General features: G+C 40.0%; 4 protein-coding genes across 18 annotated transcripts in view; 3 read left to right on the top strand and 1 right to left on the bottom strand.

The window, feature by feature from the left end:
* The first annotated feature begins 3,097 nt into the window (after nucleotides 1–3,097).
* pla2r1 (phospholipase A2 receptor 1) lies at nucleotides 3,098–31,545 on the top strand. The gene is made up of 30 exons (XM_008284822.1): nucleotides 3,098–3,920; nucleotides 6,137–6,517; nucleotides 6,604–6,777; nucleotides 7,156–7,320; nucleotides 7,532–7,645; nucleotides 9,055–9,204; nucleotides 9,510–9,704; nucleotides 9,811–9,974; nucleotides 10,271–10,381; nucleotides 12,260–12,372; nucleotides 12,484–12,653; nucleotides 12,740–12,948; nucleotides 15,032–15,177; nucleotides 16,316–16,400; nucleotides 16,503–16,638; nucleotides 16,718–16,753; nucleotides 17,813–17,973; nucleotides 19,471–19,535; nucleotides 19,882–19,985; nucleotides 20,063–20,199; nucleotides 22,074–22,191; nucleotides 22,335–22,474; nucleotides 23,632–23,773; nucleotides 25,039–25,274; nucleotides 26,846–27,026; nucleotides 27,145–27,279; nucleotides 27,945–28,067; nucleotides 28,144–28,320; nucleotides 30,325–30,360; nucleotides 30,517–31,545. The coding sequence occupies exons 1-30, from the start codon at nucleotides 3,773–3,775 to the stop codon at nucleotides 30,732–30,734; spliced, it is 4,470 nt and encodes a 1,489-aa protein (XP_008283044.1). The 5' UTR covers nucleotides 3,098–3,772; the 3' UTR covers nucleotides 30,735–31,545.
* Nucleotides 31,546–33,846: 2,301 nt separating this feature from the next.
* ly75 (lymphocyte antigen 75) lies at nucleotides 33,847–59,263 on the top strand. The gene is made up of 35 exons (XM_008284821.1): nucleotides 33,847–34,126; nucleotides 35,795–36,166; nucleotides 38,158–38,337; nucleotides 38,546–38,707; nucleotides 40,494–40,613; nucleotides 41,510–41,650; nucleotides 41,812–42,009; nucleotides 42,129–42,289; nucleotides 42,394–42,501; nucleotides 43,019–43,107; nucleotides 43,209–43,366; nucleotides 44,276–44,475; nucleotides 44,704–44,846; nucleotides 45,266–45,344; nucleotides 45,535–45,606; nucleotides 46,115–46,238; nucleotides 46,486–46,521; nucleotides 46,666–46,835; nucleotides 47,765–47,832; nucleotides 47,939–48,015; nucleotides 49,012–49,148; nucleotides 50,053–50,161; nucleotides 50,315–50,475; nucleotides 50,990–51,119; nucleotides 51,477–51,697; nucleotides 51,782–51,947; nucleotides 53,317–53,481; nucleotides 53,584–53,706; nucleotides 54,189–54,374; nucleotides 54,488–54,711; nucleotides 54,836–55,043; nucleotides 55,187–55,348; nucleotides 55,448–55,564; nucleotides 57,117–57,296; nucleotides 57,736–59,263. Exons 1-35 carry the CDS (start codon nucleotides 34,051–34,053, stop codon nucleotides 57,903–57,905), a joined length of 5,193 nt encoding a protein of 1,730 aa, XP_008283043.1. The 5' UTR covers nucleotides 33,847–34,050; the 3' UTR covers nucleotides 57,906–59,263.
* Nucleotides 59,264–60,050: 787 nt separating this feature from the next.
* Nucleotides 60,051–70,191, bottom strand: marchf7 (membrane-associated ring finger (C3HC4) 7). The gene is made up of 11 exons (XM_008284820.1): nucleotides 70,116–70,191; nucleotides 67,908–68,107; nucleotides 66,555–66,698; nucleotides 66,227–66,398; nucleotides 64,816–65,001; nucleotides 63,503–64,703; nucleotides 63,045–63,214; nucleotides 62,840–62,943; nucleotides 62,467–62,571; nucleotides 62,169–62,217; nucleotides 60,051–60,763 (listed from the first exon to the last, which is right to left on the bottom strand). The coding sequence occupies exons 2-11, from the start codon at nucleotides 68,088–68,090 to the stop codon at nucleotides 60,672–60,674; spliced, it is 2,406 nt and encodes an 801-aa protein (XP_008283042.1). The 5' UTR covers nucleotides 68,091–68,107; nucleotides 70,116–70,191; the 3' UTR covers nucleotides 60,051–60,671.
* Nucleotides 70,192–86,024: 15,833 nt separating this feature from the next.
* baz2ba (bromodomain adjacent to zinc finger domain, 2Ba) overlaps nucleotides 86,025–114,535 on the top strand; it is a 67,056-nt gene continuing 38,545 nt past the window's right edge. For all 15 annotated transcript variants that reach the window (XM_008284815.1, XM_008284817.1, XM_008284813.1 and 12 more), the window contains exons 1-2: nucleotides 86,025–86,361; nucleotides 98,619–98,661. The gene's annotated coding sequence lies outside the window, so the exon portion shown is untranslated. The remainder of the gene's footprint in view (nucleotides 86,362–98,618; nucleotides 98,662–114,535) is intronic.

The following is a 114,535-nucleotide window of genomic DNA, read 5'->3' as shown; positions in this document are numbered from 1 at the left end:
AACAATAAATTGCTGTAGTGCTATTTTAAATATGACAATACAACTTTGTAATACTTCGACTAAAACCTCATGTAAGAATCAAACTTTGGCAGATTTTAAGGTACATAAAAATGATCTACTCTTGTGGGTTGCATGGATAGATGTGTACTCATCCCTTTCCCCTGTAAAATCTAACATCTTTAAATATGCAAATATCCCTCAATATAAGATGTCTGCACCAGTGCAAGACCATTTCTGGTGTATGCACAATGTGGTCTTCAAGGCTCCACATCACACTTATACGTGTAAAATGACAAAAGCTATCTTAACCGAGGCACATCCAAAGGGGGGAACAAGGGCTGAAAGGTCAAGTTCATTCAGCTGAAACTCTGATGTCCAAGCTTCAGTGAATGCAGCAACAGTGTCTGAATGCAAGTGAAAGCAGCTTTGCTATGGCTACAACAGCAGCAGGTCACTGTGCCTCCTGTACATAAACATCACAGAGAGCAGTCAGGTGCCTTCTGTTATCAGACGTTCACACACAGACCTCAAAATGCTAACAGGAGCTAACGTTAAGTCTATTTTTGCTCCAGCTGTTTGTAAGAGTCTTTCTTCTGAGTTTAAGAAATACTAAACTACAAATATTTTGCTGAACTTTTTTCCCCAGGTATACAGCAGCATCTCCTCTAATGACATTTTTTGAATGGTGGTCACTGAAATAAACAACATGATAACTATGGCTGTATTTGTTTATGCACATCAGACAATTAGTAACCCATCCATTCATTATCTATACACCGCTTAATCCTCACGAGGGTCACGGGGGCGGGGGGCTATCCCAGCTGACTTAAGGCAAAGGCAGGGGACACCCTGGACAGGTCACCAGTCTATCACAGGGCTACACTTAGAGACAGACGACCAAGCACACTCACATTCACACCTACAGACAATTTAGAATCACCAATTAACCTCAACATGTTTTTGAACTGTGTGGGAGGAAGCCGGAGAACCTGGAGAAAACCCATGAAAACTCCATGCGGAAAGGGTGTCAGGTGCCCCCATATGGGGGGAACTGTCAAGAGGAAGATGAGAACACTCGACCCAAAAACACAGACAAGCAGAAGGCCACTATCAAAGCAAACCTGAGCTTCAATAGCACTTCAGTGGCACCACAGGCTGATTGCCTCCATGCCACACCTTATTGGTGGAGTATTTTATGGTAAAGGAGCTTCAGCCAAGTGATGAGCATGTAAAGAAGGGCTGAGGGCGGAGCATGGCTTTATTCTGAAGGCCCTCTCACAGACCAGTTCAAGAGCTCTGACATCATGGGGGGGGATTTGGGTTTCTTTGTATTAGTTTTAGTTGTTGCCTATAGCTATAATTTTGTTAAATTTGGCCCGATCAGCCAGTATATATGTTGCCCCATCGTCTCAGTCTGGCAGGTCTGTTAGAGTTAATGTCCAGTTTTTGTTAGCCTTATTTTTAAGTCAAGTTATATTTTGTTGACCTCTTTTAAAGGGCCCTACAGCTCTGATTTCAGTACTTTCAGTTGTTTCTTTGTAAAAGTTCTTTTTTTGGGGGGGGGGGAGAAAATAAATCTGTCCTTGTGAACTTTAAACCTGTGTTTTTGTGCTTTGACTGCTTGGTCCAAGACATGAGATTTAAGCCATAATTGTGAAAATTAAAACAAAAAAGACTGGAAAGTATTTCATGTTACATGTACTGAAAATAGAGTATGAAGGTTTAGCTTTTTGAATGAAATTATGAAAAAAATCCTTTTTTACAATATTGTTATAATTTGAGATGCACCTGTAGAATGCGCTATGTGATTTCTTAACTCTCTTATTGGCACAGTTCTTATCCACCCACTATGCAACAACTGACACTCAGCCATGGCTTTTGATTTGGTGTGCCACCCCAAGATTTTCAGTGGAGCCATGTGCCCCTCCCCAGTGAGAAATTAAGATGCTGCTTATTTATACAAGTACACAAATTCATTGAAATAGAGCCCCAACAAAGCATCGAGTGTGTAAATGAACATTTTTTTTTTGTTTTGATTGACCTTAGGAAATATTCTAATAATTTGAGATACTAGATTTTCATGCGCTTTAATCTTAAAAATGAAGACAACAAAAAGAAACGCTTGAAATATTTCACTTTACACATATTGGATATAGAGCATAGCAACTTGGGCAAATAGCTAGAAGATCGCCGGTTTATGTCCCAGTTAGGACGCCTCCTGGGATCTCCCTGCGTGGAGTTTGCATGTTCTCCCCGTGCAGCGTGGGTTCTCTCCGGGTTCTCTGGCTTCCTCCCACAATCCAAAAACATGCTGAGGTTAATTGGTGATTCTAAATTGTCCGTAGGTGGGAATGTGAGTGTCCTTGGTTGTCTCTCTAAGTGTAGTCCTGCGACAGACTGGTGACCTGTCCAGGGTGTCCCCTGCCTTCACCCTGAGTCAGCTGGGATAGGCTCCAGCCCCCCCGTGACCCTCGTGAGGATTAAATGGCGTATTGATAATGGATGGATAGATGGATATAGAATATATGAAAGTTGACCTTTTTGAATGAAATAATGACCTCCAAAAATTAAATTTTGTCATAATTTCACAACTTTTTTTTTTTTTTACGTTTCTTAACTCTCATATTGACACAGTTTTGATCTATCCTCTATTATGTACAGAGCCCCAGAAGGGACATGGAGAAAGAAACAAAACAGAGAGAGGAAAAAAATAAAGGAGCTTGCAAAACTTTCTCGGGATCTTTTGTCAATCTTATTGGACATTTTGTGAAAACTGTGCCTCTTGCTAAGCACTGCTTGAATGTCTTTATATTTTAGGCCGATTTCAAAATAAAAATTTTATACGGGTGGGTGTCCTCCATTGTCGTATCTCCATTCTGCCAAAAAGACCCAGAAGTATATGAAGAGTTCATTTACAAAAACAGATAACTTCATTTTTGTAGATTTTCAAAAACCTTTGTATTTTTGTTGTTTGCTTGAGACAATATCAATCAAACTGAAGTTGAGTGGATTTGACTCAGTGGAAATGACATGACAAAAATATAGATAACTTAAGTTTAATTAATATTGTCTCAGGTAGATGATGGAAAAGTGGGTTTTCTGAAGGTTTATGAAGATGGAGTTGTCTCTTTTTGCAAATGAACTCTTCATGTATCGTTTTGCGAGATCTCACAAAAGTTATTGTGAAATCCCAAGAAAGTTTGGTGAAATCTTGCAAAAGATACCTCTAATTTTTATCCTCTCCCTGTATTGTTTTTTCTTTCTCCATGTCCCTTCAGGGGCTCCATAATAATGCAACAACAGAATTCCTGAAATTCAGCCATGTCTTTGCTGGACCACCTCTAGACTTTCAGTGGATCCATGTGGCCTCCCCACTGAGAATTTTCTGGAGGCGCCCCTGCTCTTTTTCTTTTTTCCCCCCCTCCAAACAGTTAAACAGATTTAAAGGGATTATCCATTATAACATTCGGCGGAATCTAAGAGCGCATTCTGATCGGTCCAACTTTCCTTTTGCACGCCTCTAAATAAAGTTGGGGAGACTCGGTGCGGCAGAAAGCAGCTCTGCGCGGCAGGAATGCAGCTCTGAGCGGCGGACAGCAGCAGCTCCTCCGTCAGACGTGACGTCGCCGGTTCCCCCGCTGAAAAACTCCAACTCCAAGCAAAAAAGTTTTTCTATGAGCGAAAACCCTCAACGAGACCGAAATCCTCCCCGCGATCGGGAGCCTCGGAATGCGCGTCCGTTTGCGCTCCAGCACCGCATCCCGCCGTCGAAATGTTAACGGAGACGCGTCGTCGCAGCAAATGTTCTGCGGCTGTTGTGGCGATTGTTTGTGCAGCGGCGTTGTTGGCCAAAAGCTGCGAGTGTCTCAGCGACGAGGACGACGAGCTGCTGGAGAAAAAGCAGCTCACGGAGTTTTACAGTAAGTTTCTCAGACACATCTGGCCGCAGCTGCTGAACAGTGGTGCTGTTGATTTGAATGTAGCGTTGAATAACCTCCTGCATGCGTTTGGGTGGATGTTGTTTTGCTCTGGGAGAAACTTACATAACTGCACTGAACAGATGGAGATTCATGTTGAGCTGATCTGGAATTAAAAAACAAAAAAAAAACCAAAACAAAAAAAAAACCCAGTGAGTTTCCTGATGACTCACCTCCTCAGGTCTCCTGCAGTGGCCCCCGGACCACAGTTTGAACCCCCAGCTGCTGCAACAGGCTCACATTACCAACAGTGTCTTTTTTTTCTCTTTTTTTTTTTTTTTTAACTTTTTGTCATCTGCAATAAAACCCATCTCAAGAGCAGCATGAAAGAGTTTCCTCCGAGTCTAAGTTAATTTTAGTGAAGAAACACATGTGCTGTTCAGAGTTTCCCCCCTAGAGGAATAAACTATTGCATGTAAACATTGTTAAACCCCACAAAGTGAAATCTGAAGGACAAATGAGGCCATTTATCATAAATCTAAGTCTAAATTTAAATCATGGCTGCATCAGGGCTGAAAGTATAATTTTTTCTCAACAGTTATTTGGGTGAGTGTTCACCAGGAATGTAGGGCTGAAGGAGAAATCGCAAAACAGTCCAACAAAACTGGACACCTGTAGTTTGACATTTTAAGAGTAAGAGGGTAAATTGTTTTACCCTCAAAAACTAGAAATGTCATCAGAAATGTTGTCTTAACGACTGATTGCATGCACTAGCCACGCTGTGTAAGCACAGAGCTTTATCCTATACATACATATATTCATGTATCATCCAAATCACAAGAGAGGCACTTGGTTTTGATAAAAAATGAAATGCGTCATTAAATATATTAAAAGTTTAGCATTGTACAAGTATTGAACATGCTTGTTCTGAACAGATGTTTTTTGTTTTTTTAGTTTTTTTTTAATGACCATATGCACTAAAGTCATGACTTCGAGTGCAATCACAATGGCCCTCCAAAGTATATATTCTACTGTGAATAAAGCCAAACATTCAAGCTTTGCATATGTCAGGATCTGGCCATTTTCTGTGTTTTACATAATTTCAGAGTGAAGTTAAGTTGAGACAATATTTGAATCATCGCTACAGTTATTCAGTCAAACAAAAAAAATTCTCATTAGTTTTATTTGAGTACTGGGGCAGACAGGTTAAATAAGGGGTCAGGGGGTCGTCCACTTCATTTCCTGCATTCTGATGAATCTTTATGCACCACCTTGTGCCTTTTCTGCATCCACCAGTGGAAGTGACCACATTATTGTAATTCTTGCTGGCCTTCACTGGTTACTAGTTAGATTCAGAATATATTTTCAGATCATTTAGTAAGACTTACACAGTAAGGACACTGATTACATTTGCCATCTCTTAAATCTTTACCAGAATGTTTGAGGAAATGTGCTACATGCGTGAAGTTATTCTTGCTTTCCTTTCAAATTGAAAACATGGAATCAGTCAAAATTGTTACTTCTGTTTCTCACTATTGTCATAGTACTCATTTTGTCCTGATCAGATCAGATTTAAACACAGCTCCATGCCATGTATGTATGTAAGTATTATGTTATAGTTCAATCCAGTAAAAACACAGAGGAAGGATATCCGGACACTGAAAATATACAACAGTTTTGGTCACATGGGCCTTTGACATCTTGCGCTGGATGTACACGCCTACGCCTTTTGAAAACAATCTCTTCAACTACTTAAATTCAACACAAACAACTTGAGTATTTCATTTAGATCTTGCAATGTACGCTCTTGTTTTTCCTTCTTCAGTATGCAACAGAGACGTGAAGCTGGAGATAATTCCTCTGGCTGTTTTCATCACAGCCTTTTGTAAACATTCGGTATACATCCTCTCTTTTGTTTGAGTATCCAGTTACACAAAGACCTCGATTCACTTCAGAAGACAAAGAGTTCGTGTTGGCATTCGTGTCGCTTGAATGTTGCTCAGTTTAAGTAGAGAAACATCTGAAAAAGAGGTGAAAAAGCAGACGGTGCCAGTGTTTGCTTCATGCATGCTGACAGAACACAAACCCCTTCATCCTTCTTTCTCTGTGGCAAACCTTCGCATCAATTTCTCACTTCCTCACCCCATGTTTCTCACCCTTTTCTTCCATGTCTGCTTATTTCATCTCCCTCTCCTCGCCTGTCATCCATCTCTTTGCAGAAAAGGGTCTGTTTATTTTGGAAAGTGAGCCACTGAAACGCTGCATCTCGGTGGATCGCTCCAACCTGGTGCTGGAGGACTGCGAGCGTCCGACTCGTCGCATGCTGTGGAAGTGGGTCTCCAGACATCGCCTCTTCAATCTGGGCACCAGCACCTGCCTGGGCCTCAACATTTCGGACACGACGCAGCCTCTCGGCACGTTTGAGTGTGACGCGGCCCTCCCTGTGCTGTGGTGGCGCTGCAGTGGAAACATGTTGTATGGGGCGTCCCAGTGGAAGGTAGCTGTGGCTGGACGCCTGGTGGTGGTGAAGAAAAACAGTTATCACGAGTGGAAAAGGTACAACAGCCCGAGAGAGGGCCCCTGCTCATATCCGTTCGAAGGTAAAAAACCTGTGTCTCCTCTGAATTATAACGTCAGAGCTCGTTGGAGTCATCTCAAATCATACTGGATGTGTTTTGATTCACAGATATTCACACTTTGTTGGGAAATGCACATGGAATGTCCTGCGCTTTCCCTTTTAAATACAACAACAAATGGTACTCTGAGTGTACGACTGAGGGGCGTGAGGATCATCTCCAGTGGTGCTCTACCACTCCTCGCTATGATGAGGCCGAAAGATGGGGCTTCTGTCCAGTGCAAGGTAAAACAGATTCAGACACAGCAGAGTATTGTTGAAACACACTATGTGGCCTGAGGTGTGTGGAGAACTCGTAATTCTCTCATGCGCAAAATGAGGTGAAATAATCTTCTGAGTTTGATGTTGAAGGACTTGATTAACCTGAATTTCACCTCATGCAGCACCTTAAGGATGAACTGTATGTCAGGGCTTATCACCCAACATCAACAATGCTCCTCCTGTGTCAGAATAAAGGGAAATCCCTGTTTGCTGTTCATGCTTGTTAACTTTTGACCATGATTCACATGCTCCATGCCACACCTGGTGAAATACTGACTCACTTAATCTTTTCCTTTTATCAGTTTCATCTTGCCCTTTTTAATTCCGTGGCTTTGTTCTTAGATTCCAGCTGTGAGCGCTTCTGGGAGTCAAACCAGGAGCTGCGTGCGTGTTATCAGTTCAATCTGTACACCATCCTAACCTGGAGTCAGGCACTGTCAACCTGCCAGGCTCAGGGTGGAAACCTGCTCAGCATCACAAGCCTGGCAGAGCACAGGTACATCAGAGGTAGGCATCTGGTAGAAGACACATACAGGGGCTATAAATGTGCTGCACTTGTGGTAAATACACCAACTGTACACCAGAACTACATTAATACTAGAATCTGATGCGTATATTTTTGTTGCTCAAAATAACTAGATTCCTAATTCATACCACTTCAAAATAAGGTTGAAACCTTGCATTCTTCAGCATGTTTTGTGTTTGTATCTTGTGGTAGATCGACTGGCAAGTGTTGGAGCGATGGTGTGGATTGGGCTGAACCACCTTAAGGATGGACATGGGTGGCAGTGGTCCGATGGAGCACCTCTGTCATTAGTGAATTTCACCACAGGTACTGATTAGAGGGAAATGCCTGTTTTGTGTGATTACAGTTTAAATATAAACAGCATTTAATACCAATCAACCAATATCAATTGCCAGAATATACTATTTATTAAGTGTACTGTGCTGAAATTTGTATGAAGGTAAAAGAGTATTTGTTGTAGTTTTAACATTGGAGAGTGTCACCAGAATAGGATTTCTGTAACCTCACCAAAGGCAGTAAGTGAAGTTTCATATAAACCCAATGAAGGAAACTACATAAAAAGACATCTGAAAACTGTTTAATAGAACAGTGCACCAAAGTGCAACATTAAAACCACTGGCAGTTGAAGTGAATAACACTGATTGTTTCACGACAATTGTACCTTTAAAGGGGTGGAATATACTTGGCAGCAAGTGAGCAGTCAGTTCAGGAAAAACAGGCAAGAAAAAAAAATCTGAGCGACTTCAACTGTGATTTCTAGACAACTGGGTCAGAGCATCTCCAAAATTACAGGTCTTGTGGGGTGTTCCCGGCATTCAGTGGTTAGCACCAAAAGTGGTTCAAGGACGGACAAATGGTGAACCTGCAACAAGTCATGCTAACATAAGGCCTATTGGTGTGTGTGCAGGGAACAAAGCGAGCTACAGTAAAGCTACTGTAGCACAAACTGCTGAAAACCTGCATAGGCTCAGACTGGCCAGAGTCCCCATCCTCACTCCTGTCTGCTGCTAGAAAGGCCTACAATGTGCATATGAGCAGCAGAACTGAATCATGAAGCAGTGAAATAAGGTGGCATGGTTTGATGAATGAGTTTTTTCTTTTAAAGCATGTGAATGTCTTCGTCTGAGTGCATTGCTTGCTTCAGGAAGAGATAGCAGCAGGATGGGACCATGGGAACAAGGCAAGCTGGCGGATGCAGTGTGATGCTCTGAGCAATGATTTGCTGAAAAACCTTGGATCGTGACAATCTTGTGGATGTTACTTGACTCTTACTCCCTACATAAATATAATTACAGACCAGGTGTTAACCTTCATGACAGCAGTATTCCTTGACAGCAGTGATGGTGCACTTCACTTCTCTGCAACAAGTGTTCAAGAATGGTTTGAGGAACATGACCAAGAGGTCAAGGTGTTAACTTGGCCTCCCGGGCCTCATTTCAATCAGGTATATGTTGGATGTTCTGAAAAAGCAAGTCAGATCCATGAAGGCTCCACCTTCGCAACCTTCAGGACTTAAAGGATCTGCTCCTAAAGTCTTAATCACAGGACACCTTCAGAGGTGTTGTGGAGTCCATGAGTCCAGTGGGGTATAATAATGTTGATGATAAGATTATTGATAATGTTGTTTATTTGAGTCTTGTGGCAGCAAAAAAATAAAGGAAATAAAACCAAGCAGCTGTCAACAAGACATTGTGTCTTCACTGTGTTCCCTTTAGCTCTGCCTGCCAGCCCCTTGAAAGACAACAGACAGTGTGGAGTGTACAACTCAGCCTTCGAGGGTCACTGGCAGAGTCTTTCCTGTGAATCTGCTCTTCCTTACATCTGCAAGAAGACGCCGAATGACACCCGCCGAGCTGAGCCTCTAGGTGAGAGATAGACACACACATATTGCGTTAACGCTGAACATGGAAAGTGCCTCCCTGCATCTTCAGAGGCGTTTTAGACTGTGGCAGTTATGAAATATTTGAGTCTAAGCTCAAAATGTACGAGGAACATTTTTAGGTCTTGTAGTTCTTGGCTGCCACAGCTGCACTGCACCTGGAGAGTGAACTTCTGACCTTCCTCTCTGTTGCCCTGCTGGTGGCTAGACCAAAACAATGTCTGCTGTGAATCTGAGTTATTCTGGTCTGTACTCTTCTGATTTGTCCTCTTTTGGCTCTTCCTCTTGCAGAGAACTGGCAGTATATCCCTACTGAGTGCGCTAATGGCTGGTGGCCTCATAACGGTTTCTGCTACTGGGTACTGTCAGAAACAGAAGCAGGAAGCTGGGAGGAGTCTTCCAGGGCCTGTGGCACTCAGGGAGCAAACCTCACCAGCCTCCACTCCTTGTCCGAAGTGGAAATGCTGCTCAACCTCCTGACTAACTGTAAGGAGCGTCATGCAATACGGATACACAGCGTTGTGTTTTTTATAGACACCAAATACAATTTTGTTTGTGTGGGAATGCTATGGTGCGACCTTGTGTTGTGCAGTTTCTGGGCAGAGTTCGGAGGTGTGGATCGGTCTTTGGAAAGAGGCGTCATCACCAACTGTGGAGTGGTCTGATGGTTCACCAGTAACTCTCACTCTGTGGCACCAGTATCAGCCTCTGCACAACCTGACGAATACAACGCTCTGCACCAAAGTGGACAAGAAGGTAAAAAACTCTGCCTTGGTGTTTCTTCTTACTAAATATTTGTATCACTGATTAATCTGCCTGTTGTTAGTGTTTTGGCCTCTTACAGAAAGACAGAAAACAGAATTATGCTCTGTTTTCTAGTACCTAAGCTTAAGTGTTTTTTTGTCCTGCACAAGATGTTTCATTTACTGTAATTTAAGAAAAACAAAAAGCACAATATTCATTTATTCATTTGAGTAAATCACTGCCTTTTAATTCTTTTGATTTCTAATGTGTCCTTAAAGTCCTTCATAAAATGCTGACTTCCTTCACAGACAGGTAACTGGCTTTTGGCCTCGTGTGACGAGCGACTGCCTGCTGTGTGCAGAGGAGAAAGCCAGAATCCCGTTCATGACCGTGGAGCCTGGGATGAGGGTTGTCCTGAGGTAGGAACATGAACGCACATGTACCCACACATCCACGTCGGCATGCGCTCAACCGCTGGTGTGTCTTTGTGCAAGACGAGTCATCCAGGAGTGCTAGTTTAGCTCCACTTCCACTGTAGTGGAAAGTCAAAAAAGTATTACTTTGTTTTAAAAAAAAATAGCCTCTTAGTTTCTCTTTACTTGCTAAAATGACATTTTAATACTTTAACACGCGCTACCTAAGAAAATTCACAAGTTTTGTACGTAAACACAACCTATTTTCAAGTGTGTCCGGCAGATTGTGTGCTGTGCAATGCAGTGTTTTACAATAGCTCCTTAGAGATCCTGACTTGCACCAGACAAGAGCCACACGCCTGCTGCAGTTCAACTTCAGAGCAAGTTAGCCCTTTAGAAGCACAATGAGCTGATTCACTCGACTGCTGACGTATTGTCTGGCATTCGTGTTGCTCCTTGACTCTGTTTACAAGAATATCAGACTCCTGAGTCATCAGGCTACTTCATACCCTGGAACATGAGGCCAAAAATTGCCCTGGAGGCACAGTGTTCACGGACATGCTCGAGCAGTCTCTAATTATCCATGCCAGGGTTTTAGCAAACAAAACTATGATCTCCACTGAAGTCTCTTCATTTTCTGTGTCATATAAGGTAATGCATATGAATGTTTCCCTTAACGTGGATTTGTCAGCAGTAGAAAACAATTTCATAATCCTGTTTAAAAAGAAAGCTCTGAGTTCTGACTTCATGAACATGTTGCTGTTTTCCGCTTGACCCCAAGTATAAGGAGGCTTGGGGGTGGATGTTACAGAGGGGTAAAGGGGGGCAAATTCACACCACTTGTCTAAACACACATGCACACACTTACATACACTCACAGTCCTGCATGTTACTGCACAGATATCGTAGTAGTAGTACGAATATGACACTGATGTCGTGGAAGGGATAGAAAAAGAATACCTTTGAGAAATCCATCCATCCATCCATTATCTATACACCGCTTAATCCTCACTAGGGTCGCGGGGGGCTGGAGCCTATCCCAGCTGACTTAGGGTGAAGGCAGTGGACACCCTGGACAGGTCACCAGACAACCAAGGACACTCACATTCACACCTACAGACAATTTAGAATTACCAGTTAACCTCAACATGTTTTTGGACCTTGTGGGAGGAAGCCGGAGAACCTGGAGAGAACCCACGCTGCACGGGGAGAACATGCAAACTCCACGCAGGGAGATTGCCCCCACCGGGACGTGAACCGGCAACCTTCTTTTGAGAAATCTTACAATGAAAAATAGAACATTTACTAGTAGCTGAGCGAGATATACGAGTTTATGGATAAAAATGTCACTGCTTTTTTGATTTAACAAAAGACGCCAAATATTTAATATCAATGTCTGAATAACACACACAAGAGCTGATCGACACCTTAAAATGGGCAAACTTTTGATTTAAGTCATGAACTCAGATCTAAAAAAGCCATATGTAGGAAACATCTTGCATTTAATCAGACTGATCAGCACCATCTTTTAGTACTTTTGGTGCTATAGAAACATTTTGGCTGATACCAAAAAGCAGGACTTTCAAGTATCAGCTCACGTGAGACGATGACTTTTAAATGTTTTTTTTTTTCAATACTGCGAGAATGAATTATTTTACAAACCTACACAATCTGGACGTGTTGGATGGAGGTTATTGCAAAAAAAAATCGGCCTATTTGGATGAACTGATGGGAGGAAAGAAGCACAACCAGATAAAACATGCGGTTTGTTTGTGAACGTGAAAGACTCACGGTAACCTCCACAAAAAAGAATTAATCTTTGATATGATGCAATGCAGTACTAACATGGATTAGTTGACATTTTTGTTTTGCTGAATCTTTTAGGGCTGGAAGCGACATGGCCATTCCTGTTACACAGTGACCACTCATGCACAGAACTATGAAGATGCCCTGATGGGATATTACTGCAAGGCTCCTCTTCTTACTGTGGAAAACAGGTGCAATACAAATGATTTACTGTGTTGACAGAAAACTGCCTCTTGTTTTTTTTTATCTTGTTGCAGCATTTAAACCTGTCACCTTTCCTCATTCCTTCCTCATGCTGGCAGGTTTGAGCAGGCGTTTGTCAACAGTCTGCTGAGTGAGAACGAAGCCAACAGCAGCCTTTATTACTGGATCGGCCTCATGGACATGGACAGGACAGGAGAGTACCGCTGGCTTCCTCACAATGACTCCTCTCTGCCCCTCATGTTCACGCACTGGAACAAACACCAGCCAGGTAGCCGGGAGTTGGAAAAGGAATTCTTAGGAATAAGTTCAGTTTGGGTTTATCGTGAATCTCTCTTCATCTTTTCCTTTTGCTAGTCAGTGCTGGTGGCTGTGTTGCTATGTCAGGTGGCCCCGCTCTGGGTCACTGGGAGGTCAAAGACTGCAAGTCGCACAAGGCCTTGTCGGTGTGCAAGCAGAGCATCAGCAGCTACCATGACGTCCCGCTGCCGGAGCACCACATCGATGCCTACGCCCCCTGTCCTCCAGGCTGGGATTCACACTCTGGGCTGTTCCACTGTTTCAAGGTGTGGTAATCTCATCTTTTCTATAGGCTCCTCTGCTCTGTCTGAATGCACACCTGTGATCACACCCCTGTTCTTTGCTTTTGTCCAGATGTCTTATCCAAAGTTTTGTACATCATTTGATACAAGGTGAAAAGTTCCATATATTAGCAAAGTTGTCTCAAACAAACCCCGTACTAACGACAACCGAGAGGGTCAAACTGCAGCACCTCCGACCTCCCTCCTCAGGCCTCTCTCATGCCGTTATCATCGCCCCCTGCTGGTCGGAGGATGTATACTGCAAATATATATATATATATAAACTAGTGCAAATAATAATATACATCAATAGTAGTTATTAATCCCTCAGAGCCCCAAGGGGTTTCTGTTTATTCTTTGCTCCTGTCATGTTTTTCTTTCTTTCTGTCTTTTGGCTTATATTTTACAACAGTATAAAGTCCTGCACCTGTTTGTATAACTGCATGATCAGAAGCAGTGAGAACTCAAAGCATGACTTTTTTGCTCTATTACACAGTTAAAGTGACATAAATCATAATAATCATTATAACAAGAAAGGATGAATGCCTCAGTCCTCTACACCTTCATTTATTTTACAAATGTTGAAAAAAGCTAACTACGAACTAACACGTACAAGATTTGGCAACTGCAAATACAAAAACGTTACCATAACTTGGGAAAAAATATTGACTTTACATTCTGTAGATATTTTACGACTTTTGTTTTTAATTTGCTTCCACACTTGTCATTTATCTGCTCTGTGTAAACACAGCCTGCAGTTCAGACCGAAAAGCCCTTGAATTTCTGTCATGTGACTGCTGGTTGCAGCTGAGTCACCTGAGGCTTCCCGCTTGTGCTGACAAGTACGGAATTCTTTGATTTTTAAAGGATGTGGTTCGACAAAAAATAAAAAATTTTGGCAAATTTTTAAATAGGACATGCAGAATAAAGGGATTTTGATGAAATCTCAAAATTGTAAACTTTGATTTGCTTAATTTTCTCTGATCAAACAGAGCACTGAACTTCCTTCCATTACATTGATAATTGTCACTCTGTTATCTAACACCTATCAGATAAAAAATTCCAGTGTAGGTGTTTAGTCTGACAGTAAAAGTTTGGTGCTTAACAGTTTTTATTTGTCTTTCCTTACAAGCTTAAAACGCAACCAAGAAAGCAGCGCCAACAAGAAGTACAGCAGTGCCCTTGACTTATGAAACTTGGAACAAACTTTGAAATTAGGCCTTGTAGATCTAATATGAGTGAAGATTTACCAGTGGACTGATGAATTTGTTTAGAAAACAGATTTTGTTGAACTATTTGTCCCATATAAACCCGGTTGACTCCCAGAAATGGGGCCTCTGGAGAGAGGTCTGCGGTTGCATCTTTCTCTCTCCTGCTTAAATACACTTAAGATAATATTGGCTTTACCAAACCACAAACTATTTCATCTGTTTGTTCATTTTCTATAAATACTTCTCCTGTTAAGGCTCACATGGGACTGTCCCAGCAACTACTAAGCAGCAGGCAGAGTACATATGATCCAACACAGGACTAATATATATATATATATATAGCATTTTACAAAAAAAAAAGAAAATGAACTGAATGTCTGTCCGAATGGTTGCCAATATATATATATATATATACATTTTACAAAAAAAAAAAGAAAATGTAAGTGAATGTCTGTCCGAATGGTTGCCAATTATTTGACTAATCAGCTTATCATTTCAGCTGCATAGATAACAGGGTTGGTTTCTGAGTGGACAGCGTAGTAAAGAACAGTCTCAAAAGCAATAATTTGAACTGAAGAAAGGGTTTAAAAAAGAAAACATTATTAGTTTCACTAAAAATGCATTCACTGCAGGACTCTAATCTCACTTGTCTTTTCCTTGTATACGTTTTATTTATAATGAATTTGAAATTTTATCATATTCTGACAATTCTGGCCTACAAAAATGGTATGAAATTGCTGAAAAAAATCAGCTAATATATAAGAAATATCATTTCAAATTCAGAATCTGTGTAAATGTGAACATTTCTGCAGTTTAAACTTGTAATGCTCAGCTGACCATCAGTGTTGCTCTGCTAGGTGTTCCACGATGAGAAAGTCCTGATGAAGCGCTCCTGGGTGGAAGCAGATTTCTTCTGCCAGGCCCTCGGGGCTCAGCTGGCCAGTTTCCATCACTATGAGGAGCAGGTGTTTGTTAAGCAGCACCTCAGTACGATGTTTGAAGGGTTGGTACAGCCCCACAGGGCTCATCAGTGCAGGAATGTTGTGGGAACTGATATGCATCTGTTGAGGTGTTTTTATTTTTAATGTGCATAGCTGAGTGAACACAGAATTTAATTACTGGGTTCTGAAGATAAAATGTACCCTAGGAATGTTTTAGATTACTTCTCCGCAGGGAAAAACACATCTTTAATGAAAACATAACCTACATAAGTCATGTAAAATGCAGGAAATTTGTAAAATGTCAGTGATTTTTCATTTTAGCCAGTCTTGCAAATTAGTGAGTAGTTCTGTTTATTAATAATATTTGGGTTATTGATTTTTATATCATTAGCATTATGTTATTTGCTAGGAAAGTAGTTTAAAGCTTTTATAATCAGCAAGCAATTAAAACCAAGATACAGGATTAAAATTCACAAGACAGAAGCTAATTAACTATGCAAATGATAACAATCTAAAATGTGTGAAGATGTCAAGCATAAAATGAGTTTTAAGAAGTGATTGCAGGTCATTAAAGTCCAATGCTTAGCTGCTCTGACAGCAAAGTCACACACTCATCTAGTCTCAGATCTTAGAAAAAGTCTTGCAGTTGCAGTCGACAAACACGTGTGCAACAGCCTCTGCATCTTTAGAGCTTAAAACTGGTTTAATGTTCAATATTTTTGAGACTACAGTAACAAAACAGTCTCAGATTGGGGGGAGATTTTTTTTTAAATTGAGGCCAACAACAAAAAACACATCTTAATTCTTACAACAGACTTCACGTTGCTCGCAATGGTCTCAAAATATAAGCTTGATCTGCACATTCAGGAATTTTTGGCCAATGAAGACTCAAATTTGAATGAATTTAACTAAAGAAAATAGTTAGATTTACAATCTTTTACATGTTAGACATCTAACCATAAGCTTTTAAGATGTTAAGAACTGATTGTAGCATTTTTCATATTTTTGAGACTTAGATCGTGTGTGAAACAGGCCACTGATGAAATATATTTTTGGTTCCTTCATCTCATAATACAGTGTGCAGTGTGTCCCCATGTAGCCCAGCTTCTCTTCTCATCTGTCCGTCCTGTGTATGACTTATGTTGCAGTGTGTTTGTGTTCTGCTCTTCTTTTTTTTTCTTTTCTTTTTTTTTTTTTTAGAACAGAGGGTCGCTGGTTCTGGGTGGGTTTAAATAAGAGAGACCCTGACTATCCTGGAGTCTGGGAGTGGTCGGATGGTTCTCCTGTAAGTGCACAGAGGTGTTCACTAAAGCATCTAAACAGCCCATCTACACCGTAATATTGAGAGAATGTTCATTCCTGTGATTGCGCATCTGCCTTTGTGCAGGTGGTGACATCCTTTATTGAGGATAAGAACGAGGAGGATGACCGGAGGGACTGTGCCATGTACAGTGACCTGACCAACGCTCTCATGCCGCAGCCCTGCGACACCAAACATGAGTGGATCTGCAAAATGTCTAGAGGTGAACAACAAAACGCTGCAACTTTCCTCACACACATATCAGCACCGTGTTATTTACCAAAGTCTGTTTAATGTTGCAGGTGATAAACTGAAGAAACCCTACTGGTACACTGAGCGTAAGTAACGTCTTTACTTCATTGCTTTTTGACATATCAAACTTTATAGATACACACTGTGGACATTGTTAATCAGCATAGGATCTAAAGCAACTCAGGCAAACCTGCCCGTGCTGGGTAAAACAAGACCGAGCTAAAAAGGTCACACAGCTTACTGAAAACATTTAACATTTGTTAATAAAAGCAGACTGACTATTGCAGACACATAATCACAGGTGTTGGTCCTGTCACATTTTTAGTTTCTGTAAGTTCATTGTTTTCTGCAAACTGAAGTCCTGCACCTCTGTGGAAACAGCACGACCATAGCTAGAAGTAAGTAAAAAATGTCTTTTGTGCAGTAAAACAAAGTCATAATGTCACAAATCATTTAAAAAAAATAAAAATAAAAAAATACTACTGCAAGTCTTGACTTTCTTACATTATTTATTTGACAAAATTTAAAAAAACAAAAACTTGGAGTCAACAATTGAAGCTTTTTTTTTTCCAAAGAAAAAATGATGCCTTTATATACTGTAGACATTTTTCTACTTCTGGCTTTTATAAATGGTGTAAATGTTGTGATTTGTTTTTCATATAACATCTTTTTGAAAAGTCAGTAAAATGTTGGCAAATGTATTAGATATTAACTCTTAGTTAAAATCAGATCTACAAAAAGCAATATTCAGTGTACTGTAGAAAACAAAGAATACGCACACTGCACACTCAAGATGGCAGCATTCAGTGTTTATGATGCAAAGGATTTTAAATTGAATTTTAAACTGCTTCAGAGGAATTTCCATCAAGTTATGCTGTGCAATTTAATAGTGCAGCACAATCTGCTGATAGCTGTAGCTGACAACCTTAATAATCGTTTACCACACATATTTTGATGTTGATTTCTTTAATAATCCTCATTATTTTAGAGGGTAAAACCTTTACAAACATTCTGTTAAAGCTAGGAATGGCATCATTGAATCTGCAAAATCCTCAATCTGTCAGCGATTAGAACTGTTCATTTAGTCATTATACCAATTTTATTATTTGAAAACGCGTCCTGTTGCTGTAATTGTCCTCCCACAGAGAGCGAGCCGTGGGTGTTTTACCGCGGAGCTGAGTACCTGCTGGCCAAGCAGCCCTTTAACTGGGACGCCGTCTCTCTGGCCTGTCAGATGATGGGAGCCTACCTGCTGTCCATTCACTCCAGAGAGGAGCTGCACTTCGTCAAGGAGCGCTTACGACGGGTCTGTTGCTGCCACTGTTTATAGACTTTAACTCATTGGCCACTTTTTATAGGGACACCTGTGAAATTCAGTGCAATCCAATACAACAGCTTTGAAATCAATTCTTAAGTTCACGAAGCTTTTAGATTTTCAGCTATTGTCAAAGTTGATAAAGAGGAGATGACTACATTATGGTTTTATAGAGGTCATAATTGGTGGTGGTGTTGTTAGTAATATTTTGCCCATTCATGAAGACTCACAAAGTTCAAGTATCAGCAGAGTGACCAGGTGTAATAGCATTTAATAAGATGTATATTTTTTGCACATTATTTACCACTGAATTTGGAAAAATCAAAATTTGTAGTGTAAGTATGTTCGCTAATATAATAAAAATGTCTATCTTTAGAAAACAAAATCAGCATGTGTGTAGGTGATACAGCAAGTTATTCGATTTTTTAAAATTTAATTGTGAAACATGCTCTATCAAAGTGTTTTTTGGTCATTTTTCTAACCATTTTCAATATAATAGCTAAATAATACAGCTTGTTTCAACAGAAATGTTATTTTAAATCACAACACAGAAGTAATTGATGCAGTAATTTGATGGAAAAAAAACAAACAAAAAACCCCAACAAAAGCCCAAATTAACATACTTTTCAAAAGTTCTAATAATTTGAGATTCTGGCATTCTAAAGCCATTATCATTACAATTAAAACAAAAAAGAAAATATTTAGGTTTATGTAAAATTAGTCTAGAATATATTAAACTTTCATGATGTTCACATTTTTTGAGATACTTTCGTATTTCTGTAGAGGTACAACAATTACAGTCCCACCTATTTTCTCCTCATATTATGATTTTAATGTGAACATGCAGCTCACATTTACTTTTTCCCAGCGTGAATACTCCCACCACCTATTCGCAGTGGTCTCGGTGACATCCGGACTCTTGGACTTGTGCACGTTTTTGCTTTCCAGTGAGCCGGAGCACAACCACGAGTACACAGCCAAAGAAATGCACTCAATCACAGAGGTTTGTCTCCATTGAATGGCCTAGTAGTCCCATTCTTCGAGCAGTTCACTCACATGGTGTAAAACCGACAAGTGTGAACACAATCGACACACTCGTTTCTCATACAAACTCAAGTGTTTACAGACACACGTCGGCGAGCTAATATGCACCTAATACGAAGATGCTTAAATGCTTGAGTGATCCTACACAGGAGGTGGAAGAAAAAGGCACTTTTTTTTTTTTTTTTTTGGCAGCAGCCTTTTGGATCGGACTAAAGCATTCTCTTGTGGTGCCGAGGCTTGTGAGGAGGGGATAATGGGAACAAAACGAGGCAATGAATGAAGCGGAGCGCAGGCCAAGGAGAGCGAATGAATAGCCGCTCATGTCCGAGAGGTTCTGAAAAGCCGATCTTCCAGCTCCGCGAGGACTGGAGTGCAAAGGAGGCAGGCAAAAGTGAAGTTCTTTTTTTTTTTTTAATCTGTGTTCCTTTCACTGTGTCTCTTCAGCTCTCACTGGGCCCAACTGACTGGTGGATCGGCCTGTCCACTGGGCAGCCTGGAGACGAGATCAGGTGTGTGAGTTTTTGACTTTATTGTGGTGCTTTGTTCAGCATTGTGAGTAAAGAAATGTTGATTTTGATAACTGTTACCAGTTTACAAAAGTAAATATAACCACAGTTTTATTTCCAATTATGAAACATGTTACAAATTATATTAAAATTAATTATATTATAAGTCAGCTGGTGGCCAGATATTGAACAGAAGGATATATAGGAAGGATGGTGTCTCAGTAGTTGGAGCAATTGCATTAAAGATCTACATGACGTTAGTTGCAGACATGAAAACCCACAGACAGTTTCATTAAGGCTGGACCATCTGCCAGGAGTGTAACATTGTTTGTGATTTGTTTTGTTGCAGGTGGAGCGACAAGACAGATGTGGAGTTTCAAAACTGGGCTGAGGGGGGTGCCGGTAGTGGCTTTAGGAAAAATGGGTTGTGTGTCAGCATGTCTTCATCAACAGGTAAAGAAACATGCACATTAAGGGGCAGTATATGTACTTGCACGTGGTAACAATGGCATTTGCTTGATACATTGCAGGAAAGTGGTCGACGAGTAAATGCAGCGATCTGCACGGCTACGTTTGCAAGAGAAGGACTGTGTCTGTGGTGGAGACTCCCAGGGAGCCTCACTACATCGGAGGATGTCCAGAGAAATGGCTGTACTTCGGACACAAGGTTCAGACAAACGCTAAAGTAGATGCACACACCCACAAATGCAAAATAATGAATTTGAATGAAACTCAAATAGTCTGCGTTCTGCCCCAGCAAGGTGTGGCCGAGACGCACTGTTTTAAAGTGACCCATCTTTCCCAGGTCCCAAGTAGCCATAGAATCAGATTGTTGAGGTCTGACATCTACAGACCTTATGAGCTGGATTTAGTTGGAAGCCAAAGAATACAAAAGGTTAAAATGACAAACAACAAATCTGTCTAAAGAAAACTTTACGATAAACCAACCAAAACCAACAAAGCTAAATAAAATACACGTCTGTACCTACTTGTTAAAGATAAGAAACAGAAGAAAACATAAGAAACAGGAGAAAACAAAGTCAAAAGAAATGCCTGCATATCCCTACAAGCTTCTACAGATTAACAAAGTCATCCGTATGGCCAAAGCTGCAGGTGGGCAGATGGGATAAGAGTGTGGCCTGCTAGGAGGAGAAGGACATGAGTGGTTCCCCCGAGGCCTGTACTACAAAACAAGTTCAACATACCCAAAATATCTCCTCGTTATCTGGCTTCGCTAAAACTAACACTGCTGCCTCGCTAACATGAAGCTGGTTATCAACTGGTAGAGTCAAGAAAGAGGCACCAGATGACCAATCACAAACACTGACGTTAGTACCAAGAAGGCCATCAAACTTTACTGTTTAGAAGAAGTAAAAGTCTGAAATATATCAGTGATCCTCCTCTAAAAGTAGGTTTTGGACCACAGACTGTATATTTCTTATACGGTCTGCGTTGCAGTAACTACATCCATCTTTCATACAGTCCATGGTGTGGAGGAGTGTCCATTTATTACACACCACTACATACCACTGCTACACGCACATTATAGAGTACAAACTTCAAAAAAGTGTCTTGTTTCACTCTGTTCTCCTCCTCAAATGAGCTTTAAAATGGTAATTACTCTAAATTTCCAGCTTCCTCTAGGAATAAAGCAGGATACTTGTTTTTACATTCACATTTTCTAACTGTTTTCAACTTCAGAATAATCCCCCGCTGACAGCGCTCACTAAATACTCTTGCTTAAATCACATAAACCGCTATCATCTACTCTAACTTTAGACCTGGAATTTTGTTTTCTTTTTCATAAATGATTGCAATTAATACATTATTTAGATTGGTGGCAGCATCTATGCAATATTTAGTAATGAAAGACACATTTTGAAAAGTTGAATGTCCTTTTCCTTTCGGAACATAAATCTGCAGGAGCGTTTGTAATAGTTTATGGCCTATGGAGCAATTTATTTGAAGTAATTTTCTACTAAAACATCATGTGAGAAAAGTAATTAGTCAGAATTTTTAAAGTGACTTGATGAGACTGACAAGCATTTTGGTGCCAGATAAGATGCACTTGCATGGAATTACTTATTATATTATTATCTCGTTCTGCATATTAAATAGATTAGAAAGCCTTGTTGCAGCGTCTGTCCTCTCTCTCCTTGAACATAACATATGGAACAAAGTGTGAGTTGGTTTTTAAGGGGATTTTTTTTTTTTGACTGCTGACAGAAAATGAGGACAGAGAGATGATAATAGCTGTTGGACCTAAACTATAGACTTGTCTGGGGTTGATTCTGAGTCCTATTGGCTACAAGGGCAACCATAACTGTGTAATGTTGCCAAGTTTAATCATAAGAAACAGAGCTGTCAGTGTCTAAACATCAGCTGCCAAACTCTGATTTTTTTCTTGTTCACTAGTAACAAGAAATTAAATCCTGACCCCTTCAAACCACAGTCCTTAGCGGTGATCTGGGAATACTGATTAGAATTCCACAATGTGATATTCATGTTTTTTGTTGGATGTGTGTGTTTGTGTGTTGCCAGTGTCTCCTGCTTCACCTCCTTGGCAGTCCAAAGGAGGGAAAGAGTTGGAAAGATGCCCAGTCCATCTGCTCATCGTTTGAAGGCTCGCTGGTGGCCATAGAAGATGAGATCGAACAAGGTACAACCATCTGATGGTGGCTGATTTTGTACACAAACACCATCAGACAAGAGTGTTTCTTTATCTCCATTGGTGGGCATGTCGGAAAGGAAAACCGATCCTTTTGATTATTTTTTTCTGTTGTTATGCCATCATCTCTGCAGCCTACATCACAATGTTGCTCCAGGGAAGTTCTGTGGGTGTGTGGATCGGTCTGCGGGATGAGGACACCATGAAATGGACCAACGGGAAACCAGTCAGCTACACCAACTGGTCTCCAATTGAACCGAAGAGCTATCTCACTGTAAGCTGCAGTGCATACTTTAGGTTGACCTACACTGCCAACTGCTTGTATTGTAGTGATTTGTTGCTTCTTATTGGGATAAGAAAAGATTAAACTTTATTAACCCCAAAGGAAATTATTTTTGCTCCGAAAACAAAATCACATCAAACATGCAGTGCAAAAAATAAAAATAAACATGATAAAATAAGACTAAGTGCTATATAAGAGAAGTGCTATATAAATAAAGTTTGATTTGATTTGATTTAAAATGGGGGAAAAAAAGTCACTCATGTTAAAGAAATATTGCAAATGAAATTAAAATATTACATCAGACAATTAAATATTGCACAATACAGACATGGTGTACATGAAATCAAAATATTCCACATGACAGTGAAATATTATGCATGTTTGTAACTGTGTGGATATTTGCCCACAAGTCATCGGGATAATTTGCCAAAAGGAATCTCCATCCATCCATCCATTATCTATACACCGCTTAATCCTCACTAGGGTCGCGGGGGGGCTGGAGTCTATCCCAGCTGACTTAGGGTGAAGGCAGGGGACACCCTGGACAGGTCGCCAGTCTATCACAGGGCTACACTTAGAGACAGACAACCAAGCACACTCACATTCACACCTACGGACAATTTAGAATCACCAATTAACCTCAACATGTGCACGGGAGAACATGCAAACTGGTGCCCCCACCGGGACGCAAACCAGCGACCTTTTTGCTGCGAGGAGCAAAGAAGCTGATAAATACATGTTCAATATTAAAGACAAAAGTAGCCCCAGGTCTCTTTGGACGATGGTGTCTTTGCCAAATGAGAGTCTGTAAAATGTGCCAGCCAGGAGAGTTTAGTATACATTCAGGCTACAGCAACCTGACATGATCTAGGCAGAAAACCCTCTGGACTGGTAGTTCTTGAGTGCTGCACGGCAAAAATAACTCCTCTAACTATGTTTTGACAAAAAAACAGAAGTGCATTTTAAAATAATCACAGATCTTGTGAACTGTGAACAACGCCATAACCATCATTCTACCTGTGCAGACACAACACAAATGTTAGTTGCTGGTCATTCTCAAGATTGGTGGACACAACTTCATAAATGTGTTTTTGTCAGGAGGTCAGTGTGTTCCTATGTGTAATCATTTGCACTTTCTGATCTCACAGGAGGAGGAGTGGCTTAGTGGCTTTGCAGATGAACCACTTTGTACTGTTCTGTCCAACAACCACAATTTCCATCTGACGGGGAAGTGGTATGATGAGAAGTGCAGCGAGAGTGGTTATGGCTTTGTCTGTCAGAAACCTCAAGGTGAGCCCCCCTCTGTTTTCTTCTCTTTAGTTTTACTCTGTCCGTCACTGTTTTTCCAACACATCTGTCTTCATCTTTTGCTGTCAGAACGTTGTAGCATTCGGCTACTGAATGGTCTTTCATACACTTGTAACATATTCTGTCTGCAAGTCAAAAAATCCCCTTGCCCTCTTGAGGTTGAACGCTGAGTGCTGACAGGTGTTTCTAACGGCGCACTGACACCACATGCGCCTTGATGGTCGCCCATCACATTTCTGTGGGTTCACCAGACCAAATATTTAAATGAATAATTTGACGTTTTGGGAAATGTGTTTAGTGACTTCTTTGCCAAGAATTAGAAGATCAGTGTGACTCCAATAAATAGCAGATGTGCACAGGAAAAGAGAACGTGATACACAACGAGGAGCCTTGTAGATGACTTTATGACTTCATAGCAAGTGAAGATGCTCTTTTGCATGTGGATGTGTAATGTTTCCTTGTCGGAGATCAGGAGGAGACATGATCACAAAACGTAAACTCCTGGTTGGCCTTGCAAACAGAAAGGTCAGGTTGTAGTACTACTCGTAGAACTCTATAGGTTAGAAAAAAAAAACACCACAATGATGTAAAGAGTAAATATGAATTAAAAAAAAAAAAAAGAGCAGTTCATCACATAAGTGTACCATCTCATCTACTAGATATGGTGCTTAAGCTACAGCTTTAGCATACTGTATAGCTGCCAGTGGAACTGAAAGATGATTTTGCTTATATTATATATATATGACAAATATAATGAATTTAATAACTTCATAAAAATATGGTAAGAGATTTGTTTTAATTATTACAATCTGGGATATGTCAATGAATAGCAACAATATTGATTCTAATGCATTATTATTTTTTGTGCCATATCAGATTAACACAAAAACTCAGCACCTTATAGACAAAAATGTCTCCATCATGTAAAATTATTATATATTAAGATTATTTTTACATTTCACTGATTACATTTTTCAACCAGCAGTATTTTAATGCTTTAAATGTCCATTTGCTTACATGATACTGTTGTTGTTTTTATGAGAAAAAAAAAAAAAAAATATATATATATATATTTTCCATACACCTTTAACTATTGGTCTGTTCATTGATGAAAATGATAGCAAATCAATCATCTTTTGTTTGCGTATGTCTTCAACAGTAACAGCTGGAAGGAACCATTCTGATCCATGCTACCAGTGTCTCACCTGCTCCCCACATTCTCCTCTCTTTTGTTTCCCTTGTCACAGATACAACCAAACCCCCCACACACTCCTATCACCACCCTCTCCCTGACAATATTGAGTACAGGAGCCGCAGCTACAAGGTTGTGTCTGGCAACATGAGCTGGTACGACGCGATGCATATGTGCATAGAGAATGATTCTGACCTAGTGAGCGTTACAGATGCCTACCACCAGGCTTTCCTTACTGTCCTTGTCAACAGATTGGCAGTACCCCACTGGATCGGACTGTATAGTCAAGACGTATGTATTATCCTCATGCAATAAGTACTGTATACCCCTGCCCTGTGTGTGTCTGCTGTATATTGTAGGTTTGTTTGCTTTTCTAGTGTGTCTTTAGAGAAATAGCTCAATTTTTTTTTTTTATGCTCTTATGTCGTTGCATAGAATATAAAGCTATGGCTAGTTGTTGTTTGGGTAGCTTAGCCTAAAAAACAGAATCAACTGGTTATAGCTTCATATTTAATAGACAGACATGAGAGCTGGTCAAACTCCAGCACGAATTTACAAACAATTTATTTAAAGAATAATCATGAATTGCAGATAATAGACATCTACATGTGCACTTTTTAAAAAAACAAAAACTATGTTGTTTTGCAGGACTATGTTGCCAAACAGGATTTAATTACCAGATCTTAAAAGGAAAATCTCAAGATTTTTGAGTAATAAGTTCACATATGAGGTGGGCCTATTAAGTAACAAGGCTAAACCAGTGACCACAAATCATGACTTATATGTTGACCAGTGTGTATTGATTTAAAACCCCTCGAGTTTTAAACCACTCAAATTAAGTAAAAAATAAAAATCACTTGTACAATCATTTCTTATTGCTTAATAGCCACGCCTCATAGTTGGAAAAAAACATGGCTTGGAAATAAATGTTTCTAAGGAAAACCCTGTTACTCACAGGCCTGAATTACAAAGAAAGTGTTGCAAAAAGTCCCAAAAGATTCTTTCATTGCACCTCTAACCAACTAATGTGTTTCCTTTAGTCTGTTTCACATTCGCTACAGTTGTCTCTTGTATATTTAGGTTGTTTTTTTTCTTCTCCTGGCCTTTTGCCCATGTAGAGATGTTTCTATTTGCAGCATGTACTTTCCCAGCAGACTGTCACAGACTTAACATTTGGATTCAAGTATTACTGAGCCCTTGTGGAGTGTCTTAGTCATACAGAGCAACCAACACAGGAAGGGACAGAGCTAATTCTCTCTCGGCTTCTCCTTTATTTTTCTGTTCGTTGAACTTTTTAACCATCCAAGTTACATATTAACTAATAACTGTAATGTTTTTATTATAGCAACTACTGTGATTGTCTCTAATCACATTGCTGGATTGTTAAATCATGGAACAAAGAGTGTGTGTTGCTGCTGTGACTCAGAAACTGGGTTTGGGCATTTCATGAACTAAAGCTCGGTACATGATGTTACTTTGATAAGAGACATAAAAACTATTTTAATGTTTTTTGAGGGATTTATATTGTAGAGAAACTACAAACCTTGTATGAAGGAAGAAGAATTACCGACTAATATTTGTGACTTCATTATGAGAAGTGAAACATACACAGAAAAACAATCTAATGCGTCCCTCCCATGGGAAAACCCCAAAACCAGTGACGGTTGTTCATATAAATGTTAACCCACATTGTGTTTGTGTCCAATTGGGTAACGCCCCTCTTTAGTCTTACACAAACACCTTTTGAAAATAGATTATTCACAGTTTAACAACAATTAAAAAAATCTTGATAAGACATGCATACACAAGCTGATGTCCGCAGAGTTTAGCTTCCTGACTGACCCGTCGGTGCATCCTTGCAGAGTGGCATCAACTATCAGTGGTCGGATGGCAGCGACACAGTGTACACCCACTGGGACGGGGGCGACGACGACGACGACTTTGTGACCGGAGAGTGCGTCTACATGGATGTGAGCGGAGGCTGGCGGCGAGCTGACTGTGAAACTCTCCTGCCAGGAGCTCTGTGTCATGTTCCCCCACCAAGTCAGTGCAATCTAACACCGCATCTCTTCAGCTGTTTCTGATATTCATGATTTTTTTATTTTTTTTTAAAGTGTGAAAATACACACCATTTAGTGCCTTCTCCTGCTGTCTCTCGCAGGCAATAAACCATTTATCTCGTACGAGCTGGCGTGCCCCTCCACTTGGATGAAATTTGGACACGGCTGTTACAACTTTGAGCCTGTGATGGAGGAACTTACTTTTGAGGAGGCGAGAGAGCACTGCAGGCGTAAAGGTGTGGCTTTTGAATATTTGTCATCAGTGCAGCTATTATCTGTGTTATTTTCATTCAGTCTGTCATGACTGATAATTAGAAAATAAATGAGAGAATTTGCTGTTATCATCACTCTGTTCTGCTGGATGAAATTCAGACTCCCCCTACAGGTGACATGTGGGAGTTGCACTGAAATGTGGCAATTTTAAAGGACTAGTTACTTAGAAATGGTAGTCTGTGATATAAATACCCTTTTAATACTTTCTATACAATCAATGTTTTTGATTTGCATTATTTTGCAACACTTTATAGAGGAACTGTTTAAGATTTTGCTAAATATGCTGTCTGTCCAAGAGTTGGATAAAAAGGTCAGTATAGCTGATACTAAGCCACTGCCAGTCACTAGTTAGCTAAGCATAAGGGTGAAAAAGCCAGCCTGGTTCTGTTTAAAGATAACATCCACCCACCAGCAACTCTAAAGATGAATATTTCACACAGTATATCTTATTTTTTGATTCCGTGTAGTTGTGATTTTTCAGTTGGGTGTATCCATCCTTGACTAACACATTGATTTCCTGGAGTCTCCTCTTGTTGCTCAGCGACCTCATGGGAAAGCGAATAAACACTTTTCCCCAAAATGTTGCACCTTTATACTCCACAGTTCTTGTTCTATTGTCCCTCTCTAGTCAACACCTCAGATGTCCTGACCATTGAGAGTGACACAGAGAATCGCTTTGTTCTGGAGCAGCTGTGGTCATCTGGGTTACACAACCCCAACTTGTGGTTGGGCTTGTACTTCAACATTGACAGTAAGAATCTATTGCTCTTGTGTATTCGTCAGAAAATCACAGTCCCGTTTCATTAAACTGTTGAATCTGCTTTTAGCTGATTCTTTCACCTGGGTTGATGGGTCACCAATGGACTTCACCAACTGGCCCCACAAAGCTCCAGACCCCAAACTGCTGACCGCAAATGACTGTGCTGCTATCAGGGTGGTGGACGGTGTCTGGCTTCACGCACAGTGCACAGAGCGGCTCAGCTTCATCTGCAAAACTATCTCAAGTAAGTTACACTGCTGTAACTTCGGGGCCTTCTAAAACTGTTTTGGGTTGACACATGGAACATATTAGAGTGTTGTTTGGCTGTCTTTACCTGTGGATTGCCAAAATCTGTAGTGCCAATGAAAGAATTCACACCCTTGGAAGTTTTCATCTTTTGTTATTTTTCAACATTGAATCATGGTCGATTTAATTTGGCTTTTTGGACAAATGTGAATATCAGTTTGTAACTTCTTCAGGGGAGTCATAGGTGTCTTGGTGGCCTCCCTTACTAGTCTTTTTCTTGCACGTTCAGTTTTTGAGAGCTTTGGAGACATTCTGCACTTGGCAGATTTACACATGCCATATTTCTTACATTTCTTAAAGGTGGAATTAACTCAAATGGATATTCAGTGAGGGCTGCACGGTGGATCGGTGGTTAGCACCGTCGCGTCGCAGCTAGAACATCCCTGGCTTGTGTCCCAGTGAGGACACCTGGGATTTTTCAGTGTTTGCATGTTCTGCTTGTGGGTTCTCCGGCTTCCTCCCACAGTCCAGAAAATGCTGAGGTTAACTGGTGATTCTAAATTGTTTGTGAATGTGAGTGTGCTTGGTTGTTTGTCTCTATGTGTAACCCTGTGATAGACTGGTGGCCAGGGTGTCCCCTGCCTTCACCCTGAGTCAGCCCTTCACGACCCTAGTGAGGATTAAGCGGTGCATAGGTAATGGATGGATAGATATTCAGTGACTTGTTAATGTTTCTTGTATCCATCCCCCAACTTACGTTTTTCAATAACTTTTTCAAAGAGTTCCTTGAAGTTTTTTTTTTGTTGTTGTAATGATGTAGTTTCAAAAAAGAATACTGATCCAGCAGTGACTGGAACTTGCAGATGCATTTATTTATACTACAATCATTGGAGACACATCCGCTGCACTCAGATGATCTTTAATTTGAGTAAATGTGTGACTTGTAGCACCATTTGACTGGTCTAACTGTTGAATTAGGTGAGTCACTTTAATGGGTGTGAATATGAAAACAGTCACTTGTTTTACGTTTGATCTTTTTTATATATGAATTAATTCACAATAATTCAAAAAAAATCTGTTTTCACTTTGCCATGGAAGAGCTTTTTTTTTTTTTTTTTTTTGGAAATTGTTGTCAAAAAGGCCAAATTAAATGGACAATAATTTCACGTTGAAAAGCAATAAAAGGGGAGAATTTCCTACAAATTAGCAATGAGTTCTGTTGGCAGTAAAATGTGAAGTAAGCAGAAGATCAAGTATAAGCCACAAACACAAAGCCCCTGTATACTTCTGTTATTGTCGGGGTTTTCTTTAAGAGCTAAGGTACAATCCATGGTTTTATATTCAACATTAATCATAAAACCACTTGTATATTAAAGGGATTGTTTGTCTTGATAAACCCAGAAAAAATGATCACCTCATTCTGCAGTTCCCCTCAAACTCTACTCTCCATTTCAGTCATTGTTTTGGTCCTCATATGCTCAAATGTATTGCTTTCACTGTTTTGAAAAATTCCTAATAAACTCTCTCCTGCCTAGCAACAAGCTGGTGAACATAGTGAAACATTTTGCTGCTTAAAAAAAAGTAGAACCAAATCTAAAAGAAATGCATCTGCATTTGTCACTGGATGCAGAGAGATGTGTCCATTCACTTGGCATAGATGCGCTTTCATTTGCACAGTTAACGTTTGTAACTGTTTTCAGGTTTCGATACTTGCATAGTCTAACAAAGAAGTCTGTGGTTTTTACAGAATTTCTGCAAAAGCCTTTGCACAATGACTGTGGCAGTGATGCACAAAGTAGACAAAACCGCGAGAAATAAATACAGCTTTCATACTGATTCTTTTGACAATCTTGCCTGCACTGTTTTTTTTTTTTTAACAAGATCACATTTCATGCTGTAACTGCTGAGAAGTAATGCCAGCGTAGAACTTCCTCTTTGTTCTGAATACCCAAGATGATATATGATAAGGATACTGAACTTCACTGTGCTGGTTCTGTTGCAGATGTGATTACTGAGGTGGAAGTGGAACCGCTAAATGGTAAAGTGCACATTAAATTCAATAACTTCAAAACCTTTGACAAATTCATTGTGTCCCGTAGTTGCCATAAGCTCCATCATCTCATTATAAGGCTCGACTAGAAGCTGTGCAGTGTGTGCTTTAGCATGCTAAGAGTGACTGCGTTGTGTCTTCCAGGTTTACATCACGGTATCATCCCCGCTGCAGTGCTGGTGGCTGTGCTGATCTTTGCCCTGCTGGCAGGGGCAATATGGTTTCTGTACAGGAGGAACTCTGCACGTTTTCGTGGTCTCCCAACTCTCGGCAGCGCTTATTACAGACAAAGCAGCTCACAGGCTACAGAGTCAGATGGAAACGTGCTGATCACCGACCTGGAGGCTCACTCAGGAGAATAGCACTAAGTGACTCCTTTCCCTTTTCTAAGGCTTCTTGTTGTTTCCCCCTCATTCTGTGCATATCTCACCATTTCACCATCAGGTATGAATGCCACATGACACTGTAAAGCTGTGACGCTGACTCCTCAGGACAGTGGTGAGATGATGGCGGCACTCTTTCTCGAGTTTGAGAACGTGTGTGAAGGATGCTGGTTGCTCTCTAGTGTTGTTTATTCAAATCATTTACATGAGATAAAGGTTTGTGAAGATATTTCTTGTGTTGACACTGAAGAGCCCCACGTTTGAATTTATGCTGTTTTGAACACATTTCGTTTAAATGAGTGTTGAAGAAGGAATGCTAGAGAGCTTTAAACTCGGTAAAAGAGGTGCTGAACACAGAATTTGGTAATCCTGCACCATAAGGATTATTTAATTATAATTGGTAAACAGTATTAGAAAGATTTGAAAGATTCAAACAGGTAATGGAAGATTTTGATCTGCCTGTTGAGTTCCATAAACACAAAATATAAATTACAGTGATATTTGTTATGCAATTTTGTATATTTTATTCAAAATTCAGGAGCTGTTGAGTCTGTACACACGGTACATCGGTTTTGTCAGTATTACTTTTTGTATTGTTATTTTCTTATGTGTATACAATGCTGTATATTGATACCAGAGGGGTTTTTTTGTATGTTCAAAACTAACAGATAATGTGTAGGGCATGGCTGATGAAGTTTTTCAGTTTTTGTCTGCTGATGCAAAGCAAATTGAGGGATGTATTTTGCACAGTTTTACTAGTGTTTTAATAAATTGACTTTAGGTTGAGTCATTTTCAGTTTCGTTACTGAGTCATGATGTGTGACACAAGAGTGGTCAAAGAGGGGAACTACAGGGAACTCTCTCTCTGTACAAGTTTCCTTTTTACTTTGTTCTCTCTTTTTTTAGCAGCTAATAGGACTTTAACATGCGTCATGACCACAATTTGCTATTTCCTCTTTACAAAATAACCTCAAAATGTACGTTAGAAGTGACCGACTCAAGTTCTGTAGAATCAGTTTCATGTGTTTTCCCGTCATTACAGATTGGCCTAAGTTTTGACAATGCCTTGCTGTTGGTTTTATTTATTTTTTAGAGAAAAGTCTAATAACGTGACAGAAAAGAACACAACAAAATAGGCTGCAACAAAACTACTCCTGGCCCTGATATGTCCAGTTTTTCTTCAAGTTAGTAGGTCAGATGCACTCCCTGTTTACTATATAGGACAATGCTGATAAAGTAGGCCAGGTAGATCATTCTTTTTTTAAGATAATTTATGCTTCCCTTACCCTTTGTACTCTCATATTACCATAAAAAACCTCTTGATGACTTGCCGCAAAACATTGTCTCTGCAGAAACAGTGCTGAGTTTGAAGGCCTTTGTGTAATAATCACCTAATGTTGTATTGATCTCAGTAAGACACACTCTAAGGCAATATCTGACAACAGGATGTACAGTAATTAATTATTCATAACAGCTTTATACTGTGTACCAATAAAAAAACAAAAAACATAGGAGCTGCTGTGTGTGCAGATAATAAAGAGAAAGAGTCTGCGGTCAGTTGTTATGGGGACTTCTACTGCAGCTGAACACCAGCACTGAATGCGCGAGTCTCAGTTCACGGAAACAAGAGGTGGGCGTGTAGTTGGTAACTGGAATATCCGGGCTGTGAGGGAATGTGAGAGGAGGAGGACAAGCTGTAAAGATACAAAAGGAAAAAGAACAACTGAGACTTCAAAATCAAAGTGTTGCATGAAGTTTGACTGTCCATTACGTTCCCTGTTTTGCCACTTCCATCACAGACAGGCCAGTCCATAATGTAATCAATCCAAGCACAGATTCATAATTAAAGATGCACACCACTGACTAACTCTAAATATCATTATTCTGATTGTTTATGAAAGGATTTTGGCAAAATAATGAGACACTCTGGTCAAAATGTTTGATTGTATCATAGATTTGACTTGACAGCTGGTATTTTTAAATCAGCATCTTCATTTTAGTTGACAGAGTGAATCTTTGATTTAGCATCCCATAATTCTTCTGAGCCATAATTTTGATTGATAATACAGTGCCGCTCTCATTTTATGCTGGGTTTAGTGTCTTTTTGACTCCACATCTCAGAATTTATGACATACTAACTCATCAATCAACTATATAGTTTAACTTTAATATTAATAACAATATTTATTTATTTATAGAAATTGTTTGTCTGTATAAAATTAGTTAAAATGATAAAACACCACACTAAATAAAAAATAAATAAATAAACAAGTAAAAGGAAATACTTAGCAAAAATGAACATAGTAAGCAATCACTTATCAAATATTTCTTATCCAGAGAAGACATGAATGTGAGACACAAGCTATACAAAAAGATTCAAAAATAGAAAACCCACACAGCAATATAAATAATAAATAAATATTATAAATAAATAATAATGACATATTACCTATATATATGTTTTCTCTAATAAAACAAAAATAAATACAACATAAAATAAATGCAACAAAATAAAAATATAATATAAATACTATATATATATATATTATAGATAAATTGTTATTTAAAAAGTATGTATATTATTTTATTTGATCAAAAATGAAACCTACATACTAAAATATAAGCAACTAATAAGTATAAACATTATAAATAATAATGTGTATACATGTTATATCTAATAAAGCATGAAATAAAAAATAAATGCAAATAAAAAATAAAATAAATACTTCATATATCTCTCATAGATAAATTATATGTTATTAAAAAAGTGCATATTTTATTTTATTTTATATGCATATGGTATACTTATCAGATACCAAGTCAAAATAATAAAAACCCCACGCTAACTGGAAAGAATAGATAAATAAAAGGAAATACTCAAGAAAATAAAATGTCAAATTAAAATTGTGATTTTTAAAAAAAGTCATGTAATTAAGAATGGTGTTTCGTTATTTTGGGCACGGTTTAATTTACCATGTATAAACGTATATTTGTATTTTAACGTTGCATAACAATGTCTTCTTGTGGTGTTTTGTAACTTTGGTGGGCGGACCGTGTCCGGGCGCTGCGCTGAGTTTTGAACCGGAGGTGGTTGTCGGTAGCTTGACACTCGGTATCTCAGCGGGACTCTGGTGGCACCGCTGACAGCTCACACAAGTTCGTTAGCGTCGGTAAGCGTCCGGACACTTTCGCTTTTGCACTTGAGGGGAACGGTTGGGCCACTTTTCTCCGCCTCCGTCTCCCCGGTGGGCAGCAGACCCTGTATGAGTCCAGCAGAGAGCCTCCTTTCGTGACCATGCTGAACCTCACCGGAGCCGCTCTTTGTTTGTTGACGCTGTCGCTGCGCTCCTGCATGTGTTGGACCACTTTGGGTGAGTAGCTGCCTCATGGAGCTGCGACACTTTGCTTTCGTTTTTCTGCGTCACTTCATCGTGTGTATAAAACTTCCATCCAGAGAAGCGCGATGGTGGATGTGTGTGTAGGGGGGAAAACAAAACCTGCTCGACTACAACAAGTGGAGGCACATAACAACGGCAGCTTTCTGTTGATCTGCTTTATTAGTTGGACATACTTCCCTTCCCCCAGGACATTTACAGCAGCTCCATATTGTGACAGGTCAAACTGCACACTCATCCTCAAGCTCCGTCGTGTTTCACTGTATGATCTGCGTTCATACGAGCTGTAATCTGATCGTGTTTTCCATTTTAAAAGGCCTGCGTGGGGACTTGCTTTATATTCACCCAGAACCATTTAGTTCTAATGAGTCCCCACCCTCAGTCCACAGTGTCCCTTCTGTACCTCTAAAAGCATCAGGATGGTCATTTCTCTGCACTCTTTCAGGAATAAAACTCTCAGGGGGGCAGTGTTGTATTATTCTGTGGCTGATTATTTGCCAACTCAAAAGTAGTCACATTTAAATAGAAACTTTTAGTGTTTTGAGTTAAAGAAGTTGTTTTGCAAGAACATGGGTTATGTTTGATCGACATCTACTAGTAAACTGCTAAAATTAAGTTAGAAAAATTCTCCATGCAGTTTATTAAATTAGCAGGATGATCATTTCTTCAGGAATAAAACTCTCTAGTGGACAATATTTTATTATTCTGTGGCTGATTGTTCAAAAGTAGTCAAATTTAAATAGAAACCTTTATTTTAGGGTTTAGAAAGTGGTTTTCCAGAAATATGGGTTACAGCTGATAGGCTATTGCTATTTCATCATGTGTTAAGATCAAAATTCTTCATTTAATTAGCAGTATGCTATTTTCTCTACACTCATTCAGGAATGAAACTCTCTGGGGGGCAATGTTTTATTATTCTGTGGCTGATTGTTTGTTTACCAGCTCAAAAGTAGTTAAAATTTAATTAGAAACCTTTACTTTATTGAGTTAAATAAGTTGTTTTGCAAGCATATGGGTTACATCTGATAGGCTTCTACTAGTAAACTGTTCATGGATAATTTCTTTCCTTTTTGTTTAGTTGACAAATACAGTCTAGCCATCAGTTATCCTTTTATTTATTCACTTTTCAAACAAACCCAATGCAGTTTAAAGTGTTTTCCAAGCCACTGACCAAACATTAAATGGGAGGGACATTTAGAGGCTAATGCACATCAAAACAATGGAATAAGAGCAAATATTTGATTATTAGTTAGGATTGTAAAGGCAATTCAGTCAATACAGACAAGAATAAAAATACTAAATATTACACAAAATACCTTTATTATAGTCAAACAGTAAAATGTCAATTGAATAAAATCAAATAAATTATTATTTTAAAATATGTATATCTTTAGTAGGAGTGTTTGTTTTAGCTGTTTTGCTTGCAGTGGAGTGTTTTGAATTTAAAAATCACAGTGTTTTAATCTGGGATTTTTGGTATCTCGTTCACCATTGCTCAAGAAATATCGTGCTGTTTTAATTCTGATTAGCAATATTGTGTTCTTTTGCTTTTATGGCTTAAAACGGTCACATCAACTCGGTCATCGTTTTAGACCAGATGAGTCATTTCTTAACCGGAGGTCTTCTTCTGTCCCATCACCACAGAAGATGAATCTTTCACCATTCAGCACTTGAGCTCGGGGAAGTGCCTCAGTTCAGGCTCTTCGACAGACTTGACCCTCACCACCTGCGACCCGAACAGCAGGTCCCAGCTGTGGTTGTGGGGTTACGAGCACCAGCTCTTCCACGTGGGCACGTCGCTCTGCGTGGCGTTGAACGTCCACACCAAGACCCCGTCCCTGGTTGACTGCGGCTCCAGCCTGCCGTTGGGGTGGCGCTGCGCGGACAGGGCTGTTTACACCGTGTATCAGATGGGCCTGGCGGTCAGCGAAGGCAAAATTGCAGCCAAACGGGACTCTAACGATACGTGGGTGAGAGGAGGATCCCAAGACAACATCTGCTACAGGCAAGATCGTGGTGAGTACAGCTTTCTCCCTCTTATCCGACTGACGAAATGCTTTCATGCTCTGACTCATGCTGGAGGAAACTGATGGTCAGGTGTTACATTCAGCTTGTGTTCAGTGTAGCAAATTAAATTTAGTCAAAGGATCTGCTTTCCTCAGTTGACTGTGAAGCTATTGCAGCCTTGTGATACATTACACCTTTGTATGTACGGGTGTCACTTGACTAAACAGGTTCTGGTACATTTTAAACAAAGCCTGACTGGGCTAGTTGGCTGTCTTCATTCCTATCAGTTATTGCTTCCTTTATGATAGATAACAACATGCTGTGTCAAATTCCAGGTTAAGGTGTTAGGCTCCCTGTGTAACTTGAGTACCACACACTTGAAACTTTGTCTTTTAGGGAGTTTCTGTTGTCTGCACTTTATGAGTGTGCAGTCATATTCGAGGAAGCGTTTCAGCTGACTTTCACTTTCTTTTCTTGCACACATTTCACAAAACAGCTACTTAAAATTTAATAGGCGTATGCTTTCTGTTTTAAAATCATCTGTAAGAGTGAGTAGGGAATGTTTGATGCCATATAATTGTGGTATTGTATTTATTAAAACATCATTTCATAGACTTATAGTAGCACCAAAAGAAGGGTATTATTCCTCATATACCAAATGACAATAGCAAATTGTACTTGAATATGAAAGGTTGTGTCTGTATCCATGCTTCACATGTGGCTGTAAGTTTTAGATTTATTTTCAGAGAATTCAGAAAATGAATCTGAGTGCTGGATGCTTCTTGTTTATCCTCCCTCCATTAGTTATCGGCTCTTTATCCTATACAGGGTTGCATGAGGCTGGAGCCTATCTGACACATTTTTACTGTTGGCTCATTTTTTACTGCAATATAAAACCCTGAACCTCTACGGAAACAGCACAACCATGACTAGAAGTAGAGAGAACTCAAATTTGTCGTCTGTGCACTTATAATAGCGTAAATCATAAAACAAGAAAATGTATGTCAAATATCTTCTGTTGATTGTGTATTGTACAAAAATAGAACTAAGCTGGAATCAACATGTACACATTTTCCCCACAGATGTCTAACTAAGAAATGTGCATGATCTAGTCAGGGACAAAGATGCATTCACATGCTGCTTCATGCATTTATCTGAACCATAGACTGTATAAAAGATGGACGTACCTACCGTGACGTCACCCGTTGGTTTCTGCACTGAGAAAATGAAGCCAGGGTTGTGCTGCTTCCTAGCTGACATCTTGGATTTTTGGAGCCAGTGACCCAAAAATCGTTGGGGGGGGGGGCATAATAGCAGCGATTGGTCAGATGGATTGAGAGGCAGGCCCTCTCTGCCCGCCCACATTTAGCGTCTTCTGCTTGCTTCATCTGTATGGTCGCTGCCGACTGTCAATCAAGCCAGCCACGCCCCTTGCCCCACAAAATGTTGATGATTTTTTTTTAATTCAGTATTGATTTACTTTCAGATTGGCCATCTGATCTCTGGACTTGACCATGAAAACTAATTTTAAAAAAATCCTGAGCTGTAGGAATGCGGTATTTCGTGATCTGTGATCACTTCTTTTCCAATTCATTTCTATGGGAGCCAGGGCTTTTTGGAGCCAGGACTAGCGGACGTAGTGATATTGCAGGTTTTTGACACTTCCGGGTTGGCTTCATTTTCCAGGGCCGGTTGCTACGTCCATCTTTTATACAGTCTATGATCTGAACCAAAATGTTCTCTCAGTAACATATTTATTTTTTCTGCAGTTTCTTTCTATCTTTAGAGCAGTGAATCTTACATTGTTGCATCTTCCATGACTTGATTTTCCACATGAAAGTGGTTTTGGTTTGCTATTTTGCACAACATACAGGATCTGATGTAAGTTTCAGTTGCTGTCTCCGTGTAGAAACCTGTGCTCAGAGTTCTGTATCTTGAAAAGACGAAGTGATTTGATGTGTGTACAAACCTGTGGTTGATTGCTTGCTTTCTTCTTTCAGTTCCAGTTGTCCACACCACCAACGGGAACTCTGCTGGCAGCCCCTGTGAATTCCCCTTCAAATACAACGGCAGCTGGCATTTCGGATGCCTCCCTGACGCAGACTTCCCTGGACTGTCCTGGTGTGCCACCACGTCAGACTATGACCAAGACAGGAAGAAGGGACACTGTCTAACTCCTGGTGTGTTGTGCTTTTTGGAAAATATTAGACTTTTGTTTCTGTTCTACAGCTGGATATTTTTCCTGGACAAAATCATGATAATATTGAGCTAAAGGCAATGGAATGCACACTTTTCTTTGTAATAAATAATGATAAAGTAGATGCTGCATTAAAAAACCCAAATGAAACCCATGCTATAAATATTCATACCGTCTCTCTGACCTTGCAGAGAAGGGTTGCAGCACGTTGTTTGCTGGGCCGGAGGGGGAGTTCTGCTATGAGTTTGTTTCCGCTGCTGCAGTGACCTGGCATGAAGCTTTGGATTCATGTCGCAGTCAAGGGGCTGATCTGCTCAGTTTGTCCGAAACCGACGATCTCAACTCCACAACCCGTAAGACTGACTGATTATTATTGATGCTGCTTCGTCGTCTTCTTTTGTTCCCTATTTTTCTCCACCTGTCTGACGGCAAAAACACCTAGCATCCTCAAAGTTGGAAGTTTCATAGCACTTTGTATTCAGCATCAACACAATCAGATCCTCCGATGTGACAAGAATGCCTCATTTATAGCAATAAAAAGTGCAATAATAAGTATGGATTTAAAATTTGAAAAATGATTTTAAATGAGAATGTATGAGCTGACCCATGCTTCACAAAATAATATTTATTCTGCCTGAGAAAACTCAACAGAAATTATTATTTAACTAATTATCAGATTTGATATTTAGCTTTATCTGTACATTGGCTACTTTTTAGCTGATTCCTAATCAAATATGTTATTTAAACATAAGCTGCTTTGACTCTGATGCAGGTGCCTCTCTCTATGTATAGTCAATGAGTTAGATTGATCACATGTCACAGGTAATAGTCTATCAACACTGAAGAATAAATAAGAGAGAGTTCTCTTTTAGGCACAGATATTTAAAACATAATTAAACAAAGGTATTTTGCAAAAATTTGTATCAGAGTTTTTGTTATCTAAATCTTGACCCAGTGATTTTGTTTTAACTGTAAGTCTATCGTGGTTTCAAACATCTGCTATTTCTCTCATTGATTACTGTTAATCAGTATTGGTATTGGTGTAGTTGACCCCTACCAATCAGATTTCAATACTATGCAACGCAAAAGTGATTCAAGATTTTTACTGATATGAATAGTATCATATGTTATCTTTATGAAATTGATTGGTATCAATAATAAATACCTCATCAAACTTTTCTTATTTCATCACAGTGACCTTGAGAGAAGCATTACTTTGTTTTTATCACACAAAAAACAGTCATTAAAACGCATTGTATTGTCTCATTGTGATTTTATTTACGCACAGGGGCAACTTCTAAATGGGTCCATGCAATAACTTTGTTTACTTCTTCTTTCCTCCGTCAGTTTCATTATGCTGTTGTCGGCTTATTACTTGGCTTCTCCATCTTATTGTTCTTCAAATGAAATGAAAGAGAAAAACAGATAACTCAGAACCATCTATTTGTGCAAGTAAATGCATGACCTCATTTGCCCTCTTTGAGTCTAAACAGATGCTGGAGTTTTGTTTGTGATTGCTGTAAATCTGTTGCACAGTGTGCAATTTTGCCCATATACATAAGCTGCAAAAGTGAAACCCTTCTTGTGACTTTTAAAATCGACTAAAAAAACACTTTGGTTGAAGCATCAGAGATATTTAAAGAGCAACTAAGCAGCCTAGAAGGTTCAAAGATGCGTTTGATTTGTATGCCGGAGGAGCTTTTCTAGAAACCTTAAAAACATTGGAACAGTGCTGCCTTTTGTTTCACACATTTGTGGAGTTTATTATGATTATCATCCAAACTATTTTTTCGCTTGGGGATGTCACATGGCTCGCATCCAAAACATCTCACAGTCTCACATTAACACTGTTTGCTGTGTGAGCCTTCAGCCTCTGTATTTGTGACACTTAAACCACTAGACTGATTTGTGAAGATGAAAAAAACATATGAAGCATTACGAAGCAGTTCCTTTTTATCAGGCTAACAGTCCTGCACCAGACACACTGGAGATTCTTGACAGTTTTATCTTCCAGATTTTGACTGTGCATTCATCCTTTACAATCAGTTTATTGTGTATCTATGTGTTTTCATTATTCTTGTTGCTTTCGACTTATCAGTTCCTTTACTTTATCCTGTGTACTGTGGTTGCATTTTGCAGTACTGGACGGCCTTCGCCATATGCCTGAGAGGATGTGGATCGGCCTGCATCAGTTAGACTCTTCTCAGGGCTGGCAGTGGTCGGATGGATCCCCTCTGTCTGTTCTGCGTTGGGAAAATGGTAATTATATATATAGTTTTTTTCTCCTGCGTTTACTTTGTAATCTCATTTTCTCAGAGCTGATCTGTGTAAATGGAATGAATCATCGCTGTTTTGCCATGCATGTCAGTTTATGACTGTAATAATCGTGAAACGTGAAAAATGTAAAATCTTCACTGTTGTATGTATCATTTACTATATAATTAACAGTGTGCAGTTAATAAGAAGCTACCGTTTGTTAGACATCGGTGTGGTAAAACATCAGATCGCCAAGAGCCCTGTTAGATACACAGTAGAAAGAGGAATAAGCTTGGTTCAAAAACAAACAAAAAAAAAAAAAAAAAAAAACAACTGAAAAACCACTTCGATTTTTGCAACTTAATTTTGCAGACATCAGTTCTGCGAAACTACAGTAAGCCTGCATCCTGTTGGGGTGTGCAGTGTGTTGCTGCCCTTCTACTAGCCCAGAGTTGGTGTCAGACAGAGAAACAATGAGACTGGTGTTTGTAAAGAAGCTCATTGTGCCTGGTTATTGGACACAGTGTTGCCTTGGGATTGTTAGTGTTGCTGAATAACCCATTAATAGTACTGAATGGAAGGCTTTATGAGGCCTGCGTGCTATTGTAATGCGTGTGTTTTTTTTCCCTTCCTCTTAAAGAGAAGGTGTTAGTGAGGACGTCAAGGATGCTGCAGCCATCTGGCCTTCTGCTGATATGAGCGCTTTGTGGCTGCTGTAATTTTACAACATGTCAGTGCTGCTACTGTGTCAGATCTTTACTGGAACATGAAGCATTTCTTTTATTTCAGTCCAGTCGCAGCTTGATAAGCTAAACCTAGAAAGATGCCCAGAGGTGTTTCTCTCTCAGTCAGTATGTGACTTTATTGATATTTATTCTGTGTGAAAACATGTTTGACAGGAATGCCCTTCACCTCCATGATCATTGAGTCCGACTGTGGAGTCCTGAACTCCAAAAAGAACTACGAATCCGAGTCATGCAACAAACGGCTGCCGTACATCTGCAAGAAGAGTGCCAATGCCTCTCGGGCTGAAACAACAGGTTGGTTGGCTGCTGCTTTTAGTACTTAAATCAACAATCCAAGGACACAGGGTGCTGAATGCTATATAGATTATAAAGCCACCAAATTTGCGATTATGGGATACTCAGATAAAACCTGGCATCCCTTCACGACCTCTTGCTGTCTTGCTTCCTCTCTACAGAGCCTTTCGAATATAAAGAAACAGTGTGTCAGGAAGGTTGGGTTCCATGGAATGGCTGGTGTTATAAGCTGGTGAAGGACGAGCGACGAAACTTCACAGATGCTGAGCAGCACTGCAACGTCACAGAGGGAGGGGGATTTTTAGCCAGTTTCCACTCCATTGACAGCATAGAGATGATCAGCACCAATTTCCATGCAGGTAAAACTCTCAGTTTCAAGGCAAGGATGGTATTATTTTTTCACTACCAGGCCCATGTTTTGACCCAGTCTGTTATTTCTTAGAGTGTTAGAGTTCACGTGTGTGTTTTGGTCCACCAGAGGGACAGATTTTGGACGTGTGGATCGGTCTGTATGGCGTCGGCATGAACCCCACTGTCTTCATGTGGAAGGACGAGGCGCCAGTAACCTTCACTTACTGGAATAAAAACCAACCAGTCCAGCCCACTCAGGATTCCAGCTGTGTCTTGTACTCTGGAAGGGTGCGTGTGTTTGTGTAACACAACCTGTTGCATTCGGGCACTTTGTAGTTGTTTTCCTCTTTATTTGAGGCCTGCAAAATCAAACTTGTGTTTGTTCTCTACAGTCTCATAGTTGGAAGGTTGGGGGCTGCACGCAGAAGCTGCCTTTCATGTGCCAGAAGAAAGGAGAGGTCAATGAATCTGCAACACAGGACGGATGTCGCTTTGAAGATGTAAGTATTGTCTGTATGACCCAATTTTCCGAGCGAGGCCTGCAGTGTTTCACATTAGCTTTTCAATGGGGTTGACCATAATGTCGTTTAGCTTCAATGTTCAGTTGTTTATTTATTTGTATTTATTATTTATTGACACCCGTTTTTCCACACGTCTTGTGCATGACTTTCATGTGCAGCATTAATCATAAAAATCATGTTAAAGAATGCAGAAACCATGTACCTTAAAGGTTACTTGCCATAAGGTTCAGAACTTTTGAGTCACAAAAGGGTAAAAAGCAGATCTATAGCTGCATTGTCAGCGAATACCGGAACCAAAGAGATATGAAAATGCAAAAAATAAAACTGTAGTAGTGATCAAGATGGTGAAAAAAAACAACATAAACACAGATGTCACTCTTCTTTCATACAGTCCCATTATAGAGACGCTGAATATGCATCAGAACTACGACTAAGCAATAAAACGAAATGCTTGTAATTTGATTGTACCTGAAATCTTACCATTTCAATAATCCAGGGTTGGAGGAGACATGGCAACTCCTGCTATAAAGTGAACCCGGGACAAGTGTTCTTCAAAGATCACTGTAACATCACCATAAGAAACAGGTAACTCGTTCATCGCATGCGATTCTTACACACAAATTGTGCTTGCCTGCTTGTGTTTATCAGCAGGAAAAAAGTCACTCATGCTTAACTGCTCTTCCCAGGTTCGAGCAGGCCTTTATCAGCCGTCTGCTTGGAGAGCAGATTGGCAAGAAGACTCAGTATTTCTGGATAGGGCTGCAGGACATCAAGAGTACAGGGGAGTACCAGTGGATGAGCCAGGATGGGGTTACGTACACCAACTGGGGCTGGTTCCAACCAGGTTAGTGAAAAAACATGAAGAAGCCAGTGCAGGTGGTAGCATGTGAAGCATAATGGACTCAGAGTGTGTAATGATATGATGGTTTCTTCTACTCTGGATGTTTTACTAATGCAAGAAAGACTTTTTACTGCCCATCGTTTCATGTGTAGAACATTAACAGTATCATTTACTGCTAGGTGCAAGAATAATAAAATCTAACATAAAGTTTGTATCAATAAACTTTAATTTGTTAATCATTAGCAAACAGCCTTGTCATAAAATTAACACTGATGCAAAACACTAATAGCAGAATATACAACTGAAACCTTAAAAATCTATTTTAGTCCGACTATCAAAGCAGTCTATCTATCTATCTGTCTGTCTGTCTGTCTATCTATCTATCTAATTCATCACAAGGGTATAAAGACCAAAAAGTGTCACTTAAAAAACAACAACTAATAAAACATGTATACATGCACAATTTGGTCATGATTAGGAAAGATGTCTTTGTGGGAAAACATGAAATAAGCATGTTGTATTATGACTAATACTATAATGTTTCAAGAATCCAGAAATTCCTAAATTCTAATATTCCATCACTTCTGTCATGCCAGTATTTGATAGAACAGTTTGGGAGCATTGCATCATCAATATTACACACTGGATCCTGCTACCACAACAAACTGCTTTCAGTAAACTGATTTATACACGGGCTCATGCTGAACAACGAAATCTTAGTTATAAATGTCTGCTGCTGCTTGAAAAAGGTTTGTTTATACGTCTGTTTACCAGAACTACAGGCCCACATTTTCATACTTAAAATGTTCAAAACTGTTGATGTTTCATCTGAAACACTTTGATTAAAAATGACATTAAAAATTCACACTATAAAGTTCATTTGTTTATGTTTTGTCTACGTGCGTACTTTAGATCGGGAGGGAGGTTGTGTTGTGATTTCCACTGGGAAACCGTTCGGCAAGTGGGAGGTGAAGAACTGCACCCTTTTCAAAGCTGGCACCATTTGTAGAAAAGACCTTGCTCCGCCTCCAGCCCCAGAACCAGAACCGAACCCTAATGCAACCTGTCCTGACGGATGGGTGTCCAGACAAAACATCAGATACTGCTACAAGGTGTGTCTTTGAAAACTTTTCCCATCTTTGAGAGCCATTGTTGTTCAGCAAAGGTATCTGAAGCTGCTTCTGCAACATACAAATCAATACGTGATTTATTCTGGTGGTTTTCTGATTTTACTGACTGATTCGGAATGACATTATCTTACAGCTTACTTTACAGTCCGTTCTGTTGCTTCACTGGTACAGTTTTAGCAGCTGTTGTAAAGTACTGTTTCACCTTGTCAGGTGTTTCACGAAGAACGGCTGAGCAGGAAACGGTCCTGGGAGGAAGCTGAGCGGTTCTGTCAAGCGCTGGGAGCCAACCTGCCCAGCTTCACAAATAACGACGAGATGAGAGCTCTGCACAGCGTCATGAGAGAAACTGTCAGGTATTTGAAGTATTATGAGCAGAATTCTGACATGAACTACTCAGAATTCATTGTTGCTTAATCTGTTTACACACCTAACACAAAAGAGTGTGGATGGGAGTTGGTTGTAATCATCCCCTACCAGACTGGCATGACCAGTTGCTTTAACAAAGAGAGGATTTCTCAACATGCAACTTTGTCTTTGTCATCTCTGCTCACGTAAACATGCAACACTTCAACTAAACATTAAAATAAACACAATGCATCTCCTGAATCACAGTTCACACTTGATGAGGAAGTAAAAGAGCCAGATTTAGTGGCAAAATAAAATATCAAAATTCCTTTAAGGATTTTTTTAAGAAGATTTTTTTTTTTATTATATTTTACTTTGAAAGAAGCTTGGCTAGGTGAGTGATGGCATTGTGCTCTTCTTGTTGCAGTGATAATCGATACATCTGGGTAGGTCTGAACAGGAGGAACCCAGCTGATCGCTCCTGGCAGTGGAGCGACGGGCGGCCTGTGAGTACAACCCTTTCAAATACGTTAGGTAGAGTATATAGATATATATATATATATATATATATATGAATGCGTCATTTTTGTATAACCCTGCAACTGAAAGTGCACCTTTATTTGGTTTAGACAGACTTATTGCACTATATTGTATTTATGTGTGAGCGTCTGACATTAAGCGATGTCTCTGCAACAGGTATCCGTGGGCATTTTACACCAAGATTTTTACGAGGATGATGCATACAGTCGGGACTGCACTGCTTTTAAGGTGAGCTCAGTAGTTTCATAGTACTGAATGGAGACCTGTGCCTTTTCTCTCCAATCTCATACCCTGTTATGTATTTCACTCAGCGTATCTAGCTCTGCTGTTTGCAGGAGTAGGGGGAAGAGCTACAGCTGACATCCGCCCCCACTGGCTCAGTGATTTCATACTGTCTTGAAGCAAAATCTCATAAAACACAGGCGGCGCCACCTGATTGTTGTTTTTTCATCTTTCCCATAATTACTGTTTATGTGGCTCCTGTATTACTCACAGAATGGATGCTAGCTGATTCTCTTCTTGTGTTGTTGTCCTCCATTTATCTTACGGGTCAGACTCTTAGACGTCTAAGTAAGCAATTGTATTATCAGACCGACAGACAGAATGATCCTTTCTTTCCAAACTATCACAAAACTGTGGGATGCAACAAGATATGTAACAACCCAGATACAAAACCGCTTCCTTTGTGTATTCAATTATTGATAAAACTTGTGCAAACAATCTGCGTCTTCTTCAGACGTCCAGGAGCACCTTGAAGCATCTGGTCGTGTTTCTGCTCCACGACTTACCTCACGTCCCTTTCTTTGCCACGCCGTTTCACTGTGACGCCAAGCTTGAGTTTGTCTGCCAAATCCCCCGTGGTAAGATTACACCTATAGCCATATTATGGAGTGTATGTGTGTGCACAAAACAAAAGCTGGCTTTGGTTTGTGAAGTGTTAACATCCCTCATTATGACTGTTAAATTAAAATGTTTTGTCATTTAGCTTGAATTTTGTAGCCACACAGGAGCTAAATAGTTGTACTTATGCATCAGTCAAACTGGGACACAACATGTTTTATTGGTAATATACTGATTCTAACCGATTCTTTCTTGATGCTTCAACAGGAAAGACTCCAAAAACCCCAGAGTGGTACAATCCAGGTAATGACCACAGCTTTTCACCATCTGTGTAACATGTTTTGAATCTGTCAGTGGCCCGATTCAACATTTCTGTTTCTCAGATGATCTACCACTTGAATCTTTGCAATTGTGCGTGACTTTAGAGCTGTTTGTTGTGCTTTTCAGGGGGTCACCATGAGACATCTGTCTTCGTAGACGGAGCAGAGTTTTGGTTTGTTCCAGAGCCAAAGCTAAGTTTTGAGGAGGCATCGCTCTTTTGCAAAGCAAATGGCAGCAAACTGGCTTCTCCTCTGAGCTCCATTGCTGCTGGAAAGATTCAACAGCAACTGCAAAGTGTAAGTGACGGGGAACTGCAAATGGCCATGTAATGATGGACTCACAGAGCGTTGAGTCCAAGTGACAGCGATAACAGCAGCAGATATACAACTCAGAATTCACAATATTTGGTGTGACGTCATTTTTGATATGGACAGAGGCAAACAAAAGCCTTCTTATTTTCTTGTTCAGCAGAAATGATGACTGTGATTATCAGATTTTAGCAGCTAATGAGCTGTATGTACCATAAACTAGTGCTACTCAAGCACATCACGTAGATAATATTGTCCTAAAGGACTGAGGTCAGATTGGTCAGGCTGACATGGTAAAGTCATAACATATCCTTACAGATAAAGTTGCAAAGCTACTGAACAATCGCTATTTGGGAGCAGAGCTTTAACAAACAGTAAATTAAATAAAACTGTATATTGAGGCAGCTGGAGCACTTAAAGTGAATAAAAATGAGCAAGTAAGAATGAAAAGGGGTAAAAGCTTAAATAAATGAAAATCCCTTGTCTTTTTGGTTTTTTTTATCTTGTTTACATTTTTTTCTGTCCGCTGGTATCTGTAGTTGATTTTTTTTTAGAGTCTTAAGACCGGGAAAATTCTTTCCACTATTTTCAGGTCATGCAAGTCTGGCACTTATTCATGAGAATCCAGCTGGAAGCAGTTAAACAGCAGAGTAGAGAACATGCTGCATAACGCTGCAGAATAAACACCGTCAAGTAGGAGGAAAATTCAGCTTCCCAAGCCGACCACGAGTAAATGAAACCATGAGTGTCGTAAAATCTTAGAAGCACTTATTACACAGTTCATTAAAAACTTGCCATCAACTTTAATTTTATGAAATCTCGAAATGTAGGCCAACTCAGATCTTGAGGCCATCTTGATCATGTGATTATGATTTAATTATTTGAGAATCAATAATAATTATGTGGTACTTTAACAGTTGTCGAGTTCTTCCAAGCAAAACTGGTGGATCGATCTGAGGCAGCCTGGACGGGTGTTCCCCATGACGTAAGCCAGCGCAGTCCCACACATACACCATTCATGTAATACAAAAATAATCAAACTGATCTTTCCGATGCTTATATGTGCTAAAATGAGATGCTGCTTGTTGCAGGTACACCCAGATGTACTTTTATCACTCGTTTTTCCTGGATAGATGCACCTACATCAGCCCTGACAGTCCCTTTCCAGGTAAGTAAACATGAGAAGGATGCGGGATGGTTTTATATTCACTCTCATGTTATTACAGAGCCCACTTTCTAAATCAGTAAAACTTGGTTCGTAAAAGAAAACCAACCCTGTGTATGAGAAAAAAAATGGGTGCATTTGTGATCGGACATCTAAGTATGCCGAGGAGAGTCAGTATTGTCTAAAAGAAAGACTTGTCACACCAGAGCTTGATTTATGTCATTTCTGTTTACTGCATGTTGTATGAAGCCAATAGATGGATTAGAAGCTGAGCATACTCACTTATCTGCTTAATACTATACATATTAAGAGCAGTCAAACTATTTTAATCTTTTTAAAATTTGAGTAAATGTCTAGTTTAGCAACTGAACAGCCCAGAAAAATACGTGCAGGTCTAATCATTCAGATCAATAAATTAATCAAATATAAGTAAAGAAAACTCCTGCTCATATTACTGGTTTGAAGTGTGTGTAGTCGTATTTCAATCAGAGTTTAACATCAAAATCTGAAGACAGTTGTGGCTTTGCTTATGTTTTGTTGTGTTCTAGACTGGACAAAGATAGCTGACGGTATTTTTCCAAATTATGACTCTGAATTCAATTCAGTTTTATTTATGTAGCACCAATTCACAACATTCTCATAGCACTTTACATAGTAGGGTGAAGAACTTACAAATTTTCAACAGAGAAACCCAACAAATCCGAAGAGTCTGTGGCTTTCTTATGAGCAAGCACATGCAGAAGAACTTCAAACCAAGTTTTGGGGGCTTTAAAGCTTTAAAGGTGTTTGTTTAAGCACCTCTCTAGTTAGAAAGCCTCTCAAATAGGAGAAAATGACAAAAAAAAAAAAAAGGAAATTTTTATCAGAGAAATTATGGAGAACTGATCTGACTCTGATCTTTTCAGAATGCTCTAAAACACATTGCTTCGTTTGAATCATGACTGGCCTGCCTGCAGTCTCTTCTAATACACACATTTTCTATCATATTTTAACTTGCAGAGCATGATCGCAGTTGCCGGCAGCGATTTTCCTTTGTGTGTGAAAGACAGAACATCACGTCAGTGGAGATAAACCCTCAGGATCCTCAGCCTGGAGGATATCCCTGCGGAAATAATTCTCTGTCCTTCAGAAATAAGGTCCAACACTTTCTTACTAATATTATATGACACTTTTAAACCAATTACCTCCTATTCGTGTGGTCTTTTTTCTCTTTCTCGCTAAGTAGAGTTGCTTTTAAAATTGAGGGAGAGTAAAGATTAGGAATGATGATGGTGATATTTTTATACTTAAGGGAAAAGTCCACACAGAAACACTTATATTGTCAAAGAAGTGCACTTCCCAGAAACACAGATTGTCTCAAGATATTTTGATTATATGAGATATATGAGGTATCTACAGCAGCTACTGCAGCTGAGTTTAATAGAAGGGATTTAAATGTTATTTTCTGTATTAACCCAGCAGAAATGAAAAGCTGAGGCTTCTTTTTTTAAAGCTTTGAAACAGCTGTCCTCTTTCTATGAAATGATCCTCCTCCTCTGATATTTTCAAGAAAAACCTCAAAGTATACATGTTTTCAGTGGCTTTTGGCTGCTCCTTATGGTCTTAGTTTTTCATATTTAGTTCATATGTATTTTTTCTGATGTTGATCTCACAAGTTGTTATCCTGTTTTGTCTGTTTTAGTCTTTTATTTTGTTTTTAAAACTTATTTTACTAGTTTTGATGTTTTGCACATCATTTTGTTGCTGTCTGATTAACATGTGCAGCACTTTGGTTAACTCCAGTTGTTTTAAATGTGCTATATGAACAAATTTGATTAGATTTTTTTACCAACATTTATTTACTGCCCAAGTGACTTTGGAAGCAAGGGAAGATTAAGTACATGCCCCAATATGTAATCTTTAAAGACACATTATCTCTATTACATTGGCATTTTCGTGCAAATAATTACAACAGGACAAAATATGCGCTCAGGTCCTTATCATCTGATAGATGAACAAACTTGTGAAAGTGATTACAATGCTGCTGTCTACTTTCTCCAGTGTTACACATTGATGAGGAGCAAGAAGCCTGTGCCATTCAAGTTTGCCAGTGAGGAATGCCAGTCGGTGAGGGGAACCCTGGTCACCATATCAGATCAGGTGGAGCAAGGTGAGGAGCGCCATTTTTCTTTTTTTAGTGCCACACTGTCATCCTAAATACCTTTTTTTTAAGTCTGGCAAAGTTTGTATTTTAGTTCTTGAGTGTCAAATCGGGCACAGTACTGAACTTTTTTTTTTTAAATGTTGCGCTTGTGTGTTTTAGACTTCATCAACACCCTCCTGCCAGATATGAGAGACATGGAAAAAATATGGATTGGTCTGAAACTGAAGGAGAGCGACTCCGTATGGGCTGACCAGACCCCAGTTAACTACATCAACTTCAACCCTCTGCTCGTGGGTATGCACAAGGCCATAAAAGTCAATGTAAGTTCCCCCTACCTTCGCTTATCGTCTGTATACACCGATTTTACACATCAAAGACAAAATTTTGCTTCAAGTGAGGTCAGTTGAGACAGTTTTAGTTGAACTACAAGGCTGAGAGTGACAAAATCTGTATGTGTGGACTTAGAAAGAAGTGAGTCTGATTCTCACCTCCACTTGGGGCCAGCAGCTGAAACATACAACTGTGCCCAAATTTGACAGGAAAGAATATTAAGTGGAATTTAAAGAAAGAGTCTGTCAATGTTACAGAAGCGCTGAATTGGTGGAGTATTATTTTATTGCATACCTCAGGGAAGTGAGTTGTGTTGTTGCTATCTTTTTTCAGCTTGCATTGTACAAACTGTATATACACACAGTATCGTCTTTATTGTTCCCACTGAAAAATGGTAGTTAAAAATAAAGGAATATTTCAAATGGGCATAAAACTTATATTGCTTCAATTCACATTTTCTTTCTTGCTTTGAATTTTTTTGTACTTTTTTTTGGTTGTTGATAGAAATGGGATCAAGAGAGTATGGATTTGTGTGCGTACATGATCAATAACCCGAGCTCTGACATGCTGGGTACCTGGGACTACTCTTCCTGTACGCAATTTCAGAATACAGCCATCTGCCAACATTATGCAGGTAAATTTCCACAACACTGCAACACTTAATGTTTATTATCCAAGTTTTGCTGCAAAACTGACTTGTAATCAAATCACTTAATCTGCTGTGTTCAGGTTTTACTGGAGACTTGTTTTAATTCATGTTGTAGTCAGTATAAACCTTGATGCTAAATCTGAAAACCCCTAAAACATGCATTTGTGACGGGAGTACACAATGCATGGCAACCTCAGCTTCTTTTGAGGTGTCATCTCTTTACTTTGTACTCAGATAAATCATGTAAAAAGTAGAAATATGCAAACAAGACATCGCTGCAACATAGACAGATGCCAGCACAGCTTCCATGAGATGTTTCAAATACATCATTGCTTGTTTCAGATAAAGCCGAGGAGCCCAGTGTCTCTACAAAGCCCTTCCAGGTCAACAACCACACCGTCCAGCTGCTGGTCAAAAATCTCACCTGGTTTGAGGCTGTAGAGCACTGTAGGAGTAACAACATGGACCTGGCAAGCGTGGCCGACACTCTCCTGCAATCCACCCTCACTGTGCGTGTGAGCCGTGCAAAGACACCCATGTGGATTGGCCTGTTCAGCGACGATGTAAGTGTACCGAAGAGGGCATTTTATTTAGATTTATTGTTTCTACAATTACAATTTTTTTTGTTTCATTTCTTTTGTGCTTAGGATGGGAAGCACTACCGCTGGGCCGACCACAGTCACACCGTGTTCAGTCGCTGGTCCTCCGAAGTCACCACCAGTGGCTCCTGTGTTTACCTGGACACCGACGGCTACTGGAAAGCCACTGAGTGTGACGAGGAGCTGGGAGGAGCTATCTGCCACAAACCGCTCAGTGAGTGAATGCGTATGAAACAATTTTACCGACAGGAAAAAACTGGGAAACTGCACTTTTGGCAGTTCTCTGGGGAATGGTGGTAAAAATTTCATAACAGGTCTTTGATTTTATTTTTTTGCTGTGGGTGTATTTGTGCTGGACGGTCATAGAGAATTTGTTGAGAGTCAGAAAAGAACCTATGACTGTGCTGGTTTTAGCTCAAAACACTTGAAGTGCATGTTTGAAATACTGCACTGCGTTCAGGTCAGCCCTGTGGATGGATGTTCTGTCGTAACAGGATGCAGAATCTGTTGAAATTTAGAAACTGGCTTCCCTATTTGGCTGGGTATCAATACAAAGTACAAGCAAGACGTAGATTGTCAATTAGTAGGTCAACAGTTGATACATCTGAGACACAAGAGTCTTCTAGGTTTTCTGTTGTAAAAGCATATCCAAAAATGATCACAATGATATTAAAAAAAAAATAAAAAATAGCAAGTCTGTGTTTAAGTTTAAAAAAAAAAAAAACAATGCAAGTGCAGCAAATCCAAGAAATTTTACCTGATAAAAAATGATAGAAATTATTCGACGTTTTACATTTAATTGAAATTGAAATAACTGAAAAGTGTGTGAGTATTATTATTGTTCTATTTTTTTTAAATCACATTTCGTCATCATTACTTTTTATCAATTTAATTCATTCTTTTTTTCCCCAACATCTAAACCATTCAGAATTCATTTTAGAATTTATTTGAACTTTTTCTGTTCATTTTTTTTGTAGACATAACATACACCTTTTCATGCTCATTAGGATAATACATCTACACAAATGTATTTTCCTTTTAAAACAGTAATTTTAAATAATACTATCTGTGTCCATTTTAGATATTATGTTCATGTCTAAAAATGGCTGTCACATGACCATTCATGCATACTAGGCATGCTCATGCTGGTGTAAACAGGAAGCAGAGTTTGGTTACTTGGTTGTAGAGTCACATGATCTGGGTGAGACCGATCAGGCATGATAAACTGATAAGACCCAATTAGGAAACCAGTATGTTTTCATTTCTCTTTGTCTGCACAACAACACTGCAGAAAGAGTCCCTAAAAACATAACCCTGGAAGAAGTTGGCTGTTTTCAGAAACCAAAACTACTTTTTTCATGTTGTAAAAATGAATAAACACAGAAAAAGCTACATATTCAACATTGCATGTGTACATGTAGTCAAGGCCTAAAATAATAATTCTTCTTCTACATCCTTTCCTTTTTAATCTTGTGGTCTAAAAGTTTAACAGTTTCATCTCCACTGCAATCAGGCAGGCATTAAGTTTAAAATGCTTATAAATACTAACAATTTAAAACTATTTGTAATCTCATGTATTACAGAGGAGATCATCACCACACCAGAGGATGTTGCAGTGAACTGCCCCCATCAAATTAATGGTCCAAACTGGATCCCTTTCAAGAACAACTGCTACACTTTCCAGCTGGTCGCCTCTAGATGGCAACTGGTGGACCAAGGGCAAATTCAGGAAACCTGCAAAACCCTTCGTACGAACTACATCGATCACATGCTGCCGTGTGGAGAATTGGTTATGAAGCGCTGTGTAACAGGCCAACATCACCATTAATTACGGTGTGTTTCTGTTTCAGATAAGGACGCAGACATCCTAACTATCCGAAATGAAGAGGAGAATGAGTTTATCCAGAGCCAGCTTGTACCATTTCAAAGCTTGGCCCAGTTTGTGTGGCTGGGAATGTTCAAAGACGACATCGGTTGGTGTTTTATTTGTACCTTGCAAATTTCTATTTCGTAAATGTTTAATGACGTAGATTTTTTTTAAATTTTTTGCTATACTGATACCAAAGCTCAGGTTAGTGCCCAAAAGGAGAGATCATAGAATCTGATTGGCATCACTACTCAAAGAGTTAATTGACTATAAATGCTGCTAAAGCCTTTTATCCGGTTTTTTCTATGAGTATGGTATGAGTGCTAAATTATATATGTTGTTGTATATGTGACTGACAGTGTGCACGGTGTTGTGTCTATTCCTTGTTTTCTTGTTTTAAAATTTCAAATCCCTTTACACCACTTTACACAAACTGTTCAAGATCTTGTTTTAATTTATTTTACTATGCTGATGTAGCAGCCAGTGGATTTAGATGTACAGTATAGTACAACTGAAATTGGTCTTTACTGTTTGTGTGTGTATTTGTGTCGTTACGGCTGTTTTAATAGCGACTTTGTTCTGCTGTAGATAACCAGACAAAGTGGTACGATGGCACAAATGTTCAATATTCTAACTGGGCAAGAGGCCGACCGAATGTAGATGGACCATTTATGGCTGGTCTCACCACGGACGGCACCTGGATTCTCGTCACAAACACAAAGCTACACTGGGAGTTCAAACAAAAGACCATTGTGACCTGCAAACTGGATTATGGTGGGTCTGTCACACTTGACATCATCATTTACATCATTCTGTCCATCGGTCTTGTTAGCATCACTGAAAATATTTCATGCTTGAAATGATGTTGTTAATTCTCCTCTCCCAAGACAACAAACATGAGTACAACAAGTCATACTCGGACTTCAAACACTACGGCAGCTTGACTTATGAGGTTGTGACCCAAAAGTTGACTTGGCAGCAGGCTCTAGAAGAGTGCGACCAGCGTGGAGGCCACCTGGCGAGCGTCCACGACATGCAGCACGACGCACATGTGAAGCTCATTGCCAAGACAGATGGATTCAAGCTCTGGATTGGCCTATCGAACCAGGATGTAAGAATTTTTGTGCAACTAAAATCATCCCAAGGACCATTTCATTTCTTTCACTTGGTTGTGCCACATAATCCTTTTCTCCTCCTTTGCACTTAAGCTGCTAACAGCGTCTTTGTCTGTGCAGGTCAAAGGCTCAGCCTATGAATGGTCTGATGGAACAAAATTTGACTACAACCCCACTATCACTGATTCAGCTAAGAGTTCCAGCCCAGACAAACCAGAGGCCAGCTGTGTTTTTATAACTCCTACTGGAACATGGGAAAGGACCAGCTGCAATACTGTGGTGGATGGGGCCCTCTGCTACACCACCGCCATCACCACCACCTCCCAACGTAAGACACCAGTTTTCCGTATAGAATCACTGTGTTCAGTATGGAAAGTGAAATAAATAGTCATGAATAGTTTAGTCAGCAGAAAAAGGTTCAATTGAGGAAACAAGCACCACTAAATCTATTGGTACATTCTGGCAAATCAGGAGCCAAACTGCAAGCTGCCCCAGGAGACAATCACTGCCCTCAAAGCAACGGTGTGTCCAAGTGGATTCAGCATCAGGATCACTGTTACGCTTTTGATGAGAGCTTCTACAACTACAGCGTCTACAGCATGGAGCAAGCCAAGACCATCTGTCAGAAGATTGGTAAGATGCTGTTTGATGTATGAAGGTTTATAATTTAAACTCATCTGTGGAACCTGTAGTTTACCGTTTTTTTGTTTTTTTTTCTCTCTCTCCTGGCAGATGCTAAACTACTGACTATCAATTCCAAAGAGGAGAATGACTTCCTTGCGAAGTACATGGCTGATAACCCTCTCATCACCAATCGAGTATGGCTCGGCATAGACCTTGATACTCAAGGTAAAGATAAAGATAAAGCCCATTGTTATTTTGGGGGATTTAAATACTATTACATGACCATATTGCAGATTTAAAGTGTTTAAACTATGATTATACTCATGTAGATAATCCAAGAGTGGATGAAAAATCAACATCTATGTGTAGCACCATAAGCCTGTTTAGCCTGACAGAATCTGATATTACAGCCACAGCCATTATTAAAATTTAAGAATTGAAATGCAAATTATTTTAACTAATTTAGAAGTGAAATTGCTTAATTAGAAGATTGAAAACATTCAATTCAGTAAGCAATTTTCTCAATAACCTTGTATACCCTGATTAGGATCTTCCACTGATTGCTCTTGAAGTTGCACATCATTATTTTTATACACCAATGAGCCGAAACATTATGGCCACCTGCCCAATATGCTGTTGGTCCTACTTGCGGGGCCACAACAGATCTGTTTCACCAACTCTCTCTAGTATCAGGTGTGTTCACAAGTCCTTTAAGTTGCCCAGTTGCTCCAGATCAGACTTTTTGCTCCCGCACATCCAACCAAAGCTTAATGAATTTGCTTTCTGGGGAATTCGGAGCCAGGCGACATAATTCTGGCGTTCTATTTTTGATGCTTGTGTGTCCATTTAACGCACTTTCAACACTAGACAAGGGTTAGCGTAGGTACTCTGACAACTCTGCTGCTACACTGCCCCATAAACAGCAGGGTGCGGGTTTTCTGGGGCAGTGGGGCAGATGGGATAGCCTTTGTAGTTCTTATTATAGATCATATATTATATGGACCTTGGATGTTCAACACCGTTGGTAGGTACTCGGCACTGCTGACTGTGGCCATTATGATTTGCCCACATTTTTGCACCTGTCCATTTCTCCTGCATCATAATTGATCAATATTAGGGTCAGAATATTTTTGCTTAACTGTGTATTAGCTAAGGATCTAATAACTGTGTAGTGCATAATTTGAAAGGCATCATTCAATGGCAAGCCCACAGAGAATTATAATTGTCCCGCTCAGCTCTGCAGAACATTTTTGTGTTTTTGAGCTCATTGTTTTGACATTGCAGCCCATCACTTTGGTTCAATCTCGTTCATCCATAACCATAATTGTCAGCATCCTTTTCTGCCTCATCACACACTTGTTTTTAGCAAAAACAAAACATCTCTATAACACCAACTGGTAATCTAGTTGAACATTTTGCAGCTAAACAGCCAAATATTTCCCCTCAGGACTTGGTAGAGACAAAAACAGAGCTCAAAGGAAGCATTTGACAGTTCTAAGCAGACAGAAACGTGACTTTAAACATGCTGGCATTGCTGCATGTGCCTTGGATGTGTAAATAGACAACTGTTTTCTTGCATTGTGCCTTTATAACGTGGTAATCCTTTGTCACAGTTGGTCAAAAAAATTGTAAAATTTAACAAAATTTTGGATTGTGGAAAAAGTTTGTGTCAGATAGTAACCCTCAGCATCTCACACCAACACATCATTTGTGAGGTTTGTGGTGAGGTAGTCCTTCCCCTCTCACCGTCGTAATGTTTTCTTGTTCATCCTCTCAGGTAAGCCTCTATCCTGGTTGGATGGCTCGGCTCTGGCTTTCACTAACTGGAAGTCAGAGGACCAGCTTAATAAGAAGTCCGAGCCCCAATGTGCCGTCATGATGGCCGCAGATAATGGAACTTGGAGTCTGGTCAGCTGCAAGTCCAGCTACAGTCGTGTTGTCTGCAAAACTGAAACAAGTGAGTGTGTCCACTGCACCAAAGCAAGAGCTCAACATTATGGGAGAAATGCTCTTGGTTTGCTTTCTTGCCCGGAGACTTTATGGTGTTGTTGATTTAATTTTAGATTGCTGAAAATTTTCAATAACCTAAATAAAAAAATTACTCACTCTTTCCTGTTACACCCCAAATCCGATTTGCTTTATTTTCCCATGAGATGTTTCTACAGCTTCCGTGCAATCCACCTGTTTCACATTGAATTGACTGGATATAGTTTTGTATGTACAGCTTTGCCTGTAGAAGTTCATTACGGCACTGAAGTTGGACTTAACAGATATAGAACTTAAGTGACAGAAGTAGTGGAGTTGCATGTTTCAGCCCAAATATTCTTCAACTTTCCTTGCTTAAAACACAAAAACAGACTGTCTGCTGATGTTCTACCTTCACATTTGCTCCTCAGAGTCTGCAGGCACACCTGTGGCGCTGGGTCTCTTCATCATCATCGTCCTCATTCTTACTTTAGCCGCCGCCTTTATCATTTACAAGAAGAAAAGGTCCACCTTCTCCTCCACCGTCCGCTACAAGAGGACCTTCGATGACACCACCAGTATTGTAACCGAAGATGACTGAGCTCGCTTAAGTAATCAGCCTCAGGGAGTATTGAAGCCTGCCTCGTGTGCTTTTAAGGAATTCTCAGCTTGAGCGAATGCAGCCTCCCCACACACACACACACACACACACACACACACACACACACACACTTTTTAAAAATTATTTATTTTTCCTGCTTAAGCCTGAAATCTTTCCACAGTTGTGTGTAAAACTGTAAATATTGTTTGAGAATTGTGAATGGGTGCCAATTCAGTTTCTTAATTTGGGTTTCTTGGTATTGTGAGAGCACCGTGTTATTCTATCTGTTGAATGTGAAATTTTGTGTTGATTTGTAGAAATATGCAGTCTGACAAAATCTGACTTAAACTCCCATTCAGCCTTAACAAGTGAAACTGCACTGATGCATGAGTGACTCCAAAATGTCCTATTTTTTTTATTTATACTGTGTATACGCAATCTAGTCTAAGGTGGTGAACAAAAACCAACACTTTAAGAGACTTTTAAAAGAACAAGCCACCTAAAAATACAATACAAACTATTTTCTTTGACTGAGAGTGCAAACTATCTTGATAACTTTTCCTTCAAATTCTAGTAATGCAACTAGATCTGCTATAACTTTCTACAAACACAATAACCCAACTAAAGACTGTGGGTCATATCTGAACATTTATCAAACTTCTGCAAATCACTTTAAAACTGCCTGGATTGAGAGATTATACTCTGGCCTAAGGAAATACATTGTATTTTAGTTGGACAATGCCTTAAAATAAGTACAAATCTTTGTCATGGGTGAAAACATCACTGACTGTGCCTTCAAACATAATTTTCTCTGATCAAAGTTGAGTTTTTATGCAGGACAGGCTTCGTTTTTAAGATTTATTCACTGATTTATAGCTGAAATAATGCCTAATAATAGTTTTGTCTGGAATTTCAGTCCTACCGTTGAGCTGTAAAAGTGTAGGACGCTGTCTTATCAAACTGAGTCAGACACCTGTTTGTATAATTTTGTGTGGATCTGACTTTACTATGCACTTAACTACTGAGCAAGAGCGCACTTTAATATGTTGTGGAGATACAGTTCCCATGTTTAAGCACAATGAGGTTTGGAGAGCTTTTAAAGGCGTTCAGATTGCACTGGTGTTCGCTGTAAATGCTTTGTAAATATGTGATGTTTGTTTTGTAACTGAGAATGAACCAAAGATGCTCTGAGTCGTTTGAATGTCGAAAGCCTGAGCTTTCCTTTTTCAGCTTGAGGAACTGCCTCAGTGTGGCTTGTTAACCCATACTTATCAAGATGCAAACCAAATGTTTTTACAGATTTGTCAGTTCAAATCAGGTACAATATCCTTCCAATAAAATTTCATGTCTTGAACCAATTTTAATTGTCAGTCTTTTTTACCCTAGTTATTGTGTGATTGAGGTGCTATTATAAACTCTAATCTTCTTTCCCTTTATAAAAACTTTCTCAGAGTTAAGTTGATGTTACATTAAAGCAATTTTAAAGATATTAATAGCACTTGTATTGTTTACAATTATTCATAGACAACTGAAAGTCAGCATTAAACTTGAACTGACAAGGACATCATGCAGCACTGTTTGGCATTTATGGGTGATGAATATTTAATTGAAATAACTTTAATGTGAATGCACAGCTTCTAGCAGTAAATCCTTGTTTTGGTCCACTCAGCACAGCTGCTGTCCAAGTCTATTAGTTTTCCTAAGTTTGCCAGATTCATCCTTAGATGGCACACTATTCACAAGGTTATACATGATTAAAATTAGGATACAAGTTCTACATTGTATTCTTACATCTTAAGAATAGTCCCACTGAATATTTCAGAAGTAGAAATTGCCAGACTGAATTGCTACTTTGCATTTAACTTACTCTGAACTGCTGAACCAAGATATGCGGTCTGGAATTAGGCTGATTTAGAGGCGCTCCAATATCAGACATGGCATCACCTGTGCTGACTCCAAGATACAATGTACCTCAAGTTGGAAGAAGGGAGCAAAGATATTTGACCATCTGTGAGTCCCATCAGAAAATTATGGTCACATCCAACGTCAGCTAGATTGTAACAAGAAGCACCTTTTTAACGATACTTTGCCTGCAAAATCACAAGATGGTAATATAACAATAGTAAGGAAGATTTAAACAGAAAAGGCAGTTTGCAATTCATCTTTATTCCCAAAATTAAAAGCATGAAACTAGATTTGGACATACATAAAGCATTTATGAAAGAATGAAGACATGTTTTTTTAAACATATTCTCAGTGGGAACATTCAGAGGAAAACAGACAAAAGGAATAATCACCACTTTTGTGTTCTCTTCCAAAAGCTTCGTCTTGCCATCCCAGCATGAGTACAACTCATTCATCAATGTTGTCTGAATCCATTTCTGCCTTTTCTTTAAACATTAAAGCACTTGTGGTATTACAGTTAAAAACACTTGCATTTTTTTTTTTTAATTTAAACATATAATTGAATAAAGTGCACTCTCAGAGAAACAGAAATACAGTGGTATTAACCAAAATATTTTACGCACTAGTTCATTCCAAGTTTGCATATCTGCAAAAGCCACCTGCAACAAAGGCGAGACATGTTCTGTGCACTTGGCATTTCTTACTGCCGTTGCATTTCAGATGAACATGACAATGTCAAAGCATGTGCGAAAACTGGGTGAGCTACCATATGGCATGGAGTAGCCCTGCGACTTCAAATCATCTGACCCACTTTTTTCTCTCTTTTTTTTTTTAAACCCCCATTGCACCATTTTCACATATTTAATACCCATCTTCGAGATCGTCGTCCAGGTCCGAAAACTCAATAGACGGTCTGCTGTCTTGCACCTCCTCGTCACTTTCCCCATTGGGAACTGCAATCCAGAGACATTAAGTCAAATTGCGTAGCCACATAATAAATGCTATGATAAAAATATGCGACTGAGCTCGAGTTTACAGAAATGCATAGAAAAGCTGGTAGCTTTAAAGGTCCCATATTGTTCTATTTTTTGCAAAGAAATTCAAATCTCATGTCCCCAGAATGTGTCTTCATTTTTTAAAACATCACACTAATGGTTCATGTTCCTTTTCTAAACATGCTGTTTCAGTGTCTGTAGGCATAAATGGTGTGAGGCTGATGCTGTTCACTCTAACTTCAGGAAGAAAACTCTCTGCATCTGCTCTCTTCAGTGGTTGACAGACTGAAGCAGTACAGTTGACCACACGGCACCAAACACAGACCAAAACATTGTGTCGCTTTTAGCTTTCTCTCAGAGACCATTTTACATTGTCAATGTACCTAACTTCACAGCTGATGTCTTTAACTCATGGGAGTTTGCTAGAGGGCACTGCAGTTATAAAATAACAACAATAATAATAATCTGTATATTCGAGGTGCAATGCAGCAGCTTGGAAATGGCTCTGATGTGACTGCTGGTTGGCATGTAGTCATAATTTGCTGCATTTCAGTAACAATTTTATACTTGTTTTATTGTCTCACAACAGAAAGAGAAAAATATTAAAATGAGAATAGCTTTTTCTGGATTTTGGCTGCACTGTAACAGTCTATTTGTGCACAGAGAGTAGGAGAAAAACAAACAAGTGTAAAGGGCTGACACAGACTAACACATTAACCCACATGGCCTTGTATATTTGTTTCATATTGGTCTTAAAAGATTTTCAGCTTTCTTGTTGTCACTCAGCATTACAGTTTCCACCTAGGTCTGACCTGTGAGCATATAATCAAACTGAATGTTAATGTTAGCCACAATTAGCTGCGGAACATGCCAACACTTCAGACTTTCCTATTGTTGTGGGGACATTACCAAAAAAAGTGTGTGCTTGCTCTTGCAGCCCACCACAGGATTTTTTGGCGTGCTTTGCTTGTGGGTGAGACATTATAGAGTTAGCAGAAGCTGCTCTATGAATAAATAAACTTGGTGAACTGCAAAGGCAGCTGCTCATTCAGAATAGCTCACGTCAGAAGCGTCAGGATGAGAGGGGGCAGGATTATGCTAATTTTTAGCTTACAATTATTGTTTCTCCAGTTTCTATGAAACAGGATACAATTCCTGCTGGACTGTAAAGTTGGAAGGCTTGTGGAATAGCAATAGTAAGCATCTTCTTATTTTCACAGCTTTTACTTTATACTGCCAAGTTTATGAAACATACAAAATACAATAAAAATGATTTTTTACCATATGGGACCTTTAAACAAAATTACTACAGGTGACAGCTTGTTTTCATTAAGAGGGAATAAAGAAGGATTGTGCAACATACTTTCAAGATTGTCCATGTGTTCATGAAGAATTCTCACCAGGTTGAATAACTGGGTGAGAAAGGGGAGATTTGCCTCTTTTCAAGATGTAAAGTCTACCACAATTCAACACTTCAAACAATTTTAAGTTGTGTAAGTTCGTGTGCGTCTGTGCATACATGAGAATCCACTGACTAGAAAAATAGGAAGTGCTGTATACTGCAATATAAAATGACAACAATGTAAATAAATGTGTCTTCTTCAGTCAATGTTATGGTTAATGAATTGACACCATGTGTCTGAATGTGTGCGTTTTCTCACCCCAGCTGCATCGACTGCTCCAAGGACATCGGAGAACCTTTGCTCACAAAAATGCAGCAAAACCACCAGGTACAGGCCGCTGCTGATGAACTCATCATATTCTGACTGTGGAACAAGAAAACTCATTTTGTTTCACTTGAATATTTACATTTATCATTTTTTTCCCCACTCATCTGCACATATACAACTACAACATGCTTTTAATTCATTAAATTAAACCACTCAGACAACACCTTAATTATGTTATTTTTAAAATCCCCATACTTAAATGACTCGGCAAAATTAAATGCAAGTTCATTAACATTTACATTTAAATAAGTGCTTTGGGAAATATAAATTTTGAAATCGCTCTAAAGGAGGTGAAATGACTCACCTGCACATGTGTCCTGTATAACTCCTGAATGTCAAAGTTGTCTATGTTCAAGCGCAGCTTCTCCTTACAGAGTTCACATGTTGTGATTGCCTCAAGGTTTGTGCCTGAAAGAAACAAAAGAAGAGAGTAAAAGAAAATGGGGGACTTTGTTGATTAGACATGGTACTGGGTAAAAACTGCAGCCATATGAGAGGCCTATGTTTACCTGAGCCAATTTTGGAGTGAAGCCACCGCTTGATGCAGTCTTGGTGGACGTACTGCAGACTGCCTGTACAGCGGCACGGCTGAATCAGGGGGTTGGAGGAAGATTCCTCTCCCATCTGGCAGATTCGGCACAGGTCCCCTTCTTCCTCATCCGAATCCTCCAACAGCAGTCTATAGCAGGAAAGCAGCATGTTTAGTTCCACTCTTCCTACAGGTCTCTTTTGTATTTTATGCCTCTTGTTCCACATATTAAAACGTTTACTCAGCAGCTGGATTATTTATCATGTCCAACTTAAAACATCTTTTGATAAAATGCAAAGCAAGAGACAGAATTAGCAGTCTTCCTATGACAGAAACTGATGAGAAAAATACATACAAGACAAAATAAATTGGGATAGCAATCAAGCACAGGACAAGAGGAAAGAAATGCATTTTGTGTGAGAGATCAAACTGCATTACCTCTCTTTGATCTTGCGTAGCTTCTCTTGATCCCTACTGGAAATGGTCTTTTCCTTCTGGCAATCCAGCTGACTCTCGACGCCTCCCAATGGACCCCTAGAAACCGAAATGTTTTCATACACTCCGACTCTGCGACGTGGCGAAAATTCTATCGAGGCATCTTCCAGGTCAGTTAACGTTTCATCCTCAAGTCTGCAAGCACGACCTGCACCAAAAGCCTCTAAACCAACTGCTCCTTCTTCTTCTTCCTCTTCATCCTCCTCCTCCTCATCCTCTTCCTCATCATCGTCATCGTCGTCATCGTCATCATCCTGTGATGCTTTATGCTCAAGATTATCCCACCGTCTCAGTAAATGCTGTGGACGGCTGTAGCCTTCTTCTAAGCCTGCAGCTGAGTGTGTGCTCTCATCCCTAGCATGTCTCCTGAGGCGAGAGAGGAGTGGAGGACAGCGGCCCCGGAGGGAGGAAGAAAGCCAGGAGGAGCTGCTGCCTCCTCCACTGCTGTTGCTGTTACTACTGCTAACACCAGGCTCCCTCCATGATGCCATTCTGGCTTGTCTAGGCAAACCACTATGGTAGCCATCGCTGTTGTTTTCCTGTATAGGGGTGAGGTCTGCTCGATGATTCCTGTGGCTACCCAGAGTTGTCTCCGACGCTACAGTGTCAGGGTCCACAGCAGACATCCTGGCTCCCTCGTCACTGTCCACAGACTCTCCACCAGTTGATGGGCTTTCATCGTCTAGGGAGCGAACACTGGAAGAACCACTGGAGTCTTGGCTGGAGCGCCGTGAAAAGAGACGGGACAAAAGGCGACGTGTAGAGCGCCGGCCCTCTGACTCCCCACCTTCAGGAGCAGGCCTTGGAGGGAGTGTGGCATCAGGCCTTTTCAGGGGAGTGGTGTACCAGGGGGTGTGAGTGGAGTAAGAGGAGGAGATATCTGAGGAGGAATCGGGGTTTCTGGTTTGTTCCTGAGATGAGTGGAGGGTGGACGAGCCGTTCAAGAAACGGCTTGTGGTCCTACTGCTATAATCACGCACCAGAGGAGATGTCCGGTGGGTGGTGGGTGATGAGAGGTGACGATTTAGGGAGCTTTCTCTAGTAGCGGAGGAGAAGGAGGATGAAGAGGAGTAGGAGGGAGAGTAGGTCGTTTCTTTAGGGCGAGCGCCCTGTGCATAAGTGGAGGTCACCCTGTCTGTCTGACCTGAAAAGAGGGGGAAAAAGAGCAGTTTGTAAAACTGTCTGGGTGGTGCGATTTATTTCAACAGATTGTATTCTATGTGTTTAATGTGTTAAATATCACAAAGTATGCCTACACAATGAGGAAACCAATCCAGGAGTCCTGACTCTTCTTTCTCCCAAACCTGAGAGACTGGGCTCAGTGTTCGTCTCCTGCTCTCTCCTGGACAACAGCGGCTTTGAGGAGGAAGATGATGACCGTGACAGTAAACGGCATGAGCTCCACGATGAGTCGAGCAAGTCATTGCGTTTTTCATCTGTACCTGTTGGGAAAAAGAACGGGCCAACTGTTTACAGGTTTGCGGCTTTCATTAGTCAAACCTGTTTAATATTAATGTGAAATTACAGATTTTGACATGACTAGATCTCAGTTAAGTTTGCCATTACATTAGTGCGTAAAGCAAAGAAATTGGAAATACACTCAGTTTTTCGGGTTTTTGATAACAAATTACTTATGGGTTCAGACATTTCTGTTAGTGTCTATGGTAAAAAAAAAATATAACTGTATTCGACTAAAATGAACAATATACTATAACTTGCCAATAGTTGTCTGAACATTAGACTGGATGACCAAATATTAGGAATAATACTAAATGCGAACACGCACATCTCTCCATATATGTACTCTGAACAGAATTAAGTCAAATCTACATTTTCAAAGGATTTCTTAAACCTCTTAAAAATAAATTGCAACCCGTGATGCTGCACTGACTCCCTGTTTATACAAAGTTATTTTTAACTGGATGGAGCTTTACAAGTTTCCTGGAAGGTGATTTTTTCCCATAGATGGTGCAGTGTAATAATAACTGAATAGATACATATTCTATAAAATTGCAAACTCAGTAATATAATTTCAAATAGCTGATCTTGTCTACAAATACGTAGGTACTGATGATAAAATTTAAGCAACTTCTACACTTGAAGTTTATTGAGTGACCATTTTTGCCCTAAAAAGAAAGACAGAGCACTTGTGATGTTTTACCAAAGTAAATGTTAACGAAGCACTGATGTTATCACGGATTTGTTGTCAGGACAACTCTGTTAACAAGAGCAGAGACATTTCTTATGCAGTATAGTTCCTCTGCTGATACTAACTGCACTGAAAGTCAAATAACACCAGTAACCTCAGATGACAGACTACTTAATAGCCAGTATTTTCTGTGTATTCTCTGGCATTACACATTACAAGCATTAGCTTCTACTGCTAATGAGTGAAAAATGAAAATGAGTGAAAAAGCGAGCAGCAATCTCTCTGGATCCCCTTGCAGCAGGTGACTCAACTGAAATGGGGAAATACAATGTTCAGCTCAAGCTCGGCGGTGGGGGTGTGCTCTGGAAAAACTGTATGCAGTGTGAAGTAGTTTGTCATACCTTCACATCATCCTCCCACATCAGAACAACAGCATACAGGCAAGAAAAAAAAAGGGGTACATGTCTCTTTGGGCAACAGTTTTTCATCATGACCTTGACAAATCTTGTATTATGTACCTCTGCCGCTGCTAAGTCCATTACTGGAATAGGTGGATCCTGTAACTGAGGTGCTGGCCATTCTTGAGTATAGTCCTCTGTTGCTGTATGACAGTTTGGCCCTTTTAGAATCGCCATCATCACTGGCGTTCAACAGACCTGAGCGCATCCCCAACCTCCCCTCAGAATCAGTCTGGGAAAATGAAGGCAGATATCAAAAAATAAATTCATACTTCAGTTACATCATTCAGCAATATTCCTCGAACCTCTCCCTTTAATGATTCAGAAAATACATTTAATCAGGCCTTATTTTGCCTGCTGTAAACTAATGACAGAACAGCTTCAGTACCAGTTTGCTCCTGCTGCTGAGCGAGGATTCTGCCCACGGGCGGTCATAAGATCTGCTGGAGGGTGTCAAGGAGGGTAATTTCCAGCTGGTGGAGCGACTGTCAGAGCTGCTGTAGTCCCTTGATGAACTCAGGAGACGGGAATTCTTTAAAAAGAGAAAAGGTAAAGCATTTGCCATTAGTTAATGCCTATACATGAGCATTGCATTCCTTGCTCTAGCAGCATGGATACAAACATGAAGGTGATGAAATACATATTCTTGCAAACCATTTTACACTTGGTGGCTGTAGTTTGCCAAAAAAACAACAGCAATACAAAGAAAAAGAAGAAAACTGTAGGCTGATCCCATTATAGATGTGAACAGGTTTTTAAATAGATTATTATTGGAAATATTTTATAAGAAAAGACACGCATTCAGCAGGTTGGCATGTTGTGCAAGAAACCAAACATGTGAATGTGTGTACTTTTTATAACGGTCTGTAACTGTAGAACACTAACTGATGTCAAAACATTGCTGCACACACCCTTTTGTTCCTCTAAACATAAGCAGCTGGGTATTTGGTAAGTGTTCATAGGTTAGAAGAAAAACGGATTTGTCTACAATTTTCAAAGGACACCTCAAACTGGGGGCCCATTTTAATACATAAATAATAAATAAATAATAGAAGGTTGTTTGATGGGTCCAAGCCCCTAGCTTGCACTCTTCTGGAAAAAACAGGAACAACCAGACCAGACCCAGGCCAATAGTAACACTATCATTGGAGATGGGCTTTGACGAGCTGCAGGACTGAAATACACATAACATGTGCCAAGGAATCTAGGCTGTCCTATAAAAAGACCTCCAAAGTGTCTGCAGTAGTCAGCTACTGTATCGGGCTCCAAAGGGAACCTGTAAGAAAAGGGCTTATGTGAATGTCCTCTCTCTGGAATACACGAGAAAGGCAGATTACTAAGGCCCCTCCAAGCAGGATAGGGACACAGATTAAGTGCAACTGTGGTGCAGAAACCTACACTTTCATGGCTGTGACACTGTAAATCTGTATAAACTTTGTAAATCCAGGCTGAATTAGTGGACGCTAATGCTCATCTGCAATTACAGCTTGGAGAAAACAACCACCCAAAAACAAACATGCATGAAACTAAACAAGCATGAATCTAAAGTGAAACTAGAAACACTATGTAAAAGACATTAAAATTGGTACAGTAAACCCAGGGAGCAGTGAAGTTAATTTGTATTATACAGTAAGCAGATTCACAGAAGAAGGTGAGCTTTATTGTGTAAAATAGCAATGCTGTTTCCTAGTCTTAAGCCATTTCTGTGCCAGTGTGCCTGAAGGCTGTACCATCATCCTACCTGTTTGTCGAGTTCAGCTTTGTAAGGTGACGATGCCCTTGGAAAGCGGTCATTATTCAGAACAGTCTCCCTACTGTACAACCTACTGGAGCCCAGTGATGAGGAGGAGACTGCTGGACTGGATGTGTAGGACGACCTTGAGCTGGACAGACAAAAAGGAAGTCTGCGTGACCTGGAGTCCATCACGGATTGCCTTGAACCTTGTGAAATCAAGATGAGAAATCAAAATATGTTATTGCACAGTAAAATGGCAACACGGGGAAGTTAACTTTCTTATAAATGCAGCCGTTATTCCCCGCCCAATGACAAGACAGGACATGAAGTCTGCACCTCACAGCACAGTCTTTTAAAGGGCCTGCACCTTCTCAATTTGTTCAACAACAAGGCTTGGTAGGGTGGCGTGATAGCATGTCTGATTTGTTGATACGCAACACGTGACTGTGTGTAAATACTAAAACTTGCCACCATGCTGCTTCCTGAACTTGGTATCAAAGTCACAGTGCCTATCTTTGGGACTATGAACTCTGTTACATGAACATGACACTACCAAGGAGCAAACAGCCGCACTGTGAGCTAAGCGTCTGGGCAAGCAAGATGCTCTTTAACACTTAACCAGACACTCAGACCATTTATTATTAAGTAGCATCAACAAATCCAAAAGCATGGTGCTGAGTCATGTAAATTGCATGACTCTTTCATTTTTATTTAGATATTCTTAAGCGCCAATTGATTATCAGGTGAAAGCCAAACGTATCAGTGGATCAGAAAGGCAGTTTAGGGTTTATGACATGAGATGGTACAGTTTGAGTGACTGCCTGTTAGTGATACGGATCCATGGACATTGGCTACGCCACCTGTGGTCAAAGATAGCTCAGCAAGCCTGCAACCTGAAATGAGGTTCAGTAAACAAGCCCAGATAACAATATTTTTAACCATAGCATAGCACTAAAACCTTCAAACCACAGACAGCATGACATTTTGTAAAATCCAAATGTTTAGAAAAATAGTTTATAAGAATAAAGTCTTCAGAGGGCAACAAAGTATAATAAACACAATAATGATTTTATATAGTGATGTGGTTCAGTGCTAAACGAAATATAGTCACATTGCTATGCAACAAGCTGCAAGTGTTACCTGATACATTTAGTTGCTAATTATAAGGCTAACCTGCTTAAAATCAATCTAGTTCGCCTAACAAACACCCCTTCAATATGTTCATCTCTGTAATGTGTTTTGCATGCTGCAAATATAGTGCTTTGCAATTGTTCTGCCAAAATTAGCACATGTATGTGAGTACGGGCAACACATTTCAACATCACCACAAACTCCAGCCTCCATAATTACCGTAAAGTTAAAGCGACACTTCTCTAAAACCACTTAAAATGAACATTATAACATTTATGATGGCATAATTTATTGCAGGGCTATAAATTAAATAAAACATTTCTAAAAAAGCTGTTGCAACCGACGGCAGGGCCTGAAAATTAACGAGCCTCAACATCCTACATTACTAACCACAACACGACCACATGATTTGAATAAATGTCACAGCAGGGACAGATAACTTTAATGGCAGACTTGGTAACGCCCTGTGTTTTTGAGGTGAGCTTCAATTACCTTCACTGCTTCGTCTTCCACTTGGTGCTTTGCAAAAAAATAATAATAATTTACGAGCTCCCTCGTCGCCACTAAATAATGAAGACTTTAACGTTGACGTCTGTGAACCACCTATTTAGCTCAGCTGACCACCGAGCTTCGGATAACATTTAAAGCCCATGAATTAGCATTAACCTTAGCCTAGCCTCGGTTCCGTTAACATTTCCTGCTCGAAACTTCACGTCACTGTTGTTTTGCCAAACAAATTCGTTGCACAAGTAACGCTAGCAGTTAACGAACCGTTAGCTTGTAAGGAAACGAGACACCGTTTTGCACGTTTAGAATTGGCACCATTAGCTGTCGTTGAATGTTAAACACCTCCGCGGCTAACGTTAGTTAGCTTTGCGAGATATTATAACGGAATAGTTCAGCTGCTGTTCAACGGCGGCTCGACTCTGTTAGCTGTTAGCTAGCATGTTAGCTTGCCATTAGCTGTGACATTTCATCAGTGGCGCTAAGCTAAACGTTAGCTGGTGTCCGTTTTGTTTCATTATCGGTGGTAAGGAACAAATGACTCGATTAACTGTAGCGTGCTGTCAGACAGGCCCTCACCTTTGATTTCAGTCTTCTTTGCTTTAGCACAACAGGAACGATGGCGTCTGTGTTGGGTGCCGTTGACGCAGAAGGTTAAGTGATTTATAATGACCCAGCGGGGAGTGGTTTAAAAGATTGCTGTCAGGTGGTTGTTTGTGCATATGCTTCGTCCACGTTTTTTGAGTAAACTTTGAACCAACTTACTTAAGAAGATAAAAATAGAAGCACAGTTGCAGTATGCCGCTTGGTTAATTTCTTGGTTTAAAACGGTTTGCATTGTGTCTAATTTGCAGGACTCTGTTATTTTTTTTGCTCTGGCATTCATTTAAATGACAGTTTCAGAATAGCTGAAAGAGAAATTAGTGTCTTGTAAGTAAGTTGTCTTGAAAAATTGATCAGTTTTTGCAAATTGTCTTTTAAACACAGGTTAAAGCAATGAATAATCTTGCAGACATAGAATGCATCAAACTAAATTTCTGGGTGTTGGACTTGATCATAAATTATGATGGATCCATGTGCTGCAGGTTTTATTCTGCTCAGTTATTGTATATCACGTGCTTAGAGATGTGGACAGATGCATACAAGGCCTATGTACATCCAGTTGTCATATGGCAAAAAGATTGCATTAGAATTAAAAATCAGAAGTAGGTTTTCACATACAAGGAATTTGACCTGGTGTTTTGGTGCATAATAGTAAACACTGACAAGTAGAGAGAGAAAAAAGGCAAACTTTTCTTTAAAAACGTTGCACGTTAAAAAACAAAACAAAAACAAAAAAAGAAGCAAGTGTAGCAAATCACATCTGTTGAAGTAATAAAAGTATTTGCAGCAAGACAGCTGCACAAATTGTGCAGGAAGGTACTTCGACTGGGAATGTGCAATATCGCACATTATCATTAAATAAAACAATAGAGAAGCAAGTAATGTCCTGTTTACAAAACTGCAAACCTTGTTTATTCATTCAATTTTTATTTAAATCCAGAAGACAATTAATTCAACTTGTTTGTATGTATATACGATCAGTTAATTAACAACCTAAGTCCTCTCAAGGCACTTCACATGGTAAGGTGAACAATTTACAAATTTACAATCCACCTCTGTTATAATTGGTGGATGTAGACGTCCACGTGCTTGCTTTGTGTGTGTGTGTATATGTTAAGGACTAGCTTTGTGTTTAGCTATTGTCTGGACTGTGCAGCTTGTGCAAGTTCAAACAAGGGTAGGTAGGTGTGATAAGCTTTGGCTTTGGCCTGCAGCTTTTCAGAGGTCAGGATTCTGTTTCATTGCTTGTTTAAGCCCTTGCGTGCCTTATATGTCTTCAGTTGTGCTTTATTTTTTTTTTTCTTTTTAAAATTATTTTTGTGTTTCTTCGTCTGTTTTGAATTCATAGATCGAAATCAAATAAATTAATTACTGATGAAATTAAAGCTCGTACTTCCTGTTGACAGAAGTTTCCATGTCGAGCAAACAACACCCCCATGTGGCTTATGTACAAAATCAATCATATTTTCATATTTGGAGATTAAGTCCACCAGCAACTCAGTGCTGATAGACTGTATATGAGTTATGTCAACATATGAACACAAAATCGGCCCTCCCGTGCAGCTGTGCTCTGAAATAACCTGACGACAACTAACTTAGAATATCAGTGGAAGACAGCAACTTTCTCAAAGAAAAGTCGCAAACATAGACAGTGTCGCATCAGAATTTCAGTACTCAAACATTTTAAGGCGCAGACATATGAAATCTAAAGAAAAAGTCCTGCTGTTTGTTGCTTACAATGAGTTACTGTTTCTGCGGGCTCTCAAGAGCACGATTAACAAATAAAAATAAAACAAGTTTAAGGAAAAAATCAACCACTACTACTACGAAGGGTGGATTTGCACAATCTGTGGAATAAGGCCTGTAAAAACACAACAAGTTAGCATAATGAACGGCAATAAAGGTGCCAGCGCGTTCCCTCAGGAAAGTACTTGGATTTGTAGCATTACAACTGCAAGTTTTGTCAGTAACTCTAGGATTCTGGCTGCTGAAATTGCCAGAAACATCAGCTCGTGAATCTAATTGGAAATAAACAAAACTATTCTGAGCTTAAAGTCTGAAATATGACAAGTAAACAAAGCATGTACACTGGAAATATTACAAGTGTAGCATGCTTTAGTTGACATACTCTTTAGACTGTAACTGTTTGATGTGGACTATTTGAGGATGCTGCAAGCAACACAACATACATGAAGCAGTTCATTCAGTAATTTCATCTTTAAAAATTGATCTGCTGCTTGATTGAGTTTAGTTTTTCAGTTGCAATCATACGTTGCAGGTAGTGGTGTGAAGTATAGTTACTCAAGTTATGTGCGTACATACTGTGTTCAGATGTTGTCATTTCTTTCTCACACCTCATGCACATTGTGTTTTACTCACACGCATATGCTCCCATGCAACCTACACATGTAATTTTGTTCTATGTTATGTTTATGTGTCTATTTGTGGGTGTAATTTACATGTGTATTTGTTCCTGCTGGCGTCTCTTGGCCAGGTCATGTTTGCAAATGAGAACTGGTTGTCAGACATTTTTACCTGGTAAAATAAAGGTCAAATAAATAGAAATTTGCATTTTATTCACATTAATGCAGCCCTAAACTCAAACATTTCAAATGGACATGTTGTACCTTTAACTCCACTGTATGTATTTCATAATTAGTTACATTTACTTTGCAGATAATACAATAAAAAGTTTCACAGGCAAAACTTATGATACTGTTATGAAACATGTTGCACTGTTACAGATAAGACTTCTCCACACTATATCAAATGAGAACACATCAGTACAGAAAAGGTTTATATTGCAGTTATGATTAAAGAATAACTTTTAGTATTTAACTATGTTGCTGGCATTTACTTACGTAAAGTCATAGCTGTGGGACTTTTGCTTGTAATTCATTATAATTACAGCCATGAGACCTTCTTTTCATCTTTGTTTGACATCTGAGATAAGAAGAAAAGGCACAAGGAAATATTAATGAAAACTGGGATCTCTTTAATGTATGTACAATAAGAAAAGAGAGCATGTGGCAAATTGTGCAATTCATGCGATGAAATTAAAGACACAGTAGGACAGAAAAAGCAGCAAAAAATTACATTTAAAGTGCTTAGTCTATATTTTATATGTGGTTGTATCAATAAAATACTGAATACAGCCATCGAAACATTTAAACTGGAATGTTGTTTTTTATAGTTTGCCTTGAACGTTAATGTAAAATTTTGAGTGGTATCTGCCTTTTATATTATGTCTCCTGCTTACCACTTACTGGATTCAGACTAAACTGGGCCATGAGACAGATCTTAAGTGCAGCGTGGCATCCTGACATTTTCCAAAGGAAAAAAACAAGCTGCCCCAAGAGGAACACTGTAAACTCAAGTGAAAACTTAACTTGCTTACAGCTACTTACATGCTCTCCAGCAGTGCTAAGCAAATGCCAAATACATAACAAGTGTCTTTTAATGAGAGTCATGGACACATCTGATAATTTAGCTGCTTCTCCTGAATACAAAAGATTTGGTGCATAAAGATAACATCATCCGCAGAAAACACTGTGAGCTGTCTTTGCAGGGACTATTTCTAACAAAGTAATTTTAATTTAAATAAAGCCTGTGGATTATCCAGGGTTGCGTTCTCTCTGGAAAAAGATGTTGATTATTTTTTTTAATTAGATTTTTCAGTGCTGTGAGCAGCATAAATGAAATTTCATTCATAACTGTGATGGAGGCAGATATGTCAGAGATGGATATCTCAGGTTCTGAGTAAATAAAACAAAATAAAACCCCAAACTATGGGGAATTTTGCGTAAATCTACCCTTCCATTGTTGGACATATTTCAGTTAAACAATACATATTGTAAATAATTAAGTGCAGGGACTTTTGTTTCTGATTTATGAGAATCATGGAATTACAAGCTTTAATATTTAACTAAATGTTTTTTGTTTGTTTGTTTTTTTAAACTATATTTATGTGCATTTTTACCTTGATTTAACAGTTTATAGTGACAGAAGGAGAGATGGATCTGACATGCAAAATAAAACAAAATTTCAACCTTGATGATTTTAGTGGAGCAATATGCATGTAAAATCCATACACATCCAATTTTCATATTTTAAAAAAGCCATGAGAATGATCACAAGACCAGACCATAAAGAACCAACTAATGTCTTGCTTACAAAACTACAGACATTATTCATTCCTTTAACCTTTATTTAAGCTCAGAAGACTGTTAAATTTCTAGTTTTATTTATATTGTGCCAATTCACAGCATAAGTCATCTTGCGGCACTTCATTTAGTAAGGTAAGGAGTTGATGACAATATGGATAGAAATCCAACAAATCCAAATATTCGCTTTGGGCAAGCTCAGTGGGAAGCAAAAAAAACTCCCCCTTAACAAGAAAAAACCTCCAGCAGATCCAGGATCAAGAAGGACGATCATCTTCCTCAACCTGTTGGGGTGACGGTAAAGGGGAGCGAGAAGGATAGCAGATAAGCAACACATAAGAGAACAAAAAACAAAATGAACATGGAGGTATAGAGGCCTCATTCATATACCTAAAATTTAGTTCATAACAAGATTGGACAAACAGGGTATGAAGTGTATAAAAATTGCTGTCATGCAGTATTCTCTGTTAAAAAAAGATGACAATTATGATTTGTTTGAACTCAGAAGACAGTCAATTCAATTCAGTTCAATTTTACTAATGTAAAGCGCCCAATTAACAACATATGCCATCTTCAGGCACGTCACATGGTAAAGTTAAAACGGACAATATTAAATTCCAGACACAATTCCATATACAGTACATATATTGATGGACAACAAAAAGAGGTCAGCGGATTGTAGCCAGAAGCTTGGTTGATGGAACTGCAGCCAGGCTCTAAATGGGACCTGCAGCTTCACACTATAGCAGTGGATAATGACACAAGAAAGCATTAATGAAACAAAATGACAGGGGTGAGGAAAGCAACAGGAGTTTCACTAAAGACCATCCATTCCAGAAAGGGCCCCTTTAGATGAGCACGACTCATTTGATCTAATCGCCACTGTTTAAAGTCTTTACAAAGCGGTTCATCAGCAAACACACTGTGACCTGTGGGTGTATCACTGAAGAGCCATTGACCACTGTTTGTCATTTGTTGTGTGTGTTGGATATTGCACACACACACACACACACACGCACACACACACACACACAGAAAAAGAGAGAGGAAAGAGAGTCATGTTTCAGTCACTCCAGAGGACATGACATTGACCTACATTCATTTCTTGGAGTCTTACCCCAAACCTAACCATAAACACCACTTATCACCACAGTGTGACTGCATAAACAGATTTATGTCCCCACAACATGAGTAATACAAGTTCACAGACAGACAGGGAGAGAGAGAGACAAGGAGAGACACACAGTCAGAGTGTGTGTTCACTGTACTGTCCAGGGCTGACGTCATTTGGAAAGCCACAGGACCCTAATAACCACTAAGGGGCGCTGTAGTTCACACTTTTTTCCCCCTCACATCTTTGAACCGCACTGTTACTGGGATGCCACAACTTGGTGTTTGTTTAGTCATCGAGGCAATTAAAGCCAATTTCAACCAATTTAATTAGATTGATTTGAATAATTGCTTTGAAAGGCATTGTACATCCCTTCATCACCGCAAATCCAGGATTAGGAGCATTCACATGATTTACATACTTTAACTCGCGTCTAATTTAGTAGACCTCAGGAAGCAGTGATCAAAGATAAGTCTAAACACATACCCTTTCATCATTTTGTTTTTTATGTTGCAGGTTATTGTGTGTGTGTGTGTGTGTGTGTGTGTGTGTTCTTTGTATGTTTTTTTTCTTTTCTTTTCTAATCGAGCAAGATTAATTTACAACCACGAACAATGAATTCATGTTAAGTGTGTGGGGGTCCGGGAAGGTCAGTTAGGAGCAGAGTGGGAGCACTGTTGCACAGCAGATGCATAATAATGTGAAGGTCAACAAGATACTCATCATGCTCAGTAAAATGTAGCACCTAAAGGGGCCCCAGCAATCCATTATTAGTTGCATGTATACAACGGTGAACAGTGATCAAACCAAGTGTAAATCTACCCAAGGCTAACAGAGCAAGAGGTGAAGGAGAAACAGAGAGCGAAAGGGATAAATATAGGAGGGTGGAGCTGCAGATTAATTGCTGACAAAAAGGACGCATGACCTAGACAAATGAGGAAGTGCAAGGTCTGGTGAGTTGGGGAGGAGGCTGCTCAACCCAATTGCGGGTCTGTAGGCCAACGACGCTCACCCCCCCATCCAGCTTTCCTCCTTCAGACACATGATTCTGCACACTGCTAAGTGAAGGGAGACTACAACCCCCCCACTAAGAGCTGCTGATAGGATGATAATGGAGCATTCCTTGGAGCTGTTTCTCATTCATGGTAGCTGTGACAAGGGAGGAACATGCTTTTTTCCACTGGGGGCAGCTCGCTCTTTCAGCTAAGATCCTAGGCATGTAACCTGAGATTTGCACACAATGCCCTCCTCTTGCTTGAATCCTCTTATGTATGTGTTGTGGATGTGAGATGGATACCTACCTGTCTGTTCGAGCTGTTGTTCTTTTTTTTCCAGCTGTACGGGATGGCGTGGTGCAACTTCAAAGTTTCCCAGCGTACAAAGGAAATGCATAATTATTGCAAAGTGATAGCGGATTTCTGCCTCAGGTTTCCTCTGGACTGTGTTTATCAAAATCAAATCGTTAAAAAAAGAAAAAACACAGTATAACATGTCGAACAGCATCTGAGATGTTGATGTTTACACTGAGCTCATGAAATTGACTTTAACTCGACACAGAATAACTGCAAGAATGTCTGGATTTGTCCAGCACTGTGTAATCACAAAGGAATGTCCTGAGACATTTCTGCTTTTCCTCTACAAGACCCCTCTTTTCCCACGGCTCGTCCAGGTCTTGAGAATCTGTTTCCTCCCTCTCTCTCTCTCTCTCTCTCTCCCTTCCTCCCTCTCTCTCTGGCTCTCCTCTCTCTGTCTGTTTGTGGAGACACATGAATGCCACAAAGGCCAGTTTAAAGGAGCACTACAATACAAGCTCAGTGTCTTCAAGAGCACAAAGAGCAAGAGTCTGTGCCTTCTGAGAAACCTCTAGGAGAGAACATGCAGGATAAGGTTTTCACTTATTTCCAGTGCAAATCAAAAAGCGAATTCTCAAGTGAACTTACTAAACATTGTAACCTGTTGTCCCGGGAGAATTTCCTATTTTTCCTATTTCTTCGAAACCTTCTCACCAAGATTTTTTTTAATGTTCAGAAATTATGAAATACAACCAATTACAGGCTAAATATGGCCAAATATTGTGTGTGGTATAGAGTTCTGCTATGAGCTTACAGTGCAGTATCTCTGTTGGTGATGAGCTCATGGCAACCTGAGAACAGACAGACAATCCTATTTATGTTTTCATAATTAGAAAGTCTTTGTGCATTTGGTGATGTTTTGTGTTAGGCTGCATTTAAAGCGCCTGCTCTAAACACAAGACTGGAGACATACATCCGAACAGATCAGTAACAATGAGGAAAAAGCAAGGCCACATGTGTTAACACTTTAGGTCACATGTTTGAGGGGCACCATCTGAAATGCTTGTGAGCTATTTGCAGACGCTCTTCTCTCGCCATAGATTCACTCTGTTCCAGTGAGCAAGTGTAGATAGTGTAGGTGTTGTATTTAAATCCGTGTGTGTTAAAATCACATAAATGCGTAAAGAGTAAAAAATATATATATATATAAAAATCATTCATTGAAGAGAGGAAGCCCATTTTTCAATCAGTGACTCTTAGCAAAGCAATGTTTCACCCCACGCAAACGCTAAAAGGCTCCTCCAAGGATTCAAAGAACATTTGTTGGTCTTAATGTTCCCCAGACACAAAGTGACATCTGCCTCCCTCCCTGCATGCCTGCTGCTCTTTGTTCAGAAGAGCACTGAGGGGAGAGCACATTGAAGGCAAAGATGATGTCACCATTGTGATCATTACTGTGCTGTGTGGTGCCCTATTTTTGACCAGGCGTCACTGAGGGCAGGCCAGAATGTCTGCCTGCACACTGCCAGGAGGAACAGTGGCCTGCCAGTGTTAATTAACACGGGGCTTGTTTTCATCCGTCCTAAAACCGTCTTAAGACCACCCCCACAGGCCCACCTAGGTCTGAGTGCAGATGCTTGTCAGCAAATACATAATTTGTGTAAGGTTTGTGAACATCTTCTCAACCACGTGGTCCATTGTTTTTTGGGTTTTGTTTTTTTTTTTTAAGTTAGTTTCATTTCCCTGACTAGACATTATAATAAATTATTCATCCAATATTTCTCAAACATCCTTTTTATCATGGTCAGACATGAACCTACATCTGCACCATTCATGCATGCATTTCTGGCTTTATTTACCTTCGCTAACTTCAAACCTTAATTCTTTATTTATTGTTGTTCAGTAACCAAACACTAGTCCCACCTACATGTCTGTTGAATCATTTATTTCACCAGCCAAAGAAATTAAGAGAGACTGTTAATTATTAAAATAATACACATTCACATTAATAGAAATCGCATAAATAAACACAAATTGCTTCAGTTAATAACCGCATATTTCGTTAGAAATCAGCTAATTCTAATAGTTAAATTGACACGCAAAGAGCTTGTGAATTATGTTGTAAAGTAAGTTATTATTACTAACCAAACCTGACTTTCATTTTCAAGCGATGATGTTCTCTCTGACTCTACCATATTTTTATGGTTCATTGACCAGCTTTTATTCATTGTGAAACTTTCATACATGCAGGTGTGACAGACTAACTGACAGATGTTGACGTCAGTATTCCAGACTTTGTCATTTGGGAACCTTGAATGCAATGCAGTTGTATCAAAGTTTTTAGAAAGTATATCGAAGCACTGTTGTAGTTGTTGCAGTGCCTGTATTTTATAAAGAAATCGGATTTCCCATGAGGATCTGAGAGGTTACCAGTTAAAAGGTAAGTAAAGACACAGTTCCTGATTTTGCTATTGTAACCAATAACACCTCTAAATTCTCGAAAACTTTCTTGGTCACTGGCTGCTTTGTGAGTTTCACAGCATCAATAATGAGCTCTGGGAAAGTTGAGGATTTGAGTAGGCTGTAGGGCATCGTGAAGAGGTGTATTTTTAAACACAACGTCTTAGAATCTTGGATGAAGTCCTCTAAAACAGTGAGCAATCAGGCTTGGAGGCAAATGTCAGTACGTGATGCAGATAAACCGAGCTTTTATTACTTTGAGGCATTAATGATTTTCTTACAGAGGCAATGTGAGAAATTTAAAATCACTCTGGTATGAAATGTCCATAAAATATGTGAAGAATTTAAAAAGGGTCAGTTCTATCTGTTGTACATTTTAAAAAAAACACACACACACACACACAAACGTACAGGTTTCTGTGAATGTATTAAAAAGATACAAACTTAAGGTATCCTATTATATTTCATTAGACATTACAATAATTCTCATTTCAATGATTTCCTACAAGCTTTCTTACTTATATTTTCAAATTTTACAAAGAACTGTTTGTGCTCATTACACAAGAATGACCAAAAAGGACTTAATATATATAAGCACATGTGATGTGTATCTCGTGGGGAAAAATCACCTTATTGGTGGACTTTTAATGTAAAACATTGAAAATTTTAGCGGAAATGTCAAAAAATTCAACACTCAGTGCTGTACAATGAGGTTTCATATATATAGAAAGTCTTACTTTCTGTATTTGCTGATTAAATGCAGCACTGATGCTGAACACCAATATATTGGTAAAAATTAAGCTGGGGGGGGCTTTTTTCATATATTTTATACTAGCTCTTAGGGTTTATACTGAGTTTAAACACACGTCCAGAATGAATATGAAAGCTTGTTCAATAGATGGATTTTTGATGGCCTTGACACACACTACCTGAAAATAGCTTATATGGTATGCGTGGGCATTTTTTCTGCATTTAAATGAGACTTTAAGGTCTATAATTAGACTATAGGTAGCGTTTTGATGCAAAGGATTTGCACCAATTTCATGTTGGATATGTTTGCTTTGTGTTTTCATTCGTACATAACAAAGGCTACACATAGCTATGGGAATTAACACAGCGGACAAACCAAAGCTGAATTCACCTTACACAAACGTATGCTCTCAAAGGCTTTTTTCACAGTATCCACATCAAAATACACACATGTATTTTGTGTTAAGTAAGACGTGCTTCACATGTGGTCATGTGTGGGTGTTAAAAACACTTCAGGCAGCTCATACAATTATTTCGGCATGAAAAATATGTCAGATGAGATGAGGAATGATTTTGCTTTGTTGAATATCATCCTGTAGCTACAGTACGGATGTATGTGACAACAATGGTATTTTTTTATATCGAAGCAGTGCATTATCTTGATGTGTTTGGAGGCATTTAAAGAAAACGAAACACTTTCATATATTGTTCTCTTACTATGCTTGAATCAAACTCATCCTGCTGTAATAACCTTAATCCCTCCACACAAATGCTCACTGCACTTTTTTTTCATGTGACTCTTTTCAGTCTTATCAAATTAAATGTAAGAATAAGACAAACAAAGCTCTGAAATGTTTCTCTTTTATGAAAACTGGAATTTCTTTAGCGAACAAGGAACTGGTAAATTTCACAATTTAAGAAAAAAAAAGAACAAACTTCCTAGACAGTTGGCTGTTTCAACATACTTTTGCAATTGTAGACTCAGCTAGTGGACACACGACACACTCTAAACTGTTATTTATATCATGATGACTACAGGACTTCCTTTTAAAAAAAATAAAAACGAAAATCTCCAGAATTATTCACCAACTGTTTCTTGTTGTACGCATAATTTGGGCCAACGTGTCATTCAGTTAAAGTGCTAAATTCTCCCTCACATGAGATAGGCTTGTCCCACAATAAATACTGATCATGTAGCACAAAGCATAGTTTCCAATTAGTTACGAGTTCCACTTTTCACTACAGAGTAAATAACTGTATTGTTTTTACTTGCTTTGATCTAAATTCTCAGGAAACTCTGCCAAATCAAACTTGTCAAAGTCACTGCTTGAAAAGAAAAAAAAAAAAAACAAAGCCTTCTGCCTGCAGAAACTCAACATTGTTAAATCTATGATGACTGAGTTTTGCCAACAATGATGTCTCTCGATATGAGCCGAGAGCCTCCAGCGGATTAGCATTTGAGTGGAATTTCATGAAAGGTAGCTTTACCTTTGCATTACAAATCACTTGTGGGTGACTTCCATGGAATTACAATAATTTTTTGACCATACATTATTCAAGGAATGTTTGTGTATTTATAATAGGCGGTGTAAACTTTGTCGCAAGTAAATTAAACATAAAACAAACTGTGTTACAAATGCACTAAAGTAATAACTACTATCGCGCTTTCTATGTGGGTCAGAGAACAGAGAGGAAAATAGTGAATTCTCAGCTATGATAATAGAACACCAAGTACGCCAGTCACTTATCCATCAACGTATACTCCACTGTCAAAGATAGAGCTATCTGCCGTGGACAGAAATCAAAGCTAAGTTATATGTAAACTATGATAAAGTAATGCACTGAAGCTTGAAATTCCTTCAACTGTGAAAGTCATTTCCCTTGAAAAATCCCCTCATCTGTCACCAAATGCAGAGAACAAGACAAATTGTTCAGATGCAGAATGTAAGTAACATCAATTTTGGTGTCTGCATCTACTTTTCTTTCTTTTGTGTCATTATTGGCCCTGAGAATGGTGAAAATTTTGTGCTACTTTATCTGAAGTTGATTAAATTATAAAACTAAGTGCACAGTTAACTGCAGTTAGCTGTATTTAACAGCAGGGCTCCTCCAGGGTGATATTCATATGGACTCGAAGGAAAATACTAGGTTGATTACCTTCACTAAACCCCTGCACTTAGGCACAGATTTAGCAAATGGAAAATCTGCTGACATTTTGTGTGGTGTGTGTACACACTGACGTGGGTAAAGATGTTTTTATTTGATTCAAGGTCATTTGGCTTTGCTCAGGTTGGGGTGACATTTGCTTGTGATCTCATTCTTCATGGAGAGATGCATCACTGTGGGGCTGAGAGTTGTTTCTCCACTTTCCTGGCACAAATGACTCCTCATTCCCAGAAAAGGAACATACTAATGCTCTCTTTCTCTCTCTCTCCGTCTCTCTATCGGTCATACACTGACAACATGTGCACACGGACTGCATCTCCTCATTGAATGACAGTGTGAATGTACCTCATCAACGAATGAGTCACTCTACTACTCTGCTATTATGATGATTTCTCCCTTCTGTGTATTACATCATGCAACAGAGGGTTCTGCTCAGTTACGTTCACCACAATAAACACTCTCCGAGTGCACTCATTTAGACTGTGCTTGGGTTTATTAGTCAACCTCACACAGAAAACATCATTCAGTGGATCTTCCAAATCACTTTTTATCCAGTTAGTTCTGTCTGCATTTCCTGAAAAGTACAGGATTTTCCCGAGCTGACAGTGAATCATAAGCGTGACATTAGGATGGATAAAAAACAACGGTGTCGCAAAACCACTTGTAACATCCCTTAACCGGCTTCCTGTAAATGTCTCTGGGGTTGAAGGTCGTGGATTAATGCATATTTCACTGTCACACAGATTCCCATATGCCATTAGGTGTAGTTAGGCTTTCAGAAAATCTGTGATGAACCAGTAAGGGATAGTAGGATACTAATCAATAATAGTGTTCATCTGGCATAATTGCTGAATTTTATGTCAGCAAGAGAATATGAGTGTTACTTGAGGCACACCAGTATTCTACATATAGCAGCCACAAATTGGTCCCTTGTGCTTTAATCACACAGGCAGTTCAAATCATTGACTTTTCAAATCATTACATCTCACAAGGCATTGTGTTCAGGACTACTGATGTATTGAAAGGATGCAACAAAGAGGAGATACTACATGGATGGCAAGAATAATTACAGTCCGGTTGCTGAGTTCTTACATTAATCCAAAACAAAAGATTAAATTAAACTCAACTATTATAGCAGTGTAAGATGTCGGAGGCAGAGAGGAACAATAGCGCTCGACTCATTCTATACAGCAGAACATTGTCTTAATTTAATTTATTGGGTGTTTATTTAATACTTATTATGTAGGGCGCAACAATAAGTGACGGCTAATTCAATTGCATAAAAAGACATCCTTAGGCCACTTTTTCTTGTGTGTGAACACTATTTTAAGCTCCATTTATGGAGTTCAAATTAAACATCTTAGAGTTGCTGGAAGCTTCTTGTGTTAATGGAATCCCACATAGTGGATTGTGTGGGGAAGAGAGCAGATGAATCTGTATTCCCTGAATGTGTCTGGACAAAAATCAATAAATGCAAGCACAGCTCCTCGCTTCTGATGGCTGTCCCTGTCTTTGCATGGTGGACTAATAGAAAAATAATAATTAAATTTAAATCACCAGATTAATTTGTTTTCCATCAGTCTCAGGAGAGATCCCTTTTTTTTCCTGTTTCTTTAGTGGCTCATTATACTTTCTAATCAAGACAAAAAAAGTCCCTCTTTTAGACAGACATGCTGTCTCCCTTCCCCCTTCTCTTCCCTGTGGTGTGCTTTCTCGCATTGCAGTCATTGTGCTGGCACTTATTATGTTACAAATGACCGAGGTACGGCAGGCATTCTCAGTGTGCATGCAAAGAGGGTCCACCCTTCTATGCTACTAGCGCCTTCTCCTAATGACGATGCTCAGAGTGCCCCCCGACACCGCCCCATGCAGCCCTCTCTCCCCCCACCATTCCCGCCCCCATGTGCTCTCTTTAATGAAGATTCTCCAATGCAATTAAAAATCCTTGCTTCTTGCTGCTACTGTATGACAAACAGAGCCACTGTCATTCCTCATGGCCTGTCATTCCTGCTACAAGAGGCGGAGGAGATGGAGAAATACACCAGGGTGCCAGTGGCTAGAGAGACTGATAGAGAGGATTTTGTGTATATGTGTGTGTGTGACTGTGTGTGTGTGTGTGTGTGTGCGTTTGAAGAAGAGCAAAAACCCCCCATCTCAACAGGTAATGGAAAGGGGCAGAGAGAAAAATCAATGACCAAAGAACATGGAGAGCAAGCTTATAAAATGGCTTTAACTGCACGCCACAAGCTGAATAAGGGGTTCCGTGTCCATCCATCCAAACTCTGATGATCACGAATGTTTTTCCCGCTTTTCTTTCTTTCATTCTTTAATTATACATTAAAAAAAAAGAAGACAGATTCCTGAGTAACATTAATGTGACAGTTTTGGATGTTGTGACATAACAGCATAGAGAAAGAGAGAGAGAGAGAGAGAGAGAGAGAGAGAGAGAGAGAAATCCGGATACATTTATGGTCATTTATAATGTTTATGAAGCATTAATATGAATGTGCCCGTAAACCAACACTCCATCACTCTGCTAACAATGAGTTCATTGTTTGTGTTTGATTTATGAGGTGTCTATAAACTAACAGTGAACAGTTTGTTAATCCAGTATAATACCTGTTAAAATTGATACAACCAGTGGCGATGTGACATGCAGAGAGCGACAGAGACACACCAGTTGGCTCGGGCTCTCCATGACCCATCCTCATCCTCATCAGGGTGGGGCATATAAGAACAGTTGCCCACTCCATCTGCAAAAAAAAAAAAAAAAAAACTCCCCACTACACCACCACCACCACCCCACCCCCTTGTTGTTTTCCAGTTGAATGAAATAATCTTCCCCCGTCTGGAAACCCAGTCTGGGTCAGAGGGCCTGCGTTCAGCCTGTTGCTTATTGTGTGTTCAGAAGAGGAGGTAAAGCATACAATTAGGCACAGATGGCTGTCTTTGCCAGGCAATGTATTGATCCTATCCTGAGGAAGAGCTGTCCCATTTCTGAGTGTTTTTTTTTTTTTTTTTTTTGCGGCAAATGCCTTGTAATTTAGAGCCTGATTTGTATTTGTTTGATCACGTATCATCAGTGTTTGGTCAGTTAATAGTCGAAGACATGAGATACGTAGCAATCAACGTGTTTGGGGCTATGATGCCACTTTGCTCTGTTGTTTTCTTGATATATATGTATTTTTATTGTAAATTTAATTATGGTACGGAGCACATTGAAACAGAAAAAAACAAAAACCAGATAGATAGATAGATAGATAGATAGATAGATAGATAGATAGATAGATAGATAGATAGATAGATAGATAGATAGATAGATAGATCTAACTTACTGAATTATTGTTGGTGACATAATCAACATCACTCCAGCATTCACTTTCAACTAGAGGTGAAATAATTAGTCAAATAAGCCTAATCAATTAATTGACTGACATAAAGAGAATCAACAAATAGCCTATTTAGAGGATTGTTTGATCTTCACAATCTAAATAAATGAGAAAAAAACTCTGATTGCAGGTTATTCTAATAAGAAGTGCAACTTTATTCATGTTGCATCCAAAAAGAGGGCTGTGCAACTTTTTTAAAAAATCATTTATACTTAAAAAAAAATTAAAATAAAAAATCCAAGTTATAATCTTATTAATTAATTAAAATGCTAAAAGTTAGGCAATTAAAAAGTCAAGGTGTATTTTTGTATAAATATATATAAACATGACGATGGTTGTTTTTTTTATTTTTATTTTTTTAATATGTGTTTGCATTTGTTTACATCACCAATAAGATATGATGCCACCGTGAGCAACATGATAAATAAAGTTATCCTGCCGGAGCTGTGCAGCTTAATGACAATGTCGCATTTTTAAAGTAATAACGGTCAATTACCAGCACACTGTATCCTCGCTTCTTTTTTTTTTTTTTTTTTTTTTTACTACGGCCGCTGCACAAATAATAAGTTTTCTTTGTGTGGCAGTAGTGAGCTGACGTCAGGTCGGTTCCTTGAAGTGGAGCTGAATAAACCTTGAGAAGAGTCTCCTTCAATCTGCTGTTAGTAACTAACACACACACACTCACACACCGAGACTCAATTACTGCCCAATTCCCTTCTTTATCATTCGTCCCCGACCTCTTTCATAACCAAAACCGACCAAGGAGAAAAAAGAGGCGAGAAGGAAGACCGACCCGAAGTGTTAGTCGAACTAAAAAAAAAAAAAAAGAAAGAAAACAAAACAAAAAAACCCACGCTGGAAATAAAGTAAAGTGTCGAAACTGAAAAAAAGGTAAGTGTTTTTATATTTCACTGGCTGCTGTTTTCGCCCCCATCACAGAAAGAACAAGCGATGAGCTGCGTGGTGGCTTGGCTTCGTTTTCGAGTTTTTTTTTCTTTCTTTTCAAGCTTATGTTTTTTAAAAAACTGCTTTGTATAGTTTCTTGCTTGCTCGCCGCGATGTATTTCATTCAGTCGCCGTGTCCCGTAGTCGTTAGCGGTACGTTTGGTGGAAGTTTTTACCTGTTTAATGTCAAAAAACCAAGTGTTTTATTCCTCGTTGCTTCTTCTTCTTCTTCTTCTGAGTGGTGACCTGATAGTAGGGAATCGTCTTTGTGTCCCTCTTTCCTTTTCACTCGGTTCGTTTGATAACTTGTTTTACCGTTGGGGGATTTAACTTTTCGTTCAAAAAATAGGGCTTTGTGGTTGTTGTTTGTTTGTTAAATGTGCAGTTTTTTTTCAGTGGTACGTATTTTATCGGAGCTGGATGTTGTAACCGTCAAGCTAGTAGGGGGGGTAAAAACTACGAGGCACTGGACTGCCGTTGGTCCTCGCTCGTCCGTCCGTTAAAGAAATCCATCCAGTTTTAACAAGTCCCTCGACGCGAAAATAAAAAAAAAGCAAAACAACACAATTAGCGACATATACACAAATATCACCCCTTTCGGTTTGGATTAACTTGTATAATATTCGGTTTTTTATCCCCTCCCCACAGCGGGTCAGTGTTGCTAGCCTGGCCAGCCTGCCGGGGGAAGAGGGAGCTCTGCTATCGCGGTCGCTTCCTCAAACCGTGCAGGCGAAGCTAGCAGCAGCCAGCCGAGCTTGGCCGAGTTGTTGAAATTTATCCCTTTGTGTATATTACAATATCCTCCATTTTTTTCTGCCCCTTCCAAAACAACAAGCCTCTCGCCATCTTGGTTATTTTAAAATTCGTCCCTCAAGCACCCCTTTTACCTTTTTCTCCCCCTCTCTCTCTCCCCTCGTCTCGCACACATACAAACACACGGGCTACTTTAAAAGGAAATGGATCCACGTTTTTTTCCTCTTTCTCAAGTTTTACCAAAGTTTTAGACTTGTTCGAGGGGGGGAGAGAAAAAAAACACATTGAGACGGAGGTTCGCGTCCCGTTTGTGGTTTCAGGAGGATTTTTTTTAGATAGATTGTGAGTGATCATTTGGAGGCAGTTTTATCTCAAAGAGAGATGTTTGTGGCCGCTTTAAAAAAAAAAGGCAAATATAAAGTGACGTGGTGTTATTTGTCATGATTGTGTGTGTTGTTTTTTTAGAGAGTGAGAGAGAGAGGTGGATATGAGTGGATGCAGTCATAGATAAACAGACGTATTTGTGCTATTTTGAGTGAATATTTGTCGGTAAATGTGACGGTTTGCAGCTAAACATGAATGAATGAAGGAAGGAGGAGGGAAGGAAGGAAGGAAGAAAGGAAGGATATTAGGCCTAATTACCGAGACTCATTTTAAGGGGAGAACAGTCAAAATGAAATTTAACTGCATGTCACTGCCAAATAACAGTGATTAGGCGTCCTTTGAATCACAAAAGTTGTTGGAAATAATAGGACTGTAAGAAGGTTGCCACCCTTTAATGAAACATTCATTGGTAATTGGTGAAATTGTTGGTTTATGTAAAGTTGAGTCAATGTATGACTGATGGATTTGCCAGATTGACAAGTTTAAAAACGTGCACCTCCTCACGTGCGTCTCCCTCATCATTACATGCACAGTTTGGATCACCCCTGACTGAGCTGTGATACTTGTTTTCAACAGTTTAGACAGGAGACTGGAAAATGGTGCCCCTTATTTAATTTCTGCCATCCTTCTCGCGAAAGGTGTTATTTTAGCTCATATGTTTGTGCTGTGTCCCTCACAGATACATTTTGATCTCACTTCCCTCCCCGTGTCCGGTGAGCAGTTTAAGAAAGAGGAGGGGGAAAGAAAACAAACTGAACAAATGCTTTGAAATGGAAAATCTGATCATTTCACCTCCCACCTCTTTTGTTTGCCCGTTTATTGCTGCAAAGCTGGAGTGCAGAGGAGCAGATGTTTAGCCAAACATGAAGGCGCGGTGCCTCTGTCCTTATGGGGATGGCTCTCCCTCCTCTCACTGCTGATGCATCGACATGACAGCTGCTTGATTTCATGGAGCTGCTAAGAAGCCATTAGTGGTATCAGTGAATTGAAACGGAACAGTGTCTCCCAGTTTCTAGCACTATTACAACTGTCTATTGTTAGCGTCATTTTGTGCAGATTTGTTTGAATATGTGTGTGCTTGTGCGTGCACTTGTGTGCATGCGTGTGTGGGTGCGCAAGTGCTGCAGCTGAACATACAAACCGACAAGAAGTACTAATATATTTGTGCAGTGTGTTTTCCCATAATTTGAGAGAGAGTGAGCAAGAGCAAAAGTGAAAAAAGGGGAACAAATCTGTCAGAGTTTGTTTGCCATGTTGGTTGGAAATGAAAGCACACTGTGCTACCTCAAGCACACTCAAATCAGAGATGTCTCTCCTTGCCAGGCCAAGAAAAAAAAAAAAAAGTCAACTCTCGACTGGAGTTTTATTCTCTCTCGCTTTGCTTCTCTTTTTCCTCTCTCAAATTGGAACTGTTGTTTTTGAAGAGATAAAGGAGGACTTCCGCTTGACTTGAACATTCAGGAATTAAGGATAGACATAGTTAAGCCCTATTTGCATGTCTACCAAAGTCACAGCAAACGGTTGCTATTGACTAAGCTGATTAGGTGAAATTAGGTTCACGAGCTCTGTGTCTGGGGGTGCTGAATCTGACAGAACTTGGACAGCTTTTGAGAAGACAATCCCATGTGCACACAAGGCTGTATTCTCTGTAATCCTTTACTATTGAATATGGGGCTATCTTCTTTTTTCTGGAGGAAACCCATAGTTTGTGTTCTTTTAAAAATGAAGTGAAGTGAGATTTATTAGGTGTGCATGATATATTGATCAAGTCATCAGTATGAGGCAGCGCTTGCTTTAAAATGTATTACGGTGTCACTTCGTTTTGGCATCAAAAACATGTTCAGTGTATAGGTCATGCGACTGATATACCAGACATTATAAATTCAAATGTGGACGCTTTAATTGATTTTTGCTATTACCCACCATGTCTCTTAAATGTGACAGTAGCTGGATGTTCTTGAATGGACAAAGCGAATACTCGTTTTTCTTGTGTTTTTAAAAACTTTTGTGATGACTGAGTAGGGATCAGTCAGTTCCACATTTTGATACTAACCCAAGCTTCTTATCACCCGTGGCAAACATGCAGCAGTCAGCGTTCAGAGGTTGTCCTGCCATGAACAGAAAAAAATACAACAAAGTCGATCCTGTACCAACATTTCCTAAAAGTGTGCCCCTATATTTATATACAGGTAGGAGAAACCTTAAACCTGAGGGGTTATTCCTTAAATCAGGACAGAAAATAATACACGTACATGCATATTGGTGTCAGTACTTGTAAAAATGATCGTAGATATGATTTTAGTATTGCATTTTCCGGCAGTGACTTTGTGCTGATTAAGCTTATCAATATGATTATATGGCTTAAATCTAGGTTAGGGTATGTTCTGTATTTTCCATGTGACAAGATGTGTCATAATGTGGCTGCCATGTTCTTTAGGCATGATAGCAAAGGGCTAGTTTGATAATGATAGAGAAATTAAAGTTTTGCATTGCCATGCACATAAAAATGTATATATACCTAAGATACTATTTATGGTCTTTATAAAGTGCTTAAGTGTCAGTCTGTGAATAACTCCCACCCTAAATATTTCATGGCATTGATGTCCGTATGTTATATTTAGTCAGAGATTAATAAGACCTCCAAACAATCTATTGATAATAATGGCCATCTGGGAGCCCTGTCATATCTCTGCATGCTAGTGCTGACACAGAGCTGTGAAGTTCAGAGAGGAAGTAGAGGTCTGCTCTGTGTTAGGCAAATGATTCAAAAACGAATGTTTGGCTGGTCATATTTTTTTTTTTTCATCTTCCCTCCCCATCGGTCAGTCGTTTGCAAATGAAGTTTAAGCACACACACACATGGAAAACAATAATGACAAATGAAACAATGTTACCAAGAAATTGAGTACTTTAACAGATGTTTTTGAAGTAGACATTAATCCTATAAGGGATAATGGTCTTTTGAGGAGAAGCCGCATTTTACCAAAAGCCCTGAAAGCCTTGAGGCATTAGATTGATAATGCGTCTTATTGTTACAGATCAAATTGGCGCTGCTATGTCTTGGTCTACTGTTTTGTGCTGTGTGATACAGGCCCATGCAGGCAGCTCCCTTATTGATACGTGTTTACATGGCCTTGCAGGTTAATGTCCTCTCAGCTGGAAAGTTGGTTAGCTCTCAGATGATCTACCTAACCTTATGTTACCCTGCTATTTTGGTAACACTGCATGTTCACTGAATGTCCTGATAATCATCAGGGTACACAAATAATTGTCTAAAGTGCATGCTTGGTGACAGCTGCTTTTAATGTGAGCCTTTTCAAAACTGTTGCCATCTTTGACCAGAGTTGTCTGTATCCATCCGTATGGCGAGAATTGCAAGTGCGTTTTGAAAATTAAGCTAATGAGATAGGGCACATATGCCTCCTGTTGTAGAAACAAGAAAATAATCTCAGCTGTTAATTAAGACCAAACAAATCGACACCCATTTTACTTTTCTCTACATTTCTGTTTGGATTACATATGGTGGATTAATTACCAAACAATAAGCAGTGTAAAGTGCAAGTGGGTCACCCCGTGTTGACTTTCAGGAGACAGAAGACAGAGCGGCCAAATTTGGGAGGGAAAGGCGATAAGCTGCTTCTTTGCTGTTCGTCCCCTGGGCCTCTATTTATCATTCAATGTGAGAATTTCCTTGATGAAAGTCAAGGTTGTTTGTGCATGCTCTGTCTCGTTGGGATGCCTGTTTTTCCACCAGCAAGGTGAAAAGGTTGATTTTCCCCTCCAAAGAGATGCCTTGTTTGGAAAGTCCAGGCTAGTTTCTTTTAATGAAGTCTCAAAAGGTCCTGATGATTTTTCCACTTCAGGGCTGTTTTTGTTTTGTACATTAGTGAGGAGGTGAAAATACAGATGTACCTCATGTTTTGTGGAGCCATCGTACAGCAAGCATGCAAAGTCCTCATAATTCACTGTTTGTCTCTATCACTTATTCATGTGGTAAAGACGCAGCAAAGAAGGTTATCACTTTATGTGAGCTGAAAGCATCCATTTAACGTGGCCTTTATAAAACACAAGAGTGACAAAAAACAACAACAACAAAAAAAACATGGCAACATTATAAAAGCATTTATTTTCTTGAAAAGAAATCACATTTGGCTTCATGAAATAGAGACATTCAGGGTCTCTTAACATTAGCTGAACTTGGCTGGATTGGAACAGCATAAACATGATGTTAGGGATTTTGCTTTCCTGAGAAACATGTTTTGTGTCATTTTCTCCCATCCACATCCATTTTGTCTGTGTTCTTAACATTTTGTTTCAGCAGCAACTTGATTGTTGCATTGGCAGTGATGTCTGGAAAACCTGCGATTTAGGTTGATGTTTACCACACCTTGACATTCTCAATCTGTAGCAGGGGGCCTGTATTTACACATTTCTTTAGCATTCTCCCATGCTGGCTGCGCTCAGCTGGGGAAAAACTGGGAATGGAAAAAAAAATAGGAAGAAGGTTTTGTATGTCGGAATGGGAATGATATTGGTTTCTCTATTGGTGTGCCTCCTGGGTCAGTGAGGTTCTTGATGATACTATAGAATGGCTTGTAGCAGGCAGGGGAGCTATGAGCCTTGGTGGGTGTTAAGATGCACGTAAACACACAAACATACACAAGCATCTTGACATACACACACTTGCTGTCAGAACGCAGGCATTTATGCATAGGGACAGGACGCACACACACACATGCTCACAGATATACACACAAATGCATGAGATTGTGCCTCGACAGCCCCCATTTATTGATCTTCTTCAGCATTTAAAATCTGGTCACTGCTGCCACAAAGGCTTTTTATTTTAGCTGTGCTGGCAAAGCCTGCTCCGAGCTAAGCCAGAATTTAAAATATTTAACTCCTACGTAACGCCATGAGAAATGACAGGGATAGAGAAAAACAAATAGGAAAGCAGTTTTGAGCTGTGCCACAGCTATATGTGTATTTGTTCAGAACGACATTTTATGTAAAACACACTGATACAATCAGCTCTGGCTGTGTAGACTGTGTAAGCGCTATGGTTTGTAGTAAAAATCTGCATATGCAGCACCTTTTCCTTCAAAAAGTTTTTGGGATTTGAGTAGTATCCTCTATTTCTCTCCACAAAAAGTTGCTGAAAAGAAAAGAGTATTGACTCTCAGCCTACCTTAACTCAGAACTGACCTATATGGCCTTACCTTGTTAGTGGTGCAGGCTGAAAATGCAAGCAGTCATTGGATTAGTCATTACTGGACCTGGGACAAGCTGCTGTTTTTAGCATTTTAAGGTTAAAAAGGGATACTCATGTGTAGAGAAGCAACTCAGCGATGTCTAATCCGCAGAAGCCCTATAGCACGCACTCCTACAGTCGCTGTTATCTCTAAGTATAGTGCGTTTCTCTTTCTCTGTTCTTATTGCACACAAAACAAGGTATTGAAAAAAAATTATTTCCCCTTTCTCTTCTTAGGAAATTGTCAGTGTTCAGTTAGTCCCAGGTGGTGTGGAGGAAATGATCTGACTAGCGCTCTTCACACTACATTTCGAAATAATTTGTCTCGAAAAGGTCAAAGCACATTTCAGTGATTTCAAAACGCTTCTACATTGTAGTGAAAATTTATGTTGCATTAACAGCACTTATTAAAAACAGCACCAGGCAGCCAAATCACAAGGGTTTCCTCATTCAGTTGAACCTGCTGCTGCTGCTGCTGCTGCTGCTGCTGTTGTTGTTTTTCTCTTGTCCAGCTATGAAAGCCTAGCCCCGCTCGGTCTGTGGCATTGTCCCGCTTTCCCTCTCTCTGTCTGTCTCTCTCTCTGTCTGTCTGTCTCTCTCCCGCTTCTGCTCTCTCTTTCTGAACGATGACACTGAGAGACAGCTGTAACGTGAGACGCCTCTCGATCCTGGCAGGGGCTTCGAAAGCTGAGGCAGAAGGGAGGGAGAGGGCCTTTATCTGAGACTGGGGGCGCTGACCTCCCTCATTCCCCTTCTCTTTTTCTTCTCTTTTCTCTCCCTGTCTCTGCGTCTGCAAGCATACCCTATCCTCCCCCCACCAACAGAAGCCAAGACTGCACTCTTTAAAAAAGTGTAATGAGAAAACACTGTCTCCCCATAGAAAAAAAAACCTGATGAATGAAGTAGCATGTGTTGTTCCTGTTTACCCCATTTAAAGCTCCATGTTGCTTTTAGCATCCCTCCATCTTTTGTCTGTGTTGGATGGATGTAACTTAAATTGTGTCGTCAAGGATTGACTGGATATAGTGAGTGACTTGTGTTTGTGATCTGTATAAGGCCATGTTTTTTGTGTGTGTGGATGTAGATGGAAACATCCACACATCCCTTGGACTCTAGGCTATGGCTGCTAAATCCTCTGTGAGAGCTCCCGTGTGTAATCCAAACATTTAGAGCTAATTTAAGCATGCAAGCAGGAGCAGCATCCTTTAGGAAACAACAGCTCTCTCTCTTTCTCTCTCTCTCTCTCTCTTGCTCTCTCCATCCTCCACTGTGTGTGTGTGTGTGTGTGCATGTGTGTACACGTGTGTGTATGTGTGCATGTGTGTATTACGCATGTGTTTGTGTGTGCATGTCTTGTTGTCGCTGGAGGGAAATGAAAGCACTCAATCACTCACCTGTCAGAGTACTTCAAAATCTGTCCATAACACACAACCACACACACGTACCCACACACACAAACACACACACACACACACACACATACACACATATGAACACACACGGACACATATGTGCATACACACTTACCCCTGAGGGTTTGACAGGACTGGCCCTTTATTGACTCCCTTGATCAAGGAGACAGCAGATCCATTTAATAGAAGCTCCACACACACACAGGCACTGAAATCAAAGTGGATTCACATCTGCTCTCCACACAGCTCCACTGTATCCTTTTCCCCTTGTATAACAGAGCTGGTAGTCGTTTAAAAATTGTGGCTTTATCAGGTGTTGAATTAAATTTTGAAAGCCAGTACTAATAGATCATAATGTTTTTCATTGCACATTAGGCCAACGGTTTCCCTGCCATAGTTGCAATGTCGTTTCAAGCTCTGATTTGCGTCTCTGCCACGTCTTGTATTATTGTAAGGAGTGTAATCATGTCATGATACGAGCCCAGCCTGGGTTATAGGCATGTTCTGTTGGCCCTGGACCCTGTGCTCCCCAGTTGGCCATGTTTTGTGCTGAGTGTTTTGGAAGGCCAGTTAGCCAAGAGGGTGCTGGGAGGAGATGTGACAGCTGTGTTGGTCACGGCTACTATGACCTTCACACGTCATCTTGATGGATCATCAAGGCTGTAACGATACGCTGAACCTGTTGTGTAGGCCTGTGCTCGCCTGATTATCCACTGGTGATGATCTGGTCGCATACTGTACTGATACTGATATCGAAATGCAACTCCGGACAGTCAGCGGTGAGGCCAGTGTGACTACATAGCTGAAAGAGATTTGTCTTGCAAAAGGAAAAGCAAGAAATGGAAGTGGATTGCCTAATGCAGCAATGGGCTCTCTGCCATTAGGAGCGAAGTTATCATTGCAACACAAAAACATGCGTACAGACACAGACAAAAAAAGGAGCACACAATCAAGCCTGGTGTTTCATATATATATATTCTACCTCTCACAAATGGATTGCACTAATGTTCTGAGCTTTTCTTCAGTCTCAAAGCGCTTTACTTCAGTGTGTGGTGTAACCTGTTCCCTTGAGATGGCACTTGCTCCATCAAGTCAAGGAAGAAATCATTTAGTGGAATGACAAACACACATATATTCACGCACACACACACACACATACACACACACACACACACACAGACGCACAGCACCAGGAGGCTGGAGGGATTTGAATTGCACTTAGACAAACGTTTCTCACACAAGTTCTTTATTCCTCCGCTCGATCCCTTCCCTGCCCTGAACATACACTTACTCACATACAAAAGTACTTGCACAGAGATTCCATTTTGTCAGCTTTCAGCCCCAGATCATGTAACGATAAAAGATGCTGCCCTGCAGTTAAACACTGCCAGTAAATCACAGGGCAAAGAAAGCTGGGAGAAGCACTTATTTTTAAGCAGCATGAGAGACCACACTGGGGGGGGGAAGGGGTTGAGACAGATAGGGTAAGACAGAGAGAGAGAGAGAGGAAGAGAGAGCTTCTTTGTGCACTGTGTACTGGCATTGTGTGTGATGAAGAGATGAATCACTGCTATTTAGGGATTGGTTTCCTGCAACTGATTGTGTGACGACTCGGTGGCGGACAGACTGTCAAGACTTGCCTGTTTTGTTCTGGGGGCTTCAGGAAAATGTCTGCGGCCAAGTCTCACTAACTCACTCCCACAGGGCCCGGTGTGCCAGAGATCAGCAGAGACAACAGAGACAAACACCTCACCAGTGTCGCTCTTCTAACAAGGCATCAAATATTAAAAAGCAAGGGATTTTAGGCCAATCTCAATATGTATATTTTCAGAGTACACTTGTTTTCCATGCTCGAAAACCAACAGAATGTTTTTGGAAAAAAAAAAAGGGCTCTCATGAAAGATGGTGTGAGATCTTTCGTTCTTTCTTTCTTTCTTTCTTTCTTTCTTTCTTTCTTTCCACAAAAAGTGTGACCCTAGTATTTAACCCTGTGCAGATGCCTGAGAGCTTTTGTATGAATCCTAAAGTAAAGTCAACATCTGTTTGGCTGAGGCAAAGGAGGTAGATTAAGGAAATCAAACAATTCAGAAAGAGTCGGTTGTACACTGTCCGTGTGCAAGCACGCCTGGAGTATAAATGCAGGTAATTATAACTTTGCAGATAGTTCCTGGTTTTTGTTTATTTTTGGCCTTTCAAGTTAATTAGATGGAAATTACCTGGTAGAAATGGCTATTATTAGATTGACATGCAGACTGTTACTCAAAAAGTAATAAATTCATTAATATTACTTAGGGCAGAAATATGTGTTACTTTTGCAACCTATATTGCTTTCAGAAACATGATAACAAGGATTCTTACTTGTGAATTATTGCCAAGGTGAATGTTTTGTTTTTATTTTGCTTGTGTGATAATTCATTTCCATGTTTTTCCTACAATGTATTTGCTTCTCAAGTTTTTATATATCATATTTCAATCAAACAATTATTTGACTAATTTTTTGCTTGACACAAACTTGACAGCAACCATTGTAGTAACTGATATATATTTTATGTCAATTTTGTTGAACATAGCAGTAAACTAAATGTCTTAAGTGTTGGACTGTCAGGTGGACAAAATAAGGAATTTCGTAATGTCATCTTAAACCTTTTAAAGATTTAAATGGGAATTTGTTATTTCTTTTTGATGTTTTATATGCAAAAAAATCACTAAAAAAGATTAATCGGTGATGAAAACAATTGTTAGTTGCAACTGATGTGATTTATGCAGACATTACGGTTGAATAAGGCTTCAGGTGTTAAGTCGCAGGATAGAAGTGTGTGTTTTGTGATATTTTATCCTTCTGCTATTGATGTAAAACTGGTAAGATCTTACAGTAAAATGAGGTTAATAGACTAACAGCCTGATTCTCAGTCAGGCAAATGATGGCAGACAGCACTGGCTTTCTTATCCAGTGTAATTCACCTGCCTCGTGGCTGGCAAATCATTTTCCGAGCTGAAGTCCTGTGAGCAGAGATCCTTTAATCATCCACTAATAGGCCTTTATGAAAAAGCTGAAGATGAATTCAGCCTACCTGGCTCTCTGTTATCATTATCACTGCGATGAGTTATCAAAGTATTTGTGTGTGCCTGTAGTTTGTGCATGTGTGTATTTGTCTGCCTGCGTACGAGTGCAGATAATGAAGGGAACCATTACAGTTCGATCAGTTCGGTTCCTATAAACACAGTCAGTCTAGGTGATTCCTGTTCTGTGATAAATGTGACTATAATGACAGATGCGTGTAGCTTTACATGCTGCACACTTTGACATGACTGGAGGGCATCTGGAAGACAAAATCACTTAGGCTCATAGTACACCCATGTCTTCTTTTTTTTTTTTTTTTTACCATGGCACTCATTTCAACAAGTGACATTTACTGAAATGGCTAAAACTCTGCAGGAAAACCAATAACTTTTTAAAACAGAAATATATTATTGTAATATCTGACCACATCCATGCTGATGAAGCATCCACCAGACTTGATTTTGTTGCTGCTGACCAGATGGATGTGTTTACTGACAACAAAACCTTGTTAGATAGCTACCCACACATGCTGCAACACTGCTTGTGTGCTTGTGTGTCTGGAAATGTCTGTCAGAGTCTGCTGTACTGTGTCTAAGAGTATGATGAGGCTTGAAGTTGGTGCTGTATTTTGATACCACCTGACCATGCTGACACAAGTTGTAACTGACGTGCCATCTGAAATTCTTCTTCAGGCATTATTTATATTGAGGAATAAGTTATATCAGCGGAAATGAAAGTTGTAAAATCTGTGTGTTTGCTCGCTGTTGTGCGATATACAAAGCAGGGTGGTGTCTGTTATGGTGAGCTGCTTAGATTAAGCTCAGGCTGTAAGTGCACAGGAGGGCCTTAGAGACAATGCATGAGAGATGGGCGTGAGAACGCTGGTAAGGCTTGGTTCTCTGCAAGAACTGTCTTGTGTTTAGGGAAAATATCCTCGCACTCAAAGCTCCAATGTCTAGATCCATTTCTAAAAAACAGGTTTTGCAAGAAAGGGCTCAGGGAGAAAGAGACTTTTTGTGGGTGTGAATATCTTTCCGTGTCTGTGTGTGTGTGTAACCACAGCTGTGTTTCAGACGTCACTATAGTTTCTGTTTGATGTGCCTAAAAACCACTACAGTACCAACCTGTGTAGCTGGAACTTTGGTCCACAGGTAGTTTTAGGGGCTATAACCCCTTTTTCAGCCTATCAGAAGAAAAACTTGCAGGATTATTGTAATACTGCATGTAATCTAATCATTTTACTGTCACATAAAACAAAGAATGCTGAAGACACGTCATTCCTGTCTGAGATTATATATTTCATCTGAACCACAGTGATCTTTTGTTTCTGCTTTTTCCCCAGGTGTTACAGCAGTTATGTCAAAGAGCTGAAGACATCTGTAACAGTGAGTACACAGTACACCAAAGAGTTTTCACAGATCTCTTTTTTTTGCTCTGTGCCCCCGATATATGTTTGTGTGTTACAAAATAGTTGATGCGTGACTTTTTAAAATATATTTTGTCACACACTTCTGCTTTTACAGGTTTTTTTTTATAGCACGCCAGAACAAACTTGCAGACTCCTCCAGTTTCAGGCCTAATTTGATTTTCATTCATTCAGTGAAAGAGGATGTTTTTTTTCTCCCCCAATTAAATTTAACAAGAGCCCCTTGAAAAGCAGTTGTTATGATTACATTACAAATTCGGGGTTCATTCAGTGAATCAAGCAATTAATTAGATTTCTCCCATTCTAATCAGAATATTTGTATGAAACGTACGCGCCTAATAAACATCCTTTGAGTTTGCTATCTGTTCAGACCCAACACTGAATGTAAATGGTTGTTAACTGTGCCTGACAGTGCTTCTAGGTTAGGATCTGGGATTGTGATTAGTTTTGTATGTGTCTGTGCAGCTTTAATCGCCGCCTTTCTCTGGCCCTCTCTTTCTTCCTTTCTTTTTCACTCTGTTTTCTCACTCTGTCTGTTTGTGAGAGCAAGCTGTACTCAGGGGCGCGGCTGCGTCCTCAAGGCTTCACTTCACACACACCAAGGTGGCAGTTTATTGTTCCATACACAGACAATGACTTGCACTTTCTATCCTGCCTGACTTGATGGCCCTTTGCCTGTGAGTGTGAGTGTGTCACCAGATCAAATGGGATCTTTTATAAGACTTTTTTTTTTTCCTACTGAATGCAGAGCTCAGGGAAATACTCGTTTTGCCTGTGCCTGTCTTTTTTAGCCTTGTGTGTTACCAGACCTGATTCTATCAAGTCCAACCGTTACTGCTTCATCTCTGGCTGTGAATGATACATTATATCCCCTGCAGGTTGGTGTGAGCTGGTTGTATCATTTGTGATAAGTATTGATGAGTCCTCTCTTGGGGAATCAATTTCGAGCGGGTGTAGCCTTGTAGCTCAACCCCCACAGCTGGCTGTTCCTAACTGGTGTCTTGGCTGCCTGACTCTTCCTGCAGCCCCATAGAGAACAAGCACAGCAGAGCACAGGGAAAGATGGAGCTCATCCAAACAGCTATGGTGTAATTAGCTGACATTTGTTGCTTGGAAGACAAGAGAAGGGAAAAGGAAAGAGCTGCTCAACTCAAACACCCAAAGGAATATGCAAATGTTGAGAGTGAGAGAAAATGAAAAAAAGACAGAGAAATGTGTCTGATGGCACAAAGATATAATTATATTACATTCACGTATGCATGCGTGTGTGTGTGTAATTGCGTGTGTTATGAACCCATTGAACTTTATGTGAGTGTTTCTGTCACTGTTTTGCCACCAGAAGGCACAAACCACTGGTCTACAGAAAAGTACTACTAAATATGTTAGGATAAGAATGATTCTTTCTTTGCAAAAAGACAATATTCGTGTCTGCTGTTTAGCGTTCTTGTTTTGTAGAGTATGTCTTAAGGTATTCAACTACATCAGCCAGGCATTACACAACTGAGCTACCCATATGAAGCAGCCATCCACAACCGGGCTGATTCTCCGGTTCCAGGAAGGTTGTGCATGTGCGTGCTCGCATGTCTTGTTTGTGTGCATGCATTTAAAGGGGGGGGAGAGAGTGCTGTAATGCATGTGAAATATCTGTACTTAAGCCAAGGTGCTGCGTGAAGGAGCAGCAATGCTTACGCAGCCCCATCTGCTTGATCCAAGCTTGAAATGCAATGCTTTTTAATGACAAAATACTGAGTGGCTGGGAGGTGTGCAAAAAAAAAAAAAAAAGAGGGAGGGAGGGAGTGTGCGTGTAAGTGAGTGAGGGTTTGTGTGTGTGCGTTGTGCGAGTGTGAAATAGAGAGGAATAAAGGGAGAGGGAGAAGGAGAGAGAAAAACATCTCGAAGGTCAGGAGCAGCGGGCGGCCGTAGGGGAGAGACACGTGAGACAGAGATAGTCTTGCGTCAGCCCCACAGCAGTCCGTTCTTTATGTGTATGTGTGCGTGTGTGTCCTGTGGGGCCAGCATTTCCATCCGCATCCCACCGTGTGTTACAACGAAGTAGCATGCCGGTGTTTCTATTCTGAGTACCTCAATCTGTAGGAACAAATGGATAGATAGATAGATAGATAGATAGATAGATAGATAGATAGATAGATAGATAGATAGATAGATAGATAGATAGATAGATAGATGCACAAATTACTTGGAATTACTTCGAAGCAGTCAGTCATTGAGCTATAGATAATTTTTTACATGGCTCTTGTGACAGTGGAAGGGGAAATTACACCTTCTAGCCTGAGGGGAAAGAATTTGTGTGTCTCGCTGCCTGTCACAAAACCTGAATAGGGTTTCATCAATCCTAGCAACTACTATCATTTTTCAGCTCTTATTCATGAGCCCTCTTTGTTTCTCACAGTGTCTTTTTCCCAGTGCCCTTTAAACTGGTGCTCTGTTAGATTGGGGAAGTGTTAGAGATAACGCCTAAACATTTAGTACTTTGTACTTGCCTCGGAGCTAAGATTGTTAAAAAGCTACTGCGAGATCTTCCCTGGGATAGGGAGCAGCGCAGATTCAACAGACACACTCCAGCATTAGTTTGAGCTTACCCATCCATGTCTTTGTGTCGCTTTCAATCTCACTCATGCTCTCCACACACACACACACACACACACACACACACAAGAAAACACTGACCCTTCTGCCTCCCTTGGCCCGCATGGTCTCAACAGGGTTCAATCCTGTAGCCAGACTTTTGATTCACCCCCACTGCCAAACAGCCTCTGCTCTCCTTGTCCCCATGAAGGGCTGCAGCGTGGGGCGAGGCTGCTCTTTTACAGACCCTTGTGCCATGAATCACTGCTTGCACCCAGGGAGCCTCAGTCCACTCAGGGGCTGCCTGCTTGGACCATAATGTGCGTGGTCATGAGGGGGCCATTTTGAATGGAGCCCAGACAAAACAGGAGCTAAAGAAGCCAAGCTGTGAGCTTTCCCAGAGAGGGCAACAACAGGAGTGGTCTGTGTGTCTGCCTGTCTGTCTGTGTGTGTGTGTGTGTTTTAATGTGTTTGTTGTAGTAGAGGGGAGATGTTGGACACACAATGCTGAGTTTTGGGTGTCATAATGCAACATAATTGTATACCAGTAATTTATGAAACATTAGGAGTAGACCTTTAAACCCCATGCATCACAAACCTTTTAGCTGCATACAAACAGGATTGCAATTTGAGCTCCTTGGACTCAGCCCTAATGCCTGTTTCACAGTGATGATCCAGCCTTTGCCATCGCTTGCACTTACTTACCAATCTACCAATCACATCAGGCTCACCCTGAGTAAAATATTGGATCTAATACATATTTAGTTATTTATTTTACTGTTGAGCCAAGTTGTTGATATTGTGATGAATGTCGTTGAAGAACGTGTGTCTATATATCAGCACGACATTGTTGTCTCACATGGTTCATTGGGTTTAAAGGTTAAAACTTCCTTTGTATGTAGTTGTATTTTATATTTTATACTAAATGTCCGTGCTGGCTTTGCTTATTGTGTTTGGTAGTTTTGCTTTAATTTCTGAAGCTTAGCCAAGTGTATTAATATGACAATTAGTACTTGGTTATCATTAGTAGAATTATTATTAGCAAGCTGTTATTATTTTCTGTACTTAGTTTGTGCGTGCATGTCAGTGTTGCAAGGTTACTCTTTTATGGAGATAATTAAGTGGACCACACGCACACACACTTTGTATCTCTCTCTCTCTCTCTCTCTCTCTCTCTCTCTCTCTCTCTCTCTCTCACACACACGCAGACACACTCACCCGACGCCAGCTGTTGCCCTATGAAAGCCTCTAGGTTTATTGGGTCTATCTGCTGCGTTTATGGCCAAACCACATCTCCTCATCTGTCTTTATTCCTTGGTCTCTGTCTCTGCCATGGCCCCTTGTCTCTTGACATCCTCTACAGCTTCCTGCCCCCTAACCCCCTCTTCCCCAGACCTTCTTTCCTCCTCCCCAACTTCAAACACCCACACAACAAACACATAGTCCACTGATATGGACGCAGTTTGTGCTTATAATGCGTGCCTGTGGCTGGGAATAGTTTGTCCCTACTGGGCCTGTGCGTCCCCGGGCCTGTCAGCCAGGCCAGGTTGTAACCTGGATACAGCTGCAGTCCAGAGGACCCATTAGCAGTGCCAGGAGGCCCCCAGCTCCCAGTGAGAGCTCATTACTGTTTCTGTGCAGTCACACTTCTTCTATGAAACACAGCAGTGTGCCTGGTGAAACTAGCCAGGACATTGAGCCTCAGGGAAACCATTACGGCTTGATTTGGAGTTCTGAGAGAGAGAGAGAGAGAGAGAGAGAAAGAGACAGAGAGAGAGAGAGACAGAGAGAAAGAGAGAGAGTGAGGTTTCATGGAAAGAGGAGGACGAATACTAAGAATGATATTAATCATTAAACACATCCAGTTTTCCCTGTACTTAACTGTGAGAGTGTGAGTATCTGTGTTTATTGGATTTGATGTGCTCTTTGTTCGGTGTGTGTATACGTTTGTGTGTGTTTTGTGTGTTCTCTGAGGCCCAGTTCAGCTGTCTGGTCTGGTGTGCAGATGGCTGAGTTGGGGCCTGCTGAATGAGATACCCTTTTTCTTTCCCCTGTCTCTTTATCTGCCCTTGTTTCCTTTCGTTTCCTTTCCTTTCGTTTTGTTTCATTCTTATTCTTTCCTTTCATTTCCTCTCCTCTCCACCTTTTTTTTCTGCTAGGTTTCATTTACCAGTTACATCCCTAGCTGCCTCCTCTCTTTCATCACTGCATCTGCTGAGGGCCATCTTGGGCAGAAGAGAGTTTTCCACCACTCTATTTTCTCTCTCCCTCCTTCTTTATGCGCCTCTCAGGGCTCAGTGCAGCAGCTATACGCGGTGGCTTTGGAATGAAATGTCTCTTAACCGAGCCATGTGCCCCGGAGCTACGGTAATTGCAGGTGAAATTCAGCTTCCTCTTTAAAATGCCATCTCTCATTTCCAGTTACCGGCCCCCTCCGTATCTCTCTCTCTCTTTCTCTGCCTCCCTCCCCTCCTGCCTCCCTCTCTCTCCCTCTGGCTGTCTTTCAGAGGCGTGTGAATCCCTCAGCCCCTGTCGCGTCTCTCTGCCCCAACAGACACTCCCACAATGCACAGCGCTGATGGTTGCACAGTGATATCAGCCATGCAGAGGAAAGGGAGGGCCGCTGCCTAGACACATACACAGTCAATATATGTGTGTGTGTGTGTGTGTGTGTGTGTGTGTGTGTGTGTGTGTGTGTGTGTGTGTGAGAGAGAAAGAGAGCGTGCAAAGATAGTATGTGTGACAGAAACTGAAAGTGTGTGTTTGTTTGTGAGTGGGAGACAATGAGCATATACGTCCTTGCGTGTGCAAGAGGAAAAGTAATGTGTTTTGTTGTGTGCTTAAGTGTGTGTGTGTGTGTGTGTGTGTGTGTGCGCGCGTGTGCATGCGTGTGTGTGTGTACAGCGTCAGCAAGGCGTGAGCTGTGTAGAGGTGACATCAAGGTGAACGCGGCGTGCAGAATGCTCTGCCGACTCGGGAGGCAGCAAATGGCTCTGTGGCAGATGGAGTCTTTGTCAGGGAAGAAAAATGGCAGCTCAAGAGCGTCAGAAAGACCCCCCACCCCCCCTTATCCTCCCCCCATTCACACACACACACACACACACACATACACACACACACACACACACACATATACAGACACTACTTTCTGTCTCTGTGTCCTTTTTTTTTTGGTCACACACACAAAAACACATTCATAGTTGCAATGCATGTGTGTACACACATACATATACACACAGACAAATGCACATACACATATTGACACACATACATCTCCTCTCCCCTCCCCTTTCTCCCTCTCCTTAGTGAGCTGGGCTGGCGGGCGGTGACCTTCCCCTGCTCGGAGGGTTCCCTGGCTGTTTGATCAATTATCCCTCTCCCATTGTTTACCAGGAAGCAGGAGTAGAGAGGAGAGGAGAGGAGGCTCAAAATGGCCACTGTCAGGTGGAGGGATCCATTTCCCTGCCAGCGTGGGGGTGGGGGTTAGGGAGAGAGAGAGGGAGAGACAGAGAGACCAGAGCTGTGAAGCATGCTTAGAGGGAAGGGAGGAGCATGATTCCCTGGCAGTTGGGATGATATGACATTATACTGAAGGTAAAACTACGACAGTGGTTAGCATTTGTAATGCTGACATCATCTGTTAAAAGGTGGTTGCCAGATGCCCAAACTTTGAACAATCAAACATTAGTTGTCTCTCTCTATATATATCCCAAAAAGAGCATGTTTTCTCTGCTCCTGGTCCGCAAAATCAATGCTGCGTGCATTTCTGAAATGTATTGTCATGTCCGTGTAACGCTGAATACACACATGCATGTATGCATAATGCCACAGTACTGCAGGTACACTTCCTATTTTTAGCGTGGAGAAGTGAGGGGGGGTACATACTCTAAAGGTCAGGTGGCATAGCGAAAAAAATGAGTGGGAACAAATGATGCACTAAGCGAATGACACTCTGAGGTCCTGCTTTAATATGTATGTATCGCAGGTTGATGGCTGATTTCATTAGCGCCTCTCATTGTTATGCATAGATTGTCCTCCTGCAGCAAAATGAATATTGTATTCACACACGCGCGCACACACACACACACTCGCCCTCACACACACACACACAACAACTGCGATTTTCAGGGAATAGCCTACTGTATGTTTGAATCTTGCAGAGGACTTGAAGAAAAGGCTGATGTTTCCACAGGCTGTTATCTGTGTCGGCTATAATTAAAACAATTTACAGAGCTGTCATTTTAACACAGGTTTCTGGCGCTGCTGTGGACAATTCCTGTCAGGTAGTTGGTGTGATTATTTAGGGGTTCTTGTTGATAGTTGAGAAAATTAATTTCAAAGCGGCAAAGAAGGGCTATCTTTGTTTAAATGGCTTGAGCAGAATAAGTCATGTCGACCGTTTAGATTACGTCACTTCAGTTTACCTAAATGTGTGTGCTTGTGTGTATGTGTGTGTCTGTGTGTGAATAATATGTTGAGTGCTACCCCTTAGTTCATGTGTTTATGGGACAATATGCTCATCTTTCCACACAGTAAATACATATGGTGAGTGTGTGAAAATGCCTGACCACCTCTTTGTAATCCTCCACGATGACTGTGTTTCAGCAGGAATTCCAGTCCTTAGTGGGGCATGAGCAAATGTTCTTTGCAAGATATTAATAGCTATTGTGGGCGGAAAAGGAAAAAAAGCTTCTGCATTTTTCCATATGTTTTGTAAGGAAGCAGTCCAGATGGATTATCTCTTGGTCTGGAGCTTTCTCTTGCTTCAACCAGCTCAAATCCAAGTAGCGTTGGACTTGCCAGACACACATACGCGCGCACACACACACACACACACACACACACTCACACACCCATGTGCTCACACTCCTCCCGTCTGAAGTACAACAGACTATTACTGATTAACATGTCTAAACTCAGCCAGTTCAAAAAGCCACTCTAATTCTTTTTCCATCTTGCACTCGTATGAATCATGGATGATGTGCCAGTCTTTCTTCCTAACATACCTCACGTTCCTCGCAGTCACTGAGATATGTTTGTCGCCTTCCTATTTGTTGCCTGAGAAACCATGTTGGCTTGTCTTCTCACATTTCACACTTGGTTTCATCCCCTTAACCCCTAACGCTCAGCCTGGATGGGCTGCCTGACCTCTTGAGTCATGGATGTTAGACTCATCGGCATCACAAGGGCCAGAGTTGGGCTTTATTTTGCCCAGTGATTGTAAGCGTGGACAGGAGCAAACTTTCTTAAATCAAACATAAAAAAAAATCCACTGCCACTCTTTGTGTACACATTTGTCGCCTTTTTGTTGCAGATTTCAATACTATTTGTTGCCTGCTTTGGATTTGAACATCTTTACCAACAAAATTTCATAGTCCTTGTAAGCCTCATGGTCTCTAGTAGTTGAAGATTAAGTATTTAGACTTAGACATTCACACTTGGCCTTGTACCTTTAATGCAGATAGACAAAGCAAAAACACCCGCACTCGCTTCTTCTTTCGTAAGTTGGCACGCACACACACACACAAACAAACACACAGATACACATAGACGCATTATTTTGTGTGACAGGACGCCACATATTTGGAGTTTCACAGCAGGCTGGCATTCCAGGACAGCAAGGAAGAGATAATGTCAATGCGCTGCTGGTTAACTTACTGTTTTATCCTGTTTCTGGGCCACAAAGCGTGAAGGGTGTCTGTTTATGACACATGCATACCATGTGCACACACACATCCACACACACACACACACACACACCCATACACACACACACACACACACACTTACACAGACCACTTTGCCTCTCCCAGCCTGTTAGACTACAACGGCTAAAAAAAGTGACACAAGATACCCATAGAACTGGCTGCCAGCATAGACAAAAGCTATGTTCTTGTGTGAACACATCTGAGTTTTCTTTTTTATGACACACGGTTTCTGGAACCAGGAAGTGTGCCACAGTGACTGACAGGATGTAGGATGATGCTGTGTTGGTGTTTAAATTATGCTTTTAGAGGTCGCAGTCCCCTAAAATAGATTTTTTTGAGCATATTATTGTGCAACACATCTACTTAAAGGGCAGGCTTTGTGAGTGTGTTGATTCTTCTTAACCCAGTGGTGCTATATTTAAATGAAGAAATCATGAAATTCACCTAGTCAGCAGCGGAAAAAAGAGCTTCCTCTCCAAACCACCCACACCGCTTTCAGCCTTGTTGTGACTTGTTTGTCTGTCGTTGGAGGATTTCGGCTTCTTCCAGAACAATTGCACTTAAACACCCTCAGCTCCAGAGGATGGGAGCTGGTTACACAGCAGTAAAACAGTGCTAAAGAACATGAAAATATGAGAAGAGGCTGTGAGGTAGAAACTGAAAAATACAACCTCTCTTACCCTGATGTAGCTTCTCTCTGTATGCATGTCAGGTGCATGTATGCTATTGTTACTTTCATCACTGGTGTGTGTTGTCATGTGCAGCTGTTTGCTCTCCAGTTAGTGTGCTGTGCAGTGAGTTAGTGGAGTTACAGCAGTGTGGAGTTTCTCTTCACTGCAAGCTTCTCTCTGATTTATTCTTAACATCTGTCTTTGGCAGGTGTGTGGAACCACAAGGTCCTCTCTCTGAGCCTGTGATGTAGCTATCATTGTGGGCAATGTGTGCCTGTGTATGTGCGTGCATTTGTGCAAAACAACACAGAGGGCCGTCCTCCACCCTCTTCTTGGGATGAGTCATATTTGAGCCCTGTGTAATCCAAGCCCGTGTTTCATGTGTGTGAACAGACAGACCCTGAGCAGTGGTCTTGGTCCTGACTCCCTCTGGGGCAGTGAGTGGGTGAGACACAGCTATCAACAACAGGCCCAGGCAGCTTTGGTTTCAGCCTCACCACACAAGGAATCTACTCGTCATGACATAGGCACAGATACGCACAAACCAAACACAAGCAGACATTCATGTAGAGCCAAAGCTATTATTTTTTGCTCTCCTAAGCTCCTCCTGAAATATTATCAGGTAACAGAAAAAAAGGGGCTGATGGCAAGCTTTGTGATTGGTTCAACTATTAGGAAGTGTTAGGATCCAGAGGACGGGCCTGTGGATATAGTTTCACATGAAAAGATAGCGTGACACAGCGGTGACGCTCAATCTAACACAGGTAACTGTGAGTTTCGGTGTGTGTGTGTGTCTTTAGTAGTCATGTGTGTATCCACCTGTGGGAGTGTGATTGCGGTGCAATAATGTCAAAGCTGGGCTTGACAGAGTCAACAATGGAGACTCAAATATTTTGACTTTTTATAGAAAATCACGCAGGGGAAGTGTGGTGACACAAGAAATCGGGCCATGTCACAGGAAAAAAGGAGCTCTATTTTGTGGATATTCTGCACAGCATTTCAAAGCACCCCATTGCTGGTGTGACAAACTCTTTTAAAGGCACAGCTGGACTTTTAAAAGGGTCTTCTACATTTGCCCCCAGGGGGGAGAAAAAGTGTCCTGGATAGAGCAACAGAAAGGTGATACTGGAAAATGGTAGAGTGAAGCTGTTTCCCATTATGATACTCCTTTATTACTTTTTTATTCCGTATGCAGGGGCTAAAATGTCATATTTTATCACAATTCGAACTGCAGTGAAAGAAAACTTTTTTGTCATCCTTGCAAAGTATTTAGCTAGAATTATGTTTTTTTTTCCTTAGATGTGAAACAAACAAGCAGATATAATATTCTGTATGTGTTGCTGGTTTTTTACATGCTGCCCTGATTTTGTCATTTGACAATGATGAAAAGGTGAGCAGGGGCATAGAAACAAGGACAGAAGGATTGGACAATGACATTTTCACTTTGGGAACATCATTCATCGAATCTTTTGAGACCAGCTTTTTTTTTTTTTTAGAACTGCTTTGACTCAGATGTCACAATAACAGAGAAAAAGGAAAAGAAAGAACAAACCATGTCAAAGTAACATTATGCATGCCTCCAGGCAATTTGTGGTGACCACAATGTTGTATAGTTCTGGTCTTAATCTCAGCTCGCTGAATTGTGGATTTCCTTGACTTGTCTCATTTAAGGCAAGTCAGAGACTCTTTTCAAAAGCACAGTGGGCCTTTCTTGGTGTTTGGTAGCACTTTCTCATATTCAGATTTTACAGTTAATTGACAAGGATAATTAAAATAAATAACTTGACTAACATTACAGTGTAATAATATTTTGATTTTGGTTTGGTTAAAATATTAAATAATGTTTATCCTTTTCATTTTCCCACCTTTCCTTGATTGTGTGTGGGCGAGTATGTTTGTGTCACAAAAAGCAACAACAAAAATACCAATAATCCAACACGTCCATATTCTACTTTTATGGCACTATACTTAAACAAATATTTTAACCAATGAATGGGTCAATGGAACTAAAAACTGATTAATAGTGTGTTTTATTATTCCCAATGCATGGTGAATAAACATTTTGCTTTTAATTTATTACCTTAACATTAGGGAACAAGTGAAAATGGCTTTATGCTTGTTGCATGCTTGCCAGCTGAGAGCATTTTGGCAAGTTGCATAACATTGCAACATTTTTTTTTTTCTGCTGTCATATAAACAGAAAACACAAATCTGTCAGCAACAGATTTTAGCTTATGGGAAAATATACAGCATTTGGGGAGCCCTGATGCATCTGTGGTCTAAGATGCATACCAAGCACACACAACTTCTTCGATTTAATTTTGAATGGGAGCCTTTGTTGCATGTCAGCCCACCCCCCTCCAAAAAAGTTGTTAGTTTTGTAGTCTTGTAAATCCAGACAAAGCTGCTTTTATCCTGTGTTTATAGACCACTTTCATTATTGGGGGCAGCAAACATCATTACAAGGCTTCTTGTCACTGCAGTCAGTAAGCATCTCAGTGCTTAGCAAAGAAATTATGAGTCTAATTGAGAAATCTTTTGGATACAAACCAAAGCCAAAGGCTTACAAGTCGCTAGTTGCCTGTTATAAAACGGTACTGGGACACATGCAGGTTTAGATCTTTTATTAATGAGCTAGTTAATAATGAAATGATGCAGTGACACCTTGCTGCTGGTTCTTGTTTAAATGTAATTTACATCACTGTTTAGGTTGTTATCATAACTTTGACTTAATCGCATCTCTCATGTGATATGTGGTTGTTATATTATGCGTCTTAAATATAATGTGGTTGTTATATTGTCTTTTTTTTCATTATAGTTAACACGTCTGTGTACCTTCTACCACTGCACGATGTTTTATACTAAATGTATTAAAATGTGAAAATTGTATGCATCTGATAAAATATTCAGTCATATACAGTATGTTCATCCACAATTTCTTCAAGAGGTTTTCTACACTGCAATGCATGTGATCCATCAGTAACAGTGAATGGAAATAACTTGCATTCTTTAAGCTCTCTCTTGCAGAAGGGATCTTGACTGTCTGAATAAATAAAGGTTATATTTATTCACACATAAAAACAGTTGCTGTGGATGTTGTGCCACCTTAGCACATCATAAAGGTTAGCTTTACAGATATAGAAAAGTGGCACATTTTTCTATAAATACCATACCTGCATACTGTGTCACTGTTATGTTATATCCAAGCTTTATTTTCAGGGCAGTAGGCCTTAACTTACTTACTGTCTCACACAAAAAGCAGCAAAAATAACTAATCACACAGTACCATTTGTAAGTCTCTGAAGCTACTTTAGTCAATTCGGAAACTTGGACTTTTCTGAAACCTTACAGTCGCTTATCCTGCAAATCAGCATGTAGAATCTTGCCAGGATTTCTGTGGAGTCTGAAAATGGACATACAGAACAAGTCAGCTCAATGTATGCAATGGTTTGTTGATAAATAAACAAGGAGTGTTGTGATAAATCTCCTATTTGGGGAGCACTGTAGATTTCTGCTGGCAAGTTATAAAAAAAGTGATAAGCTCGTTCAAGATTTGCTCTCGATATCGTCTTTTTCCCTTCCTTTCTATCTGAAGCCTTATAGAGTGGGAGTGAATGCCAAGCTTTATTTGACTGGAATTATTTGCTCAGTTCATCAGTAAAGGTTGGACTAACTGTCACAGTTAGTTTACAGAAACTAAGCTGTGATATTTCATTATAAAACCTACGCACATACAACATTTTCTTTCCTCTGTGCTTTGGCTGCATTTTGTGATTCTTGTGTAATATGGATGTAAATTAGCGCCTGATATTGGAGCTTATGTGTTTGTGTGTGTTTATGTTTGCATATGTGTGTGTGTGTGTGTGCGTGTGTGCGTGGGCATACGCATGCATGTGTGTAGTTTTTGAAACAGTACAAAGATGTCCCAAGGGTTTTTTCCCCTTTTCTCATTACAAATGCTAATGTCACATTAATGAAATCGGCTTAGTTTAAGGTTTATAGCGTAGCCTACACTGAGAGATTTGGCCTTGACACTTCCCACATCTTTCAAGTTGAATCACATTTTTTTCCTGTGGGCATACTATTCTGAGCTACTCTAAAATGTACTGGCCCTGAGTGAAACTTTGGAGGTAAAGTTTAGAGCACGGTTGCCAAGCTTTGTCATCGTTGTAAATTGTCGGGCCACAGGCTGCCGGCTACTGGGCTTCTGAAGACGAGTGTTAGCTTAGCTACGGCGGTAATGGCTTCAATAAGGGTCTGGCTAATGTAAACATTGTGTTAATGTGCTTGCAGCGGTTTGTAGAGTCACTAGTTGTTAATCATTACTCAACAGAGAGCTTGTCAGGCACAACAACATGCCAGAGAGTTAATCATAGTTATAGATCTCTGGTCTTATGCAGAGGACATTTTTAACAGCTGGTTTTCTAATCATTTGACCTTTCCAGTGAGCACGTACAGTAATATCAGCAGCCAGGTTTCCAAGGGTCAAATAAAGATGTGAGAAAACAACTACTTTACCATCTTTACTCAAGTGTTGGACAATTTAACAGACTGGTGATGCATCATGTCAAATTAAAGTCATACTGCCATACGCCAAAATGTTCTTTCAGAAAGCCCTAAGACTCCACTTGACTTGTATTTTCTTCTGATATTTCTGCCATTTATGCCCTTCAGCAATCAGTCTTACTCTTTTCTCTAACTTGAGTGTGATAGGTAGCATTTTCTAACCTTTCACTGGTGTTTTACTTCTCGCCTTAGTTTGACTTTTTTGGGGGGAAACACAAAAGCCTAAAGAGAGACTAAGAAGACAGAGGATTGTTCTTTGTAATTAAAAGCCAATTTTGCAAAATTGATTAGATTATGCTAATCGAGGAAGATAATATCTTAAAAGCAGTGTGAGGAAAGGAGATAGAGGGAGTGTGAAGAGTGGAAAAGGAGTGACAGTCCAGCCGCCATTACAAGCTGCTGATTTCTGCAGAGTGCTTCATAAAATGTCAGAGCGCTTCTCCCTGAGCAAGACACTGAAAAATGGCAGCGCTGTGATGTGCTGGCACCTCACCTGCTGCACTGTGAGTGTGTGTGTGTGTGTGTGTGTGTGAGTGTGTGTGTCTGTCTGTGTGTGTGTATGTGTGTGTGTGTGTGTGTTAGAGAGAGAGAGGGAGAGAATATGACTGTGTTCATCTGTACAAGTGTGTGCTTGCCTGTGTGTACATGGCCGTATGTGTGTTTTTACATCTGTGCGTGTGTGCATGTGTTTGTGTGTGTCCACGCTGGCCTCCCTCCCATGTTGCAGTGAAGCAGAACAGAGTGGCTGACTGCCTGCTGCTTTGCCTCTCTCTCTGTCAATACAACACCATTCTCTTCCAGCCAGTCATTTTCACATGTTTAACATTAAGTAAAGCACCCGTTTGAACAGAAGAATACAAGTGATTGACATATTGAGTTTAATGCCGGTGGATTTTCTCTCATCAGAGCTTATGTTGCCAGATTGTTGTTCTGAACCTACTCAATAGCTGTTTTTAAACCTTCACCTGATTTCCGTATTGGAACACACATGCAGACACTGTAGGTTGTGTGCCACTGTAAACACCTGTAAACATGTTTTCTGTTTTACTTCCTCATGCTAAGTGCATGTTTAACTTCATGTTGCCATTTAGCTTTTTTCTGTTTGTGCTGAACTGAAAGCCGGGTCCCTTTTAATGAAAGTCTTTATGTGCAGGTGTTATTAATGTTGAGTTCAACAAAAGCATGAAAGAATAGAAAGTGTGAAAAGCAGAGTGAGGGGGGGTTGCAGAGGAGATAAGCCAGAGATGTGAGCAGCCTTTTCATTTAGCAGCGTTAATAGCTAAGTGAGCTACGAGCTGTATAGCAAGTGCAGGAACCGAGGAAACTGTTATGTTTGACCAACTGACCAACTATTATTTTCATCATAAATTAGTATAGCACATATTTTCCTGAGTTGTTAGTTAATCATTTGATCTAAAAAAAAAAAAAAATTAATTAGAAACTGTTTTAAAAAAAGGGACATCTTCAGATGACATGTTTTTTCTGCTTGAACAATTCAAGACTAAAAGATAACGAGATCATAGAAGAAAAGCAGCAAACACTCAAACTTATTTAAAATATTAAGTGATTATTGGAAATGTCTTTTTAACTTTTATTGGATGGAACCCATATATTAACTAGTTATCTCCTGCAGTATGTGGAGCTTTTGTAATTTGCCATTTTTGTCATTGATACATATTTACGTAAAGAGTATATAGGTACCATGATTTAGCACAACAGAATATTTAGTTTCCCTGTATTGTGTAAGTTTGCGATAATTGTGAATGAAGTTTAATTAATCTTCTCTTACTGTAGAGTTTAAAACTGTAAGCTGATCAGGACATTTGACCAATAGAAAAGGAATATGGCTACTGAAGCTTTGTGTGGCTGAGGGAAGCTGTCGAGATTACCGTTTGTGACTGTGCATGTGCTGCCTATTCTGTTCTGTCAAACAACACATTATGTGCTCCATGAACGGCATCAACCCAGACTTGTAACTGGTAGTCATGGATAAACTATTTCTGCCATCACACTACTTATCTGAATTCTGTCACATTTGCACAGTGATATCAGTTATCTCCTGAAAGTAAACTTTCAGTTGAACGGAACAGAAAAATGGTTTCTTCCCATGGAAATGGACAGAAGGGGCTCCAACAACCGCTCAAGCAAGACTTGCCGCTCTCTGGCTATTCCATTGTTCTGTCACTGTCAGTTTGTTTTGCTATTTGACATGCATGTCATTTGCATTATGCATATCTGGAGTATTGCAGTCATTCCCTCCCTCCCTCCCTCTCTCTCTCTCTCTCTCTCTCTCTCTCTCTCT

Source organism: Stegastes partitus, unplaced genomic scaffold (assembly GCF_000690725.1).
Source record: "Stegastes partitus isolate 25-593 unplaced genomic scaffold, Stegastes_partitus-1.0.2 Scaffold374, whole genome shotgun sequence".
Taxonomy (NCBI): Eukaryota; Metazoa; Chordata; class Actinopteri; family Pomacentridae; genus Stegastes; species Stegastes partitus.
Note: the sequence above shows the minus strand (reverse complement) of the source record. Positions and strands in the feature narration are given on the sequence as shown.

Bases quoted from the DNA above. Each gene is read 5' to 3' on its own strand.
- pla2r1 (XM_008284822.1), top strand. From the start codon at position 3,773: ATGTTAACGGAGACGCGTCGTCGCAGCAAATGTTCTGCGGCTGTTGTG. The intron at 16,639-16,717 runs GTGAACAACAAA...TTAATGTTGCAG, and splicing joins GATCTGCAAAATGTCTAGAG to GTGATAAACTGAAGAAACCC. The intron at 28,321-30,324 runs GTAAGTTACACT...GTTCTGTTGCAG, and splicing joins CATCTGCAAAACTATCTCAA to ATGTGATTACTGAGGTGGAA.
- ly75 (XM_008284821.1), top strand. From the start codon at position 34,051: ATGCTGAACCTCACCGGAGCCGCTCTTTGTTTGTTGACGCTGTCGCTG. The intron at 41,651-41,811 runs GTTGGTTGGCTG...TCCTCTCTACAG, and splicing joins CTCTCGGGCTGAAACAACAG to AGCCTTTCGAATATAAAGAA. The intron at 51,120-51,476 runs GTAAATTTCCAC...TGCTTGTTTCAG, and splicing joins CATCTGCCAACATTATGCAG to ATAAAGCCGAGGAGCCCAGT.
- marchf7 (XM_008284820.1), bottom strand. From the start codon at position 68,090: ATGGACTCCAGGTCACGCAGACTTCCTTTTTGTCTGTCCAGCTCAAGG. The intron at 63,215-63,502 runs GTAATGCAGTTT...TTCCTGCTATAG, and splicing joins CTACGCAAGATCAAAGAGAG to ACTGCTGTTGGAGGATTCGG. The intron at 60,764-62,168 runs GTATGTTGCACA...TCTGGATTGCAG, and splicing joins ACACATGGACAATCTTGAAA to TTCCCAATGGGGAAAGTGAC.